At 43.0% G+C, this 121,896-nt stretch overlaps 4 protein-coding genes, 1 long non-coding RNA gene, 52 other non-coding genes and 2 pseudogenes across 120 annotated transcripts; 57 read left to right on the top strand and 2 right to left on the bottom strand.

The window, feature by feature from the left end:
- Nucleotides 1–869: 869 nt before the first annotated feature.
- Nucleotides 870–7,345, top strand: LOC121552936. The gene is made up of 4 exons (XM_041866044.2): nt 870–1,456; nt 4,801–4,826; nt 4,957–5,695; nt 5,896–7,345. Exons 1-4 carry the CDS (start codon nt 1,298–1,300, stop codon nt 7,282–7,284), a joined length of 2,313 nt encoding a protein of 770 aa, XP_041721978.1. The 5' UTR covers nt 870–1,297; the 3' UTR covers nt 7,285–7,345.
- A 17,532-nt stretch (nt 7,346–24,877) lies between these two features.
- LOC121552170 lies at nt 24,878–32,422 on the bottom strand (annotated as a pseudogene).
- A 1,483-nt stretch (nt 32,423–33,905) lies between these two features.
- LOC121552562 lies at nt 33,906–51,651 on the top strand. 50 transcript variants are annotated; one of them, XR_006657845.1, is made up of 55 exons: nt 33,906–33,982; nt 36,821–36,872; nt 37,071–37,116; nt 37,281–37,336; nt 37,530–37,575; nt 37,767–37,817; nt 38,009–38,054; nt 38,253–38,298; nt 38,491–38,545; nt 38,740–38,790; nt 38,982–39,027; nt 39,225–39,275; nt 39,474–39,519; nt 39,877–39,927; nt 40,126–40,171; nt 40,336–40,390; nt 40,591–40,641; nt 40,840–40,890; nt 41,061–41,106; nt 41,299–41,353; nt 41,713–41,763; nt 41,962–42,012; nt 42,370–42,420; nt 42,619–42,664; nt 42,829–42,884; nt 43,078–43,123; nt 43,321–43,371; nt 43,542–43,592; nt 43,763–43,808; nt 44,001–44,055; nt 44,415–44,465; nt 44,664–44,709; nt 44,874–44,929; nt 45,123–45,168; nt 45,366–45,416; nt 45,587–45,637; nt 45,830–45,875; nt 46,074–46,124; nt 46,295–46,345; nt 46,516–46,561; nt 46,754–46,808; nt 47,002–47,047; nt 47,245–47,295; nt 47,465–47,515; nt 47,708–47,753; nt 47,952–48,002; nt 48,200–48,245; nt 48,437–48,491; nt 48,692–48,742; nt 48,935–48,989; nt 49,190–49,235; nt 49,434–49,484; nt 49,658–49,703; nt 49,896–49,950; nt 51,132–51,651. It is a non-coding gene; the product is annotated as an uncharacterized LOC121552562 (long non-coding RNA). The 50 variants fall into 50 exon arrangements; XR_006657853.1 differs by lacking the exon at nt 38,253–38,298; XR_006657865.1 differs by lacking the exon at nt 38,491–38,545.
- Nucleotides 36,914–36,985, top strand: LOC121553067. Its single transcript, XR_005997439.1, has one exon. It is a non-coding gene; the product is annotated as a small nucleolar RNA SNORD50 (small nucleolar RNA).
- On the top strand, nt 37,130–37,201 carry LOC121553093. The gene has a single exon (XR_005997464.1). It is a non-coding gene; the product is annotated as a small nucleolar RNA SNORD50 (small nucleolar RNA).
- Nucleotides 37,380–37,451, top strand: LOC121553049. The gene has a single exon (XR_005997421.1). It is a non-coding gene; the product is annotated as a small nucleolar RNA SNORD50 (small nucleolar RNA).
- LOC121553030 lies at nt 37,616–37,687 on the top strand. Its single transcript, XR_005997404.1, has one exon. It is a non-coding gene; the product is annotated as a small nucleolar RNA SNORD50 (small nucleolar RNA).
- Nucleotides 37,859–37,930, top strand: LOC121553039. The gene has a single exon (XR_005997412.1). It is a non-coding gene; the product is annotated as a small nucleolar RNA SNORD50 (small nucleolar RNA).
- LOC121553074 lies at nt 38,096–38,167 on the top strand. The gene has a single exon (XR_005997445.1). It is a non-coding gene; the product is annotated as a small nucleolar RNA SNORD50 (small nucleolar RNA).
- LOC121553075 lies at nt 38,340–38,411 on the top strand. Its single transcript, XR_005997446.1, has one exon. It is a non-coding gene; the product is annotated as a small nucleolar RNA SNORD50 (small nucleolar RNA).
- LOC121553050 lies at nt 38,589–38,660 on the top strand. Its single transcript, XR_005997422.1, has one exon. It is a non-coding gene; the product is annotated as a small nucleolar RNA SNORD50 (small nucleolar RNA).
- LOC121553024 lies at nt 38,832–38,903 on the top strand. The gene has a single exon (XR_005997399.1). It is a non-coding gene; the product is annotated as a small nucleolar RNA SNORD50 (small nucleolar RNA).
- LOC121553033 lies at nt 39,068–39,139 on the top strand. Its single transcript, XR_005997406.1, has one exon. It is a non-coding gene; the product is annotated as a small nucleolar RNA SNORD50 (small nucleolar RNA).
- On the top strand, nt 39,317–39,388 carry LOC121553046. The gene has a single exon (XR_005997418.1). It is a non-coding gene; the product is annotated as a small nucleolar RNA SNORD50 (small nucleolar RNA).
- Nucleotides 39,561–39,632, top strand: LOC121553076. The gene has a single exon (XR_005997447.1). It is a non-coding gene; the product is annotated as a small nucleolar RNA SNORD50 (small nucleolar RNA).
- On the top strand, nt 39,969–40,040 carry LOC121553069. Its single transcript, XR_005997440.1, has one exon. It is a non-coding gene; the product is annotated as a small nucleolar RNA SNORD50 (small nucleolar RNA).
- On the top strand, nt 40,185–40,256 carry LOC121553094. The gene has a single exon (XR_005997465.1). It is a non-coding gene; the product is annotated as a small nucleolar RNA SNORD50 (small nucleolar RNA).
- LOC121553051 lies at nt 40,434–40,505 on the top strand. Its single transcript, XR_005997423.1, has one exon. It is a non-coding gene; the product is annotated as a small nucleolar RNA SNORD50 (small nucleolar RNA).
- Nucleotides 40,683–40,754, top strand: LOC121553026. Its single transcript, XR_005997400.1, has one exon. It is a non-coding gene; the product is annotated as a small nucleolar RNA SNORD50 (small nucleolar RNA).
- Nucleotides 40,904–40,975, top strand: LOC121553062. Its single transcript, XR_005997434.1, has one exon. It is a non-coding gene; the product is annotated as a small nucleolar RNA SNORD50 (small nucleolar RNA).
- LOC121553077 lies at nt 41,148–41,219 on the top strand. Its single transcript, XR_005997448.1, has one exon. It is a non-coding gene; the product is annotated as a small nucleolar RNA SNORD50 (small nucleolar RNA).
- On the top strand, nt 41,397–41,468 carry LOC121553052. The gene has a single exon (XR_005997424.1). It is a non-coding gene; the product is annotated as a small nucleolar RNA SNORD50 (small nucleolar RNA).
- LOC121553023 lies at nt 41,805–41,876 on the top strand. The gene has a single exon (XR_005997398.1). It is a non-coding gene; the product is annotated as a small nucleolar RNA SNORD50 (small nucleolar RNA).
- On the top strand, nt 42,054–42,125 carry LOC121553047. Its single transcript, XR_005997419.1, has one exon. It is a non-coding gene; the product is annotated as a small nucleolar RNA SNORD50 (small nucleolar RNA).
- LOC121553070 lies at nt 42,462–42,533 on the top strand. Its single transcript, XR_005997441.1, has one exon. It is a non-coding gene; the product is annotated as a small nucleolar RNA SNORD50 (small nucleolar RNA).
- Nucleotides 42,678–42,749, top strand: LOC121553095. Its single transcript, XR_005997466.1, has one exon. It is a non-coding gene; the product is annotated as a small nucleolar RNA SNORD50 (small nucleolar RNA).
- Nucleotides 42,928–42,999, top strand: LOC121553053. The gene has a single exon (XR_005997425.1). It is a non-coding gene; the product is annotated as a small nucleolar RNA SNORD50 (small nucleolar RNA).
- On the top strand, nt 43,164–43,235 carry LOC121553027. The gene has a single exon (XR_005997401.2). It is a non-coding gene; the product is annotated as a small nucleolar RNA SNORD50 (small nucleolar RNA).
- Nucleotides 43,385–43,456, top strand: LOC121553035. Its single transcript, XR_006657901.1, has one exon. It is a non-coding gene; the product is annotated as a small nucleolar RNA SNORD50 (small nucleolar RNA).
- Nucleotides 43,606–43,677, top strand: LOC121553063. Its single transcript, XR_005997435.1, has one exon. It is a non-coding gene; the product is annotated as a small nucleolar RNA SNORD50 (small nucleolar RNA).
- On the top strand, nt 43,850–43,921 carry LOC121553079. The gene has a single exon (XR_005997450.1). It is a non-coding gene; the product is annotated as a small nucleolar RNA SNORD50 (small nucleolar RNA).
- Nucleotides 44,099–44,170, top strand: LOC121553054. Its single transcript, XR_005997426.1, has one exon. It is a non-coding gene; the product is annotated as a small nucleolar RNA SNORD50 (small nucleolar RNA).
- On the top strand, nt 44,507–44,578 carry LOC121553071. The gene has a single exon (XR_005997442.1). It is a non-coding gene; the product is annotated as a small nucleolar RNA SNORD50 (small nucleolar RNA).
- On the top strand, nt 44,723–44,794 carry LOC121553096. The gene has a single exon (XR_005997467.1). It is a non-coding gene; the product is annotated as a small nucleolar RNA SNORD50 (small nucleolar RNA).
- On the top strand, nt 44,973–45,044 carry LOC121553056. The gene has a single exon (XR_005997428.1). It is a non-coding gene; the product is annotated as a small nucleolar RNA SNORD50 (small nucleolar RNA).
- Nucleotides 45,209–45,280, top strand: LOC121553080. The gene has a single exon (XR_005997451.1). It is a non-coding gene; the product is annotated as a small nucleolar RNA SNORD50 (small nucleolar RNA).
- Nucleotides 45,430–45,501, top strand: LOC121553034. The gene has a single exon (XR_005997407.1). It is a non-coding gene; the product is annotated as a small nucleolar RNA SNORD50 (small nucleolar RNA).
- LOC121553091 lies at nt 45,679–45,750 on the top strand. The gene has a single exon (XR_005997462.1). It is a non-coding gene; the product is annotated as a small nucleolar RNA SNORD50 (small nucleolar RNA).
- LOC121553045 lies at nt 45,917–45,988 on the top strand. The gene has a single exon (XR_005997417.1). It is a non-coding gene; the product is annotated as a small nucleolar RNA SNORD50 (small nucleolar RNA).
- LOC121553037 lies at nt 46,138–46,209 on the top strand. The gene has a single exon (XR_005997410.1). It is a non-coding gene; the product is annotated as a small nucleolar RNA SNORD50 (small nucleolar RNA).
- Nucleotides 46,359–46,430, top strand: LOC121553065. The gene has a single exon (XR_005997437.1). It is a non-coding gene; the product is annotated as a small nucleolar RNA SNORD50 (small nucleolar RNA).
- Nucleotides 46,603–46,674, top strand: LOC121553083. Its single transcript, XR_005997455.1, has one exon. It is a non-coding gene; the product is annotated as a small nucleolar RNA SNORD50 (small nucleolar RNA).
- Nucleotides 46,852–46,923, top strand: LOC121553059. Its single transcript, XR_005997431.1, has one exon. It is a non-coding gene; the product is annotated as a small nucleolar RNA SNORD50 (small nucleolar RNA).
- LOC121553085 lies at nt 47,088–47,159 on the top strand. The gene has a single exon (XR_005997456.1). It is a non-coding gene; the product is annotated as a small nucleolar RNA SNORD50 (small nucleolar RNA).
- LOC121553038 lies at nt 47,308–47,379 on the top strand. Its single transcript, XR_005997411.1, has one exon. It is a non-coding gene; the product is annotated as a small nucleolar RNA SNORD50 (small nucleolar RNA).
- Nucleotides 47,557–47,628, top strand: LOC121553086. The gene has a single exon (XR_005997457.1). It is a non-coding gene; the product is annotated as a small nucleolar RNA SNORD50 (small nucleolar RNA).
- Nucleotides 47,795–47,866, top strand: LOC121553022. The gene has a single exon (XR_005997397.1). It is a non-coding gene; the product is annotated as a small nucleolar RNA SNORD50 (small nucleolar RNA).
- LOC121553087 lies at nt 48,043–48,114 on the top strand. The gene has a single exon (XR_005997458.1). It is a non-coding gene; the product is annotated as a small nucleolar RNA SNORD50 (small nucleolar RNA).
- LOC121553088 lies at nt 48,286–48,357 on the top strand. The gene has a single exon (XR_005997459.1). It is a non-coding gene; the product is annotated as a small nucleolar RNA SNORD50 (small nucleolar RNA).
- On the top strand, nt 48,535–48,606 carry LOC121553040. Its single transcript, XR_005997413.1, has one exon. It is a non-coding gene; the product is annotated as a small nucleolar RNA SNORD50 (small nucleolar RNA).
- On the top strand, nt 48,784–48,855 carry LOC121553089. The gene has a single exon (XR_005997460.1). It is a non-coding gene; the product is annotated as a small nucleolar RNA SNORD50 (small nucleolar RNA).
- Nucleotides 49,033–49,104, top strand: LOC121553073. Its single transcript, XR_005997444.1, has one exon. It is a non-coding gene; the product is annotated as a small nucleolar RNA SNORD50 (small nucleolar RNA).
- LOC121553028 lies at nt 49,277–49,348 on the top strand. The gene has a single exon (XR_005997402.1). It is a non-coding gene; the product is annotated as a small nucleolar RNA SNORD50 (small nucleolar RNA).
- On the top strand, nt 49,745–49,816 carry LOC121553029. The gene has a single exon (XR_005997403.2). It is a non-coding gene; the product is annotated as a small nucleolar RNA SNORD50 (small nucleolar RNA).
- On the top strand, nt 49,994–50,060 carry LOC121553098 (annotated as a pseudogene).
- LOC121553099 lies at nt 51,295–51,366 on the top strand. Its single transcript, XR_005997469.1, has one exon. It is a non-coding gene; the product is annotated as a small nucleolar RNA SNORD50 (small nucleolar RNA).
- Nucleotides 51,652–66,892: 15,241 nt separating the features above from the next.
- LOC121552850 (heterogeneous nuclear ribonucleoprotein Q) lies at nt 66,893–80,449 on the top strand. 8 transcript variants are annotated; one of them, XM_041865927.2, is made up of 12 exons: nt 66,893–67,067; nt 67,884–68,073; nt 68,872–68,990; nt 69,083–69,190; nt 69,482–69,595; nt 72,828–73,004; nt 75,407–75,542; nt 75,711–75,916; nt 76,302–76,451; nt 76,558–76,679; nt 76,865–77,246; nt 78,814–80,449. In XM_041865927.2, exons 1-12 carry the CDS (start codon nt 67,065–67,067, stop codon nt 78,850–78,852), a joined length of 1,746 nt encoding a protein of 581 aa, XP_041721861.1. In that variant the 5' UTR covers nt 66,893–67,064; the 3' UTR covers nt 78,853–80,449. The 8 variants fall into 8 exon arrangements, with proteins under 8 accessions (XP_041721861.1, XP_041721860.1, XP_041721859.1 ...); XM_041865926.2 differs by having other exon boundaries at nt 78,811–80,449; XM_041865925.2 differs by having other exon boundaries at nt 66,895–67,067; nt 76,865–77,388.
- Nucleotides 80,450–80,863: 414 nt separating this feature from the next.
- Nucleotides 80,864–98,643, top strand: LOC121552854 (sorting nexin-14). 7 transcript variants are annotated; one of them, XM_041865931.2, is made up of 30 exons: nt 80,864–81,047; nt 81,214–81,364; nt 81,588–81,708; nt 81,963–82,102; nt 82,500–82,578; nt 82,704–82,747; nt 82,855–82,942; nt 83,122–83,206; nt 83,337–83,493; nt 84,740–84,815; nt 85,103–85,147; nt 85,236–85,316; nt 85,698–85,812; nt 86,179–86,334; nt 86,458–86,582; nt 86,992–87,050; nt 87,492–87,518; nt 88,545–88,674; nt 88,957–89,143; nt 89,355–89,438; nt 89,609–89,709; nt 90,287–90,398; nt 90,704–90,744; nt 90,929–91,048; nt 91,562–91,682; nt 93,535–93,699; nt 94,068–94,163; nt 94,634–94,725; nt 94,837–94,893; nt 98,474–98,643. In XM_041865931.2, the coding sequence occupies exons 2-30, from the start codon at nt 81,228–81,230 to the stop codon at nt 98,507–98,509; spliced, it is 2,877 nt and encodes a 958-aa protein (XP_041721865.1). In that variant the 5' UTR covers nt 80,864–81,047; nt 81,214–81,227; the 3' UTR covers nt 98,510–98,643. The 7 variants fall into 7 exon arrangements, with proteins under 7 accessions (XP_041721865.1, XP_041721869.1, XP_041721868.1 ...); XM_041865935.2 differs by having other exon boundaries at nt 80,865–81,047; nt 82,029–82,102; nt 98,471–98,643; XM_041865934.2 differs by having other exon boundaries at nt 80,865–81,047; nt 82,026–82,102; nt 98,471–98,643.
- A 2,095-nt stretch (nt 98,644–100,738) lies between these two features.
- LOC121552855 (5'-nucleotidase) lies at nt 100,739–108,213 on the bottom strand. 2 transcript variants are annotated; one of them, XM_041865938.2, is made up of 9 exons: nt 107,780–108,213; nt 106,511–106,733; nt 106,019–106,207; nt 104,870–105,067; nt 103,856–104,010; nt 103,652–103,760; nt 103,327–103,476; nt 101,511–101,711; nt 100,739–101,170 (listed from the first exon to the last, which is right to left on the bottom strand). In XM_041865938.2, the coding sequence occupies exons 1-9, from the start codon at nt 108,170–108,172 to the stop codon at nt 101,004–101,006; spliced, it is 1,785 nt and encodes a 594-aa protein (XP_041721872.1). In that variant the 5' UTR covers nt 108,173–108,213; the 3' UTR covers nt 100,739–101,003. The 2 variants fall into 2 exon arrangements, with proteins under 2 accessions (XP_041721872.1, XP_041721873.1); XM_041865939.2 differs by having other exon boundaries at nt 108,155–108,213.
- Between the last annotated feature and the right edge of the window lie 13,683 nt (nt 108,214–121,896).

The raw sequence follows: 121,896 nt of genomic DNA, 5'->3' as shown, positions 1-121,896 counted from the left end.
TACACTCCGTGTATACATATATTATATATTGACATTTTAATAACAGCACTTTAATTAATGGTCACATTAATCATATTTTACTGTGATTGTCAGAGGAAATGACACCATTTTAACCAGTTTTGCCCACTGAGAAGTACTGTTAGTGAGAATAATAGTGTGTGTGTTCCTTAAGGGTTAAATCAGTTCATATGCATTCCTTCACAATTCTCTTCTCTTTTAGGGGGCTCTTCTTTTTTCTTTAAATGACATTGGGGACGATATCATAACATGTAATTTATATTCTGTGGCACCTCACCTCTTTATTTACTCTTTACCCAAACAAACCCCTCAGCCCACTCAGTTTTAATGGCAGACTACGTTCTGCATTGCAGAGCAGGTGTGAGCAGCTTCTTAATCTGCCTTGTGATCGCAGCAGGGTAGTAAACAAACTATTGAAAGAGATTATTCGTTTGGAAATTAAATGCAGAGGTGGAACAAATACGATTGTGACTTAAGCACACCTCTCTAGTAAGTTAAGAAGCATGAATATGAAAATGTTGTTAAGGACTTTCTGCAGTCTTTTGAAGGGTTTTGAAAAGCAATGAGGGTCCAATAAAATAATGTGTGGCCTGTGGGCAGACGACCTATATCAGGGTTCTACACCTCTGTTTTTCATCCTCTCCTTCTAATCAGTGGCTAATTCAGACCTGGGACACCAGGTGAGTGCAATTAACTACCAGGTAGAAATAAAATAAAAAACTGAAGTGTTTCGGCCCTCCAGGACCGGAATTGAAGAACCCTGACCTATATCAACAATCTTCCAAATCAGACTTGGTAGCCTAGCAAACCCCAAGCTGAAAAAAAAACATTCTAGGTTGGCAATGTTTTGCTTTAATTTGTAGAATTATCTAACCCCACAAACAAAAAATAGGCTATTGCTGTGCGCTCTTATGGTATGAAATACATTGTCCATAGGGTTAATTAGTGGCCTATAGAGGGACACAGCACGGGAGTTTTTCTTTGAGGCTTATTTGGCCATTGAGATCTCGATTCAGGATGCTTTGCGGTACCTCGCAACTGTTTACTTTGATTGCGTCATAATAGCGTGTCAACCTGTAACGGTCAGATACACTTTATATATCGGGCAGAGCAGTAACGTTGTAATGTGGCTTCAACCCCACCTTTGCCCTTGGTAAAGAGCGCGCAACCACCAGAACAGAACAGGATCGAAGCTACATCCGTGGCTTCGCGGTAGAGCATCAAATAACGTTAGGGAGGTCATCATGGCGATGTGTGACTGAAGAAGGGAGAAGTTAACATGTTTGCCACTGCAGTAAGTTACATGGGCCTCTGTGTGCCCAGGCTCCTGCAAGCATTCGAGGAGGAGTTCGGTTCAGACGGGGTCATCGGGCTCCACCTTTTTCTGATTAGCCTCTCCATCCTCCTGCTCTGGGCCATCCATTTGTGTAAAGACGATGTAAGTGCGCGCCACCAGTAGGGAGAGACGTTACTTCTTTATGTAGTCTAATGGTGTTTGACGCGGAACTGTCAGTCAGGGTGTGACAAACTGCCCACAAACCAGGGCTATATATTTAGAGAGTTAGGACAACTTTTAGAATTTTTAATATTCTAGACATTCAGTTACATAGGGTTGTTTAGCTAACATGGCTGCCATAGAATGTTGAAGTGTTATGTAAATGCATCATACTGCAGAAACCGCATTGGCCCAACTCTCTAAATTCATGGCTCTGCCACAAACTGTCCCACTTCCCAAAAACATGAGAAGTCTATAGCTGGATAGACAGTGGCGCTGTCCTTTCAGCACTGCAGAGTAACTACCACTATTTATAAACTGGATGGTTGGAGCCCTGAATGCTGATTGGCTGAAAGCTGTGGTATATCAGACCACATACCATGGGTATGACAAAACATTTATTTTTACTGCTCTAATTACGTTGGTAACCAGTTTATAATAGCAATAAAGCACCTCAGGGGTTTGTGGTATATTGCCAATATACCACGGCTAAGGGCTGTATCCATTTTTTACATTTTTACATTTTAGTCATTTAGCAGACACTCTTATCCAGAGCGACTTACAGGAGCAATTAGGGTTAAGTGCCTTGCTAAAGGGCACATTAACGTCATTTAGCAGACGCTCTTAGCCAGAGCGACTCACAAATTGGTGCGTTCACCCCTATAGCCAGTGGGATAACCACTTTACAATTTGGGGGGGTTAGAAGGATTACTTTATCCTATCCCAGGTATTCCTTAAAGAGGTGGGGTTTCAAATGTCTCCGGAAGGTGGTGAGTGACTCCGCTGTCCTGGCGTCGTGAGGGAGCTTGTTCCACCATTGGGGTGCCAGAGCAGCGAACAGTTTTGACTGGGCTGAGCGGGAGCTATGCTTCCGCAGAGGAAGGGAGCCAGCAGGCCAGAGGTGGATGAACGCAATGCCCTCGTTTGGGTGTAGGGACTGATCAGAGCCTGAAGGTACAGAGGTGCCGTTCCCCTCACTGCTCCATAGGCAAGCACCATGGTCTTGTAGCGGATGCGAGCTTCAACTGGAAGCCAGTGGAGTGTGCGGAGGAGGGGGGTGACGTGAGAGAACTTGGGAAGGTTGAACACCAGACGGGCTGCGGCATTCTGGATGAGTTGTAGGGGTTTAATGGCACAGGCAGGGAGGCCAGCCAACAGCGAGTTGCAGTAGTCCAGACGGGAGATGACAAGTGCCTGGATTAGGACCTGTGCCGCTTCCTGTGTAAGGCAGGGTCGTACTCTCCGAATGTTGTAGAGCATGAACCTGCAGGAGCGGGTCACCGCCTTGATGTTGGCGGAGAACGACAGGGTGTTGTCCAGGGTCACGCCTAGGCTCTTCGCACTCTGGGAGGAGGACACAGCGGAGTTGTCAACCGTGATGGCGAGATCATGGAACGGGCAGTCCTTCCCCGGGAGGAAGAGCAGCTCCGTCTTGCCAGGGTTCAGCTTGAGGTGGTGATCCGTCATCCATACTGATATGTCTGCCAGACATGCAGAGATGCGATTCGCCACCTGGTTATCAGAAGGGGGAAAGGGAGAAGATTAGTTGTGTATCGTCAGCGTAGCAATGATATGAAAGGCCATGTGAGGATATGACAGAGCCAAGTGACTTGGTGTATAGGGAGAAAAGGAGAGGGCCTAGAACTGAGCCCTGGGGGACACCAGTGGTGAGAGCACGTGGTGCGGAGACAGCTTCTCGCCATGCCACTTGGTAGGAGCGACCGGTCAGGTAGGACGCAATCCAGGAGTGAGCCGCGCCGGAGATGCCCAGCTCGGAGAGGGTGGAGAGGAGGATCTGATGGTTCACAGTATCAAAGGCAGCAGACAGGTCTAGAAGGACAAGAGCAGAGGAGAGAGAGTTAGCTTTAGCAGTGCGGAGAGTCTCCGTGACACAGAGAAGAGCAGTCTCAGTTGAATGACCAGTCCTGAAACCTGATTGGTTTGGATCAAGAAGGTCAGTCTGAGAGAGATAGCAAGAGAGTTGGCTAAAGACGGCACGCTCAATAGTATCCAGGCACTCCTTGTTGGGTCTTGCATAAGAACAGCCCTTAGCCGTGGTATATTGGCCATATACCACACCCCGTCAGGCCTTATTGCTTAAATACAGTGCCTTGCAAAAGTATTAATTCCTATTTTGTTGCATTACAAGCTGTAATTTAAATGGATTTCATGTAATGGACATACACAAAATAGTCCAAATTGGTGATGTGAAATGAAGAAAATTACTAAGTGTCACATGATCTGTCACATGATCTCAGTATATATATATATATATATATATATATATATATATATATATATATATATATATATATATACACATACACACATGTTCTGAAATGCCCCAGAGTCTGCAACACCACTAAGCAAGGGGCACCACCAAGCAAGCGGCACCATGAAGACCAAGGAGCTCTCCAAACAGGTCAGGGACAAAGTTGTGGAGAAGTACAGATCAGGGGTTGGGTTATAAAAAGATATCAGAAACTTTGAACATCCCACGGAGCACCATTAAATCCATTATAAAAAAATAGAAAGAATATGGCACCACAACAAACCTGCCAAGAGAGGGCCGCCCACCAAAACTCACGTACCAGGCAAGGAGGGCATTAATCAGAGAGGCAACAAAGAGACCAAAGATAACCCTGAAGGAGCTGCAAAGCTCCACAGTGGAGATTGGAGTATCTGTCCATATGACCACTTTAAGCCGTACACTCCACAGAGCAGGGCTTTACACTAGCGGAACCCATCCAACTTGAAGGAGCTGGAGCAGTTTTGCCTTGAAGAATGGGCAGAAATCCCAGTGGCTAGATGTGCCAAGCTTATAGAGACATACCCCAAGAGACTTGCAGCTGTAATTGCTGCAAAAGGTGGCTCTACAAAGTATTGACTTTGGGGGGGTGAATAGTTATGCATGCTCATGTTTTCTATTTTATTGTCTTATTTCTTGTTTGTTTCACAATAAAAAATATTTTGCATCTTCAAAGTGGTAAGCATGTTGTGTAAATCAAATAATACAATCCCCCCAAAATCAATTTTAATTCCAGGTTGTAAGGCAACAAAATAGGAAAAATGCCAAGGGGGGTGAATACTTTCGCAAGCCACTGTATATATACAGTATATATACACGAGTGCTGTCCATTCAGTGGTGCTGAAGGAAGGCCACGGCCTACGCATGCATGCGCTAGAACATTTTAACTTCCTCATTTTGCAATTGTTTGCCATGTGTCATTGTACAGAATGTATATTTCAAAATCCTTATTGTACACATTTTTTATTTATTTCAACAGGATGATGTCTTCGGCGACATTGACCAGTAAGTTTCATCCTTCATAATTAATTGTGAATTCAAAGAGCTCTTTCATGTGGGTAAAACATTTGTAAAAATCATGAGAATGAATGGCTCTGAACTGAAATTAAACCCAGTCTTAAATGTTCTCTTGCAGAGAGCTGGTCAATAACTTCACAGAGGGAGTTCATCTCTACTACAGCTACCTCCAACGACTGGAGGAACTAACGTTACATATGGAGGACCTCACCACTGAGGTGGACCTGGAATCCTGCTCCGACTCCCAATCGTGCTTTGACTCATGCTCATCCAGATCATCTTCTAGATCACATTCTAGATATTCTAGATCCTCCAGATCTAGTGACTGCAGCAAATGCCGAACCTGCAATAAAAGGCGGAAACAGCATCCATGTGACAGGTTTAAATTCCTGAAAGGCGGTAGTCCAGATAGTCCCAGCCCTCTGGTTAGTCCCAGCCCACTGGCTAAGCCCTGCCTCAAGCTACCAGGAGGTGGTGATGATAAGGACAGTCACCATGGCTGCACGCACGCCTCCTGCAGCTCCTCTATGTACGTGACTCCTTCTGACTCCCCTCTACCTCTGGAATACCAGCCCTGCCCTCGTCAGCTTACTGCTATTGGTTGGAGGCTAAACTGGACTCTGATGGAGGCCAAACTGGACTCTCCTGTCGCTGTGCCTGTTGCTGCTGCTTCTACTGTCACTGGCTGTAAAGACAGAGCTGCCTGCCGCACAGACCACGCAGACCGCTACAGGACTCCGACTGTGAGACATATTCCAATGGTGAGACAGCTGTTTGAGGCCGTGCCGAGGAAAGGACACCCGGCCGTCCTGTGCCTCTGGCACCGCAGACACTTTGAACTCAACGTGACACAGAAGGTCTGTAAAAAATAATAATTTTACTGTTACAATGTCCCAAATGGGACCTTATTTCTTACATAGTGCACTATATAGGAAATAAGGTGCCATTTGAGACACCCACTTCTGTTAAATGTCTGGTTGATGAGTTACTGGTTAAGTGTTTGTCTAACTGTCTAATTTCCTCCTCTGAGTTGAATAACTCTAATCTATAATCTAAGGTGGCCCGCAAGCGCTGGAGGATTGCCGTGCTGATGATCTCCATCATTAGGTGGCTGCTCCCCGAGAGACTGGAGGGAGGAGGCACCACCAGCTCAACCTCCACCACTGCGTCCACCCCCACTACCACCTCAGTAACCTCTCAGGCTAAGAAAGGATCCAAGATCATCAGGAAAACTGCCAGTGTTCCAGCCTTCTGCCCTCATGTTGCCAACCCTCCATCTCCCTCCCAGGCTCCATGCCAGTCTCCAGGGTTGGAGGGTAAACCCAAGTCCATCATGATGTACACTCAGAGCGCCAGGATCCCCTTCATTTCCCAGGAGGTCCGAGAGAAGCTTGAGTCTCATGTTTGCCGTAAGCAGAGCCAGCGCCTCTGGGGCTTCCCCAAACTGGTCACCAGGTACATGGGCGACCTTGCGCCTCAGCAGCTCCCCACTACCGGCAGCGCAGGCGACGGGAAGATCATGGGCAACGTGACCGACCGTCAGGCGGTGTTCTCTGGACGAGCGCACCGCAACACAGAGTTCAGGTTGAAGAACAAAACTACAAGGCCAGCGGAGGATCCGCAGGCAGCTGCAGCCGCAGCAGCAGCCGCAGCGAAGGACAGCTCACCAGTCACCAGACCTGTGGAGAAGACTACCACCACCAGCACTGTGCTCCAGCCAGCCGAGACCCACGCTACCAAACCCCCCCACACCAGACCCTCTCTGAACCAGACCTCCCCTGTGGTGAGCTTGACCCCGGAGAGACGCTGGCTGGAGGAGAAGGTGAGGAGTAAGTGTATGGAGGTGAAGCTCAAACACTTTCCCGGCATGGTGGCCCAGTCATACCACTCCGCCTTTGCTTCGGCAACCAGCCAGCCAACCATGAAACCCACCCAGGTGGCAGAAGCCCCCGCTGTTTTTCGGAAACGCACCGCCCCACTCAGACGGAGGGATAAGGTATTGTTCATGGACCAGGAGGAGCTGAGGCGCCTGGAGGACAACCTGATCATGAAACACATGGAGCACCTTCACAGGCAGGGAGTGACCACCGCCTCAACCCCCTCGGCCCACACCCAGGGAGTGACGACCTCTTCGGCCCCCCCGCAAAGCTCTCACAGCCTGGCTCTAGAGACCTCGACCCACACCACCACTGTCTCACATCCCCATCCTGCCCTCATGAAACAGCTGGTGTTGGTGAATGGTTTGGAAGGAGGCGTTGGGAAGTGCAAGACCCTGCTGGCTCCACAGCAGCACCAGGTAAAGCCTAGTTCAGCCGCAGCCAAGGTGGTATCAGGACCCGCTGATTCTGCAGTATCATCCAGCACTGAGGCTCAGAGGTCCAGCAGGCTCCCTCTGCCTCCTTTGATTAGGCCTCCCTCTCGTTTTATTTCTGCATATTTTACCTAAAGATGTATTCAGAAGTGAATAGTATGTATTCTTTCTACCAAATACATTGTTTTGCATTTCATATGATTTGACTCTGTTTGTTCTGAGGACAGTATGTGTCTGTTCCTAATGAATACATTTGGTATGCCTATTGGTTTGGGCTTATTCATTTTGGTTTGTTTTAAATACACCAGGCATAGTTTATGCTACAGAAAAAAAGTTAATATCATGATGCACTGTTTAAAATACACAATGTCAAAACTTGTCTTAGCACAGACAAGCGAAACACAGCTGAATGGAGGTGAAATAGCAGGGATGTTGATGCTATAATACAGTTTACAGTAACAAACTGACATGTTGAGCTATTTTAGTCTGAGGTGGTGCCTCTTGAAGTACTACTGCCGCTTTCATTTCCATCTCAGAGCCCTTTTCCCAGTTAGCCTATGGGAATGACAGTTGTAGGCTCTGAATGGATGTAAACAGACCACTTCATTCCCCTGTGTTATCTTTCAGTCTATCTATGCTTGCGGATTCCCCTAGATGTCAGAAGAAAGCCACAACTGGAGACGGTGAGAGCAGAGAGACAGAGCTATACTCCCACGCACTGACGCATACCCCTACATTATACTACATGTCAGGCACATGGAGCTGTACAGGAATGAAAAAAAATATATATGCACTCACTAACTGTAAGTCGCTCTGGATAAGAGCGTCTGCTAAATGACTAAAATGTAAAATTTTAAGAGAAGAGCACGTGCTAAATTATACCTGAACACTATAATTGGGGTGTGACTGTAAATAGTCAGGATGCATCCCAAATTGCACCCTATTCCTTTTATAGTGCGCTACTTTTGACCAGGGCCCCTGGCTGCATCACTGCTTTGTATGGCAACTGCTTGGCATCCGACCGCAAGGCGCTACAGAGGGAAGTGGGGACGGCCCAGTACATCACTGGGGCCAAGCTTCCTGCCATCCAGGACCTCTATACCAGGCGGTGTCAGAGGAAGACCCAAAAAATTGTCAGTGCCGATTTTAGCATGTCAATCTTGGTGGGGCAAACAAAACAAAAAAATGGGGATGCATGCCAGCAAAGCCACTACACAACACTAAACAATACATTAATTACACTATAATGGTGACAAACGGTACCCACAAACTGTTAGGGCCTACATAAAGCTGTCCCAACGGCAGAGTCCCAACACCTTACCACTGCTACACCTGGCTATCAGCAGAGCCTTGTCTGGCAGCGAAACGGTTCATTCAGCCTCATTTACTGCCTTTTAAAAACATAGCTGATATGGCTGACTTGCTTAAACAAGTGTAGTTTCTATTGACAATTGAGATGTACAAACTATGGCATAAGGGGACGACAAGTGGATAAGAGGCAATCCGTAATTTCGATTAAGACATTAATGAGCGAGCTTGGAAGGACATAGTCAATATAACTAGAGGTTCAGCACTTTTGAAATGTACAGCGACAGAATTCAGAACATTGGCATTTATTTATTTTATTTTTTTATTTTTTCTGGGGGAATGGATCAGCTTAATATTGCAGATAGATTGTATCTTCTATCAATGTAATTGTCTGCATCACTTCCAATCCCCCATGTTTTTTTTAAAATTATATATATACTCCCCTTTATTACTTTTCAACCCCACCATCCTTTCCCTACTTGGAGTAAATTAGTGAACAACAATGTCCAGGCCTCTACTTCCGGTCTATACTTACTATCTACACCTTATGGACAGAGTTAATTTTACAAGAATTATATTATATATATATATATATATATATATATATATATATATACAGTGCCCTCCACTGTTATTGGCACCCCTGTTTAAGATGTGGTCGAGGACTTCCAAAAATTCTCCTTTTTTTTTTAAACAACATAGAACCCAAATGCAAAAAAAGAGAAAAATCCAACCTTTTATTTAAGTACATTACTTTGGTGGTAAAAAAAAAAATCACACATTTACAAAAAAAAAACCTTGAAATCATGTGTCCCACAATTATTGGCACCCCTAACAATTCCGCTGAAAATTTTAATTGATTTTTTTTTAAATATATTTTTCTGTAGCTGCTAAAGTTGGTCAGGGTATCTAGGAACTTTTAATTAGTAATTCATGACTTCCTGTTTCCCTGGGGTATAAATATGACGTGACACAGAGGCCTAATTCTCTTACCCATTTGTCAACATGGCAAAGACAAGAGAACACACCATTCAAGTAAGGCAGATTTGTGTCGACCTTCATAAGTCAGGCAATGGCTACAAGAAAATAGCCACTCGCCTTAACTTGCCCGTATCTACAGTCAGAGGAATCATTAAGAAGTTTAAAACAACTGGAACAGTGACAAACAAGGCTGGAAGAGGTCCCAAGTTTATCTTGCCACAACGCACAGTGAGGAGGATGGTAAGAGAAGTAAAAAAAAAGTCCTAAGCTCACTGTCACAGAATTGCATCAAAGAGTGGCATCTTGGGGTCACAAAGTCTCCCAAACAACCATCAGACGCTCTCTACATGCCAACAAGCTGTTTGGGAGGCATGCAAGGAAAAAGCCTTTTCTCACTAACACTCACAAACGTAAACGTCTGGAGTTTGCTAAGCGGCACTGGGACTTCAACTGGGATCGTGTGCTTTGGTCAGATGAGACTAAGATTGAGCTTTTTGGCAACAAACACTAAGTGGGTCTGGCGTAAAACAAAAGATGAGTATGCCGAAAAGCACCTCATGCCCACCGTGAAGTATGGTGGAGGATCTGTGATGCTGTGGGCCTGTTTCTCTTCCAAAGGCCCTGGGAACCTTGTTAGGGTGCATGGCATTATGAACGCTTTGAACTACCAGGACATTTTAAATAAAAACCTGATGGCCTCTGCCAGAAAGCAGAAGATGGGTCGTCATTGGGTCTTTCAGCAGGATAATGATCCAAAACATGTGGCAAAATCTACACAAAAATGGTTCAGCAGTCACAAACTCAAGGTCCTCCCATGGCCATCTCAGTCCCCAGACCTCAACCCAATCGAAAACCTGTGGGGCGAGCTAAAGAGGAGAGTGCATAAGAGAGGACCCAGGACACTGGATGATCTAGAAAGATTGTGCAAAGAAGAATGGTCAAAGATCCCTCTCTCTGTGTTCTCCAATCTTGTGAAATGTTATAGGAGGAGATTAAGTGCTGTCTTGTTGGCAAAAGGGGGTTGTACAAAGTATTAACATCAGGGGTGCCAATAGTTGTGGGACACATGATTTCAAAAAAAAAAATTTTTTTTCTTTATGTGATTTTTTTTTTTTTTTACACCAAAGTAATTTACTTAAATAAAAGGTTGGATTTTTCTCTTTTTTTGCATTTGGGTTCTATGTTGTTTTAAAAAAAAGGATAATTTTTGGAAGTCCTCGACCACATCTTAAACAGGGGTGCCAATAATTGTGGAGGGCACTGTATATATATATATATATAATATTTTTTTGCTCCTGAACTTCTTCTACTCTCAACCTCTCCGATCATTTTCATGATGTCCATTCGGTTTGCTTCTATATGCCATATCTTTCTAACTGTGCTCGTTCCCAAAAGTTCCCAACATACAACCTATATACTTATTATGGACACAGTATGCTTACATTATTAGCTATCTTTGTTATTATTCCCATCCTTCAACTCTATTCAATACCTCCCATCTATCTCTTAACACCATCCATATAGGATTTCTATTTGCCATATATATTTCAACCGTACTGTGATGTTTTACAAAAGTTCTGAACCTTTCTATTCTCATTGCTTCTACAGATTGTGAATTAAAAATAAACATTTTTGCTAAAAGTATTATTATATTATTGATTGATTGACTATGACTTTTCAGATCACCCAGTAATGCTATCTGCAAGGTTAGCTCCAGGTAAATATTGCAATCCTTTAGCCATTCCTGGACCTGTGTCCAAAAACAAGCTACAAATGGACAGAACCAAAACAAATGATCTAATGATTCTGTCTCTTCACAGCAAAATCTGCAGAGCTGGGAAGAATGTATCCCCCTTATAAATAAAACATTTTTTGTTTGTTTATTTATTTATTTATTTATTATTATTTATTTTTTAAATAGCAAGATTTTTTTATAATAATTTAAATTGAAAGATTCTAATTTTTGAATCCGGCGTCGTTTTGCGTGTCAGTTCATAAACACTATGCCATGGGATCGGTATGTCAAAGATCTCTTCCCAACTATTTTGCAATCTATATGGGACGGCTGTCAATCCTTTGGTCCTTAAGTGAAACTGATATACTTTTTTATTTATCACAGTTTTCCTTAACCAATTATGTTCTTTAATGCAGGGCCGACAGACAAGTTCCTTACTTTCTCCCCCTTCCACTTTCCTCTTCCACTTTTGCGGTAAGGCTGCAATTATTTGGTTGTAATTTTGGGTAAAGCAGACATTTCCATATGTTTTTGTTAGCTGCATGTGCGACATAACTCCACCAGTCCTACCGATGATATCATTTACGAAGATTACACCTTTTTTAAACATTCAGTCAAAAAAGAAAGTTTTTTTGTCAATTAGTATATTTAAATTTAACCACAATATTTGTTGCATTATTTGTTCTGTCGTTTCTGGAGGATTAAATTGAAATTGCAACCAACTTTCTATGGCTTGTTTTAGAAATAGTGATATTTGGGAGATTATTTCCTTTTCAAATAAATGAAAGTGAGAGGTTGTAATCTGAATAAAGGGAAAAAGGCCTTTCTTGAACATTGGGTGAGACAATCTTACTAATTTGCTTGAGAACCAGTTCGGATTTAAGTATAACTTTTGTATGACTGAAGCTTTTAGTGATAGGTCTAATGCTTTAATATTTAATAATTTCTGTCCTCTGAATTCATATTCATTATATAAATATGCCCTTTTAATTTTGTCTGGCTTGCCGTTCCAAATAAAATGGAATATTTTTTTCTCATATAATTTAAAAAACTGTTCGCTAGGCGTAGGCAAGACCATAAGCAAATAGGTAAACTGGGATAATACTAAAGAGTTAATCAGGGTGATTTTTCCACAAATTGACAGGTATTTTCCTTTCCATGGTAGTAAGATCTTATCTATTTTTGTTAACTTTCTATTAAAATTTATTGAAGTGAGATCATTTATTTCCTTTTGGATATGTATTCCGAGTATATCCACATCACCATCAGACCATTTTATTGGTAAACTACATGGTAATGTAACATTTTTATTTTTTAGTGATCCAATACGTAATATAGTACATTTGTCATAATTTGGTTGTAATCCAGAGAGGTTAGAAAATGTATCTAGATCCTCTATGAGGCTCCTGAGTGGCGCAGTGGTCTAAGGCACTGCATCGCAGTGCTAACTGTGCTACTAGAGATCCTGGTTCGAATCCAGGCTCTGTCGCAGCCGGCCGCGACCGGGAGACTCATGGGCGGCGCACAATTGGCCCAGCGTCGTCCAGGGTAGGGGAGGGAATGGCCGGCAGGGATGTAGCTCAGTTGATAGAGCATGGCGTTTGCAACGCCAGGGTTGTGGGTTCGTTTCCCATGGGGGGCCTGTATAAAAAAATAAAAAAAATGTATTCACTAACTGTAAGTCGCTCTGGATAAGAGCGTCTGCTAAATGACTAAAATGTAAATGTAAAATGAGGCTGTGGAGGGATTCTAGTTGTGGATTTAAAAGAAAACATGAATCATCAGCGTACAATGACACCTTTGTTTTTAAGCCCTGTATTTCTAATCCTCTGATATTATTATTGGATCTGATTTTAATAGCTAACATCTCGATGGCCACAATAAATAGATATGCCGATAGTGGACAACCTTGTTTCACTCCTCTTGACAGTTTAAAACATTCTGAGAAATAGCCATTATTTACTATTTTACACCTAGGGTTACTATACATGATTTTGACCCATTTTATAAGAGATTCTCCAAAATTGAAATGCTCCAGGCATTTATATATAAACCCCAGTCGAACTTTATCAAATGCCTTTTCGAAGTCTGCTATGAATAGCAGGCCTGGTTTCCCATATTTTCCATAGTGTTCTATTGTTTCCAATACCTGCCTTATATTATCTCCAATGTATCTTCCATGTAAAAAACCTGTCTGATTAGAATGAATAATATCCGACAATACCTTTTTAATTCTATGCGCTATACATTTTGCTAGGATTTTTGCATCACAACACTGAAGTGTAAGGGGCCTCCAATTTTGTAAATGGACTGGATCTTTATATTTTCCACTTGTATCCTGTTTCAGTAATAATGAGATCAGACCTTCTTCTTGAGTGTCAGATAATCTACCATTTACATAGGTGTGGTTAAAACATGCTAATAACGGTCCTCTTAGTATATCAAAAAAGGTTTGGTATACCTCGACTGGTATGCCATCCAACCCTGGAGTTTTCCCGGACTTAAAGTCTTTAATTGCATCCAGAAGTTCCTGTAATTTCACCTTCACATGAGTCTCTCTGTGTGGCTGTTAATTTGACATTATCAATAGAAAAAAAATCTCTACAATTAGTTCAGTTAGAGGAGATGGAGGCGACTGAAAAGAAAACATATGCTTAAAGTACTTTGTTTCTTCCTTCAAAATATAATGTGGTGAATTATGGGTGACTCCGTCAATTGTAACCAGTTTCATTAAGTTCTTTTTGGTAGCATTCCTATGTTGAAGATTTAAAAATAATTTTGTGCATTTTTCCCCATATTCCATCCAGTTTGCTTTATTTTTATAATATATTACACTTGATCTTTCTTGAATAAGTTTCTCCATTTCTTTTTGTTTTTCCTCAGCCTCTATGTTACAGTTTTTATTGCCATCTATCTGTTCTGTTAGACTTTCTATTTCCTTTCTTAGTATAAACTCTTTTGACCTAAATTGCTTTTGTTTTCGAGATGAGTACTGAATTGCATGGCCTCTAAAGGCACATTTAAAGGTGTCCCATACAACATTGGCCGTTCTTACAGTATTCTCCCTGTACACCAAGTCAGAACCGTAGGAAAAATAAAGGGGGCATATAAGTAGACAATGAAAGCTCTTACAATCAGGGGCGGTGTGTTCAATAGGGCGATATGGGCGACGCTGTAACGATCCCGGCTGTCTGAGTCGGGTCCTGTCTGGTGACTAGTTTTTCCTGTTCGTAATCTCCAGTTTCCCGAGGGTTCGGGAACGCTCCGGGGAGCGCTCTTGTTTTCCGCACCTGCATCCCATCAGCAATCTGCACACCTGGTCCTGATCATCACCCTTCTTAGGCTCTGGCCGAACATCCAGTTCCTGCCGGATCGTTAGCCATGAACAGTAGGTTGTCAGAGTATCAGTCCTAGAGCGTCTAGCGTTAGTTTTGTTGTTTTGTACCTTGTTGGTTTTTGGTTTACTTACCTCCGTTTTTGTCCCATCTGCAGTCACTCGTCCGGAACCTTCACCCTACCTCTGCCTGATGGTCGGCGGCTGCCGAGCCATCACTGGACCAACAACTGCACCCTCAACAACTCATCCACGCCGCCCGCTCTGTCCCTGGATTATTCTGCACCTTTTTTTGAATCGGTAATAAACCCTCACCTTCGTTCAACTCTCCTTGTCCTGGTCTGCTTCTGGGTTCTGTCTGAGGGAACCGTGACAGAACGATCCGGCCAGTAATGAACCCAGCGGACCTGGACTCTGTTCGCCATGCCATTACCCAGCAGGAGAAGATGTTGGGCCATCATAGCACGGTACTACAGGAGATCGCGTTGTCAGTTCGGAACCTTTCTTCCGGTCTGACGGAGGTCCAGAACCAACGCCAGTGTCCGGTGGAGGACCCACTACCGGTTTCACCCATCTCGCCTGCCGCTTCTGAAGTTGTGTTCCTCCGTGAGCCCAAGGTTCCGACGCCGGATAAATATGAGGGGGAGCTGGGAAGATGCCGTTCCTTCCTTATGCAGTGTGGATTAGTGTTCGATCTACAGCCCTACTCTTATGCCACAGACAAGGCTAGGATAGCCTTTGTGATTGAGTTGCTGCGTGGTCGAGCGCTGGAGTGGGCTTCAGCCGTTTGGGAACGACAGGATCCCTGCATGGCTTCATACCAGGGGTTCACGGCCGAGATGAGGAAGCTCTTCGACCATTCCGTCCGAGGGAGGGACGCAGCTAGGCGCCTGTTTTCTCTTCACCAAGGAACTCGCGGCGTGGCCGACTTCGTGATCGAGTTCAAGACGTTGGCTGTGGAGAGTGGGTGGAACGAGGAGTCTTTGCAAGCGGCCTTTTACCAGGGTCTGTCGGAGCAGCTCAAGGATGAGTTGATCTCTTATCCGGAGCCTAGTGACCTGGACAGCTTGGTAGCCTTGTCTATTCGGGTGGATAATCGAGTCCGAGAGCGAAGGAGGGAGAAGCAATGGGGTCCGTCCAATCGATCAGCTTCTCAGTTCCCAGTCGGGTCGGGTGGTGGACCAGAACACGTCGATCATTCTCCACCACAAAGGATTAGTGGAGAGGACCTCTCTCCCGATTCTGAACCCATGCAAGTGGGGCGGCACGGGTTAACCAAGGAGGAGCGTCAACATAGACGTAAGACCAACTGCTGCCTCTACTGTGGTCGCTCGGGACATTACATCTCCACTTGTTCCCGGCGGTCGTCAAACTGCCCGGCTCGCTAAAGTTGGGAGGACTGTTAGCGAGCCAGTTTCAACCTCTCAGTACCTCTGTCAGACCCCGTTTCCCGGCTACCCTTGTGAACAGGAATCAGAGCTTAGCGCTTAACGCTTTTATCGATTCAGGTGCCGATGGAAGCTTTCTTGATGCCGAGTTGGTGGAACAGCTGGGGCTTTCCAAGGAGCAATTGCCGGAAGCCATTGAAGCGACCACTCTGAACGGCAGTAGTCTGGCACGTATCACGATGAGGACTGAACCGGTTAAGATGCGGTTGTCGGGGAATCATTCTGAGATGATTTCATTCTTCATTCTGCCGTCTTCCCATGTTCCTCTGGTCCTTGGATACCCCTGGCTGAAGGAACACAATCCCACGTTCGATTGGGTGATGGGCAAGGTAACGAGTTGGAGCCTTGATTGTCATGCTAACTGTCTCAAGACTGCCTGCCCCCATTCGGTTCCCAGTCAGGTGATTGAGGCTAAACCCCCAGATTTGTCCCTGGTTCCCGAGACATATCACGATTTGGGGAAGTTTTCAGTAAGCAGAAGGCTCTGTCACTTCCTCCCCACCGACCATATGATTGTGCCATCAACCTGGTCCCTGGAGCTGTCTACCCCAAGGGAAGGTTATACAGTATCTCCCGACCTGAACGTGAGGCGTTGGAGACCTACATCAAGGAGTCCCTAGCTGCTGGTCTCGTTCGTCCTCGTCATCACCCCTGGGGGCAGGATTCTTCTTTGTGGGTAAGAAGGATGGCTCTCTTCGACCGTGTATTGATTATCGGGGGTTGAATGACATCACGGTCAAGAACAAGTATCCCCTGCCCTTGATGAGTTCTGCCTTCGACTCCTTACAGGGTGCTACGGTGTTCACCAAGCTAGACCTACGCAATGCGTATCACCTGGTCCGGATCAGAGAGGGGGACGAGTGGTTGACGGGTTTCAATACACCGATGGGTCACTTGAGTATCAGGTGATGCCGTTTGGACTGACCAATGCTCCAGCGGTATTCCAGAGTATGGTGAACGACGTCCTGAGAGATATGATCGGTCTCTTTGTGTTTGTTTACCTGGATGACATTCTGATCTTCTCGAAGGAACCTTCCGACCACGTCCAGCATGTCCGGCAGGTTCTGCAGCGATTGTTGGAGAATCGCCTGTTCGTGAAGGCCGAGAAGTGCGAGTTTCACGCCCACACGACATCCTTTCTCGGGTACATCATCTCCAGGGGAGAGATTAGGATGGACCAGGAGAAGGTTAGAGCGGTTCTGGAATGGGCCCAGCCCGGTGCGAGATTGCAGCTCCAGAGATTTTTGGGGTTTGCGAATTTCTACCGCAGATTCATCCGGGATTACAGCCGTGTGGCCGCTCCATTAACTGCCTTGACTTCCAGTATCAGGACCTTCAAGTGGAATCCGGAGGCGGATCGTGCGTTTCTGGATTTGAAGAGGCGATTCACCAACGCACCGATTCTCTCTCAACCGGACACGGCCCGTCAGTTCGTCGTTGAAGTGGACGCGTCTGATGTGGGAGTTGGCGCCATCCTGTCGCAGCGATGCTCCACGGACAGTAAACTCCATCCCTGCGCCTACTACTCTCGTCGCCTTTCGCCTGCGGAGAGGAATTACGATGTGGGTAACCGGGAGCTTCTCGCGGTGAAACTTGCCTTGGAGGAGTGGCGCCACTGGTTGGAGGGGGCGGAGCAACTGTTTATTGTCTGGACTGACCACAAGAATCTTGCTTACGTGCAATCGGCTAAACGTCTCAACTCCCGTCAGGCCAGGTGGGCGTTGTTTTTCGGACGATTCAAGTTTTCCCTGACGTTCCGACCTGGATCTAAGAACGGCAAGGCGGACGCCTTGTCCCGGATGTTCTCCAAGACGGAGGAGAGTGGGTCCAAGACCGAGACAATTCTCCCCCGGAACTGCGTCGTGGGAGCAGTTATGTGGAAGATTGAGGAGGAGGTGCTGGCGGCCCTTCGGACTCAGCCCGGTCCCGGTAACGGTCCACCCGGTCGGTTGTTTGTGCCTGAGTCGGTTCGTCCGGCTGTCCTCAAATGGTCCCACGCCAGCAAGATGGCTTGTCACCCTGGCGTGGCTCGGACAATGGCGTTTCTTCGCAGACGTTTTTGGTGGCCTGCCATGGCCGAGGATACTCGGGGGTTTGTTGCTGCCTGTCCAGTGTGTGCGCAGAATAAGAGTACCAATCGGCCCAGCTCTGGACTACTTCACCCCCTTCCTATTCCCCGGCGACCATGGTCGCATCTGGCCCTGGACTTCGTCACTGGGTTGCCCGCTTCTGAGGGGAACACGGTCGTTCTGACTATCGTGGACAGATTCAGCAAGTTCGCCCACTTTGTGCCAATTGCCAAGCTTCCCTCTGCCTCGGAGACGTCCGAGATCCTGGTTAGGGAGGTTTTCAGGGTCCACGGTTTGCCCAGTGATATCGTTTCCGACCGTGGCCCTCAGTTTACCTCTGCTGTCTGGAAGTCCTTCTGTTTGGCCATTGGAGCTACAGTCAGTCTCACATCTGGTTTTCACCCCCAATCCAATGGTCAGGCGGAGAGAGCCAACCAGAAGATGGAATCCACGCTACGCTGTCTGGTCTCTTCCAACCCCACCTCCTGGGTCTCTCAGTTGCCTTGGGTTGAGTATGCCCACAATACTCTTCCTACATCTGCCACTGGGATGTCTCCCCTTCCAGTGCCTGTATGGCTACCAACCTCCCCTGTTTCCTTCTCAGGAGAAGGAGCTCTCAGTGCCTTCTGTTCAGGCCCATATTCGTCGTTGCCACCGGACCTGGCATCGGGCCAGAAAGGCACTCCTTAGAGTTTCGGACCGGTATCAGCTCCAGGCGAATCGTCGCCGGATCCCCGCTCCCACCTATACCATCGGAGATAGGGTTTGGTTGGCCACACGGGATCTTCCGTTACGGACTGAGTCTAGGAAGTTGTTACCGAAGTTCATTGGTCCGTTTGTGGTGGAGAAGGTGATCAATCCAGTGGCAGTTCGACTCAAACTACCGAGGACGCTCAGAGTCCATCCCACCTTTCATGTCTCCTGCCTCAAGCCTGTCTTCCTCAGTCCTCTGTTGCCTCCTCCGCCTCCTCCTCCTCCTCCTCGGATGATCGGAGGTGGTCCTGCCTACACGGTGCGTCGCATCATGGATTCCAGACGGCGGGGCCGGGGTTTCCAGTATCTCGTGGACTGGGAGGGGTATGGCCCTGAGGAGAGGAGTTGGATTCCGCGGCGACAGGTCCTAGATGCGGACCTCATCAGTGACTTCTACCGCCTCCATCCTGGCGCTCCGGGAGTCCGCCCGGTGGCGTTCGTCGGAGGGGGGTACTGTAACGATCCCGGCTGTCTGAGTCGGGTCCTGTCTGGTGACTAGTTTTTCCTGTTCGTAATCTCCAGTTTCCCGAGGGTTCGGGAACGCTCCGGGGAGCGCTCTTGTTTTCCGCACCTGCATCCCATCAGCAATCTGCACACCTGGTCCTGATCATCACCCTTCTTAGGCTCTGGCCGAACATCCAGTTCCTGCCGGATCGTTAGCCATGAACAGTAGGTTGTCAGAGTATCAGTCCTAGAGCGTCTAGCGTTAGTTTTGTTGTTTTGTACCTTGTTGGTTTTTGGTTTACTTACCTCCGTTTTTGTCCCATCTGCAGTCACTCGTCCGGAACCTTCACCCTACCTCTGCCTGATGGTCGGCGGCTGCCGAGCCATCACTGGACCAACAACTGCACCCTCAACAACTCATCCACGCCGCCCGCTCTGTCCCTGGATTATTCTGCACCTTTTTTTGAATCGGTAATAAACCCTCACCTTCGTTCAACTCTCCTTGTCCTGGTCTGCTTCTGGGTTCTGTCTGAGGGAACCGTGACAGACGCACTGCCAAACGGGAAAAGGAAGGGATTTTTTTTCTAATCAATTATATCACGGCAACAGTAGTTATCAGTGTTCTAATCTGATCTGACTGCCACTAAATGTCAAATCAGGCTAAAGTCGTGCTTCAAATGGCCCCGCCCGTTTTTGGGGCGATTTCAGTCAGGTTGAAAATCGCCCAGAAGTCTGTCATAGACTCTCATGTAAAATCTATTTTTTTCAAATTTCAAAGCTTTCAATACAATCTCTATGGGTGTCTGTGGGCTTGCACTTACGCGCTTTCGTCATACGTGACGTAACCATGAACGTAACTAAGAAAATAGCGGCTAGCAGCGTCTCTGTTGCGACCTGCAGTGTGGCGTTATCTTATGTTTTTAATTTGTACACTTAGTGGCGTTATTTTATGTTTTTAATTTGTACACTTAGTTTACAAACATTCTGCCAACCATGGATTTCCAGTGGTGGGTTTTGGACTGATCTTGTTGATCGTGTACATACCCGCTACGAACGGACTAAATAATGAAACGCTGCTGGCAGCGGAATCCAATACAGCTGGGAGACTTGGCTGGATGACAGAGTCCCGGACAGAGAAGTGGAGCCGGCCGGCTTCACCCTGGTCAGAGCGGACCGCGATCTGACAGTCACAGGGAAAATCGATCCTGGTAAGAGAGCGACTCTGTACCCCCGACATTGAACTGCTTTCTGTGTCACTGCGACCTTACTATCTGCCCCGTGAGTTCCCCCAATTGTTTGTTACCGTTGTGTACTGTTGATAATCACAAGTTTACTGGAGAACTGAGACCAAGTAGAGACTTTGGACAGGGTGGATATGGTATAATAAAGGCAGTTTATTCAGAGGTAAAGATATCTGGAATCGCGTGCACGGACTCGTTCGTCAAACTCTTAGGAGCTATCTGAAGAGAGCCCCGAAAACATTGTGTGCAGACATTTTATACAATAAATGATGTAGGTTGAATCTAGTAGTTCTGATCTTCTGATTGGTCCTGATGAGTTGGGCGAGGTCCCCTCCACTGTTGCATTGGCTCTGAGTCGGGTTCTCTGTCTTCAAATGTTCAGCCTAAAGAGAGGGGGTTTTTTGTGTGTGTGTGTGTGTGTGTTTAACAGTGATGATGTGTGTGTGTGTGTGTGTTATCAGTGATGATGTGTGTGTGTGTGTGTGTGTGTGTGTGTGTCCTCAGAGCAAGAACTCGTGAGTTGGAAGAACTGAGAGACCTATGGCGTGGGTGTTGTCCTTGGCCACCTGCTGACAAGGCTGACAAGATAGGACTCTTTTGTCCATTGTTATAGGATAGGAACAGCATTGATTGAAAACAAACGCCCAACACAAAATGGGTCATGCACAAGATTTTAGTCAGACCAAGCTATAACATTATATATTTACTACGACAGTACATTCAACCAAAAGCTAATATAACAAAGGCATCAGAGATTATTTATAATCTGTCACAGAAACTGGAATCCATCTCCCCAGATCAGTCAATAAATGCTTCTGGTATTGACTTATATGCTGCCCCTGTCTTCATGTTGTTGCTGGACATATCTTTTTTTAAATGTGTGTAGGTCACCTAAATCATCAGAAAAATTGCCCCTCCTGAGAATTTTTTCAGGAGCCGCCACTGCTTACAATATTCAATTATTACATTTCTCTAAAACAGGTTATAGGCTCCATGTGCACCACCAAGTCAGAACAGTAGGCGAAATGAAGAGGGGAAAATAGACCAAATTAGAGAGGCACATGGGCTATTAACAGCTTACTACACAACATACACTTACTGTAGTATTACTTTCTTAGCTACAGTATACATATCTCCCAGGCATATTACATAATTTATGCAGCAACATACAATACATTTTTGGACTCACCTTGTGCTGTGCTCATTTGAAGAGGAAGGTGGCGCGGTGGTCGTTCGTGGGCAAATTTTGTCATCAAAGCCTGGCATTCTTTTTTTTTTTTTCTTTTTTTTTTTTTTTACAGCTAGCAGATATCTAGTAAATTGTGTTATCGTAAACAGTGCATGTTGAGGCCACCACACAATTACAATTTCAATTTTCAGTTTGTGACATTTAATCTCACACACACTGGAATACACTAAATAGAAAAGAAATTGCCTCGATTCATATTCCATTTTATGAGTTTTTTCTGTGTGTAAATCCTCCCTATTCGTTAGGGTGTCTAGGTTCTCATTACAAGGTGTCAGAATAGTGGCCTGAATATAGTGATACATTTTCCTCTCAGAAGCTTTTGGATGATTTTCAAATGATCGGTCACACCCGACACTTTTCCTTGTCCTAGCCTATATCTATTCAACGAATATATTTTGCCTTGAAAAATATGAAAAACACCCCACTGTGTGCAACAGCATAAAAGCCCTGGAAAGTCAGATATTTATATTGACGATTACTTTCAAAGTGCAGTTACTCAGGGGTTGATTGAGGATCACCTGTTTTGTTGAGGTCTGGCTGACACCAGCTCTCGAAATCCTACTGTAGTGACATGGGTCGCGTCAACCAGGCTAGTATTGATGGTCTCTGATATCACTCTCGCCTCAGGGTATGGTAAAGGAAAAACAGATCGAGGCACGTTTCTATCGTCAACACCCTTCGAGAGGTTTACTCGAAAAGGCTGGTCTGTTTCAGAATCACCGTTCCAGCTGCGTGGACATCTCTGCTGCGCCTGGCTCTCTTATCTCACAGGCTTCAGATAGTGACATAATTGACAATGCTAAGGTGTCCCAAATGGCACCCCATTCCCTCTCTAGTGCACTACTTTTGACCAGGGCCCACAGGGGAATAGTGTGCCATTGGAGCTGTGACCAAACAACAAAGCTCATTAATAATGCCGAGGGCATCAGAGCTGTTAATGTGAGAGTCAAACAGGGTGCCTAGCAATGGAACAGTCAGCGGCAAAACTAGAGGCACCTCTGAGGGAACTGTATTGTAGGGTCACAGATTGTGGTAACTACATACAGTATATTCACCCCCCTTGGCATTTTTCCTATTTTGTTGCCTTACAACCTGGAATTTAAATGGAATTTTGGGGGGTTTGTATCATTTGATTTACACAACATGCCTACCACTTTGAAGATGCAAAATATTTTTTCTTGTGAAACAAACAAGAAATATTACAAAAAAACAGAAAACATGAGCGTGCATAACTATTCACCCCCCCAAAGTCAATACTTTGTAGAGCCACCTTTTACAGCAATTATGGCTACAAGTCTCTTGGGGTATGTCTCTATAAGCTTGGCACATCTAGCCACAGGGTTTTTTCAACTGCTCCAGCTCCTTCAAGTTGGATGGGTTCCACTGGTGTACAGCAATCTTTAAGTCATACCACAGATTCTCAATTGGATTGAGGTCTGGGCTTTGACTAGGCCATTCCAAGACATTGAAATGTTCCCCTTATACCACTCAAGTGTTGCTTTAGCAGTATGCTTAGGGTCATTGTCCTGCTGGAAGGTGAACCTCCGTCCCAGTCTCAAATCTCTGGAAGACTGAAACAGGTTTCCCTCAAGAATTTCCCTGTATTTAGCGCCATCCATCATTCCTTCAATTCTGACCAGTTTCCCAGTCCCTGCCGATGAAAAACATCCCCACAGCATGATGCTGCCGCCACCATGCTTCACTGTGGGGATGGTGTTCTCGGGGTGATGGGTTTGTGCCAGACATAGTGTTTTCCTTGATGGCCAAAAAGCTGAATTTTAGTCTCATCTGACCAGAGTACCTACTTCCATATGTTTGGGGAGTCTCCCACATGCCTTTCTGCGAACACAAAACGTGTTTGCTTATTTTTTTTCTTTAAGCAATGGCTTTTTTTCTGGCCACTCTTCCGTAAAGCCCAGCTCTGTGGAGTGTACGGTTTAAAGTGGTCCTTTGGACAGATACTCCAATCTCCGCTGTGGAGCTTTCAGCTCCTTCAGGGTTGTTTGGACTCTTTGTTGCCTCTCTGATTAATGCCTTCCTTGCCTGGTCTGTGAGTTTTGGTGGGTGGCCCTCTCTTGGCAGGTTTGTTGTGGTGCCATATTCGTTCCATTTTTTAATAATGGATTTAATTGCTCCGTGGGATGTTCAAAGTTTCGGATATATATTTTTATAACCCAACCTTGATCTGTACTTCTCCACAACTTTGTCCCTGACCTGTTTGGAGAGCTCCTTGGTCTTCATGGTGCCGCTTGCTTAGTGGTGTTGCAGACTGAGGCCTTTCAGAACAGGTGTATATATACTGAAATCATGTGACAGATCATGTGACACTTAGATTGCACACATGTGGACTATTTAACTAATTATGTGACTTCTGAAGGTAACTGGTTGCACCATATCTTATTTAGGGGCTTCATAGCAAAGGGGGTGAATAAATATGCATGCACCACTTGTCCAAACCATTACAGCTCATAGGACAGGAGCCTGAGAATCTCCTGTTTCTGCATCGTGAGGCAGCTTGATGTACAAGTACACCTGCTGGACAGGACGCTAGTCTGACCCAATCCATGTCCTTAATGCCGAGTGACAAGCAGAAGCATCGGGTTCCATTTTAAGTCTTTGTTATGACTCGAAACTGAATTGCTCCAACGGGAAAAATTACGTTTGGATCCAGTCTAGTATTTGTGCTCATTTCGTACATCACTTCCTTAATTTGTTTTGATCTGTTGTTCTGGATGAAAAGCATGTTTTGATTGCTGTATTCTGCTGGTGCATTAACCTAGCTACTATCATGAAACAGCTGGCAATAGGTACTGAAACATCAAATAAAGAATTGCCTTGCCTTCATTTATCTTGCATTGTAGTCCCAAGGGAATTACTGGTAAGTACTCAGTTTACTGTACACAACTATATACACCGTGTTAATATCTAGATATTAAATACTGTCCTTAAAATTACACACTAAATCCATGAACTATAGCATGTTGCTCAGCTTCTTGAACAAGGGTGACACCTAGTGACATCTTTCTGCATGATGTTGGAGCCAAAAGGAAGTTAGAGGCCATGATTTACACTTCCGAGACTGAAAAGGTTTTTTAAATTATTTACAAATGAAAATACATCATAATATCTCCAACCTCACATTTTATGTTATTTAAAAATTGACAAAAGGTTATCACTAAAACAACATTAAAAATGCATAAAAGGTTATCACAATGACTGGACCCGATAAGGTAAATCTTGTATTTACAAATGGACTAGAAGTAAGACATCGCAGTAGTATCCATCCAGGGTCGTGTTCATTAGGGTCGTTAATAAAGTCCAGACAGTATCTCCCCGTTCCACTCAGTTTCAGACCGCTTTCTTTAATGTTATACCTACTGAACAGGACCCAGGAGTAGTAAGGTTCTCAGGGAGTTCTATCTCCGTGCCGACCTGCTCTCTATCAGCTGGATGACCAGGCGGGTCTTCAACGATGGCAGCTTGTTGCTGTAGTTCTGTTGGAGCACGGTGCTCAGTCTACTGCGCAGGCAGGCCAGGGAGCTGCAGTCAGGCACATTCAGCAGAGCGTGGAAGAACTCTGTCCACAGATCACTGTGGGGAATTCTGGAGGAGAGAGAGACAAGGGGAAAGGGAAAGTAGTGTGAATTTGAACTATTCTGGACAGATTTAGGGTGGAGTGGGGGAGATGTTTTCAAAATCAAAACAAATATATTCAAGGGGTTACTGAGAGCAAAAAATACAAGTTGTGGATTGTGTAAAAAACAACAACCACTCCTACTAAAGGGTTACCTTCTAAATACTTTGTCTTCCACACGCCACCCTCCTGTGTTACTTGCATGTACGTTCCAAAAATCATGCAGTACACTGTTCCAGCTATTCCAAAGTACTCTGTCTAAAAACACAAATATCCTCAACAGGTATTATCGGACATCCACCATCAGAACAAGAGGACACAAGTACGCACACAGGCACACAAACACTCTTTACCTGGTAGTTCCATGGTCTCCCACTCTGCATTTCTGTACACTGGAAGCCTGAGGTCATACACTTGGCATTGAAAGCCGTGCCCTTTGGGAACAGAGTCATGTCAATGCTCTGACCCAGGTCAATTAGGGCAAGGCCATGATCCAGATTATCTTGGTCAAAAGACTTGTTCTCCAGGAACCTAAAGCACAACAGGTAAACAATTAAAACCGTTAAGAAGAGACATTGGAAATCCCTGGTAGAGTACTGCATCCACCCACTACTAAATGCCTGGAGGGAGAATACTCAAAATAAAAAAGATTTCTCACTGAAATGACACAGTTGAACATTTTAAGTTTAGGATTTGATACAGGTTTCCTTTACACACACACTCAGGGACCTCCCTAGTCCATCCCTACCTCTCTCCCAGCAGGAAGTTGTCTGGTTTGATGTCAGCGTGAACAATGTGGATATTGTGCAGCTGTTCCACCATGTGCAGGATGCAGACAGTGAAGTACATCACCAGAGGCTGGGGAATCACCTTGTCACTAAGGTTCTTGTACAGGTTTACAGCATTCTAGAGGGGAACAATAAAACATGTTTGACTCCTTTCAGTGCTCTGCTGTGGCCTGTCCTTGGGTGAATCACAATAAGATCTCCTTTCTCCTGAAGTCTAAACTTGTTCACTACTTCCCACAAATCTAAAAGCATTGGATTGGTGCAGGCATGGGCTAGAGGGTGTTTCCACAATATTTCTTATACCAGTCCTTTCCTTTCAAATCAGTGAATGGAAGTGAACCATTGCACACTTTGGGAAGAAGGAGATATAATTGGGACGTAGCCCTGATGTTTAATTGATTGATAAAGCCTGGTGGGTGATGAAGAGGGGTTACTACCCACCAATAGGGTGCCACAGTTGTAGAGCTCGCCCAATAGCACGCTGCCGTTCTGGAAGAGGTGGGCAGAGTGGATGTTATTGAAGAGGTGGCGCACGCTGGGCTGCAGCCGGGCATTCAGCTGAGAGTTTATGTAAAACTCCCACGGATTGGCTGGTTTCTGCACCTGTAGATGAAGAAAGACACATACAAGCATTGACAATCAATCATCCAATAGTGTGCAAGAATTGTGAGGGCCAGCTCCATATAAACCTGCCATGTTCTCTGGCCTTACTAATGGCAGCGGCAAAACAATTACTACTAATTTCATTGAAATGTCAGGGGATTCAACCGTTTTAAATTAATATAAAGTCAAGATCCATCTTACCTTTAAAATCATCTTCTCTGAGGTGTTTAGGTCAGTTGCCTGGTAGACTGTGGCAAAGGCACCCTGTCCGAGTACACAGTCAACCCGTAAGGAACCTTCACCTGTGGATGGTCATCAAATTGTTTTTTTTATGTCACTGCCTGTAAAACACACAAAGATAGACTTTCTTACCCATCTTGATGGTCATCTTGGGTGCGATGCTGGGGACTTTGCACTGCCAGGTGATGAAGTTAGGCTGGGAGGTGAGTGGCGTGGACAGCTTGGAGAGCAGGGAGGAAATCAGCTCCTCATCCCAGGGGTTGGAGACCAGCTCTACAGCTGCTGCCCCTTGAGCTGTTGGACTCATGGGCACATCCATGTTCACCTTTGAACCTTGGTCTGGGCTCATAGGAATATCCACGCCGTACCTCACCTCTGGAGCTGGACTAAAAGGAATATCCATTCTGAACTTTGATGACGACTGGAATGGACTCATGGTAACATCTAAGCCAAATGCTGGTGGTTCTGGACTCATGGGGATGTCCATGGTCTCCAGAGGGATGCAGACTGTTCTCTGACCCTGACGGGGACTCATGAAGGCATCCAAGTCCAGGTCGGGTTCAACCACAACCTCTTGGCTTTTGACCACTAACCAGTCTGACTTGGGTGCACACTCCAGACTCATTGGGATATCGAAGGCAGGCGTTGGGGCCTTCTCTGGACAAGTTGGGACATCAAAGTTGGACTTGAGGGCATAGATCTGGCTCTTTGAAAGGAATGCCTCTGCCACAGGGTCACACTGTGGGAGAGGACAAGCTGGCTTTGAGGACTGCTCTGGGCTCACATAGACATCCCAGTCTGGCTTCGAGGCCTTGGAAGGAGGGCTTTTGGCCATTGCCACCTCAGTATGGGCCAGGGGGGCAGTCTGGTCTCTGAAGGACAGTGCGGCCGGGGCATGATGCTGCACCTCAGTCACGGAGCAGGTAGCCAGGCTTCGCTGGGCCTGGGCCTGGGCCTGGGCTAGTCCTTCTCCCACAATGGTGCCCTGCTCAGCAAAGCCCTGTGCCCTCATAAAGCACTCAGCGCCTGTCTCAGGTAGCCCATCAGGTGGGCTCTGCTCTATGATAGGGCTGACGGAGGAAGTCATTATCACCGCCATGGAGGCAACTGCATTGGTTTGACCCACACACTCTCGACTACACCTCAAAAACGTGGACCAACAAACAACGTGAACATATTCAGTACACTGCAGTTACCGGTAGTCTACAATAGGGGGTTACCGGTAAGTACCTGAGTTTTGTGGGCTGTCGTAGTAAAGGGCCTTCTTCCGGACCACCAAAGCCTCTGGGGTGATCATTTTCTAGAGGGAGAAAGAAACAGACAAAATAGGTCAAGTACTTGCTCTAGACCACATTGTTGTTCTGAACTACAGAAACGTTTTGCCAGGTGAGGGCATTTGATTTCTGAACAGCCTATGGTAGCATCCTAAATGGCACCCTATTCCCTATATAGTGCACTACTTTTGACCAGAGCCCTATGGTACCAGTTGGTTGCATCCTGTATGAGCTCAGACAGAGGGCTACCTTGGTCCGGCGCAAAGTCCCAGGAGTAAGGAGCTTTGTTTTGGAAGGGCGTGGAGACCAGGTGAGCTGACAGGGCAAAGTCTCTGGTGCTGTTAGGGCAGGCGGCCAGGGAGTTGTATCGCGCTCCCCACATAGTGCTCTCATCTGGTATCAATTCCGACGGAGATTCCTGATAAAAAAAACACACACACAGAGGAAACAATAAAGGTTTGCATTGTGTACTCAACTTAAAATAACCCAACCATCATCAACATTGAGTCCTTGTTGAATGAACATGGGTATGTCACCATGTAATCGTGCACTTACATTTTGTTTCTCTGGTTTAGATACAGGGATTTCCCTTGGTGGCTTGGCATTGTCCACCGTAGCAGCACTAAATGGAGCAGGAGAAGCACAATGCATTGTTTATAAATGTACTTTGAGAATGAAAGAGATGGCAAAGAAAAAGAGATGCAGGTGAATAAATGCAATGCTTCACCTGCAGTTCTCCTTTATGTCATTCTCATCCTGAAAGATGGCGAAAGGGACTGCACTGGGGGGCTCGCTGAACCAAGCAGCGCCTCCATAACATAACACAAAAAAATTATAAATAATAGAAAAACCATTTAACCACTGTATGTAAAATCAAAAAGGGCGACCCGCCATTATGTGTCACTTTTATTGTTTGCTTTTACCTCTTAAACAAAGGTTTTGAGAAGTTCCAATAAGATGGGAATTGAATTACCCATTCTCTGGTATCCAGCATCAAAGCTCTTCTCCGCCTGATGCGGATGCATTGACATGCTAAGGAACTGGTCCTCCTGCAGGAGGTTTGGAGCCTGGAACATGTCCATGATAGTATCTGGAGGTGAGGGTAAAGAGAGGTGAGATACTAAGGACTCCATTGGTTGTACCGTCTTTACCATAGAATATCTCCACTAAAAAAGTGATTGGGTGTAGAAGATAGCACCACACAATGTTTCCCCCCCCCCTGCATTTTAGACATCTAAATCACCAATATGTAAACACAACATGGTTTATGACTGAGTCACAAATAAATGCATGCATTTATCACCAAGTGCCTCCCGTGTGTTGACTGTGGGGGACGGGAGCACCCTGGACGGGGTGGCTTGCACCAGTCCCTGATAAGTTTTAGGAGTGATATGGGACAGGTTTCCAGTCCCTCCCTGTGACACTGCCAGAGAGAATAGGAGCGAGTGAGGGACGGTGTGATTAAACAATCTTTTAATTCCCATACGGATTCCAATGAGGGGGATAACAGGCCCAGGTTACGATCCTTTACTCACCATCTAATTTCACCTCAGACTCAGGAGCTTCACTGACAGACACCTCACTGAAAAAAAAAAAAAAAAAAAAAAGAGATTAGCTTGGAGATGATAAACGGCGAATTAATTAGAAACAAATTAAATCAGCTTAATCTCTGAGGCGTTTCACCCTGACTCAGCAGCGGTTTAAGAGATATAATTAAGTCTGGTTGTGAACAATTACACATCTGAAAACCAGGACCAATCTGGAGACATGATGACTCATTAGAACTTACTGATGATCCCTGCAGTTGTGCTGCTGGAAAATGCTGCTGAGATGGGAGTGGCCACCCTGACGTGGAACTCCACCGAGCTGCACGTCAGATCTGTAGGCTGCTGGCGTCTGTGAGGCCGATCCAAATGACAATCCGAAAGGCTTATGGTTTTGTTCTGGTTGGAGCTTGCAGAGAATATGCCTGGGGAGTGACTGCAAATGGTTTTGGAGCTTTTGTACATTGACGCAAGTGACCCATTGCTGCTTCTGGCATGTGGAGGGAACGTCTATAGGAGGTGTTTACCTCCTCCAACTGTCCAGATGGGGAAATGGATCTCTGTGAGCACAGAGTGTCTGATGAGAGCCCTGAGACGTTCACACTGAAGGTGTGCCTCAGGTTCCCTTACCATGCCTTGTCTGGGGTACTGTCCACTGTTCAGTCTCAAGCCTGGAGTGGGTTTGATGCCGAGGTTGCTCGAGAGTGGAGGGTGCCTAAAGGAATGTTGGAGGAACTCAGGATTCAGACCTGTTGCAGGTGTGCAGGGTGCCTGAAACAGAAGTGCATACCAACGTTTTTTTAAAAAAGGTACTAGGGAAACTATAACAGAAACGACTAAAGATAAAAAGGCAATGCGTTTTCTCTCACCTGCTGCACTGGTAGAGCACTGTCTGAGCTTCCCTGGCCTGTAGAGCTCACACAGAGGTTGCTCTCCAGCTCCTCCAGCATCCGGTTCATCTTCATTACCTCCTTCTCCTGCTCTCTAACCAACCTCTGACGTTCCTCTGGTTACAGAACACAAAGAAAACGTTGGTCAAAACCCACAATTAGCCCTGTGGTAGTACGTTATGCAACCAGCTGTTAATGCATTTGATTTAGATGAAGGGTGTCTGTAAAGGATGTCATGTGGCCAGTTCATATTGATGTCCTTGACTACACTGTAAAATCCATCCTTGCATTTCTACTCTTTTAGAGGAGTGCGATGGAACAGCGCTGGGTTAAGAAGTCATTTGATCCTACCAAACTCTCTGTTTCTCCTCTTGCTTGCGTCTCAAAGTATCGTCTGGCTCTGACCTCCTCGAAGCATAGTTCAGACCCATCGCAGACGAGGTCTTCCGTACGGTACATCGACACTGTCTGCAGGCACACAACTGGACCTTGATTTGGTTTATTTACCACCACATTTTCAGACCGGGAGATTCTATGGGAGAGTAATTTCATTAGAGGGAATATAATGTAACGTTCCTAAAATATTAATGAAGGGACAAGAAAAATTATTGGTATTCTGTCTAATGACTTACATGCGAACGGTTCTGTCTGTAGGGAGTTGGGACAGACGTTTGTGGTCCTGTGGCAAAAAAAAGAAATATTGATCACTTTTTATGAACAACACATGAGAAATGGCCATTAACCAATGTATACAAATTTTGAAACTACAAAAAATGTTAGTTACTCACCTTGCACTGTGGGCTGGGCTCTCTGTGGGATTGCAGCTGATTTACCAAGTTGGAATTCTGAAGAAGATTCTGTACAGCTTTTGTTTTCATAAACACAGGTTAGATAGTGGAAAAATTAGTTTCTTTTTATGAATTCCACAGCCAAAGAACCAGTCCAGAAGGAAGAAATACACACAAAAACAGTCTCACCTGAAGCCCCTGTCCCACTTCCAGAAGTCCTGGTTTGGAATAGCCTTTGAATACATTAAAATGTATCAACAATGGAAACATCAACATGGAAAGGTAAACACAATACTTCAAGTCACCTGTGGACAGTGTCAGCTGGCTTAGCTTGGTTCTCCATGGCTCTCTGGTACGCCGTGTCAGCCTGTTGAAGCAGGCCCTGCTGCTCAAACTGTTGAGCCCACGCCACATAGAGGACTGCAGCTCTGGTGCCAATGCCCTTACTGTATATGTGGCTGTATAGTTTGATGGGCTCATTGTACTAACTTGCACATTTCATGCGGTAGTTTACCTATCGGATGTCATTGGTGTATCGCTCTTCTTGGAGAAATCTTTGTACTAGACGATCTAGCACAAGAGACATCCCTTTGGAGTCTTCAGCAGGTAATCTCTTCTCTAGACATTCTATAAACCTGAAAGTGTAAATGTATGGTAAAGAGTTACACACCAACAAATTCAAGCTGGCCAAAAAACATAGAGGACTAATCACAATCACTTGCTTGCTTGCCTGCTTCATCAGTACTTCGATAAAAAAAAAATCAGTTATGTTGCTCTCAAACCAAGTGCGATTTGCATGTGAAAATATCCAATCAATGGCAGATGAATAACTCTTTAATGTTTACTTTTTGTTGGTGGCCCCCTTTTGATGATGATATACAATGCTTGCACAAGTTACCTGTCCCATGGATCGAGGGGGTCGTCTCCATAATAGTTGTTTAAACTTTGCTCAAAACTCCTGTAAAACCAACACATTTGTTTAAAACTCAGGCCGTCTCTTCTATTAAAGGACTCCGCGCTTGACAGCTAAACTAGCTTGCAGCTAGCTAACTTTTTGCATGAACGACAAGATTATGCCATGTAAATCTAAGTATTAAGCTGTATCAAAGAAACATCTAGAACTATAAAATGTAATATTATTCACACATTTTTGGGGGGGAAATCGACATTATTTAGTTAAGAAGTTAGCTTACTAGCAATAATTAGTTGGGTGGGGAAAACAACAGTTAACTAACGCGTAGCTAGCTGGCTAACTATATACGGAACTTACTGTAAATGTGAACCAACATCCATGGTGTACTGAACAGCCAATTTCCAATTTTCTAACAATACAAATACGAGCAATTTAGAAGCAAGTTAAATTAATTAAGTAGCTAATTGACAAATATTCACTCCGCTAGATTCACGGCTAGATAGTGACTTGACTTCGGCGATGTCATTTACAAAATAGCCTCCAACACTCTACTCAGCAAATTGGATGTAGTCTATCACAGTGCCATTCGTTTTGTCACCAAAGCCCCATACACTACCCACCACTGTGACCTGTACGCTCTTGTTGGCTGGTCCTCACTACATATTCGTCGCCAAACCCACTGGCTCCAGGCCATCTATAAATCACTGCTAGGCAAATCCCCGCCTTATCTTAGCTCATTAGTCACCATAGCAACACCCACCCGTAGTATGCGCTCCAGCAGGTATATCTCACTGGTCATCCCCAAAGCCAACACCTCCTTTGGCCACCATTCCTTCCAGTTCTCTGCTGCCAATGACTGGAACGAATTGCAACATCTCTGAAGCTGGAGACTCTTATCTCCCTCACTAACTTTAAGCATCAGTTGTCAGAGCACCTTACCGTTCACTGCACCTGTACACAGCCCATCTGAAATTAGCCCACCCAACTACCTCATCCCCATATTGTTATTTATTTTGTTCATTTGCACCCCAGTATCTCTATTTGCACATCATCTCTTGCACATCTATCATTCCGGTGTTAATACTAATTGTAATTATTTTGCACTATAGCCTATTTATTTCCTTACCTCCATAACTTGCTACATTTGCACACACTGTATATATCTTTTCTGTTGTATTTTTGACTTTATGTTTTGTTTTACCCCATATGTAACTCTGTGTTGTTGTTTTTATCGCACTGCTTTGCTTTATCTTGGCCAGGTCGCAGTTGTAAATGAGAACTTGTTCTCAACTGGCTTACCTGGTTAAATAAAGGTAAAACAAAATGTAAAAAAATAGCTGGTACATTTCAAATTGCGCGCTTAGCTGGTGCGTCATCAGAAATCACGGCGACAAATCTGAATGGAGTCAATCAGCCGAGCGCCTTCCGATCGAGAAAAACGCGATTTCATTGGCACTTTCGCCAATGCTTGAATCGGAGATTTTGAATCGTGTGATGAATTTGAGTATAAGTACTTCACGAAACGGTTGGAGGATCTCTTTTATCTGCGGAGTCCAACTTGACATCTGAGCTAGCTTGCAGGCGAAGGTCAATTGAAGTAAGACTGTTAGTTATGCATCTGCAGTTATAACCAAGCAAGCACGACAGATAGCTATTGACATTAGTTGTCCAATCGTCACTTTTAAAAATGATATGTGAAATAATATCCAGCCAAAGCAGAGCACCACGTGTTGTTAGCGAAGTTTGCATGCCCACCAAGCAGCTTTCGCAACCAAGAAACGTTAGCTAGAAGGAAAAACTGTAACGGCTGTATGAATTAACTGCTGCAAGGTTTGTGCGAAATTGTATACACTGACGAATCTGCCTTCTGAAATTCGACAACAGTCGTATCTGACTAATGAAATACAATGTACATTACATTAGCTAGCTGTGCTATATTTGAACATGCACAGTAAATGTTCCATGTTAACAGGCTATGCTTGCGGTAATGTCTTTCAGGGGACTGCAGACATAGACACGAAAAAAAAAAAAATGCAACTCTTAAGTAAATTTTAACTGCCGCTAGATTTGTAAAATAGTGTGCCAGAACAAGACAACCTGTAAGAATATACTGTATTTTAATAGCTGCTAGTTTTGTGCAAGATTGTATTAAAGAGCGACTGCTTCTAAAAAGCAATTTATCGTTTTGCAAACGGCCTGTGGCATCGATATGAGTCGAACATTTATTCTAGTGTCAAAATGGATTGCAAGTGTAAATATAATAATTTGTGGTCAAGGGGCATTCCTACTACCCGGTGCCTTTTGGACCTCTCAACTTTTGGAGTAAAAGTTGATATTTTTCATTTTCTTAGTATTCTAGCACAAAAGGGACACGTTTGACTTTAAGAAAAACATATTGGTCAAGCTCAGGCACATAAATACTAATATTTATAGGCGGATTTTTCACACCTGGATCATGAGATATTTCCACCCTGTTAGGGAGACACACAACTATCTGAAAGTGTAAACAATTTAAATAAATATAAAACGATGATTATTGAGTGAAACGGATTATTTTCAGAACCAGTGCTTTATTTGCACCCCATTTTTCCTAATAAGAATAACAAGATTTAAACAATGAAAGATATTCTAACTTTTACATATTTTGAAATGGTAGAAAAATATACCTATAATAAGAATGAATATTGTGCATCAGTTTACATCACTTTCTATTTATTTCATTTTTTATATTTGTAAAAACATTGTCAACCTGAGTTTGTAAAATATGAAAATAGATGACTTATATTGTTACTAACTAATAAAATTACTAATTGCAATTATACATACATTACAATTATGTACAATGCATACTGAAAATATTCAGACCCCTTCCCTTTTTCCCCATTTTGTTACGTTACAGCCTTATTCTAAAATGGATTAAATTAGTTTTTTCCCTCGTCAATCTACAGACAATACCCCATAATGACAGAGACATTTTTGTAATTGTATTAATAATTTTAAAACATACCTTATTTACATAAGTATTCAAACCCTTTGCTATGAGACTCGAAATTGAGCTCAGGTGCATCCTGTTTCCATTGATCATTATTGAGTTGTTTCTACAACTTGACTGGAATCCACCTGTGGTAAATTCAATTGATTGGACATGATTTGGAAAGGCACACACCTGTCTATATAAGGTCCCACAGTTGACAGTGCATTTTAGAGCGAAAACCAAGCCTTGAGGTCAAAGGAATTATCCGTAGATCGCTGAGACAGGATTGTGTCGAGGCACAGATCTGGGGAAGAGTACCAAAACATTTCTGCAGCATTGACGGTCCCCAAGAACACACTGGCCTCCATCAATCTTAAATGGAAGAAGTTTGAAACCGCCAAGACTCTTCCTAGAGCTGGCCAAACTGAGCAATCGGAGAAGGGCCTTGGTCAGGGAGGTGACGAGGAACGCGATGGTCACTCTGACAGCACTCCAGAGTTCCTCTGTGGAGATGGGAGAACCTTTCAGAAGGACAACCATCTCTGCAGCACTCCAACAATCAGGCCTTTATGGTAGATTAGCCAGACGGAAGCCACTCCTCAGTAAAAGGAACGACAGCCCGCTTGGAGTTTGCCAAAAGGCACCTAAAGGACTCTCACACCATGAGAAACAAGATTCTTTAGTCTGATGAAACCAAGATTGAACTCTTTGGCCTGAATGCCAAGCGTCACGTCTAGAGGAAACCTGGCATCATCCCTACGGTGATGCATGGTGGTGGCAGCATCATGCTGTGGGGATGTTTTTCAGCGACAGGGACTGGGAGACTAGTCAGGATCGAGGGAGAGATGAATGGAGCAAAGTACAGAGAGATACTTGGTGAAAACCTGCTCAGGACCTCAGACAGGTGCAAAGGTTCACCTTACAACAGGACAACGACCCTAAGCACACAGCCAAGACAACGCAGGAGTGGCTTCTGGACAAGTCTCTGAATGTTCTTGAGTGGCCCAGCCAGAACCCGGACTTGAACCCGATCGAACATCTCTGGAGAGACCTGAAAATAGCTGTGCAGCGACGCTCCCCATCCAACCTGACAGAGCTTGAGATGATCTGCAGAGAAGAATGGGAGAAACTCTCCAAGTACAGGTGTGCCAAGCTTGTGGCATCATACCCAAGAAGACTCAAGGCTGTAATTGCTGCCAAAGGTACTTCAACAAAGTACTGAGTAAAGGGTCTGAATACTTATGTAAATGTGAATTTTTTATTTTATTACATATACATTTGCACCAAACAAAACGATTTTTGCATTGTCAACATGGGGTATTGTGTGTAGATTAGTGTTTTTTATTTTTTAATGCATTTTAGAATAAGGTTGTGGAAAATGGGGGAAAAAGTCACTGGGTCTGAATACTTTACGAATGCATAATAAAGTGAATATTACATTTTTACCGTACTGTCTTTCAGCTAACTTCAGGACAGAAATGGATGGGAAAAGTACATCCTGTAGCTAACATCTGTAAGTATCTGCTAGTTTAGTGCAAACTAATTGCAAGATTGTATTAAGGATGAACCTATCCCGAACCTGATTCCTGTAAGATTGACAACCTTATCGGATCTGACTTCTGTAATGCAATTTGCATAATTGATAATGATACATTTGAACGTGCATGCACAATAAAGTTAATGTTAATTATTTTACTGTACCGTCTTTCAGCTAACTGCAGAATGGAAGGGAAAAGTACATCCTGTAGCTAACATCTGTAAGTATCTGCTAGTTTAGGATGAACCTATCCCACACCTGATTCCAGTAAGATTGACAACCCTATCGGATCTGACTTCTGAAATGCTATTTGCAGATTTCTGATGCCACAGTTGAACATGCACCAGAGTTTAATGTGAAAATGTTTACCTTTCCGGTTTTCAGATATGCCGTCCAGAAATGGAATCCTCTACACCAGAACATGACATCCTGTAACGCCTGTAAGAATCTATTTTGTTTGCTTCTACTTTTGTGCAAAGATTGTATTAAGGATGACACTATCCCGAACCTGATTCCTGTAAGATTGACAACCCTATCGGATCTGACTTCTGAAATGCAATTTCTTAATTTATTATTATACATTTGAACGTGCATGCACAATAAAGTTAATTATTTTACTGTACCGTCTTTCAGCTAACTGCAGAATGGAAGGGAAAAGTACATCCTGTAGCTAACATCTGTAAGTATCTGCTAGTTTTGTGCAAACCGTTGCAAGATTGTATTAAGGATGAACATATCCCGAACCTGATTCCTGTAAGATTGACAACCTTATCGGATCTGACTTCTGAAATACAAATAGCATAATTGATAGTGATACATTTGAATGTGCATGCACAATAAAGTTAATTATTTTACTGTACCGTCTTTCAGCTAACTGCAGACCAGAATGGATGGGAAAAGTACATCCTGTAGCTAACAGCTGTAAGTATCTGCTAGTTTAGTGCAAGCTAATTGCAAGATTGTATTAAGGATGAACATATCCCGAACCTGATTCCTGTAAGATTGACAACCCTATCGGATCTGACTTCTGAAATGCAATTTCTTAATTTATTATTATACATTTGAACGTGCATGCACAATAAAGTTAATTATTTTACTGTACCGTCTTTCAGCTAACTGCAGAATGGAAGGGAAAAGTACATCCTGTAGCTAACATCTGTAAGTATCTGCTAGTTTTGTGCAAGCTAATTCCAAGATTGTATTAAGGATGAACCTAATCCGAACCTGATTCCTGTAAGATTGACAACCCTATCGGATCTGACTTCTGAAATGCTATTTGCATAATTCATAATTATACATTTGAACGTGCATGCACAATAAAGTTAATGTTAATTATTTTACTGTACCGTCTTTCAGCTAACTGCAGAATGGAAGGGAAAAGTACATCCTGTAGCTAACAGCTGTAAGTATCTGCTAGTTTTGTGCAAGCTAATTCCAAGATTGTATTAAGGATGAACCTAATCCGAACCTGATTCCTGTAAGATTGACAACCCTATCGGATCTGACTTCTGAAATGCTATTTGCAGATTTCTGATGCCACAGTTGAACATGCACCAGAGTTTAATTTGAAAATGTTTACCTTTCCGGTTTTTAGATATGCTGCCTGAAATGGAATCCTCTACACCAGAACATGATATCCTGTAACGCCTGTAAGAATTTATTTTGTTTGCTGCTACTTTTGTGCAAAGATTGTATTAAGGATGACACTATCCCGAACCTGATTCCTGTAAGATTGACAACCCTATCGGATCTGACTTCTGAAATGCAATTTGCATAATTTATAATTATACATTTGAACATGCATGCACAATAAAGTTAATTATTTTACTGTACCGTCTTTCAGCTAACTGCAGACCAGAATGGATGGGAAAAGTACATCCTGTAGCTAACAGCTGTAAGTATCTGCTAGTTTAGTGCAAGCTAGTTGCAAGATTGTATTAAGGATGAACCTATCCCGAACCTGATTCCTGTAAGATTGACAACCCTATCGGATCTGACTTCTGAAATGCAATTTCTTAATTTATTATTATACATTTGAACGTGCATGCACAATAAAGTTAATTATTTTACTGTACCGTCTTTCAGCTAACTGCAGAATGGAAGGGAAAAGTACATCCTGTAGCTAACATCTGTAAGTATCTGCTAGTTTTGTGCAAACCGTTGCAAGATTGTATTAAGGATGAACATATCCCGAACCTGATTCCTGTAAGATTGACAACCTTATCGGATCTGACTTCTGAAATACAAATAGCATAATTGATAGTGATACATTTGAATGTGCATGCACAATAAAGTTAATGGTAATATTTTTACTGTACCGTCTTTCAGCTAACTGCAGACCAGAATGGATGGGAAAAGTACATCCTGTAGCTAACAGCTGTAAGTATCTGCTAGTTTAGTGCAAGCTAATTGCAAGATTGTATTAAGGATGAACATATCCCGAACCTGATTCCTGTAAGATTGACACCCCTATCGGATCTGACTTCTGAAATTCAATTTGCATAATTCATAATTATACATTTGAACGTGCATGCACAATAAAGTTCATGGTAATATTTTTACTGTACCGTCTTTCAGCTAACTGCAGAATGGAAGGGAAAAGTACATCCTGTAGCTAACAGCTGTAAGTATCTGCTAGTTTTGTGCAAGCTAATTCCAAGATTGTATTAAGGATGAACCTAATCCGAACCTGATTCCTGTAAGATTGACAACCCTATCGGATCTGACTTCTGAAATGCAATTTGCATAATTTATAATTATACATTTATAATAATAATAATATGCCATTTAGCAGACGCTTTTATCCAAAGCGACTTACAGTCATGCGTGCATACATTTTTACGTATGGGTGGTCCCGGGGATCGAACCCACTACCTTGGCGTTACAAGCGCCGTGCTCTACCAGCTGAGCTACAGAGGACCACTTTAACGTGCATGCACAATAAAGTTAATGATAATATTTTTATTGTACCGTCTTTCAGCTAACTGCAGACCAGAATGGATGGGAAAAGTACATCCTGTAGCTAACAGCTGTAAGTATCTGCTAGTTTAGTGCAAGCTAATTGCAAGATTGTATTAAGGATGAACCTATCCCGAACCTGATTCCTGTAAGATTGACAACCTTATCGGATCTGACTTCTGTAATGCAATTTGCATAATTGATAATGATACATTTGAACGTGCATGCACAATAAAGTTAATGTTAATTATTTTACTGTACCGTCTTTCAGCTAACTGCAGAATGGAAGGGAAAAGTACATCCTGTAGCTAACATCTGTAAGTATCTGCTAGTTTAGGATGAACCTATCCCACACCTGATTCCAGTAAGATTGACAACCCTATCGGATCTGACTTCTGAAATGCTATTTGCAGATTTCTGATGCCACAGTTGAACATGCACCAGAGTTTAATGTGAAAATGTTTACCTTTCCGGTTTTTAGATATGCTGCCTGAAATGGAATCCTCTACACCAGAACATGATATCCTGTAACGCCTGTAAGAATTTATTTTGTTTGCTGCTACTTTTGTGCAAAGATTGTATTAAGGATGACACTATCCCGAACCTGATTCCTGTAAGATTGACAACCCTATCGGATCTGACTTCTGAAATGCAATTTGCATAATTTATAATTATACATTTGAACGTGCATGCACAATAAAGTTAATGTTAATTATTTTACTGTACCGTCTTTCAGCTAACTGCAGACCAGAATGGATGGGAAAAGTACATCCTGTAGCTAACAGCTGTAAGTATCTGCTAGTTTAGTGCAAGCTAATTGCAAGATTGTATTAAGGATGAACCTATCCCGAACCTGATTCCTGTAAGATTGACAACCCTATCGGATCTGACTTCTGAAATACAATTAGCCGTATTGATAGTGATACATTTGAATGTGCATGCACAATAAAGTTAATGGTAATATTTGTACTGTACCGTCTTTCAGCTAACTGCAGACCAGAATGGATGGGAAAAGTATATCCTGTAGCTAACATCTGTAAGTATCTGCTAGTTTAGGATGAACCTATCCCGAACCTGATTCCTGTAAGATTGACAACCTTATTGGATCTGACTTCTGAAATACAATTAGCCGTATTGATAGTGATAGATTTGAATGTGCATGCACAATAAAGTTCATGGTAATATTTTTACTGTACCGTCTTTCAGCTAACTGCAGAATGGAAGGGAAAAGTACATCCTGTAGCTAACAGCTGTAAGTATCTGCTAGTTTTGTGCAAGCTAATTCCAAGATTGTATTAAGGATGAACCTAATCCGAACCTGATTCCTGTAAGATTGACAACCCTATCGGATCTGACTTCTGAAATGCTATTTGCAGATTTCTGATGCCACAGTTGAACATGCACCAGAGTTTAATTTGAAAATGTTTACCTTTCCGGTTTTTAGATATGCTGCCTGAAATGGAATCCTCTACACCAGAACATGATATCCTGTAACGCCTGTAAGAATTTATTTTGTTTGCTGCTACTTTTGTGCAAAGATTGTATTAAGGATGACACTATCCCGAACCTGATTCCTGTAAGATTGACAACCCTATCGGATCTGACTTCTGAAATGCAATTTGCATAATTTATAATTATACATTTATAATAATAATAATATGCCATTTAGCAGACGCTTTTATCCAAAGCGACTTACAGTCATGCGTGCATACATTTTTACGTATGGGTGGTCCCGGGGATCGAACCCACTACCTTGGCGTTACAAGCGCCGTGCTCTACCAGCTGAGCTACAGAGGACCACTTTAACGTGCATGCACAATAAAGTTAATGTTAATATTTTTATTGTACCGTCTTTCAGCTAACTGCAGACCAGAATGGATGGGAAAAGTACATCCTGTAGCTAACAGCTGTAAGTATCTGCTAGTTTAGTGCAAGCTAATTGCAAGATTGTATTAAGGATGAACCTATCCCGAACCTGATTCCTGTAAGATTGACAACCTTATCGGATCTGACTTCTGAAATACAAATAGCATAATTGATAGTGATACATTTGAATGTGCATGCACAATAAAGTTAATGGTAATATTTTTACTGTACCGTCTTTCAGCTAACTGCAGACCAGAATGGATGGGAAAAGTACATCCTGTAGCTAACAGCTGTAAGTATCTGCTAGTTTAGTGCAAGCTAATTGCAAGATTATATTAAGGATGAACATATCCCGAACCTGATTCCTGTAAGATTGACACCCCTATCGGATCTGACTTCTGAAATGCAATTTGCATAATTTATAATTATACATTTATAATAATAATAATATGCCATTTAGCAGACGCTTTTATCCAAAGCGACTTACAGTCATGCGTGCATACATTTTTACGTATGGGTGGTCCCGGGGATCGAACCCACTACCTTGGCGTTACAAGCGCCGTGCTCTACCAGCTGAGCTACAGAGGACCACTTTAACGTGCATGCACAATAAAGTTAATGATAATATTTTTATTGTACCGTCTTTCAGCTAACTGCAGACCAGAATGGATGGGAAAAGTACATCCTGTAGCTAACAGCTGTAAGTATCTGCTAGTTTAGTGCAAGCTAATTGCAAGATTGTATTAAGGATGAACCTATCCCGAACCTGATTCCTGTAAGATTGACAACCTTATCGGATCTGACTTCTGTAATGCAATTTGCATAATTGATAATGATACATTTGAACGTGCATGCACAATAAAGTTAATGTTAATTATTTTACTGTACCGTCTTTCAGCTAACTGCAGAATGGAAGGGAAAAGTACATCCTGTAGCTAACATCTGTAAGTATCTGCTAGTTTAGGATGAACCTATCCCACACCTGATTCCAGTAAGATTGACAACCCTATCGGATCTGACTTCTGAAATGCTATTTGCAGATTTCTGATGCCACAGTTGAACATGCACCAGAGTTTAATGTGAAAATGTTTACCTTTCCGGTTTTCAGATATGCCGTCCAGAAATGGAATCCTCTACGCCAGAACATGATATCCTGTAACGCCTGTAAGAATCGATTTTGTTTGCTTCTACTTTTGTGCAAAGATTGTATTAAGGATGACACTATCCCGAACCTGATTCCTGTAAGATTGACAACCCTATCGGATCTGACTTCTGAAATGCAATTTCTTAATTTATTATTATACATTTGAACGTGCATGCACAATAAAGTTAATTATTTTACTGTACCGTCTTTCAGCTAACTGCAGAATGGATGGGAAAAGTACATCCTGTAGCTAACATCTGTAAGTATCTGCTAGTTTTGTGCAAACCGTTGCAAGATTGTATTAAGGATGAACCTAATCCGAACCTGATTCCTGTAAGATTGACAACCCTATCGGATCTGACTTCTGAAATACAAATAGCATAATTGATAGTGATACATTTGAATGTGCATGCACAATAAAGTTAATGGTAATATTTGTACTGTACCGTCTTTCAGCTAACTGCAGACCAGAATGGATGGGAGAAGTACATCCTGTAGCTAACATCTGTAAGTATCTGCTAGTTTAGGATGAACCTATCCCGAACCTGATTCCTGTAAGATTGACAACCTTATCGGATCTGACTTCTGAAATACAAATAGCATAATTGATAGTGATACATTTGAATGTGCATGCACAATAAAGTTAATGGTAATATTTGTACTGTACCGTCTTTCAGCTAACTGCAGACCAGAATGGATGGGAAAAGTATATCCTGTAGCTAACATCTGTAAGTATCTGCTAGTTTAGGATGAACCTATCCCGAACCTGATTCCTGTAAGATTGACAACCTTATTGGATCTGACTTCTGAAATACAATTAGCCGTATTGATAGTGATAGATTTGAATGTGCATGCACAATAAAGTTCATGGTAATATTTTTACTGTACCGTCTTTCAGCTAACTGCAGAATGGAAGGGAAAAGTACATCCTGTAGCTAACAGCTGTAAGTATCTGCTAGTTTTGTGCAAGCTAATTCCAAGATTGTATTAAGGATGAACCTAATCCGAACCTGATTCCTGTAAGATTGACAACCCTATCGGATCTGACTTCTGAAATGCTATTTGCAGATTTCTGATGCCACAGTTGAACATGCACCAGAGTTTAATTTGAAAATGTTTACCTTTCCGGTTTTTAGATATGCTGCCTGAAATGGAATCCTCTACACCAGAACATGATATCCTGTAACGCCTGTAAGAATTTATTTTGTTTGCTGCTACTTTTGTGCAAAGATTGTATTAAGGATGACACTATCCCGAACCTGATTCCTGTAAGATTGACAACCCTATCGGATCTGACTTCTGAAATGCAATTTGCATAATTTATAATTATACATTTATAATAATAATAATATGCCATTTAGCAGACGCTTTTATCCAAAGCGACTTACAGTCATGCTTGCATACATTTTTACGTATGGGTGGTCCCGGGGATCGAACCCACTACCTTGGCGTTACAAGCGCCGTGCTCTACCAGCTGAGCTACAGAGGACCACTTTAACGTGCATGCACAATAAAGTTAATGTTAATATTTTTATTGTACCGTCTTTCAGCTAACTGCAGACCAGAATGGATGGGAAAAGTACATCCTGTAGCTAACAGCTGTAAGTATCTGCTAGTTTTGTGCAAGCTAATTCCAAGATTTTATTAAGGATGAACCTATCCCGAACCTGATTCCTGTAAGATTGACAACCTTATCGGATCTGACTTCTGTAATGCAATTTGCATAATTGATAATGATACACTTGAACGTGCATGCACAATAAAGTTAATGTTAATTATTTTACTGTACCGTCTTTCAGCTAACTGCAGAATGGAAGGGAAAAGTACATCCTGTAGCTAACATCTGTAAGTATCTGCTAGTTTAGGATGAACCTATCCCACACCTGATTCCAGTAAGATTGACAACCCTATCGGATCTGACTTCTGAAATGCTATTTGCAGATTTCTGATGCCACAGTTGAACATGCACCAGAGTTTAATGTGAAAATGTTTACCTTTCCGGTTTTCAGATATGCCGTCCAGAAATGGAATCCTCTACGCCAGAACATGACATCCTGTAACGCCTGTAAGAATCGATTTTGTTTGCTTCTACTTTTGTGCAAAGATTGTATTAAGGATGACACTATCCCGAACCTGATTCCTGTAAGATTGACAACCCTATCGGATCTGACTTCTGAAATGCAATTTCTTAATTTATTATTATACATTTGAACGTGCATGCACAATAAAGTTAATTATTTTACTGTACCGTCTTTCAGCTAACTGCAGAATGGATGGGAAAAGTACATCCTGTAGCTAACATCTGTAAGTATCTGCTAGTTTTGTGCAAACCGTTGCAAGATTGTATTAAGGATGAACCTAATCCGAACCTGATTCCTGTAAGATTGACAACCCTATCGGATCTGACTTCTGAAATACAAATAGCATAATTGATAGTGATACATTTGAATGTGCATGCACAATAAAGTTAATGGTAATATTTGTACTGTACCGTCTTTCAGCTAACTGCAGACCAGAATGGATGGGAGAAGTACATCCTGTAGCTAACATCTGTAAGTATCTGCTAGTTTAGGATGAACCTATCCCGAACCTGATTCCTGTAAGATTGACAACCTTATCGGATCTGACTTCTGAAATACAAATAGCATAATTGATAGTGATACATTTGAATGTGCATGCACAATAAAGTTAATGGTAATATTTGTACTGTACCGTCTTTCAGCTAACTGCAGACCAGAATGGATGGGAGAAGTACATCCTCAAGCTAACATCTGTAAGTATCTTGCTAGTTTTGTGCAAACCGTTCCAAGATTGTATTAAGGATGAACCTAATCCGAACCTGATTCTTGTAAGATTGACAACCCTATCGGATCTGACTTCTGAAATTCAATTTGCATAATTCATAATTATACATTTGAACGTGCATGCACAATAAAGTTAATTATTTTACTGTACCGTCTTTCAGCTAACTGCAGAATGGAAGGGAAAAGTACATCCTGTAGCTAACAGCTGTAAGTATCTGCTAGTTTCATGCAAGCTAATTGCAAGATTGTATTAATGATGAACCTATCCCGAACCTGATTCCTGTAAGATTGACAACCCTATCGGATCTGACTTCTGAAAGACAATTAGCCTTATTGATAGTGATACATTCGAATGTGCATGCACAATAAAGTTAATGGTAATATTTGTACTGTACCATCTTTCAGCTAACTGCAGACCAGAATGGATGGGAAAAGTACATCCTGTAGCTAACATCTGTAAGTATCTGCTAGTTTAGGATGAACCTATCCCGAACCTGATTCCTGTAAGATTGACAACCTTATCGGATCTGACTTCTGAAATACAAATAGCATAATTGATAGTGATACATTTGAATGTGCATGCACAATAAAGTTAATGGTAATATTTGTACTGTACCGTCTTTCAGCTAACTGCAGACCAGAATGGATGGGAAAAGTATATCCTGTAGCTAACATCTGTAAGTAGCTGCTAGTTTAGGATGAACCTATCCCGAACCTGATTCCTGTAAGATTGACAACCTTATTGGATCTGACTTCTGAAATACAATTAGCCGTATTGATAGTGATAGATTTGAATGTGCATGCACAATAAAGTTCATGGTAATATTTTTACTGTACCGTCTTTCAGCTAACTGCAGAATGGAAGGGAAAAGTACATCCTGTAGCTAACAGCTGTAAGTATCTGCTAGTTTTGTGCAAGCTAATTCCAAGATTGTATTAAGGATGAACCTAATCCGAACCTGATTCCTGTAAGATTGACAACCCTATCGGATCTGACTTCTGAAATGCTATTTGCAGATTTCTGATGCCACAGTTGAACATGCACCAGAGTTTAATTTGAAAATGTTTACCTTTCCGGTTTTTAGATATGCTGCCTGAAATGGAATCCTCTACACCAGAACATGATATCCTGTAACGCCTGTAAGAATCAATTTTGTTTGCTGCTACTTTTGTGCAAAGATTGTATTAAGGATGACACTATCCCGAACCTGATTCCTGTAAGATTGACAACCCTATCGGATCTGACTTCTGAAATGCAATTTCTTAATTTATTATTATACATTTGAACGTGCATGCACAATAAAGTTAATTATTTTACTGTACCGTCTTTCAGCTAACTGCAGAATGGATGGGAAAAGTACATCCTGTAGCTAACATCTGTAAGTATCTGCTAGTTTTGTGCAAACCGTTGCAAGATTGTATTAAGGATGAACCTAATCCGAACCTGATTCCTGTAAGATTGACAACCCTATCGGATCTGACTTCTGAAATACAAATAGCATAATTGATAGTGATACATTTGAATGTGCATGCACAATAAAGTTAATGGTAATATTTGTACTGTACCGTCTTTCAGCTAACTGCAGACCAGAATGGATGGGAGAAGTACATCCTGTAGCTAACATCTGTAAGTTTTGCTAGTTTAGGATGAACCTATCCCGAACCTGATTCCTGTAAGATTGACAACCTTATCGGATCTGACTTCTGAAATACAAATAGCATAATTGATAGTGATACATTTGAATGTGCATGCACAATAAAGTTAATGGTAATATTTGTACTGTACCGTCTTTCAGCTAACTGCAGACCAGAATGGATGGGAGAAGTACATCCTCAAGCTAACATCTGTAAGTATCTTGCTAGTTTTGTGCAAACCGTTCCAAGATTGTATTAAGGATGAACCTAATCCGAACCTGATTCCTGTAAGATTGACAACCCTATCGGATCTGACTTCTGAAATTCAATTTGCATAATTCATAATTATACATTTAAACGTGCATGCACAATAAAGTTAATTATTTTACTGTACCGTCTTTCAGCTAACTGCAGAATGGAAGGGAAAAGTACATCCTGTAGCTAACAGCTGTAAGTATCTGCTAGTTTCATGCAAGCTAATTGCAAGATTGTATTAATGATGAACCTATCCCGAACCTGATTCCTGTAAGATTGACAACCCTATCGGATCTGACTTCTGAAATACAATTAGCCGTATTGATAGTGATACATTTGAATGTGCATGCACAATAAAGTTAATGGTAATATTTGTACTGTACCGTCTTTCAGCTAACTGCAGACCAGAATGGATGGGAAAAGTACATCCTGTAGCTAACATCTGTAAGTATCTGCTAGTTTTGTGCAAACCGTTCCAAGATTGTATTAAGGATGAACCTAATCCGAACCTGATTCCTGTAAGATTGACAACCCTATCGGATCTGACTTCTGAAATTCAATTTGCATAATTCATAATTATACATTTGAACGTGCATGCACAATAAAGTTAATGTTAATTATTTTACTGTACCGTCTTTCAGCTAACTGCAGAATGGAAGGGAAAAGTACATCCTGTAGCTAACAGCTGTAAGTATCTGCTAGTTTTGTGCAAACCGTTCCAAGATTGTATTAAGGATGAACCTAATCCGAACCTGATTCCTGTAAGATTGACAACCCTATCGGATCTGACTTCTGAAATGCTATTTGCAGATTTCTGATGCCACAGTTGAACATGCACCAGAGTTTAATTTGAAAATGTTTACCTTTCCGGTTTTTAGATATGCTGCCTGAAATGGAATCCTCTACACCAGAACATGATATCCTGTAACGCCTGTAAGAATTTATTTAGTTTGCTGCTACTTTTGTGCAAAGATTGTATTAAGGATGACACTATCCCGAACCTGATTCCTGTAAGATTGACAACCTTATCGGATCTGACTTCTGAAATACAAATAGCATAATTGATAGTGATACATTTGAATGTGCATGCACAATAAAGTTAATGGTAATATTTGTACTGTACCGTCTTTCAGCTAACTGCAGACCAGAATGGATGGGAAAAGTACATCCTGTAGCTAACATCTGTAAGTATCTTGCTAGTTTTGTGCAAACCGTTCCAAGATTGTATTAAGGATGAACCTAATCCGAACCTGATTCCTGTAAGATTGACAACCCTATCGGATCTGACTTCTGAAATGCTATTTGCAGATTTCTGATGCCACAGTTGAACATGCACCAGAGTTTAATTTGAAAATGTTTACCTTTCCGGTTTTTAGATATGCTGCCTGAAATGGAATCCTCTACACCAGAACATGATATCCTGTAACGCCTGTAAGAATTTATTTTGTTTGCTGCTACTTTTGTGCAAAGATTGTATTAAGGATGACACTATTCCGAACCTGATTCCTGTAAGATTGACAACACTATCGGATCTGACTTCTGAAATTCAATTTGCATAATTCATAATTATACATTTGAACGTGCATGCACAATAAAGTTAATGTTATTTATTTTACTGTACCGTCTTTCAGCTAACTGCAGAATGGAAGGGAAAAGTACATCCTGTAGCTAACAGCTGTAAGTATCTGCTAGTTTAGTGCAAGCTAATTTCAAGATTGTATTAAGGATGAACCTATCCCGAACCTGATTCCTGTAAGATTGACAACCCTATCGGATCTGACTTCTGAAATGCAATTTGCATAATTGATAATTATACATTTGAACGTGCATGCACAATAAAGTTAATGTTAGTTGTTTTACTGTACCTTCTTTCAGCTAACTGCAGACCAGAATGGATGGGATAAGTACATCCTGTAGCTAACATCTGTAAGTATCTGCTAGTTTAGGATGAACCTATCCCAAACCTGATTACTGTAAGATTGACAACCTGAAATGCAACCTGAAACTTCTGAATGCAATTTGCATAATTTATAATTATACATTTGAACGTGCATGCACAATAAAGTTAATGTTAATTATTTTACTGTACCGTCTTTCAGCTAACTGCAGAATGGATGGGAAAAGTACATCCTGTAGCTAACAGCTGTAAGTATCTGCTAGTTTAGTGCAAGCTAATTGCAAGATTGTATTAAGGATGAACCTATCCCGAACCTGATTCCTGTAAGATTGACAACCCTATCGGATCTGACTACTGAAATGCTATTTGCAGATTTCTGATGCCACAGTTGAACATGCACCAGAGTTTAATTTGAAAATGTTTACCTTTCCGGTTTTCAGATATGCTGCCTGAAATGGAATCCTCTACACCAGAACATGACATCCTGTAACGCCTGTAAGAATCTATTTTGTTTGCTGCTACTTTTGTGCAAAGATTGTATTAAGGATGAACCTATCCCGAACCTGATTCCTGTAAGATTGACAACCCTATCTGATTTCTGAAATGCAATTAGCATATTTATTTTTTTGTAATTATAATTTTGTTTACCCCCTTTTTCTCCCCAATTTCGTGATATCCAATTACTATCCTGTCTCATCGCTCCTTCTCCCCAACGGGAGAGGCGAAGGTCGAGTCATGCGTCCTCCGCAACATGACCCGTCAATCCACACTTCTTAACATCCACCCGCTTAACCCGTAAGCCAGCCGCACCAATGTGTCGGAGGATACATTTTTCAACTAACGACCGCAGTCAGCCTGCAAGCGCTCGGCCCGCCATAAGTACCGTAATTTTCGGACTATAAGCCGCGCCTTTTTTCCCATTTTTCGACCCTGCGGCTTATATAACGGTGCGGCTAATATATGGATTTTTACAGCTAACGGCCACTAGAAGACCTCCTAAATCTATGGATTTTACAGGTTACAGTCCACCAACTTTAACTCTATGGGCTCTATGACTGGTCCGCGCCCCCCACCTTTAAGCGGCGGGCTCCAGTAGGAAAAGCTGGAGGCCGGAAAAGAGTGAGACAGGTAGCGCGCAAAAGTAAAAGTGGAACCGAGAGTGGTACGAGAGACAGAACGAGAGCAAGACAGACAGACATTATGAGAGCGAGACAGTTTGTCTCTTTCCCGACAATCCCCTCTGTGCACGAACCCTTACATATGGTAATTAAACATTAAAACACCTGCGGCTAATAGTCCAGTGCGGCTTATATATGTACACATCATTGAATATCATTCAATTTAGCTGCTGTGGCTTATACTCCGGTGCGCCTTATAGTGCGGAAAATACGGTAGTCGTTAGAGCGTGATTAGGCAAGTAAAGCCCTCCCGGCCAAACCCTCCCCTAACCCGGACGACACTGGGTCTATTGTGCACCGCCCTATGGGACTCCCGGTCACGGGCGGTTGTGACACAGCCTGTGATCGAACCAGAGCCTGTAGTGACGCCGCAAGCGCTGCAATGCAGTGTCTTAGATCACTGTGCCAGTCAGGAGGCCCCAATTTGCAGATATCTGATGTCACATTTTAACATGCAAAAGGGTTTATCATAAAATTATTTTCCTGGTTGACTTTCAGAGGACTGCTAGCCGTGTTACTCCATCCTTCCAAATTGTCTCATTGACTAGCGACGCCTGGCCTTCAGAGGTTGGGGGACTGTGGACCAGAAAAGGACACAATGTTACACTTGTAAGAATACGTTTTCATATTGTGCTACTTTTGTGAAGTTGTTGCAAGATTGTATTAAGAATGACAGTATCCCGAACCTGATTCCTGTAAGATTGACAACACTGTCGGACCTGACTTCTGAAATGAAACTTGCAACCAAACGTGTTAGCAGGATTATGGGGGGAATAGCTTTTTAAAGGTTGTAACAAGGTGTTTTCTTTAATTTATTTAATTCCTATTGACTCTCTTTGCAAGTATTGTGATCTTTATCAGACACTGGGCTGGCCATCACTGGCAATGTGGAGACCGCAGTATTGCCTTTTCATTTACGAAGTGCTAAATTGGTACCGAGCTAGCCTAGGACAAAGTTTGTCGTATTGATTTGTGGATTAACTGGATGTTAGAATTTAATAAAGATAATTTAAGTGCATTCAGTGTTTTGTTTTTGTTTCACTGCATAGGTTTTTGTCCCAAGTCCTTTGGGTGATAATGATGGCATGTGGAATCACAATGTCCTAGCTCATAATTACAATATCAGTGTCATTTTTATTCAGTAGATCTCAATTCTCTAAACATTAGATCTTAAAATTGGCATACCACATTGGGGATATGTCATTTCTAAGAAAAGCTGCATGTTCAATTTCATAGTGGTATGACACCAGCTCTAAATAATTTGGCATAATATAAGTAATTGTCATTTGAGAGAATGGAGTTAAGACTTCTGTCAAGGTAAGGTCTGACTCATCTTTATTTGATTAACGTTAGCCATATGCAAAGTATTTTACAGCTTTCTCAACATGGACCTTATCAATCAAAACATGTAACACAGGTGAAAGTTTCCCACAGCAAGGCTGATAGCCTATTATTTGTGATGGGTGCATTTGTCATATCCCCTCCACCGAGGACCTTACCATTTACTTTGGAGGAGATGGTGTTGCACTTGGAGCAAGTGGTCATGAAGTGCAGGAACGATGTGAGGGTGGGTTCAAAGAGTCGCCCTGGCCCGTGGAGCCAGAGGAGAGATATAACAAAGGTAATACCTTTGCCCCTTTATCAATTAATCTTTCCTCAATATGTCCAATCCTCAAAAGCCATAAGAAAAGGTCTGAGGGGAGGGACCGTTGAGATGGAGCTGCTCTCTTTGCAATGTATGTTTTTCATTGTACTGTAACAACTGAAGCAATGCAAATGTTCGGCCCTCCCTCTCAAGGTTACTGTGGTTAGGCCCAATACCTAAGCAGTGGCAGGCAGAGGATGTGTGACTGAAGTCACCCAGAGGGTGCGAGACCTGCATCAGGCAGAACCTACCCAGGAATAACCTGTTGATGTTGGTCTGTTTTTCACCCCGGCTTCCAATTAAAAATAAATCAATCTTAGCTTCAAATTTTAAGGGCCGGTTTCCTGGACATAGATTAAGTCTAGTCCCGGACTATAAACCACTTTCAATTAAGATTGTGTTTGGGAAACCACCCCTAATAGTTTCTCAAATTGTGTACCTTAGGTGCTGGTAACATGGAATAGATTCCCTGAAGGGGTGAAAGTGGCATACTGGTAATTTACCAGGTATTTATCTTGAAAGACTGGTGCAAGTTGACGAGCTGAACCGTACAGAGCAAATTGTAGAGGAGGATGCAACTGAACGTGCTTCTAAAACTGCACTGGCTGCAAAATGAATGGTTTCTTTTTTTACAAAAATATAATAAAGTGCATATTTGTGACATTGCTGAAGAACAAAAGTGGTTGAATAGTAATCTGTATGCAAAAAATGTCACTGAGCCAATGGGCCTTACATTTATCTTAATTGAGCAAATAATAATAATAAACTAAAATGCACATTTTATGGAGAACAAAGGAGAGTTCAATAGAAAATAAAATCTGAGTGCACAGACTGTTCCATGCATGCACAAGTCACTCTGGGCCTTGCATCAATGACTGAGAGAAATTACACCTTTTTTTCTCCTGCCAATACTTTGAACTTTGGCAAAAATGGTGTGAGTGCAATTCTAAGGCACTGGTGCAGGTGTTCATTGGTGAGCCTGGTGTGGTATTTGGTTTTAATCATGTTCATTGACATAGGTCCCGTGTAGCTCAGTTGGTAGAGCATGGCACTTGCAACGCCAGGGTTGTGGGTTTGATTCTCACCGGGCCAGTATGAAAAAAATGTATGCACTCACTAACTGTAAGTCGCTCTGGATAAGAGCGTCTGCTAAATGACTAAAACGTAAAAATTGTGGAGAAGGCTGACACAGCAGTATGTGGAACCAAACATGGTCAGGATGTGTAGTGCCATTTTGTTTAGAACAGGGAAACCAGCTGCAAGTACCATCTTTCCCCAGAAACTGACAGGGTCACAATCAACAACCCGCTCTTTCAAAGCCACATTTTCTTGCTGTTCAATCAACTCCATTTGTAGTGATGCAACATTGACCCATCTGAAGGTCTGTTTTGCTTCCTCTGAAAACTGACATTTGTGACCAAGAAGGGGTTCTGTATGAACAGCAGCAGTTGTCTTCCAAGAGAAAAGTCATCAAAGCGAGCCTTGAAGGTATCCATCAGCTTCTGTATGAAATCACCATGGTGGGGCACATCTTTCTCTCCCTGGGTTTGTGTCAAAAGTTTGGGGAAGTGGACAAGTTGTCTCTGGAGATCAGTCTTGAAAATCTCAAATTTCCTCCGGAAAGCCCGGACTGCTGTTATCAAATCACATGCTGTGTTGTTCTGTCCCTGCAGCTTAACATTGAGCTCATTAAGATGTGATGTAATGTCTGCCAAAAATGCAGCTGTTTGCATTTTCTCCACATCTTCCAAAAACTCTGTAAACTGAGTTTCTTTTTCACTCTCGCTCTGATAGGAAAGATTTGATCTCCTCCCGAATGGCCCAAAAGCGCTCTAAGACCCTGCCTTTGCTGAGCCATCTGACATTGTTGTGCAGTAGTAAGTCATCATAGCTGGCATTAACCTCTGTCAGAAAGCCTCTTAGCAGACGATGCTGTAGAGGAGATGATGCTCTCAAGAAGTTTATCAGTTTCATCATTGTTGTCATGACCTCAGCATACACTTCTCCCAGACTGGCACACATTACAGATTGGTGGATGATGGTCCTCTTTCAAACGTGCAACCAGTCCCCTCCCTCTTCCTATCATGGCTGGAGCTCCATCTGTGGTGATAGAGACCACCGACTTCAGATGTATCCCCCTTTTTGTCAGCATCCCTTTGATTGCCTCATGAATGTCCTCTCCTCATGTGTGTTTCAAGAGTTGTTAAACCCAACAGGTCCTCACAGAATTCCTTTTTTGTTTTGTCATATAATCTCACAAATACCAGAAGCATTATCGGTGATATCTGTTGATTAATCCACAGCTAAAGAAATGAATGGTGCATTCTGAATGGCCTCATCAAGTTGTGAAATCACATCTTCAGCTAATATTTCAGTTATTCTCATTGCTGTGGAATCTGACAGTGGGATTTGTTTGATATTTTCCTTCAGCTCATCTTTTTGATTACCATCAAGCAAGGTCTCGGCAACTTCACTCAAGCATTCTTTAACCATCTGCCTCAGTAAATGGCTTTTTGCGTTTTCCCTAAACCCAGGCTATTCTCAGTGAGCACTCCATTGCACATTCTTGGGCTGTCAGGGAATGCACAATAATTTTGGTGGACCTCGCATATTGTGCTTTGAGCGGATTTATTTTTCTCGTCTCACCTCTGTTTTGGGGATACGTTTGCTCGAAATGACTGTGTTTTGTGTCATAGTGGCGCTTCACATTGGCACTTTAAACGAGCGTTACGGAATCTGAGCATATCAGGCACATTGGTTTTGAACTTGTTGCGGGGAGAATTAATGCGTACTTGTCTGTCCACTCTCCTTTGAAAATGCGATTTTCACTATCAACTTTTATTTTCTTTGAACAAGCCATCCTCACATTCACAATGTCTATCGATAGACGTATTTCCGTGTGTGTGTATCTGTCTGCTGCTTGCTCCCAGTCCCAACACCGTCTTTCACTGTCAAAGATATTGCACATATTTATGCGATTGGATGAGACGCGGCTCTCTTCATGAGACTAATTTGCATAAATGCACGCGATTGGATAGGATGCGGCCCCAGGCTGGTGTTTCTTCTAGAGACAGAGAGAGGAAACGGCGCCCGGTCAATCATGTTTGAAAGCTGTATGAAATTAATTTACTGACTTCGATATCGTTTGGTGCTGTTCGGTCCGTATTGACCCTTTGCTGGGTCCGGACACGGACCGCGGTCCGCCATTTGAGTATGACTGGCCCAGAGGACCATAAGCCAACCACAGTCGAGCAGAAGACTGTCCCCATCAAGGGCCAGGATCTCTTTATCTGGGACAGAGTCCGAAAGTGTTTCGGGTATCGAATTGGATACATTATTGGTCTTGTTGGCCTTGCTGGACGCTTCGTCTGACTCGACTAACATAACTGACTCTCCTTCATCTGACTCTGTCTGAATCGTCTGACTCTTCGTCTGACTCATCTGAATCCGATTCATCTGACCCAGAGACAGATTCATAAACCTGAAACAGATTAATATAAATGACTGGTAAGGATCAGGCATTGCACTGCAAAATGTAATATGAAATTATGGTAGTCATCCAGAATAATTGAAATGTCTTTATGAAATTATGCATAAAAATACTGTGAAGCCTTGGAAAATATTGCTTTTGAAATGATTATTTGTCTGGCTGTTCTAAAGATTAGAGGTCCACCTGCACTTTTATTTGGGTCCATAATGCCCTTATACCTTTTCTTGTGAGAACTAATTTATGGTACATGACAAAGGGATTAAGATGACATATGAAGAAGATAAATATTTCAGGCATCATAGCTAACACCTTTATAAAAATGTCTCCCTGTTTGTTCTGGACAATGTCACTAGGCCACTGCTTCTGTTCTGTTCCAAAAGCACCTAGTTGCCCTAGCGCTTGATCAGTTCCATTCCATTACACAAGTCATTGGACAAGGCGTCTTCTGTATGGGGAGTTCTCTTTCAAGTATTCGTTTAGGTATTTCACTTATGGGATACGCCCCCAGCGTATTCGTCAGAAGCCTTTATTACACTACGCCAGCCATGATTGGCTGGACGTTGAGACGTGTGCGTCCGGGAAGGATGTCCCTCCTACCCTATAAAAAATCAGACGCAGCGTCTCAGTCATTCAAACACCTCTTCTCGCTTTTCATCAGGAAGCTTACCTCGACACGACTGCATTTTCCAGAAATAGCTAAACTGTCCACAGACGTGAGCTTACAACTCGCTCGCCGTGCGCTATTCTCGGGATTGTGCAGTGGTGACAATTTTCCTTTCCCTTCACCATAGCAAGAGGAAAATTATTCAAGGGAGGAACGGGTACAGCTGTGACACGGCTAACTCGTTCACATTTACATCCTTTAGCAGTTCATGACCAAGTTAGCTGTATCCAAACAGTGACTAGTTGTCGGCAAGCTAGCCGATACGCTAGCTAGCTAGCTTTTTTTTGTTGTTGTTTTACTTCGGCAAGGAAAGTCTTTACTAGCTACACCAAGCTATCTGTTTTTGTTACAGCTAAAAACATAGCATCCAAGCTATGGCGACGAAAGCATCTCCCACCCCAAACGAGGAGAAGCTCTCGGCACGAATCTGCTCTTGAGTAAAGAAGATATCGGCCAAGGACACCCACTCGGTGTGCTCTGCTTGCCTTGGGATGCAACATGCCCAGAAAGCATTAGCCTCCCCCGGCTCCTGTCCACACTGTGCCTTCTTCACTGTGAAGAGCCTCCGTCGCAGGCTACCACGCCAAGCTAGCCTGAGTCAACAGGACCCTAACATGGGGGCCGGCATCCCCGATGGTGCACCTGAGGTGTTGATATCCCCACGGGAGATTGTGGAGCGACGGCTAGCATGAGCTGGGGGCGACCAGCTCGACGCCATTGCCCCGCTGTTGGAAGACTCCAGCAATGACCTCGCGACCCCCCCGTCGGGCTTCCTGATTGGAGATGACATGACTCCACATGTTTTTCAGACAGTCTCCTTTCAGAATCATTGGATGGAGACGAAGACTCCTTCAACCCCTCAGGCCAGGCCACCAAGCCTCCTGCCGGGGAATCTGAAACCTGACACGCAGGTGGGGCGCAATCCCCACCAGCTCTGTGTGGACCTGTAGGACGTGTGCAAACGCGCTGTGAATAAACTGGTGATTCCCTGGCCCAATGCAGTAGCAGAGAACACCACGTCCCGCTACGAGGGTAAGAGGCTACCCAAAGCCGAACGGGCAGCCAGGCAATTACTGACAGTCTTCCCAGAATGTCTGGAGGAGGTTACCCGTACCTGGAGTACACCTTTCTCCTCCAAGAACCCTGTCCAAGGTGGGTCGGTGTTGGACTGTGTTGACATGACGGGGATTGGGCTTGCCCACATGCCCCCCATCGAACCCCTGGTGGCTTCCCATCTACACCCCAGCCAGAAGTCCTCCATGACATCGACTGGCCCCACCTTACCAACCAAGTACGAGCGCTTCCAGTCCTCTGCGACAGAGAAGGTCTACAGGTCGGTTGCCACAGCAGTGAGGGCTCTCAGCACCACCTCCATGCTCTCGGCATACCAAGCTGAGCTACAGGAGGAGCTAGCGGTCACACCAGAGCCGGGTCTATGGGATGAGATCTGTATTGCCACAGAACTCAACCTGCGTCTGCTCAAAGCCGCTGTCCAGGCGTCAGGGAGAGTGATGGAGCTCATGATATCCCAGGAGAGGGTTCGATGGCTCAACCTATCCACGGTGTCTGATAGTGAGAAGCTGAAGATCCAGGATGCTCCAGTAGACCCTAAAGGCCTTTTCGGTCCCACCGTTGAGATGATGCAGAAAAGGTGCGAGGAGAAAAAGAGGGAGGGTGAAGCCCTCCAGCTCTGTCTGCCCAGGAAGAAACAGCCCAGTGCCTCGCTGCACCTTCGCCCAGGCTGCAGCGGGTCGACCCCCCTCAACCTTTAAGATCCCCAGGCGCCCAGCTCCCCAAGCTGCGAACCCAGGGCAGCAGAGAACCTCGGACTCTAAGGGCCCCTAGTCTAAGAAACCCCCCTTCCCACCCATGGCACCAAGGGCCAGCCTGCCCCTAACCCCACCCAGGGGGTAAGGAGGAAGAAGCGAATGGCCTAGCAATGTCCACATCGCCAGAGAGGCGAGAACCGTCTACCACAACCACTGTTCTATCCCCTCCTCCAACCCTGAGCCTGTTCCAGGGTGCAAGTTCCCAGGCACCTCAGTGTTCTTTCCGGCATACCGGGCCCAAGTTGGTGGTCACAGAGTACAGCCCAAAGAGGAGAAGAGACAATGTTCAAATGGATGCCCCTACAAGGCCACTCTCTTGTCTCACAAACACTCCCCAATGTCAGTTCACATAAAAAATGTTAACACTAGCGCGACCAGGCTAGAGGCCAAGAAAGCAGTCAGACGTTGTTTCTCAAAAAATCTAAACAAACACGGTGCCTCCCTATAACGCCACTGGAGGGCGCTACCGCTCCTTCTGTGGTGACAGGCCACATAAGCGCTCTCCCGCTACGAACTGTCACACCCTCCCCCCGACAGAGGATGCTGTTGCACCATCTATGGGGGAAGGTATGCCCTCTCTCAGAGCCGAGGGAGAACTGGCGGACATGCGCAGTGTCAAACTGGGTACAGGGCATGATAGACAGCGGATACAGACTACAATTCGCTGTCACCCCGCCTCGAATCATGGGAATCATATACACTCAGGCTCAGGGGGAATCAGCGCGTGTACTCCAGGAGGAAATCACATTGCTAATAGGGAAAAGGGCAATAACAATTGTTCCTCCCGAGCAAAGCCACTGCGGTTTTTACTCGAGATATCTCCTTGTTCCAAAAAAGGGGGCCCGCATACGCCCGATCTTAGATCTACGTGCTCTAAACAGGCACATGAGAAAGTAGACGTTCAGAATGTTGACACACACTGCTCTGCTACGTTCTGTGCGCCCAGGCGATTGGTTCCTATCCGTCGACCTGAAGGATGCTTACTTTCAGATGTCAATATACCCCCCTCACAGGACATTTCTCAGATTCGCTTTTCAAGGCGTAATCTACGAATTTCTGATGCTCCCTTTCGGCCTCTCTCTGTCACCTTGTGTATTTATGAAGTGTACGGAGGTAGCCATAGCCCCACTCAGAGAGAGGGGCATTCGGATGATGACGTAAATAGACGATTGGCTGCTGTGTGCGCAATCGAGACAAGAGGTCTAAGAAAAGAGTCAGCTATTATTGGAACACCTGACATTTCTAGGTTTCAGAATAAACATTTACATTTACATTACATTAGAATAAACACAGTAAAGAATAAACACATTAGAATAAACACAGTAAAGAGCGTTCTGATTCCCACGAAGACAATCTCATTCCTAGGTTTAATCCTGGATTCAGTATCTTTCAAAGCTCGCCTCGTATAAGAACATTCCAAGATTGCCTAGCACTGTTCACAGAGGGAACCTGGTCTCTTTCAAAACATGCCTGAGGCTACTAAGGTTGATGGCATCGGCTTTAGTAGTCATCCCATTAGGACGTTTGAATATGAGAGGGTTTCAAGGCTGGGTCTCTTCTCTGGGTCTGAGCCCAAACGTCACATACATCACCGTGTACAGATCTCCATAGACTGCATAGTAGCGCTGTGCCCCTGGAGGCACTGGAAGTTTCTGTCACAGGGTGCCCAGATGGGCACTGTTTTATCCAGAACAGTAGTCACGACAGACGCATCTCTCGGTTTGGGGTGCGACCCATGAGGGCAGAGCAGTCAACGGGGTGTGGGGACCCCATCTCCGTTCTACTCACATAAACTGCCTGGAACTCCTTGCAGTGTCCCTAGCATTAAAGTCTGTCCTCTCATTTCTGGAGGGTCGTCATGTTTACATTTACATTTACGTCATTTAGCAGACGCTCTTATCCAGAGCGACTTACAAATAAGTGCATTCACCTTATAGCCAGTGGGATAACCACTTTACAATGTTTTTTTTTTTTTTTGGTGGGGGGGGAGAAGGATTACTTTATCCTATCCCAGGTATTCCTTAAAGAGGTGGGGTTTCAAATGTCTCCGGAAGGTGGTGAGTGACTCCGCTGTCCTGGCGTCGTGAGGGAGCTTGTTCCACCATTGGGGTGCCAGAGCAGCGAACAGTTTTGACTGGGCTGAGCGGGAACTATGCTTCCGCAGAGGTAGGGCAGCCAGCAGGCCAGAGGTGGATGAACGCAGTGCCCTCGTTTGGGTGTAGGGACTGATCAGAGCCTGAAGGTACGGAGGTGCCGTTCCCCTCACAGCTCCGTAGGCAAGCACCATGGTCTTGTAGCAGATGCGAGCTTCAACTGGAAGCCAGTGGAGTGTGCGGAGGAGCGGGGTGACGTGAGAGAACTTGGGAAGGTTGAACACCAGACGGGCTGCGGCATTCTGGATGAGTTGTAGGGGTTTAATGGCACAGGCAGGGAGCCCTGCCAACAGCGAGTTGCAGTAATCCAGACGGGAGATTACAAGTGCCTGGATTAGGACCTGTGCCGCTTCCTGTGTAAGGCAGGGTCGTACTCTCCGAATGTTGTAGAGCATGAACCTACAGGATCGGGTCACCGCCTTGATGTTAGCGGAGAACGACAGGGTGTTGTCCAGGGTCACGCCAAGGCTCTTCGCACTCTGGGAGGAGGACACAACGGAGTTGTCAACCGTGATGGCGAGATCATGGAACGGGCAGTCCTTCCCCGGGAGGAAGAGCAGCTCCGTCTTGCCGAGCTTCAGCTTGAGGTGGTGATCCGTCATCCATACTGATATGTCTGCCAGACATGCAGAGATGCGATTCGCCACCTGGTTATCAGAAGGGGGAAAGGAGAAGATTAGTTGTGTGTCGTCAGCGTAGCAATGATAGGAGAGGCCATGTGAGGATATGACAGAGCCAAGTGACTTGGTGTATAGCGAGAATAGGAGAGAGCCTAGAACTGAGCCCTGGGGGACACCAGTGGTGAGAGCACGTGGTGCGGAGACAGCTTCTCGCCACGCCACTTGGTAGGAGCGACCGGTCAGGTAGGACGCAATCCAAGAGTGAGCCGCGCCGGAGATGCCCAGCTCGGAGAGGGTGGAGAGGAGGATCTGATGGTTCACAGTATCAAAGGCAGCAGACAGGTCTAGAAGGACAAGAGCAGAGGAGAGAGAGTTAGCTTTAGCAGTGCGGAGAGCCTCTGTGACACAGAGAAGAGCAGTCTCAGTTGAATGACCAGTCTTGAAACCTGACTGGTTTGGATCAAGAAGGTCATTCTGAGAGAGATAGCAAGAGAGTTGGCTAAAGACGGCACGCTCAATAGTTTTGGAGAGAAAAGAAAGAAGGGATACTGGTCTGTAGTTGTTGACATCAGAGGGATCGAGTGTTGGTTTTTTGAGAAGGGGTGCAACTCTCGCTCTCTTGAAGACGGAAGGGACATAGCCAGCGGTCAAGGATGAGTTGATCAGCGAGGTGAGGTAAGGGAGAAGGTCACCGGAGATGGTCTAGAGAAGAGAGGAGGGGATAGGGTCAAGCGGGCAGGTTGTTGGGCGGCCTGCCGTCACAAGTCGCAAGATTTTATCTGGAGAGAGAGGGGAGAAAGAAGTCAAATCATAGGGTAGGGCAGTGTGAGCAGGACCAGCAGTGTCATTTGACTTAACAAACGAGGATCGGATGTCGTCAACCTTCTTTTCAAAATGGTTGACGAAGTCATCCACAGAGAGGGGGGGGATTCAGCAGGGAGGAGAATGTGGCAAAGAGCTTCCTAGGGTTAGAGGCGGATGCTTGGAATTTAGAGTGGTAGAAAGTGGCCTTAGCAGCAGAAACAGATGAAGAAAATGTAGAGAGGAGGGAGTGAAAAGATGCCAGGTCTGCAGGGAGTCTAGTTTTCTTCCATTTCTGCTCAGCTGCCCGGAGCTCTGTTCTGTGAGCTCGCAATGAGTCATCAAGCCACGGAGCTGGAGGGGAGGACCGGGCCGGCCGGGAGGATAGGGGACATAGAGAGTCAAAGGATGCAGAAAGGGAGGAGAGGAGGGTTGAGGAGGCAGAATCAGGAGATTGGAGGGAGAAGGATTGAGCAGAGGGAAGAGATGATAGGATGGAAGAGGAGAGAGTAGCGGGAGAGAGAGAGCGAAGGTTGCGACGGCGCATTACCATCTGTGTAGGGGCAGAGTGAGTAGTGTTGGAGGAGAGGGAGAGAGAAAAGGATACAAAGTAGTGGTCGGAGACTTGGAGGGGAGTTGCAGTGAGATTAGTAGAAGAACAGCATCTAGTAAAGATGAGGTCAAGCGTATTGCCTGCCTTGTGAGTAGGGGGGGACGGTGAGAGGGTGAGGTCAAAAGAGGAGAGGAGTGGAAAGAAGGAGGCAGAGAGAAATGAGTCAAATGTAGACGTAGGGAGGTTGAAATCCCCCAGAACTGTGAGGGGTGAGCCATCCTCAGGAAAGGAACTTATCAAGGCGTCAAGTTCATTGATGAACTCTCCAAGGGAACCCCTAGCAGCTACTGTTCTAGTCAGAACAGACAATACCACTGTTGTGGCTTACATAAACAGACACAGGGGACTGAGATCCCCTCACTTACACACACTGGCACACAGACTGATTATGTGGAGCAGTGTGCATCTCCAGTCACTGAGAGCTACTCATGTACCGGGAGTACTGAATCTGGGGGCAGATTTACTTTCCAGGGGGAACCCTCTATACGGAGAGTGGAAGCTTCACCTGGAAGTAGCCAATCAGGTTTGGATGCACTTCGGCATTCCAGTAGTGGATCTTTATGCATCGATGGAAAATACTCAGTGACCACTGTTCTTTTCCCTGAGGGATCGGGAGGTACCGATGGGAGTGGACACGTTGGCGCACGAGTGGCCACTCGTCCTCCTGTATGCATTCCCCCCACTGGCCCTGATTTCCCCCACCCTAGCCAGGGTGCAGGAGAAAGGTCTATCTCTCATACTAATAGCGCCACATTGGCCAGGGAAACACTGGCTAGCGGAGATCACTCAACTGCTATGCAGCCATCCGTGGCCCCTTCCCTTGCGTCGGGACCTACTGTGCCAGGCGCGAGAGGAGATTTTCCATCCTCACCCGGAACGGTTGGTACTCTGGGCCTGGCCCGTGAATGGTTCAACTTCAACACTGCCGGGCTTCCTCAAAATATAATTTAGACTATTCAGAGTGCTAGCGCCTCATCCACCAGGTCCCTTTATAATTGTAAATGGCGAGTGTTTGAGGAATGGTGCACTGAATCACAGGCAGTGCCATTCCAGTGCTCTGTCCCGGTAATCCTGTCGTTTCTACAGGAATGATTAGAAAAAGGATAGGCTTTTTCTACTATTAAGGTATATCTAGCAGCTATTTCGGCTTGTCATGTGGGTTTTGGGAGCACGACAGTGGGGCAACACCCCCTTGTCGCCCGTTTTATGAAGGGTACAAGTCACTTGCGTCCGGTGTCCAAACAGATTGCCCCGTCATGGGATTTATCAATTGTTTTGGATGATCTATGCCAACAGCCTTTTGAGCCCCTGGATCAGGTGGAGCTGAAGATGCTTTCATTTAAGACCTCGTTATTACTAGCATTGGCCTCCGCCAAGCGTGTAAGTGACATTCACGCACTCTCTGTGCACTTGTCATGTGCACAATTTGCACCTGGTAACAATAGGGTATCATTGCGGCCTAACCCTGCCTTTATCCCTAAGATTGTTAACCCATCTTTGATGTGTCTTCCTCTGGAGCTAGTAGCTTTCTATCCCCCACCGTTTTCCTCTCCGGAACATCAACGGTTGCATATGTTGTGTCCAGTACGCGCTCTGCGCATCTACATGGACAGGACTAAGGGATTTAGGAAATGTGATCAGTTGTTTGTTTCCTGAGTGAAACCTCACACAGGTAAAGCGCTCACTAAACAATGCCTATCTCACTGGATAGTGGGGGCTATTGCTTTGGCCTACACAAGTAAGGGTCTTCAGTCTCCTGCTGGCCTACGAGCTCATTCCACTAGAGGAATGGCAACGTCCTGGGCTTTATTTAAGGGCATATCTATCCAAGATATTTGCTCAGCAGTGAGTTGGGCTTCGACTCATACATTTGCAACATTTTATAGGCTCCATGTCACTGCACCGACCCTGGTGCATACTGTTTTAGGTGTAGGATCTTCTGAAGGGCAAAGCCCATTTGTGTGATATATCGCACAGGGCAGTCGGTCGTCAGGATAAGCTTGTCTGGCAATACAGGTGTCAGTATATCCCATAAGTACCGAAACGAATACTTGAAAGATAACTTTAGGTTACGACTGTAACCCACGTTCTCTAATAGCATGAGTGAGGTATTTCACCAGATCACCCTCCTTGCATGAGCGAGGAAGAGGTGTGGCTTATTTTTGAATGACTCAGAGACGCCGCGTCGGATCTTTTATAGGGTAGGAGGGACATCCTTCCCCGACACACACGTCTCGACGTCCAGCCAATCATGGCTGGCGTAGTGTAATAAAGGTTTCTGATTAATACGCTGGGGGCGTATCCCATAAGTGAAATACCTCACTCATACTATCAGAGAACTGGGGTTACAGTCGTAACCTAAAGTTTTGTTAACCTTAAGAGCCCCAACACTCGGTCTGAACACGCATCACTTGCAGTAAGGTTTTGGAAGCATAAGGACCTATCTTTATCAGTGATAAATAATTTTCAAAAAACTATGTTAAATTGATACACATTTTATAGGGTTAGGATTCCCACAGTGCTTACCGAAAACATCTCCTAAAACTTGTATGTAAACGGAAGACGTGTTATCTCTGAAAAATACTGTTGGCTGGAACTGCTAAAACTGTGTACAGTACGTGTATTTTCCATTTGTGAAATTATTTTGATGTGATATGAAAGTAGATTTATGTTTCTAGAACTGTACCGCAATTGAGAATCGATTCACGTTTAGATGGAGTATTTGGCTGTTTTGGCTTCCAGAGCCAATTCGCCTTTAAACAGTCAGAACATGTAAGGTCCTTGGACTATAAGGAGTAACGTTAGCCTCAGCCCCATTCATAAACTGTAGGCTATAAAATATTATGGATATACTGACAAGATGTCTCCCCGCCCTAACAATGGGGGGAGTCATCCACAAAACGGCACAGCGGGCTGTCTAGCTCCCACCTAACCTTTCTTTGCCAAAGACTTTGGACTGGTGGATACATCTCATTTAGCATAGCCACCTCGCGAGTTGCCGGGATGTTACGTATCCTACTTACACTACATTACCAAAAGTATGTGGACACCTGCTCGTCGGACATCTCATTCCAAAATCATGGGCATTAATATGGAGTTGGTACCCCCTTTGCTGCTATAACAGCATCCACTCTTCTAGGAAGGCTTTCCACTAGATGTTGGAACATTGCTGTGGGGACTTGCTTCCATTCAGCCACAAGAGCATTAGTGAGGTCGGGCACTGATGTTGGGTGATTAGGCCTGGCTCGTAGTCTGCATTCCAATTCATCCCAAAGGTGTTCGTTGGGGTTGACGTCAGGGCTCGGTGCAGGCCGGTCAAGTTCTTCCACACCGATCTCGACAAACCATTTCTGTATGGACCTCGCTTTGTGTACGGGGGCATTGTCATGCTGAAACAGGAAAGAGCCTTCCCCAAACTGTTGCCACAAAGTTGGAAGCACAGAATCGTCTAGAATGCCATTGTATACTGTAACGTTAAAATGTCCCATCACTGGAACTAAGGGGCCTAGCCCGAACCATGAAAAACAGCCCCAGACCATTGTTCCTCCTCCAAACTTTACAGTTGGCACTATGATTTGGGGCAGGTAGTGTTCTCCTGACATCCGCCAAACCCAGATGGTGAAGCGTGATTCATCACTCCAGAGAACACGTTTCCAATGCTCCAGAGTCCAATGGTGGCGAGCTTTACGCCACCCCAGCCGACGGTTGGCATTGCGCATGGTGATCTTAGGCTAGTGCGGCTGTTCGGCCATGGAAACCCATTTCATGAAGCTCCCGACGTACAGTTCTTGTGCAGACGTTGCTTCCAGAGGCACTTTGGAACTCTGTAGTGACTTGCAACCGAGGACAGACGATTTTTACGCATTACGCCTTCAGCGGTCCCGTTCTGTGAGCTTGTGTGGCATACCACTTCGCGGCTGAGCCGTTGTTGCTCCTAGATGTTTCCACTTCACAATAACAGCACTAACAGTTGACCAGGGCAGAAGTTTGACCAACTGACTTGTTGGAAAGGTGGCAAGTTGAAAGTCACTGAGCTCTTCAGTAAGGCCATTCTACTGCCAATGTTTGTCTATGGAGATTGCATGGCGGTGTGCTCGATTTTATACACCTGTCAGCAAGGGGTGCGGCTGAAATAGCCGAATCCACTAATTTGAAGGGGTGTCCACGTACTTTTGTATATATAGTGTATATCAGTACACTCCTAAGAACTTAAGCATTACAAAACTTATATTCGATCAAATAAACCTCACGTTGCAAATAAGCCATACATTTTTTTTGTTGACCAATTTCGACACTCATTGACCATACAAAAACTCCTTGCTTTGGAGGACGAAAAAACGCTACCTGCTGGAGGGAGACACGGAGTTGGGCCTCTCTCTTCCTCTCTGAGGCTACTATACACAGTGAAACTGCACCAGCCCGTGGTTAGCAGCTGCAGAAACCCCATAGATGTAGAAACACTCGCGGCGTCAACCAGCCGCCATTTTACATCATCGGGACACGAGTGAAAACCAGAACTCAACCGGACCTACGCCGGGAATCGTAGATTTTTTCTTTTTTTTGTAATACCCTGAAATCAGACAAAATCAGCACCGTGCACCTCAGTGAACTATCAAATGGTAAATATTTGCATGATTTGCCAACTGGTCAAGTTACGGATAGGTGAAGATGTTTGTTCTTGCAGTGTTTTCAAACAACGTGTAACGTGGTTAACGTTAGCTAACTAGCAAGCTAGCTAATCCTACCCGGCATTTTGAAAATGGATTCCAGAGCTAACGTCATTTGCTAGACAGCTAAGTTAACTAGCTAGTTATTTGGCGGCTGGACACCAGGCCGGGGCCACGGCGTAGCTAGCTAGCTATGTTAGTTCCACCAGCGAACCGGTGGCAAATATTTCAGACAATAAATTCCGGAAGAAGGGGTTAACGTTACAGTAGTTAACGTTAGGTGATGTATTAGCAAATACTTGTATAACTAAACCTCATTGTTCTATCTGTGGTATTAGTTTGCTTGCTAGTTTACAGTGCATTGTTAAACAAGACTACTAACGTTACACCAGTACCGTCAGTGGCCACAAAACACGTGTAACGTAGTTAGCTGGTTCCGCTCGTATGGGTTCCTACACGAGTCCAAAAACGCATCCAAATGTTAGCTACTGACTGTAGCTACCGTTAGTTATAGTTAACGGTTAACTGACTCCCAGGTCCGTCATTAGCATCATTTCCGAAGTTCAGTATAAAGCCGCGTAACTCTGGACTTGTCCTGTTCTCAGACCAGTTATTTTTTTCAGGCACTGTTAGCTTGCTAAAACAAGACCATCTTAGAACATTTCTCTTAATTGCAGTAGTTTCATGATTAGCATGATCATAAAAGGGTTGTTGCAATACTACAACATTTCCCAGTCTTTAATTCATTTGACTCATTGCGTTACACAGATGTCTGGAGACATGGCGACCGATCAGGTGACCGATCAAGTAAATGGAAATGGTACAGAAGAACCAATGGACATAACTACAGTGGACACAACTGCAGCTGAAGTTAAACATTCAGACCATTTCCAGACTTTATTAGACGCTGGTTTACCTCAGAAAGTTGCTGAAAAATTAGATGAAATTTACGTAGCAGGTAAGTGCAACTGCCGTTTTTTGTTGTGTAATCTATTTGCAGTTTGTATTTACCAAAGCAACTTTGTCTGATTTCTTTACAAAATGGGTACAAACAAAGCAATCCTCACCATACCAAAAAACTGTATTTCTGAGTGGGAATTTGAATGCATTGTGTCTGGACAGAGTAGAGAAGCTATGGCTTAATGTGGATGGAAGCCTATTGTGGATTATTATACATTTTGAAACTGAGAAGCTGGAGTGGGTGGATGGGGGAGGGTTGTCTTGATATGGTCTCAGGGGCAATCTGAGGCCAGCTTGGCATATGCAGGAACAATGGCACCAGCTGCCTAGACTGGGACAATTGATGTCCCCAGAAGCACATTGTGGACATGCTAATTATAAATAATATAAAGAAAAGCATAACAGGGCTCATAAGACATCTGTATTTACAAGTACAGTTGACTGACCTGGGTTACAGTGTGATTATTGCTTTTGCTTGTGGGTGCAGATAGCAAGATAGTTTCCCTCTTTTGATAAGCTGCATGTTTGTTAATTCCCTTATGTTTCTGTTATCATAAATAATTTCATGTTTTATTCACAACTAACCTACTACTTGAGAACTGGTTACTTTTTCTAGCAATATTGACTACTTTCTGTTTTGATTGTCCACATGATGATATCTATTACTCAAATCCTGGAGCAACTGAACATTGCTGTGATGGTTTACCGCTAAGATCTGATTGGACATAATGCCATGTCTTATTGTGCTGTCATTGGCAAACAAAATGGTTATATTTGGAATGTCTCTCTTCTACAGGACTGGTAGCGCACAGTGACCTAGATGAAAGGGCTATTGAAGCCTTAAAAGAATTTAATGAAGAAGGTGCTCTGCAAGTCCTGCTTCAGTTTAAGGAAAGTGATCTGTCGCACGTGCAAGTAAGTGGATGCTACGTTACACTTGGTTGAGGATGATTTTCTGATTTAAGGAAACGCTGGGAGGACCTAAAAGCTCTAATTTATCCTTGCAGAACAAAAGTGCATTTCTCTGTGGAGTAATGAAGACTTACAGACAGAGGGAGAAGCAAGGGACCAAAGTTTCAGATTCCACAAAAGGACCAGATGAGGCAAAAATAAAAGTATGTCAACACCAGGAAGTTTACTTTCCATGCTCTTTGTAGAAATGAAACATGCCTGTTCCAATCTCTTCCCACCGCCTTGGCATATTGTAATAGTTGGGCATTTGTTGGCAGACTTGATCTTGACTCCACTTAGCTTGTCAGAGTATTATACCAAGGTTCCAAAAGTCTGTCAATTTAGGCTGTGACAATATATTTTTTTGCATAGCTGAATATTTTGGTTATTTGTGACAATCAAGCATTGTTTTTGTGTAGTTGCAACATTTAATCTATTTATTTTGATAATGTCAGGCGCTGCTTGATAGAACCAGCTATACACTTGATGTGACAACGGGTCAGCGGAAGTATGGAGGCCCCCCTCCAGAGTCTGTGTATTCAGGTGCTCAACCCACTATTGGAACAGAGGTAAGGTCTTTACCTTTCAGTGAACAAACACTTATGAATGAGACCATCAAACATCTACAAATCGCTGTTTGTCCTAATGATGACATTTGTAGTTCTGGAGTGACTCTTGTTACACTTTTATGTCCAAGATGGCGTAGCAGTGCGGTCGTGTAAATAGCCTGTTTTGCATTTTATTTTATTTTTCGTACATATTTCCCTATCACACTTTTCGTCCTTCTACTAAATATACTTTCCTGCAACCCGCCTCACTCAATGTGGAACGGATTCTATTATTGACTTACCTTTTATCTAGAATCTCCAGTTGAAACTAACTAGCCAGCTAACTAGCTACTTGCTATTAGCCACAGTTAGCGGTTTTCACCCAGAACATCGGATTTTCTGCCGGAATAACTGAATCACTGGACATTAACACCGGATCGCAACTAGCTAGCCACAACCGAATGGATGTTGCTGTTGGCTAATCACCACTGCCCCCGAAGCAAGCACCAGTTAGCCTTGAGCTAGCCTCGAGCCAGGCCCATATCCCGGCTATCTACCTCTGTCTACCGGACGGGAGTAGCCAGCTAACTAGCTACTTGCTATTAGCCACCGTTAGCGTTTTTTCACCGTTGTCCGTGGCCTGCACTACCTACCAGCCAGCTCTAGCCTGGACTATTATCGGCCAGTCTGCACTGTCTGCACAGCGCGTTATCGACCCAGAACATATCGGTTTTTCTGCTGGAATCACTGAATCACTGGACCTTTAACTCCGGATCATCGCAACTAGCTAACTGCAACCAAATGGATGTTGTTGTTGGCTAATCAGCATTGAGCTAGCCTCGAGTCAGGCCCATCTCCCGGCTATCTACCTCTCTGTCAACCGGACGGGACCTCCTAGAGTCGACACGGAGCCCCGCCGATCCATCACGACTGGTCTGCCGACGTAATCATCTGTGGTTTCAACAGGCTTCCCATTGCGACGACCACGAAGGTCCATCTGCTAGCCCCGGCCCACTAGCACACGCAAACAACAGCCATGCTTCCTGCTAGCCTGTGCTGTAGCACCAATTCGAACTGCTCTCGGACTCACATATTGCTGTTCACTGGACCTTATTATCACTCAGCTGCACAGCTGATGCCTGCTGGACTGTTCCTTTACACGGTACCCTGTCCTGTTTATCTGTTTAGCTTCAGCCCAAACTTTCATCGCCATTACCAGTTGTTGTCTTAATTCTCTCTAATAACACCTGTGATTTCTTTATGCCTCTCTCCCATGTCAATATGCCTTGCCTATTGCTGTTCCAGTTAGTTGTTATTATACAATTTCACTGTAAAGCCCCAAGTTCCTCTCAAACTGCCTCAAATAGCTCCTTTGTTCCACCCCCCATACACGCGGAGACCGGCTCAATCGGTGCCTCCAGTGATGCTATCTCTTTCATTGTTACCCAACGCTTAGGTTTACCTCCACTGTACTCATATCCTTCCATATCCTTGTCTGTACATAATGCCCTGAATCTATTCTACAACGCCTGGAAATCTGCCCCCTTTACTCTCTGTACCCAACGCACTAAAAGACCAGTTCTTAAAGCCTTTAGCCGTATCCTTATTCTAGTCCTCCTCTGTTCCTCTGGTGATGTAGAGGTTAACCCAGGCCCTGCAGCCCCCAGTATCACTCCTACTCCCCAGGAGCTATCATTTGTTGACTTCTGTAACCGTAAAAGCATTGTTTTTTTGCATGTTAACATCAGAAGCCTCCTCCCTAAGTTTGAGTTATTCACTGCGTTAGCACACTCCGCCAACCCTGATGTTCTAGCAGTGTCTGAATCCTGGCTTAGGAAGGCCATCAAAAATTCAGAAATGTCCATCCCCAACTACAACATTTTCCGTCTAGATAGAACTGCCAAAGGGGGTGGAGTTGCAATCTACTGTAGATAGAGCCTGCAGAGCTCTATCATTCTATCCAGGTCTGTGCCCAAACAGTTTGAGCTCCTACTTCTAAAAATCCACCTTTCCAGAAATAAGTCTCTCGCTGTTGCAGCTTGCTACAGACCCCCTTCAGCCCCCAGCTGTTCCCTGGACACCATATGTGAATTGAATGCCCCCCCCCCATCTATCCTCAGTCGTACTGCTTGGTGACCTAAACTGGGATATGCTTAACACCCCGGCCATCCTACAATCCAAACTAGATGCCCTCAATCTCACACAAATTATCAATGAACCTACCAGGTACAACCCTAAATCTGTAAACATGGGCACCCTTATAGATATCATCCTGACTAACTAGCCTCCAACACTCTACTCAGCAAATTGGATGTAGTCTATCACAGTGCCATTAGTTTTGTCACCAAAGCCCCATACACTACCCACCACTGTGACCTGTACGCTCTTGTTGGCTGGTCCTCACTACATGTTCGTCGTCAAACCCACTGGTTCCAGGCCATCTATAAATCACTGCTAGGCAAATCCCTGCCTTATCTTAGCTCATTGGTCACCATAGCAGCACCCACCCGTAGTCTGCGCTCCAGCAGGTATATCTCACTGGTCATCCCCAAAGCCAACACCTCCTTTGGCCGCCATTCCTTCCAGTTCTCTGCTGCCAATGACTGGAACGAATTGCAAAAATCTCTGGAGCTGGAGACTCTTATCTCCCTCACTAACTTTAAGCATCAGTTGTCAGAGCACCTTACCGATCACTGCACCTGTACACAGCCCATCTGAAATTAGCCCACCCAACTACCTCATCCCTATATTGTTATTTATTTTACTCTTTTGCACCCCGGTATCTCTATTTGCACATCATCTCTTTCACATCTAGCATTCCAGTGTTAATACTAATTGTAATTATTTTGCACTATAGCCTATTTATTGCCTTACCTCCATAACTTGCTACATTTGCACACACTGTATATATATATTTTCTGTTGTATTTTTTGACTTTGTTTTTTTACCCCATATGTAACTCTGTGTTGTTTTTATCGCACTGCTTTGCTTTATCTTGGCCAGGTCGCAGTTGTAAATGAGAACTTGTTCTCAACTGGCTTACCTGGTTAAATAAAGGTGAAATAAAATAAAACACAGAGCTTACAGCTAAGATCTGGCTGGGTAGAAATTTAAAACACTGAAGTGTAACAAAAAAAATCCCCCCTTATGCCCTTGAGTTCCATTAATATTTTATGTGTATACATTTCCAGAACCGAGCACTTTCACATCTGCTCACAGATGTTTCTTCATAACATGTTCCCTCCCTTTCCAGATATTTGTTGGGAAAATTCCTCGAGACTTGTTTGAGGACGAGCTGGTGCCGCTCTTTGAGAAGGCGGGACCTATCTGGGATCTACGTCTAATGATGGACCCCCTTAGTGGACTGAACAGGGGCTATGCCTTCGTCACTTTCTGCACGAAAGAGGCTTCCTCAGAAGCAGTAAACCTGGTGAGTGTCTCCGTGCCTTGACTAGGGTTGCAAAATTCCAGGAACTTTCAATAAATTCCCTGGTTTTCCAGAAATCCTGATTGTAGGATTCCGTATTTCCTGATTATACACTCCTGATTCCGGGAATCCTCTAACCGGGATTTCGGATAAACCAGGGAAGATATTGAAAGTTCCCAGAATTTTCCAAACCAAACCTTGACACTCCAGTTATGGCATCCTCTACAGCAGGGATCTCCAACAGGTCGATCGTGAGCTACCCCACCTACAGTATCAGTCAAAAGTTTGGACACACCTACTCATTCAATGGTTTTCTTTATTTTTACTATTTTCTACATTGTAGAATAATAGTGAAGACATCAAAGCTATGAAATAATACACATGGAATCATGTAGTAACCAGAAAAAGTGTTAAACAAATCAAAATATATTTTAGATTCTTAAAAGTAGCCACCCTTTGCCTTGATGACAGCTTTGTACACTCTTGGCATTCTCTCAACCAGCTTCACCTGGAATGCTTTTCCAACAGTCTTTAAGGAGTTCCCACATATGCTGAGCACTTGTTGGCTGCTTTTCCTTCACTCTGCGGTCCAACTCATCCCAAACCATCTCAATTGGGTTGAGGTCGGTTGATTGTGGAGGCCAGGTCATCTGATGCAGCACTCATCACTCTCCTTCTTCGTCAAATAGCCCTTACACAGCCTGGAGGTGTGTTGGGTCATTGTCCTGTTGAAAAACAAATGATAGTCCCACTAAGCGCAAACCAGATGGGATGGCGTATCGCTGCAGAATGATGTGGTAGCCATGCTGGTTAAATGTGCCTTGAATTCTAAATAAATCACTGACAGCGTCACCAGCAAAGCACCATCACACCACCTCCATGCTTCACAGTGGGAACCACACATGCAGAGATCATCCGTTCACCTACTCTGCGTCTCACAAAGACACGGCGGTTGGAACCAAAAATCTCAAATTTGGACTCATCAGACCAAAGGACAGATTTCCACCGGTCTAATGTCCATTGATTGTGTTTCTTGGCCCAAGCAAATCTCTTCTTATTGGTGTCCTTTAGTAGTGGTTTCTTTGCAGCAATTTGACCATGAAGGCCTGATTCACGCAGTCTCCTCTGAACAGTTGATGTTGAGATGTGTCTGTTACTTGAACTGCATTTATTTGGGCTGCAATTTCTGAGGCTGGTAACTCTAATGAACTTATCCTCTGCAGCAGAGGTAACTCTGGGTCTTCCTTTCCTGTGGCGGCCCTCATGAGAGCCAGCTTCATCATAGCGCTTGATGTTTTTTGCGACTGCACTTGAAGAAACGTTAAAAGTTCTTGAAATGTTCCGGATTGACTGACGTTTCTCTTTGCTTATTTGAGCTGTTCTTGCCATAATATGGACTTGGTCTTTTACCAAATAGGGATATCTTCTGTATACCACCCCTACCTTGTCACAACACAACTGATTGGCTCAAACGCATTAAGAAGGAATGAAATTCCACAAATTAACTTTTAAGAAAGCACACCTGTTAATTGAAATGCATTCCAGGTGACTACCTTATGAAGCTGGTTGAGAGAATGTGAAGAGTGTGCAAAGCTGTCATTGAGGCAAAGGGTGGCTACTTTGAAGAATCTCAAATATAAAATATATTTTGATTTGTTTAACACTTTTTTTTGGTTACTACATGATTCCATATATGTTATTTCATAGTTTTGATATCTTCACTATTATTCTACAATGTAGAAAATAGTAAAAATAAAGAAAAATCCTGGAATGAGTAGGTGTCCAAACATTTACTGGTACTGTATGAGTAGCTCGCCAAACAATTCTGAAATTACATGCAATTTTCACATGTTCCACTGCAAACTGTGATAAACAAATCTCACAAGTATCAGCTACTATCTAATCAACGCAACATTGACAGCATCCCAACCCCTGGTTAGCCACTATTGGCTTAAAAAGCTAACTCTAACACAGTATCTGCCAATGAGTGAAAAACAAAACAAGTCTAAAACCAACAAAAAATTAAACCAAACATAATTTGGGGAAACATAATTTGGAGAGACATTTTTTTGCTTTTATAGGGCCCCCTTAGTAGTTTTATTAACCATGATTTTACCAGGTATATTAACAGAACACAGTGCTCTACTTTTTCTTGTACACTAAGGACCCGGGGAAGAGTTGCAGGGGAGGGAGGAGAATGTACCTATTTGAAAGCCACCAAAAAATGAGTAGCTCATACTTAAGAAGGTTGGAGGACCCAGCTCTACAGTATTCCTCATGTCTAATATGAAATGTATTTTCAGGCTTTATCGGTTTAATCAATTTGAAAGTATGAACTTTCTGTGCCATGGCGGTTTCATATTTATGCTTGTCACCCTGGTTGACGAATTCCTCTCTTTCCGTAGTGTAATAATCATGAAATACGCCCCGGCAAGCACATTGGAGTGTGTATATCTGTTGCCAATAACAGGCTGTTCGTTGGCTCCATCCCCAAGAGTAAAACGAAAGAGCAGATGGTGGAGGAGTTTGCTAAAGTCACAGGTAAGAAAAATCTTTGCTGATTAGTGAGATTGGGGCTCTTCATTTTATTAAGTTAATGACATGTCTTGTGGTTGTAACTAACTACATCAAGATCAGATTTGCTTTAGCTATGAGAATGTGATATTTAATGCAGTTTAAACCTGACCTGACTTTTTCTTTTTCCAACAGAGGGTCTTAATGATGTCATACTGTACCATCAGCCGGATGACAAAAAGAAGAACAGAGGTTTTTGCTTTTTGGAATACGAGGACCACAAAACTGCTGCTCAGGCCAGACGCAGGCTGATGAGTGGCAAGGTGAAAGTCTGGGGGAACATGGTTACTGTGGAATGGGCAGACCCCATCGAGGAACCCGATTCAGAGGTCATGGCCAAGGTAGGTGCTCTGCTGATTGCAAAGTGATGAAACACTGGATAAATGAAGTGTATCCCAAATGACACCCTATTCCCTATATAGTGCACTACATTTGACTAGGGCCCATTGGACCTGCTCAAGAGTAGTGCACTATATAGGGGATAGAGCGCCATTTGGGATGATACCAGGGTTTCTGAATGGTGCCAAATTAACTTAATCTTGGGTATACAAATCCCTCTGTTGAAGGAGAAGGGAAAATGTTTCGTTTCCCACCTGAAGTCTTGCTTGCAGTTTAACAAAATACAACAGCTAGTCTTTAACTGGGTAGAGATCACACTTATGTCTTTGTGGAAACCATGTACTTGAAATTCTTAATACGTTTCCTTTCATGCATTTCAACCCACAGGTCAAAGTTTTGTTTGTCCGAAACCTTGCGAACAGTGTTACTGAAGAAATACTGGAAAAATCCTTTGGCCAGTTTGGTAAACTGGAGCGAGTGAAAAAGCTGAAAGATTACGCCTTCATTCACTTTGATGAGCGGGACAGTGCAGTCAAGGTACTGACATTGAGTGATAATATAATGAGAATACACTGCTGTAAGTACATGACAGTGTATAGGTGTGTAATTGTATGATGACTGTTGTTTGCCACCATCTCCACAGGCATTGGCTGAAATGAATGGCAAAGATCTAGAGGGAGAGCACATTGACATAGTCTTTGCAAAGCCCCCCGATCAGAAGAGGAAAGAACGCAAAGCTCAGAGACAAGCAGCCAAAACAAACATGTAAGAAGTCTTCCAAAATGTTACAAATGTTACTGCTCTTTACAAAAGGCTCCACTTTTCAAAGCCCAATTTGAAATGGTTGCATGACTGATTCTATGTTCTAATCCCATAAGAACAGTTATGAGTCCATGTGTGTACAGTGTCTTGAAAGTTTTTGCATGGTTCTGCTTGTTTTTGCCCTATAGGTATGATGATTATTATTACAACTACGGCCCCCCTCAGTTGCCCCCTCCCACAAGAGGCGGCCGGAGTAGAGGTGGTGGTAGGGGAGGGTATGCTTACCCCCCAGACTATTATGGCTACGAGGATTACTACGATTATTATGGTTATGATTACCACAATTACCGTGACGGATACGAGGACCCCTACTACGGCTATGATGACTATCAGGCTCCCGTTAGAGTAAGAGGGGGCAGAGGTGCCTGGGGCGCATCTCCAGCCAGAGGCCGAGGCGGTGCAGGCGCTTTCAGGGGCAGAGGTGGCTTCTCACCGCGTGGTGGTCCAGGATCAAGCAGAGGAGGTGGGCGAGGTGCCAGAGGAGGTGTGCAGCAGAGAGGCCGCGGCGGGGTACGTGGTGCAAGGGGTGGCCGCGGTGGAAATGTAGGAGGAAAGCGCAAAGCTGATGGGTACAACCAGCCAGATTCCAAGCGGCGCCAGACCAATAATCAGAACTGGGGCTCTCAACCCATTGCTCAGCAACCGCTCCAAGGTGGTGATCGTTCTGGTAACTATGGTTACAAATCTGACAACCAGGAGTTTTATCAGGATTCTTTTGGGCAACAGTGGAAGTAAAACATTAGGGCTTTTTTTTTAGACGCTTGATCTGATTAGCTGTAAATCCATACAGTTGCCTCCCTTTTTTCCAATTTGGTGACATCTGGCAAGTTTTGTCTTGTATATATTTTCATAATCCGCTTGGATTCGAACCGTAGATACAATCCCACCTGCTTCTGGCGAACTGGTAAATTTTTTACAAAGTTGATTGTGATTTCCATAATGTTTTGACAATTTGCAATCATGTGCTTCAGCTCTCTATTTGGCTATAGTAGTATTATGTATGTTTTTATCAATTCTGGTCTCCATGTCTTAAGTAGCTAACAGCAACAACGCTTATGTCTCTTAAACATGTAGCCTCGCTTTTTAAAACAAATGAAATTACAATTTGTATGTTACAGAAGGTAATTCTAGGAAATAGCTTGTCTTGTAAAAAAAAAAAAAAAAAAGATGAAAAAAAGGGACTAGTCCTATTTTTTGCCTTTACATTTTGGCTTGTATTCTTTGCTGTTTGTCTGCTTTAATAAACATACACGCACAAGTGTACAAAACTTCAAATTGTGTTGCAAATTCATGTTTCGGCAAATTCTCTCTTTAAATTGCCTTCAAATTTAAGGCTCCTTGTGGAAGAAAAGGACTAAAGGTTTGCCTATGTTAGCCACATGCTGCAACGTCACTTTTGCATGCCATCAAATTTTTTATCACATAGTTCAGCAGTCGGCATATTTCCACAATTCAAGTGTTACGTATGTGTAGAGACACTCCATCAGTATTTTTTAATTAAAAGCCATATCTCAAACATTCTGCTGTCAATTTGATTTCACAATTTTTTGTAGCCCAAATTAAATGGATTTTCATTAAAGAAATGCCATGAAAATAAGTGACATCTTTCTCTGATGGCCACTTCAAATCTGTCCCGTTGGCTATTAAGAAAGCACAATTTGTGAAGCTTTTCTTGTCCCAGAAGGATCTATATAGTCATTGGTAGCCTTAACACTGATCTTGCATGTTTCTCAAAAAATCCTAATTGAGCAATGGTGGGAAATAATTGGCATGCATAGACTGTCTGTATGTAGTGCTTGTAGTTTGGCCATAAGCCCTAATCTTTCCACATCCCAACTACTTAACTTGTCTCCTTTTAAAGAACACAGCAAAGCCACTGTTCTGCATGACCTTTTCCTAAAGGCATAGACTTGTTGCATGTGAAGTTGAAAGGTGTGGAAGTCGGGGGAATGCTTACAAGAGTGTTTGTCTTTAATGTGCAGTAGCCTGTTTTCTGTAGTTACATGTGTTTAGATGTTATGTGGTCTTCTGTTGTGATCTATCTTCTAATTGCATCCTTTTGTTACCTGACTAGCAGGGAAAAGGGGTCGAGGCCGGTCCTGACCTGTCACTATGAAGACTGACCTGCTACTTACTGTATGTGGGGTTACACCAGGAAGCTGCCAGTGGAAGTGATGGTAAGGTCAACTCAATGGTCCAATGATATTCCAACCTTACAGCAGCGTATCTCCCAGAACTGCCACAGGAGAAGATGATCAAAAGAGAAGTCAAGTCACTTGCTTGCCACCTTCCCCCATATCCCCAAAGAATATGCCATTTTAAATGACTGTTGAAGATGTTGAGATTTCCCAGCGGACTCTTCATCCTGAAATGAAATGTAGTTATGTCTTTTGCACTTTGTCTAAGTTTGAAGTGGCTCAGAGGAGCTTGATGCTAATGTATATTTGTGTGCTTAATGCAGCTTTATGCTGGAATAGACATGTTTAATCCTGTTTTGATTTGGATTGGTTTTAAGATCATGTTTTAGCTGTAACCCCCTGGCATAAATAGGCATTCCAGGAAAGTGGTTATTTTCAGAACTTGTCTTTAAAGGGTTGGTTAACTACCTCTGTACAGAGGATTCAACTGCCCTGTTTGTACTGTAAATAGGAAAACTTCATTGGAAGCAGGGCTTGTTCCCCCCACTAAATATTAGGACTGTGACGATACCAGCATCGTACTAGTTTTTCCATGGCAAAAATGACAACACGAAGCAGACCAAACTCTTTGGTCCTTTAAAAATCTACTGTATGTATAATATTGTGTGCTATAGCTTGGAAAATAAATAGATGTGACTCTGGATGACACCATAATGTTTGTTTCCAACATTAGGGTTTTGTTTCCTTGCCACAATACGAGTATCGCGATACTGGTATCGTCCCGGCCCTACTAAATATGCACAAGGGCAACAGCAGAGCACTTAGTTTTTTTATTATAGGTGCTGCGTGCTATTTGTCTGACACTGCGAACAGTCAAACTCAGCGTGTTAAAGAATCTCATGTAATGAGCCTGAATGAACAAGCCCTGCTTTCATCTGGTTTGAACTGAATTTGCAATGTGCTTCTTCAGATAATGTAGTTACTGGTTGTATTATAGTTTAGGAAAATGTTACTTTTGTAAAAGCTTGAACACCAGAAAGACCTACTTTTTTCAGAAGCTTTGTAGTGTCCCTTTCTTTGCTCAATGGGATAGGAAGTCTAACTTTTGTACATGATCGCATCCCTTTTGTAAGGTTGCATACACTGTTTGAAAGCCATCCACCTACTTTGTGTACAGAAATTTGCCTAATCATGTTGTACAACGTGAACATTGATCAGACATCCAACCAGCTGCCTTTTTGTCACATTTGACATATGTGACAAGTGTCTTCAATTTGCATCATGTTGAGCATGTGATTAGTAGCCTAGTTAGCTGGATATGACTGGTTTTATCCAGTTCAAAAGGGATGCTGCAGCTTTTTGAAATTGCTTAAAGTAGACTGAACAACTTGATCAGGTTTTGTACACAGTTGACTCCCTCAGTAAGTCTATCATTACACAACTCTTTGAAATAATGTTACCAGTGTTAAAATATTGTTGGTGGCTAACAAGTTTTTTTGCAATCTTGCAAATAAATTGTTTTATACTGTAAAGTGAGGCGAGTAACTTATTTTTAAAATAAAGGTCTTGATTTTATTGCAGTGCTCTTGTTACTGTATATCCATGTGTATGTTAATGGTTATAGTCATAAGTGTATAGATGTATTGGTAATTGGTGACAAGACTGACAATTCAACAACTCAAACATGCTGATTAGTACACTACTACACTCACTCCTTTTTCTGGAATTTACAGCAATAGTCAAAGATTTATTTTGTTTACCGATGTTCACGTCACTATTTAAAAACTACACGAGTTTAATTGTAAATGCCAGAATTTTCACATCAATAATAAGAGGATTATTAACGACCGTTACAGAAAATAAATATGAACGCTTATACAACCAAAGACTACTGGTACTAAATATTTCTCAGTAGCATCCCTATCCCTTGCTCTGCTGGGCATTTCTAGTAGTGGCAAGGATTAGAACCGGAAGTGACGACCGTAGGATTAAGGAAACAGTCGATCTGTCAAGGAAATCAACACTTTCTGAAATAGGAAATAACAGAACGCTAGCTAGCCACAATTAAAATGAAGACATATCAGAGAAGACATTATAGCTAACTATCTGAAACGTGCACAAAATTATAACATGGTTCGCTGTCTGAAGAACTAGCTGACTGGATTACTCATTTGTAAGTTGCCTGCTAGTTAATGTCGCGTACCCCTTGATAATTTAAGTAAATTGTAGCTGGTATGGTGTTACTTTTTGCTTCAAATAGTAGGCTATCCATGTAGCTAACTAGCTAGCTACATCTTTCAAGCCAGCGTGAGTAAATGCAATGTTCACCTCTTCAACAGACCCCATTTGTAAAATGGAACGTATTCGAGTTTATCTGGAGAGCCTGAAGCAAGGACTGCAAATTGATGTCCTGAGGGAAGTTGGACGTCAATATCCTGTATTTTGCTTTCTTCTGGTTTTCATGCTATCATTAACTATACTTCTTAATAGGTAGGTTTTGTGGACAAACAAGCTGGATATCTGTTTTTGAATGAATGACAAATGTTATACCTTATGCTCATGTAATCTGAAGTAGTTTAAAGGTTATTTTGCTCAATTCATGTCGGGGTAAACGTGAGTTCAGCATCCTGTCTGTACTCATTCTTTCAGAATATGTAATTTTTTCAGTTGAGGTATTAGACATCTAGCTATGTGTCTGACCTGGTTATTCTAGGTATCTTCACATTCTGATGGTGTTTTGGTCCTTCCTGGCTGGAGTGATTACGTTCTATTGCTCCCTCGGTCCAGAATCACTCCTGCCCAACATCCTGTACACGATAAAGCCGAAGAACAAAGTAAGTACATTTAAAAACCCTTAAATACAAGGGTCATGTTCATTAGGCACCAAATGGAAGAATACGGACTGAAACAGGGAGGGACTACCTCCTGACTACTCCAAAAATAAGTACTCGTTTTAGTTTTCTGTTGCAAACGTTTTCCCTCGTGTGCCCTAATGAATACGACCCAGTAGTCAGAGGGCAATGCAGTGTGTTGTGGTTGAGTTGCTTATTAAGTTTCTGTAAATAGTTGGTCATTTCCCATTTATCAGTGGGATATCCAAAAGGAAGTGACAAGTGTTGTAGCTGCAGGGTCTCCCTATCTATTCTTCCAGCAGCAAGCGCAACAGGAGCTGTTTCCATTGGGACATAGCTGTGCAGTGTGTGGGAAAGTAAAGTGCAAACGTCACAGGTATGTCAGACCACTCAATATAGACCTAGCACAAATGGAGAACAGACCAAATGTCACGTTTACATGTATGGCAAATGAATGGAAGCTTGTGTTGAGCAGCAATGAACAGCAGTGGCATTGATTAGTCCCCTGTAGCTCAGTTGGTAGAGCATGGCGCTGGCAACGCCAGGGTTGTGGGTATGTTTCCCACGGGGGGCCAGTATGAAAATGTATGCGCTCACTAACTGTAAGTTGCTCTGGATAAGAGCGTCTGCTAAATGACTAAAATGTAAATGTGAATTAGTAAAATGCAAAAAAGGATTTGGCCCCATTGGTCAGAGGTAATCTGCCGTCTAGTGGACACTATGAGTCGGTGCTGCTCATTCACATCACTTTTGAAATATGTTGTGTTTCACAGACCAACATTACTCCTAGAAAACTATCAGCCATGGTTGGACTTGAAAGTCTACTCCAAAGTGGATGCTTCCATTTCTGAGGTATTGCAATGGGTCATTTTAAATAGAATTTGATTAGAAATCACAATTATAACAGATTGTCAATCAGTCAATATCTTTATGGTCCAAATCAGGAAATAAATGTAGTATTATTGTTTGGCCCGTAGGTGCTCGAGTTGGTTCTGGAGAATTTTGTATATCCCTGGTACCGGTGAGTAGATTCTACCACAGTTTTGAACATTTGACTTCTCTTTTCTGTCTGGAGAAGAGAGAGAGGTGTGAATGAGTATTTCATTATGCTTTTTCTTTACTTGACAGGAACATCACAGATGATGAGGCATGCGTAGATGAACTGAGAATGACCTTTCGGTTCTTTGCATCTGTGTTAGTTCGACGCGCTCAGAAGGTGATGCATAGTTCTCAGTCCATTCATCTCTCTCGTCCCACATTCTGTTCTCAGAACAGTTATGTTCAGCAGACACATTCGAGTTATGTATGCCATTTGCATGCACATATTGTTGATAATGGTTAATACATTGTTAATGTACTCAGGCTTTACACTAACTGTGAAAATGTTTCATACAGGTTGATGTCCCCTCAGTTATTTCTGGCAAAATGATGAAAGCAGCCATGAAGCATGTTGAAATCATTGCAAAGGCCAAGCAAAAAGGTTTATTTTTTTGTAGATTTTTGTAGCACAAAGTACAATACGTTTCTGCACTGTAAGATGTTGGTCAACAGAGAACTAAATGTGCACTGACTGTGCAAGGCTTAATACTGTGTCTGTGTGTGTGTTCCAGTGAAGAACACTGAGGGTTTGCAGCAGGCTGCTCTGGATGAGTATGGCCCTGACTTACATTTTGCTCTGCGTAGTCGCAGAGATGAGCTGCTTTATCTCAGGAAGGTGACAGAGATGCTCTTTGCCTATCTCATGCCTCCCAAAGCCACTGACTGCAGGTAGGCCAAACCAACCAGACAGGATGCATCCCAAATGGCACCCTATACCCTGTATTGTGCACTACTTTTGACCAGGGCCCATAGGGCAATAGTCAAAAGTAATGTCAAACAGTTGAAGTCGGAAGTTTACATACACCTTAGCCAAATACATTTAAACTCAGTTTTTCCCAATTCCTGACATTTAATCCTAGTAAATATGCCCAGTCTTAGGTCAGTTAGGATCACCAATTTATTTTAAGAATGTGAAATGTCAGAATAATTGTAGAAAGAATGGTTGATTTATTTCAGCTTTTATTTCTTTCATCACATTCCTAGTGGGTCAGGAGTTTACATACACTCAATTAGTATTTGGTAGCATTACCTTTAAATTGTTTAACTTGGGTCAAACGTTTCAGGTAGCCTTCCACAAGCTTCCCACAATAAGTTGGGTGAATTTTGGCCCATTCCTCCTGACAGAGCTGGTGTAACTGAGTCAGGTTTGTAGGCCTCCTTGCTCGCACACACTTTTTCAGTTCTGCCCACAAATGTTCTATAGGATTGAGGTCAGGGCTTTGTGATGGCCACTCCAATACCTTGACTTTGTTGTCCTTAAGCCATTTTGCCACAACTTTGGAAGTATGCTTGGGGTCATTGTCCATTTGGAAGACCCATTGAGATGTTGCTTCAATATATCCACATAATTTTCCTTCCTCATGATGCCATCTATTTTTTGAAGTGCACCAGTCCCTCCTGCAGCAAAGCACCCCCACAGCATGATGCTGCCACCCCCGTGCTTCAAGGTTGGGATGGTGTTCTTCGGCATGTACACCTCCAATTGACTCAAATTATGTCAATTAGCCTATCAGAAGCTTCTAAAGCCATGACAACATTTTGTGGAATTTTTCAAGCTGTTTAAAGGCACAGTCAACTTAGTGTATGTATACTTCTGACGCACTGGAATTGTGATACAGTGAAATAATCTGTCTGTAAACAATTGTTGGAAAAATTACTTGTGTCATGCACAAAGTAGACGTCCTAACCGACTTGCCAAAACTATAGTTAACAAGACATTTGTGGAGTGGTTGAAAAATGAGTTTTAATGACTCCAACCTAAGTGTATATAAACTTCTGACTTCAACTGTAGGGAAAAGGGTGCCATTTGGGACACAGCCAGAGTTCGTGTACCTGTTGAAGGGAAAGGACAACATTTCTTTTTTGGAATTGGAATCCTGTCTTAATCTGAATCCTGTGTCTTACTCTTTGTCAGATCTCTAGCTCTGCTGATGCAAGAGATCCTGGTAGGCTCTGTGTTCCTCCCAACCATGGACTTCATGGCTGATCCTGTAAGTGTAATGATGTATGTGTGCTTAGTGATAGAGGGTATAGAAGTTAAAGGCCCATTCACATGACCCGTGCAAGAACAGCTTTGTGCTGAGCAAGCCATTGTTTTTCAATGGAGGAGAATCAAGTGAATGGACCAATTATACAAACTCAGAACTCTCTGCATCAATATTGTATCAATGAAATGCATGAATGAGCAGAACATTCTAGAACTGGAATTTTAGCAATGTAACTGAGTGGTGGTAGACCTATTCCATCTTACTGATGCATTCCTCCTGTTGCTTTTCAGGATACTGTAAACCACATGGTGCTAATATTTGTTGATGACTCTCCAGTAAGTAAATTGTGCATTTTACCTATCCTCTAGTGGAAGCATCATGCATTCATGGATTTGTGATTCATTCCTCAAATTGTTTTCCCAGTCTGAGCTGGCCATGGAGCCACCGTCTACCCTGGTTCCATTCCTGCAGAAATATGCTGACCCTCGTACCAAGAAGACATCTGTAAGTACTTTGTCCTATGGGCACAAAAAGCCCTTGTTAGCGACATATCCATTCCACTGACCAATTAATTGGCTGTACAGTACCCTCTCAGCCATTACAAGCACAGTGAGAAAGGTACTTAATGAACTTAAACAGATTTTCTTTTTTTTTTTTATACAAAAAAGAGAAGAGATTAATTAATAAATGAAATATTGGTAGAGTGTTTTGCATGGACAAACACAGGATGTGTCCCAAATGGCCTCCTATTCCCTATATAGAGCATTACTATGGGCTCTGTGGGCCCTGTTCAAAAGTAGTTTACTATAAAGGGAACAGGGTGCCATTTGGGGAGCACCCACAGTTGCTGAACTCTGTCTATCCTCTTGCCATCTGGTTTCCCAGGTGCTGAAGCTGGAGCTGAAGGAGATCCGGGAGCAGCAGGACCTTCTGTTCCGCTTCATGAAGTTCCTAAAGCAGGAGGGGGCCGTGCACGTGCTCCAGTTCTTACTCACTGTGGGTAAGGACAAATCTAATAGAACCTTATACAAGGCTATAAGGTCCTTTAACTGCCCCTCCTACCAAACTTTATTGTCCCCAGAGAGAAATGTGGTTCTTCTCAGCCCTAACATCTTTCCTGCATACTACTCTTATATTGAGAGGCATTTATATAAATCCATCAAAGATCCATTACATGTACTGTATGTCCATGATGACACGTAAAGTAGCCATAGTCAAGCCATGGATATTTCAAGAGGAACTACACAACCCCACTTTTTCTTTCTTTTCAGTTAAGTTTTTATTGAATTTTAAAGTTTTATAAAACATAGATCAATCAGGTAACACTGTAACAGCATTTATCCACTTCTCTTTCATGTAATTCCAGAGGAGTTCAATGATAAGATCCTGTGTCCGGAGCTGAGTGACTCTGAGCTGCTGCGTCTGCATGGTGAGGTGCAGAACCTCTACGAGACCTACTGCCTAGAGGAGAGTATCGACAAGATCAGTTTTGACCCTTTCATCGTCGAGGAAATACGAAACAGTAAGCTGTGATGGACAGTTGGTGCTCACAATTTTACCCCAATCATTTAACACAGTGTGATGTGAGATGTGCTATTTTTCTGGAAGTCCACAAACCTTTAAAAACATATGTCTCTTGTTTTAGTTGCAGAGGGGCCGTACGAGGGAGTGGTGAAGCTGCAGACTATGCGCTGCCTGTTTGAGGCCTACGAGCATGTCCTGTCCCTGCTGGAGAGCGTCTTCACCCCCATGTTCTGCCACAGCGATGAGGTGAGCCCCAGCCATGCACTGACACTGTACTCTCTGGGTGCGTCCCAATAATCTCTCCTACTTCCTGAAGTTTGCGCTCGTTCACTACTCCCCAAAAATGTTAAAGCATTGGATTGGTCGAGTAGGCTTGGGCTAGAGGGAGTTTCCATCTACCTGTCATTTTCCTTTCTAATCCATGAAGGGAAGTGAACAGACACAATTGCACATTTCTGGAGAAAGGAGAGATTATTGGGACGCAACCTGTATTTTCTATGTGGACATAAACCATACACCCTAATCTAATCGCCTTCATTGAAATTTTCCTACAAAGAGCCAGAACATGATACAATGACAACGTGAACGTTTCAATATACAAACGCAAGTTGACAAACTGATAACATTTGACCCATTCATAACTCTATTTCTGCAGTATTTCACACACCTGCTGAAGGGGGCAGAGTCTCCAAAAAGGGACTCCAGAATGAACAGGTTTGTGCTCCTGATGGCAATGACTGTAAAATTAGAAAGAGGTGTAATATTCTTCTAAGCTGAAGTGTTTAGTGGTGTTCTTTTTCTAGGATAACCTTTCACTCATGTTGCACTCACTCATATTATACACACACATTGCCTCTGCATCTAAATAGAGACTTGATTGGAGAGGATTCATATTCTTCTATACAGAAGTGTTAAGTGTAGTTTCAATGGCTATTTACTACACATGTACTACACACCATGCATCTTTACTTCTAAGCCAAGACTCCACATTAGGGTGGTGTATTGTTATTATTGGATCATGTAACATAGGCCTGTTTACGCCCATCACATCCCCACAAAGGGCTCTGAAGCTATTTTGTACTATTTGAAGCCTTTAGCTGTGGGCTTATCCTGTTTATCTTGGCAGCCTGTAATTCATTGTACCTGTTATTCCAGGAATAGTCTGAGTGTGGATGATATGAGGTGAGTATGTGTCTCGGAATGATGCAGGCCAGGCTAATGTCCCACTGCCGTTGAGTTGGCTGCATGCAAGATATAATTTGCCCAGAATGTAGTGAATGGAACCAAAATGTGCCTGAGAAAAAGCATTGTGGGGCAATAAGCACTATTCTTCAGTAGGCTTTTGCAAGCTAGCGTTTGTGTGTTGTTTTTGTTAAGACTTACTGTTTACCTTGTTGTATTGCTGTAACTGAACAAGAGTTGGTGTTATATGTAATTTTTTTCGATTCAGTTGAAGAATTGTTGAACATTCAAAGTAGCAGGTGCTTTAAATAGTATTTTAATTTCTAGTTTTGGGGTTGAACTCAAGAGCCACAGAATGGAGGAAGAGGAGAAAGATGGTGTTACCCATGGCCCCATAACTAATCTCCTCTCATGCTGTTTCTCTAATGGTCTATCCATGTCTTGTCTTGTGTGAGCGCCCATAGTTCTCCTGTGTATAATGGATGCCAGACCCTCTTGTCGGGACAGCGTTGGAGGGCCTCAATTTCACGCCATCTCTATTCAACCTTCCATTCTTGTTCCTAATATTTGGTCTGCACTAACTTGCCCATCCAACATTCAACCGTCTACTGACACATGGCTAGATTTGAGCCTTAGTCTGTAAGCATGGACTCCTGTACACAACTACAAACTACCTCTCATTGCTTGAGTGCATCTGTTCTCATCTATCTGCTTGGTATTAGTTGAATGTGCAACATTTCATAATGTGTGCTCTCTTTGTGTGTTCATGTTTGGATTTGGACCTCAGCATGGCATTTTGACTTTGGACTTATAATTTCAACATCTTTACAGCATTTTCAATTATTTTGATCTGCATAGCACCATTTGAGGCAACGCTGCATTAACAGCAGATGTTTGGATAAGTGGCATCAACAACTGTTGCCAGCAACAACACATGCAGTCTCACACAGCTGCCTGTCTGGCATTCCATTTCCATGTGTGTTCAGTTCTGTGTTCATGCATATGTTTTCGTGTGTGCCTGTGAAGGATCGTCTCAAAACGAGGGGAGACGTTCGGGATCAGCCGGATCGGCAGCAAAATCAAAGGTGTCTTCAAGAGCACCACCATGGAGGGGGCGATGCTGCCGTACGCCATGGTCGACGCTGAAGATGAAGTGGTGAGAACTTCCCCTCCAAAACTAACACTGACACCCAAACCATGATTACATCCCAATCCTCCACTGTGCATATGAATGGGGGATTTCTACTCCTGCATATTGTCACCACAGGCTGGGTTTCCATAGTGATTTTGATTTAATTCTCAGTTAATTTAGTAGTAAGTACAGTTTAAAAAAGTACACTCCGAGGATAATACTTTAAAGTATCACACAACACTTATTTCCAATTCCAATATGGTTCTTGAATTTTCACACACTAACACATCCCATGTTGTGTTGCAGGTTGAGGAAGCTGCTATGGTGGTGGAGGATGACATCCCTGTGGAGGCAGCTAGTACTCCAGGAGTCCTGAGGAACCTGTCAGCCTGGAGCATCACCATCCCCTACATTGACTTCTACGATGACGAGGTGAAGAAGGAGAGGGTCCCCGTGTTCTGCATCGACGTGGAACGCAACGACATGAAGGAAGGTGAGGGCATGGACAGAGCTGTTTATGAGGAAGTCCCAAATGGCACCCTATTCCCTACACAGTGCACTACTTTTAGGGTGCCATTTTGCATGCACAATGTATGTGTTTTATGAATAATGTGTGTGGGGATTGGGAAATATAAAACTGCAGTGTTGATGTTGGCTTTCAATTGTGTTGATTCTTGAGTGTTTTTTTTTTTTTCCTGTTTCAGTGGGACATGAAACGGAGGACTGGTCCATCTTCAGAAGATACATGGAATTCTACGTTCTAGAAAATAAACTCACTGAGTTCCATGGTAAGACAACATTGTGTACTTTCTCACACATTTCTTTAGAGGAAGTGTACCTTTTTGGCTTTGCCATTTCTGTAATCCTGTGCTTAGTAGATGTGACCAGAGTTTCAGTTACCTTTTTTCACATTTGTTATGTGTCACTGGTAGTTTTGAACTTGTTCTCTTTTGCACAGGCTCATTTGCAGATGCACAGCTCCCTTCCAAAAGAATTATTGGACCAAAGAACTATGAGTTCCTATCATCAAAGAGGGAAGAATTTGAGGAGTATTTGCAGGTATTCTTAATCACTGAGTGTACAAAACATTATGAACACCTGCTCTTTCCATGACATAGACTGACCAGGTGAAAGCTATGATCCCTTATTGATGTCACCTGTTAAATCCACTTCAATCAGTGTAGATGAAGGGGAGGAGACAGGTTCAAGAAGGTTATGGTAGTAGGTGCCAGGCCCACCTGTTCGTGTCAAGACCTGCAACACTGCTGGGTTTTTCACGCTCAACAGTTTCCCGTGTGTATCAAGAATGGTCCACCACCTAAAGGATATCTAGCCGACTTGACACATGTGGGAAGCATTGGCGTCAACATGGGCCAGCATCCCTGTGGAACGCTTTCGACACCTTGTAGTCCATGCCTCGAGTAATTGAGGCTGTTCTGAGGGCAAAAGGGTGTGCAACTCAATATTAGGAAGGTGTTCTTAATGTTTTGTACACTGTGTAAGTAGGCCTGTTGCTCTGTAGTGTGTAGTATACAGTAACTGTAGTACCTATACAGTTCTATGAAATCAAACTACTACAATACAATATGTCTGTGATCTGCGTGTGTGTCTGTGTGCGTGTCTGTGTTGTAAACAGAGACTGCTGCAGCACCCAGAGCTGAGTAACAGTCAGTTGTTAGCAGATTTCCTGTCACCTCACAGCATGGAGACTCAGTTCATGGACAAGATGATGCCTGATGTCAATCTGGGTATGGAGCATCGAATAACACTCATTTATAATGTATAACACAAGGAGCACTAAAAATGCATAGGATGCATGCCAAATGGCACCCTATTTCCCATATAGTGCACTACTTTTGACCAGAAGTAGTGCAATATATAGGGAATAGGATGCCGTTTGGGATGCATCCTTAATAACCCACACATTCATACAGAATGTATAACACAAGGAGGCTTAAACATGCCCTGGAGAAATATACGAGAAATGAATTGATGAATAGCTATGTAGCTCCATGTGGAGCCATGTTGATTCATTGATTTTATTCCTTCTCAGGTAAAATATTCAGGTCTGTCCCTGGAAAAATTATAAAAGAGGTAAGAGGCATTTATCCAATGGGATTTTAATAGTAGAATATCTCTTTGGATATACTGTAGTTAGTCCCTGAAACGATTCCACTCTTAAATAAAGAATATATGATCAGACAATGGTGTTACAGACCTTCCGGCTCAGTGGTCTGATATTAATCACGATGTTCTGTCTGCTTCCTCTGCCTGCCAGAAAGGACAGAACCTAGAGCCTTTCATCCAGTCCTTCTTCAACTCTTGTGAATCTCCCAAAGTCAAACCCAGCAGGCCTGAGCTGACCATCCTCAGCTCTACTGCTGAGGCCAACAAGAAGGTCAGCTATGGTTGCAAAATTCCCTAAACTTTCCCCAAATTCCCTGGTTTTACCTAAGTTACAATCACTGTGCAAAACTCCATCTGTCCTGAGTCCACTTGTCCTATACACACGTCACAGTGGAAATACTATGTACACCCCTCCCATCCATCTCAGCTATATGTAGGGATATATCTTGCCTCAGTGGACAGCCTTAATCCCTGATTATCTCCTTAGCCCTGCTCTCTGCCAGGATGTTCTCACTTATGTCAGAACGATAAATCTTTACACACTCCTTCCCAGAAACAGAGAATGTTCCGGTCATTCCAGGGTTTATCACTTTTGGAAGAACATATTCCACTGAAACTGTGCATATAAAAAACTATTTTGATCAGTAAGGATGTAAGACAGTGTTAGGAAGAAGATAGCTTGACTGATTGCCCTGTAGCTCTGAACTGCCTTGACAGTTGTGTATATTTTGTAGTATTTCATTCCTTGTCAATATAAGGATTGTGTCCCTTCCTATCTCCCTAGCTCTCCAATGACCTGTACAAAAACAATGCTAATCTGTCTAAGACACTGGAGACTCATAACCGGAACTACTTTATGGAGATGATTGCAGTAGAAGGGATGTATGACTACATGATGTTTATGGGTAAGTGACCAGGCACAAGTAGTAGTTCCCTTTCACAGAAGAACTGAACCATGAAATGTGTTATGTTCCCCCAGCACTCAAACAGAAGGGGGAACTAACAACGGGTCACTGACAACAACCAAAACGAAATAGGTGGGGTTTTAGGAGTTCTGAAAGACACTCATGGGGATGTCCACAGAAAGTTGACTAGCAACAACAACTGGAACCTAAGACACTCACCATGAGCGCCCACAAAATGTGCCGAAGAAGCAAACAAAAGAAAAACTGACACCAAATGTAATAATAGGAAACAAATCAAAGCGGTGGAGCAAAACTAAATCAGATAAAGGATTGTTTGTCTAAAAATCAAAATAGGAAGACCCAACTAAAGGTGTTGACCCTCCGCATCTATCAAGACAACTGGAGCACTGGGCCAGCCACTCTTAAATAGCACCTGGGCCAGCACAGGTGAAACACCTTCCCACTAACGAGATGGCAACCAGCACAGGTGTAACCCATACTGACTAACGAGGTGACACCAATCGGTGCGCCCTACATGCTAACGAGCTATACATGCTCAAGTCCAACTTCAAAACATAAATGGAAAAACAAAAGCCTGTAACACCTTCCCCCTTAAGACAACAAATATATCCTACTTCAATCTCACAACATAATCAACCTAAAAGTCTTGCCTTCTCCAATATAAACTGGCCGTAAATCATTAAATACAAGACAAAAACAGCCACTTTTTTGGGCAAAGGACCAACACAGTCCACCAGAACCCTGCTGAAAGGTTTGTCAAAAGCAGGAATAGGCTGCAAAGGTGCAACCGGCACAGCTTGATTCGGTTTACCCGTCCGCTGGCAAATGCGACAGGATTTACAGTAAGCCACAACATCCTGTTTCAGACCAGGCCAGAAGAAGTTATGCAAAATACGGTCATACGTCTTGTTGACCCCAAGATGGTCTACCATTCTACCATTGTGAGACAACCTCGGTATCTCTTGTTGAAGTGTAACTGGAACGACAATTTGAGATACACTGGGCCAATCGTCTTGCCCGGAAGTGGCACGAGAACGCCACTTCCCCACTCGAACGCCATCTCTGTCAAAGTAACCCACACTAACTTCATCAAACTCCTCCTCTGGATGTATTCCAGCAAAAATAAGAGAGGGAAACATCTTCACTCTGTTCTGCAATCAGCTGCTTTCTAAACAGATCGTCCATGGTGGGATCACTGACATCCTCCTCCACACTAGACTTGCTCCCGGCGACTTTCTTAGACATAGCACATGTAATGGCACACGATGGGAACACTCTAGGGTACTTTTCTGATAACCCATCAGGTTCCTCTACTCTGGGTTCCTTACAAACTACAGGATTTGGCACGACCTTCCCTCCAGCCAAATCGTTTGCCAAAATGAATGAGGCCGCCGTCAACGGAACTAGAAATAAGATCAGACTTGAGTTCCACATTATACAAAATAACTTCCATACAACCCATCTCTACACCTTGTACTAACACACTGTAACCAGTTGCTGTAATGGAGGACTGGAGTTGGGAAACACTGATTTAGCAGACTCTCTTATCCAGAGCGACTTACAGGAGCAGTTAGGGTTGAGTATTGTCTTGCTGAAGGGCACATTGACAGATTTTTCAACTAGTCGGCTCGGGGATTCGAACCAGTGACCTTTCGGTTACTGGTCCAACGCTCACCTTGTGCAAGTGAATCCAGAGTTTTATTTAGGGGGTTTTAGCACTACCAGTGATGGCCACTACAGTGTGTGTCATGATAGAAAGGCTTTACTATGGTTTGCGTATCCTGACTGTCAGACGCACACGTTGACCAGTCATGTTGTGTTTGATGGACAGGTCGAGTCATGTTCCACATGCCAGACTGGTTGCATCACATTCTTTCAGGGGGGCGGATCTTGCTTAAGAACACGTTGGAGGCCTACATGGATAACTACATTCAACACAAACTAGAGATGATCCTGCAGGAGCACCGTGTGGTGTCTCTCGTCACCATGCTCAGAGGTACTGTGTGTGTGTGTTTGTTTGTCTCTCTCCGTGTGTGTCTGTCTGTTTCTGTGTGTGCGTGTGCGAGCGTGCGTGCGTGTGTGCGAGCGTGTGTGTACGTGTGTGTGTGTTCCTTCAGTAACGCATCCTTCATACACCTGACTGTTTTGTTGACGTTCTCCCCCAACCCCTCCTATTTCCTTCCTAAGGCTCCACCAAAGGTTTTGAGGGCAGCATACAATCACTGTAGATGTGCTGTTCTTCAGTGCTCATCCAAATCCAAACACTATTGTTTGTTATCCCATGTCCATTAAGGTCTGGGATTGCCCTGCTTTACTTAATCCACCTCTCCTAAACTCATAATTACATTTTCTGCCCAATTTCAGATGCTGTGTTCTGCGAGAACAGTGAGGAACGCACCACAGGAGACGAGCAGAGAAGAGCCAAGAAGGCATTTGAAGAGATGATGAATTATCTGCCAGGTTAGACCTAGGCTTTGGCTGACTATTCATATTTTCTCTTCTCAATAGTTTTATTTTGCCATATTCATCTGCTTTAGACAGTTGCACAGATACAGTATGCACTGTTCTACACACGATGTACAGCTCTCAGCATGATGCATTCATGTGTCTTACATGTGTTATGCTGTGTTCAAGACAACTTGGAACTCGGAAATCTCCGTCATCGACTTCAATACGTTCAAGACAACTGGGAACTTGGGGGGGGGAACAAGCTCTGACTGGGAAAAATTGTTTTGAGCGGTCATCCCACTCGGAATTCCAAGTCGGAAACTCTGGGATCATCCTAGACAGTTTCCTCCAATCCCAGATATTTTCCATTGCAGAAACATTCCAGTTTCACCAATCAGTACCATTGATGGCAAAGGCAGATAACATGGGCCTCAGTTCAGCTGTACTGTATTGATGCGTCTTTCTGTCTTTTCACCTTGCAGACTTTGTGGAAAAGTGCATCGGACAGGAGGCCAAGTACGAGGGCATCCGACTTCTCTTTGACGGCTTCCAGCAGCCACTTCTCAACAAGCAGGTAAAGCTGAAAGCCAAACATGAAGATAAAATAATAGCTTCTGTGCAGCCAAGGTCTCATGGGACATTAACTGTTTTCTCTCCTCTTGTTTCTGTCTTTGGCTCCCCTCAGATGACTTACGTTCTGATGGATATTGCTGTCGAAGAACTCTTTCCAGAACTCAGCAAGGTAAACTCCTGAGAATCAGCTATACACAGGGAAACCATTTGTAATACATTTGTCATAATATGTATGCTTACTTGTTACTAGAACGTAATTACTGTGTTGTATACGGTAGCTGCGTTCTTAAAAGGAAACTGGCCAGATTCTGTTTCTTATTCTGTTAGCTAAAGAAGTTACTGTGTATTTGCTTGTATTACACCAATAAATTACAAGTTAAACTGTTACCAAACACAGCTTTAGATATACAGTGCCTTGCAAAAGTATTCAGACCCCTTGGATATCTTCACATTGTATTGTGTTAAAATGTTTTTTTTGGGGGGGGTTAATTTATAAAATGTAATCAAATATAGTCATTGCATAAGTATTCAGCTCCCTGAGTCCATACATGTTAGAAACTCCTAAGCAGCAACTACAGCTGTGAGTCTTCTTGGGTAAGTCTCTAAGAGCTTTGCACACGGCGATTGTACAATATTTCCTTTTTTCACCCCCAAAAGAAATCTAAATATTCTTCAAGCTCTGTCAAGATGTTGGGGATCATGGCTAGACAGTCATTACAGTCTTGCCATAGTATTTCAAGCAGATTTGAAGTAAAACTGTAACTTGGACACTTAGCAGCGACCACAATGCTTGAAAATAAGGAGGCAGTTACTCAGTGATGTGTTGTGTTGGATTTGCCCCAAACATAGGGCTTTGCATTTAGGGCAAAAAGTGTATTCCTTTGCCATGTTTTTTTGCAGTATTACTTTAGTGCCTTGTTGCATACAAGATGCATGCTTTGGAATATTTTGAATATTTGTGTTCTTTTCACTCTGTCATTTAGGTCATTATTGTGGAGTCACTACAATGATCCATCCTCAGTTTTCTCCCATCACAACCATTTAACTCCATTTCTGTTTTAAAATCACCAATGGCCTCATGGTGACATCCTTAAGCAGTTTCCTTCCTGTCCTGCAGCTCAGTTCAGAAGGACGACTGCATCTTTGATGTGTCTGGCTGGTTTAATACATCATCCACAGCATAATTATTAACAAGACCAGAGGTGGGCAACCCTGGTCCTGGAGGGCCACAAGCACTTCATGTGTTTGATTTAACCGACCTGGAAGACCAGGTGTTTTGAATTTAGGCAATCACTGAACTGATCAATTAGCTCAGTTGGTCAGGTGTGGTGCGTAGTTGGAACAAAATGCTGCAGTACCTGCGGCACTCCAGGAACAGGGTTGCCTACCCCTGAACTAGACCATGCTGTGTCTGGGTGGTTTAATATACTGTATAATTCACAGCATCATTATTAACTAAACCATGCTTAAAGAGATATTCAATGTCTGATTTGTTATTGTCATCTATCAATCACTGCCCTTCTTTATGAGGCTTTCAAAAATCTCCCAGGTTTTTATAGTTGAATCTGTGCTTTAACTGTGCAATACTTGACTGAGGGACCTTACAGATGTTGTATGAATGGGGGACAGAGGAAAGGTTAGTCATTTAAAAATCATGTCAACCCCTATAATTTCACACAGTGAGTCCATGTAACTTTTTATGTGAAATGTTAAGCAACATTTTACTCCTGAACTAATTTAGGCTTGCCTGAACAAAGGGGCTGAATACTTATGCAACGACTATATTGTTATACAGTGAGGGGAAAAAAGTATTTGATCCCCTGCTGATTTTGTACGTTTGCCCACTGACAAAGAAATGATCAGTCTATAATTTTAATGGTAGGTTTATTTGAACAGTGAGAGACATAATAACAAAAAAATCCAGAAAAACGTATGTCACAAATGTTATAAATTGATCTGCATTTTAATGAGGGAAATAAGTATTTGACCCCCTCTCAATCAGAAAGATTTCTGGCTCCCAGGTGTCTTTTATACAGGTAACGAGCTGAGATTAGGAGCACACTCTTAATCTTAGCTTGTTACCTGTATAAAAGACACCTGTCCACAGTAGCAATCAATCAATCAGATTCCAAACTCTCCACCATGGCCAAGACCAAAGAGCTCTCCAAGGATGTCAGGGACAAGATTGTAGACCTACACAAGGCTGAAATGGGCTACAAGACCATCGCCAAGCAGCTTGGTGAGAAGGTGACAACAGTTGGTGCGATTATTCGCAAATGGAAGAAACACAAAAGAACTGTCAATCTCCCTCGGCCTGGGGCTCCATGCAAGATCTCACCTCGTGGAGTTGCAATGATCATGAGAACGGTGAGGAATCAGCCCAGAACTACACGGGAGGATCTTGTCAATGATCTCAAGGCAGCTGGGACCACAGTCACCAAGAAAACAATTGGTAACACACTACGCCGTGAAGGACGGAAATCCTGCAGCTCCTGCAAGGTCCCCCTGCTCAAGAAAGCACATATACAGGCCCATCTGAAGTTTGCCAATGAACATCTGAATGATTCAGAGGAGAACTGGGTGAAAGTGTTGTGGTCAGATGAGACCAAAATCGAGCTCTTTGGCATCAACTCAACTCGCCTGGTTTGGAGGAGGAGGAGGAATGCAGTCTATGATCCCAAGAACACCATCCCCACCGTCAAACATGGAGGTGGAAACATTATGCTTTGGGGGTGTTTTTCTGCTAAGGGGACAGGACTTCACCGCATCAAAGGGACGATGGACGGGGCCATGTACCGTCAAATCTTGGGTGAGAACCTCCTTCCCTCAGCCAGGGCATTGAAAATGGGTCGTGGATGGGTATTCCAGCATGACAATGACCCAAAACACACGGCCAAGGCAACAAAGGAGTGGCTCAAGAAGAAGCACATTAAGGTCATGGAGTGGCCTAGCCAGTCTCCAGACCTTAATCCCATAGACAATCTGTGGAGGGAGCTGAAGGTTCGAGTTGCCAAACGTCAGCCTCAAAACCTTAATGACTTGGAGAAGATCTGCAAAGAGGAGTGGGACAAAATCCATCCTGAGATGTGTGCAAACCTGGTGGCCAACTACAAGAAACGTCTGACCTCTGTGATTGCCAACAAGGGTTTTGCCACCAAGTACTAAGTCATGTTTTGCAGAGGGGTCAAATACTTATTTCCCTCATTAAAATGCAAATCAATTTATAACATTTTTTGTTGTTATTCTGTCTTTCACTGTTCAAATAAACCTACCATTAAAATTATAGACGTATCATGTTTTTGTCAGTGGGCAAACGTACAAAATCAGCAGGGGATGAAATACTTTTTTCCCTCACTGTATATATTTTTTAATTAATCTAAAAGAAGGATCACATTTTTCTTAAACTTAGTCATTCGAGTATTTTGTGAATATTGTTGACAAAAAAATTATAATGAAATCCATTTTAATCCCACTTTGTAACACAATAAAATGTGAAGAAATCCAAGGGGTCTGAATACTTTAGCAAGGCACTGTATATCGTATTTAACTTAAGCATCTCTCTGCCATAGGGCCCCTGAAAGTTAAACACTCACTTTGTGTTTCAACTAGGGGGTAATCAACCGGATGTCTTCTCCAAACTATTTAGACATTTTATAAATGAAGTGAAAGTAGAAAGGTAACAAGATGTAGGTTGTGTACCTCCCTGCTGATATGTACTGTGGTGATACTGTATGTTGTCTCTTCAGCAGGGACAGGGGGAGCCGTCAGCAGACAGTAACCAGTGAATTTAGATAACAGCTTGCTTCCCATCCCTGGAGCCAAAGTGCAATATACTTAGCAAATTCTAATGTCTCTGGGAGCATATATCAACATTCCACTGTATAATAATGCATTAATAAAAATATATTTATTGATTTTACTGGGTGGTCAAATGTCATTTGATATTTTGTCTGGCATATTTAACTGCTGGCTGCACACTGGTCCATCTTTAGCTTGATAATGTCTTCCCTTCTCCAAGTGAGATGACTGTTAAAGACCAGTTGAATCTGTCTTCTGTTTTTGTGTATTTTGTATGGTAACTATAGGTTAATTTGTGTAATTTTACAGCTGAGAAGCAGGTTGGAGCAATAAGCTGAGCTTAGACCTGTTTAGTTTCTCACATCCAATTTGTTTGTCAGTTTCTCCGTTTTCTAAAATGAGGTTGTGTGGATATGAGGATATGACCTAATGTGATTTCCATCTCCCCTCCCTCCTTGGAGACTCATTTCTGCCCTGATAATGTTTTAGTCCACTGTGAAAAGGAGATTCTTTCCATGCAGTGTTCCATGGATATGGTAATTGGCAACACCATGTACATTCCCACTGGTCGGTGCCAGCTGTGTTGGCGCCATCAGTGGAGACTAATAGCTGGCCCCTGTGAATAATAAAGGCTGTGTTTCTGTGGGCAGTCCAGAGACAGAATGGTACTTGTGCTCAGAATACTTCTGTACCCTGTGGCCCTGACACAGTTATGATGAATAGTGAGCGCAGCAAAGCTCAAGGTTACACCACTAACACAAGTTAAAGAGTAACTGTGAGGGAATTTATGTAATTCTTTCCTTTGAGAAATACTACATTCAATGGAATTACACATGGGAGGCATTTCATAGTTTTGTACTTTTTAGCTCAAGTTCGGCTGTTAAAGCATTGTTACTGTTGAATTGTTACAGTTGGTGATCAGTTTTTATATGCAGAAATAGCTGCTAGACGTTGAAAAAACAGTAAGGAGAACAGTTTGTTCATTTACCTGTATAACCTTGAGGCTTTTGGTACACATCATCAGTATATTGTACTACTTGTTGCAATATCACAACACCAGATATAAAATGTTACATCTCACAATTTATCATAGTCTATTTAGAAATTACAACTCAGAGAAAAACTCAATTTACATTCCCTCTTTGGTGTACAAAACATTAAGAACACCTGCTCTTTCCATGACAGACTGAACAGGTGAAAGCTAGGATCCTTTATTGATGTCACTTGTTAAATCCACTTAAATCAGTGAATGGGCAAGACAAAATATTGAAGTGCCTTTGAACGGGGTATGTTACAAGGGTGCCAGGTGCACCGGTTTGTGTCAAGAACTGCAACGCTGCTGGGTTTTTCATGCTCAACAGTTTCCCGTGTGTATCAAGAATGGTCCACCACCTAAAGGACATCCAGCCAACTTGACACAACTGTGGGAAGCATTGGAGTCAACGTGGGCCAGCATCCCTGTGGAATGCTTTCGACACCTTGTAGAGTCCATGCCCTGACGAAAGGAGGCTGTTCTGAGGGCAAAACGGGGTGCAACTCAATATTAGGAAGGTAATCTTAATTTTTTGTACACAGTGTATTTCTCTAGAATAAACAGACGGGTATTTGACGAAACAAATACAGTACTAATATGATTTTCTACCATCCTATCAAAACATTGGTATGGAGTGAAACCAACTGAAGGAATAATGACCATAGAATAGTTGCTACCTCATTACTTTGAGTGGGTATGCCCTGTAAAGAGAGTTCTCTAAATGTTTACAAATGGTCGATTGCCAATTTATTCATCCCACTTTGAGAGATTATATCTCAGGTCCAAAAGAGCTTCAAAATATTCACGACGCTATTATGAAGCTCTGCGTTTGTATATCCTATCCCATAAACTGAGGGCTCTATTCTATCTGTATCATGGAAATTCAGTGTTACAGCATAATTGACATTTAAAGGCAATGGTCCCCCATTAGCGGAGACTGCATATGTCAGCTCAATCGGAAATAACCATTAAATTTCTATCGCAAAATCTGTAAAGCTTCAGCGACACAGATTGAATAGAGTCCTAATGCTGGTTAAGCAGGCTCTGCCCAGGGCACACACTTAAACAAGCAGCGGTCATCTGTTTCCATCTCTGTTTGAGCATAAACATTCATTTGCTTATGCTGGTTTTGTATGAGGTACTCTAACTGGATTTCAGAACAAGAGCTTGACAGCAACTACTGTACATGAGACTTAACAGTGCATATTTATAGTTTTAGCCATAGGAAAATACATTTACAGTATTTTCCCTGAAATTTCAATAGCGAATTTTATATCAAACTGCAGTATTTATAAAGAAAAATCTGAGAGCATTGGTGAAATATCCATTCACAATATCCCTGTTCAATTTGTGCTCAATAGACTAACTAGAGTTGAGCTCTTCCCTTGAATGCTGAGAAGAACATATCCAATGTTGAGCTTTGCATCATGATTGCAGCCAGGAATCTCTCATAGTCTCCCAGACAGAGCCATCACTAGCCCCAGCATGATTAACAGAGCCATGTGTCCAGGTCCTCCTGAAGCTGAGTTGGAAATCTTGATACGTCCCTCTACAGCCGGGTGCACCTTCTTCCTCTCAGCAATGTAGCTGGCCACCACCGATATGTCCATGTCACCTGAAAGAGAAACAGACACAGATAGTTTATGTGATGTCAAGAAAACTTAAATTTTCAACCCTCATGCAACAGTTCACCAACATTGCTTGGTCTTATAAGTAATGGTTGTACAACAGAAAATGCCTAAAGGGTTCCTGTTCATAAGGAAGTTGTGAGTCTGCAGAGGAGCTCACCCATAGAGATAGATTGTCTGCGTCGCAAATGGCACTCTTTCCTGTTTCCTATTTAGTGCACTACTTTTGACCATTGCCCTGGTCAAAAGTAGTGCACTATACAGGGAATATGGTACCATCTGCGACACAACCATAGTGTTCTAATCTATTCAGTTCTGTGAGCTCACCGCTGTCATGTGTCAGGTTCTCCTCTTTGATCATGGAGAATCCATCTCCTCCTTCCACCAGGTATGAGGGCATGACCACCTTGTATAGCCTGCTGTCGTCCAGAGGCTCATAGACAGGCACCCGGCAGTCCGTACAGAGCACACTGATACTCCTGGCACGCTCCCCATGGGGCCTCGACATATCATACTCTACATGAAATCCTATTGACATTATACAAGAGTGAAATAAAGTCAGTCCAAAACACAGCGGGAGACCAAACACCTGTCCTCATTCCTCTCCCTCATGCAGTTTCCTCAATCTGTTGCAGGACCTAATTTATATGTAACCAATATGTAACAAAAGTTAAATTCAATAAAGGTGCACAGGCTCTTGGGGATAGACAGCTACTAGACATACAGTGGCTTGCGAAAGTATTCACCCCCCTTGGCATTTTTCCTATTTTGTTGCCTTACAACCTGGAATTAAAGTAGATTTTTGGGGGGTTTGTATCATTTGATTTACACAACATGCCTACCACTTTGAAGATGCAAAATATTTTTTATTGTGAAACAAACAAAAAATAAGAAAACTTTCCTGAAAACTTGAGCGTGCATAACTATTCACCCCCCCCGGTCTTCATGGTGCCGCTTGCTTGGTGGTGTTGCAGACTCTGGGGCCTTTCAGAACAGGTGTATATATACTGAGATCATGTGACACTTAGATAGCACACAGGTGGACTTTATTTAACTAATTATGTGACTTCTGAAGGTAATTGGTTGCACCAGATCTTATTTAGGGGCTTCATAGCAAAGGGGGTAAATACATATGCACGCACCACTTTTCTGTTATTTATTTATTAGAACATTTTTTAACAAGTTATTTTTTAAATTTCACTTCACCAATTTGGACTATTTTGTGTATGTCCATTACATTAAATCCAAATAAAAATCAATTTAAATTACAGGTTGTAATGCAACAAAATAGGAAAAATGCCAAGGGGGAAGAATACTTTTGCAAGGCACTGAGTGTTCCACTTCAATCAGTGTAGATGAAGGGGAGGAGACGGGTTAAAGAAGGATTTTTAGGCCTTGAGACAATGGAAACATGGATTGTGTATGTGTGCCATTCAGAGGGTGAATGATCAAGACAGACTTAAGTGCCTTTGAATGGGGTCTGGTAGTAGGTGCCAGGCACACTGGTTTGTGTCAAGAACTGCAACGCTGCTGGGTTTTTCACGCTCAACAGTTTCCTGTGTGTATCAAGAATGATCTGTGGGGACTGTGGGGGAGTCTTGGATGGTTGAGGGGCAGCTCTCGCGGGGAATTGTGGGGGGATCTTGGATGGTTCGGGACCCCGATTCGACTGAGTGGGGGATCTGTCGACGTGCCCTTGGGCGGGGCGCTTGACCCTGGTTGCTCCTGTGGGTCGCTCTGGATGGGAGCTTCTGCTAGATGACAATGATATTACTGCACTGTCGGAGCTAGAAGCACAAGCATTTCGCTACACCCGCTATAGCATCTGCTAAACACGTGTATGTGACAAATAAAATTTGATTTCATTTTATTTGAATGTAATGTAAATGTTGAGCGGCTTCACTGCAGGTAGATTGTATGTTAAAAAAAAATTAAGATTGGTCCACCCCTCAAAGGACATCCAGCCAATTTGACACAACTGTAGGAAGCATTGGAGTCAACATTGGCCAGCATCCCTGTGGAATGCTTCGACACCTTGTAGTCCATTCCCAGACGAATTAGGCTGTTCTGAGGGTGTATGTGCCCCTGCATGATGTCATATTGTGACCCTCTGTACCAATGAAAATAAAACAGTGTCTGATACCTGATACTTGAAGGAATTCCCCTGTGTTCCCTCCATATCTCCTAACAGAGTGCTCAAAAGCCTTCCTCAGAGTGGATCCCTTCAGCTGAACCAGATCATAGGTGCCTCCAAACGGCAACACAGCAATGAGGTCTTCCATCGTGATGGAACCTAAGAAAATACATTTCACTCAGTTTCCTCAGCCATTGTTGGAGTTTATTCTCTTTCTTAAACACACAGGGCCGGTTTCCTGGACACAGATTAAGACTAGTCCTGGAGAAATTGAAAAGGATGTTTAAGTCAATCTGTGTCCAGGAAACGGACCCATAAAGGCACACACACTCACCATTTCGACTTCGTTCATCTATGGATGACCGTATCGCTCCCCCTTGGAGGATGCAGGAGCTAACATGGTTCCACTGAAGCTCATCTGCATATTTAATGTTGTGGTGTACCTACAGAGAAAAAACAGAGAGGATTTCATCAGTAGGCTACAGACTGGCCCATAAGTACCTGGTTTGGTTAGCTTTCCTGAATACTTCTAACTCACCATAGCGTCACAGATTAGATTTCCCAGGTTGCACTCACGGAACCTGCACTCTTCAAACGTTCCATTGAGATACACCAGGGTCTCCCCCACATACTGGGAGGAGTAATTTGCAAGGGCCTTTTTCCACTCGTTGACTTCAGCAAGAATACTGGGGTCTGACAAGACGAAATCATATGCAGTTACTATATACTCCATACAATATAAGAAGTCTAATGCGTGTGTACATTATAATGATCCTGATAGTGATAATAACAGTGTTGACGTTTTCAATAAGAAAAACTAGCAGATCGGTAACATGGTGAACTCATACTTATCATTGTCTTAAGATACAGTAACAGTGGACAGAGAGAGATACTACTGATATACTACAGTAAAAATCAAGTATCACCATGCACTACAAGTATACAACTACTGTATATCACCATGCACTACAAGTATACTAATATATTCCCATGCACTACATTCTACGCAGGAAACACATTATTTTCACAGTTATTTCATAAGTGATAATATAACAACAGTCACAGCTGATGCAATCGGAAGTCCATTTCACTGTGTACGTCCCAAATGGCACCCTATTCTCTATGTGCCCGGGAAGTAAAACTACTTCCTTGACAGGACTAGAGGCAGAATTGATGTCCTTTGATTGGACATAAAACAGGCTACGTTGTTATGGAGTTTCTATGGTGCTGAGGTCAGAGGGAAACCTCTGGCGCTTTCATTTACATTTCCACTCTGTTGTTGTTACTTGATTTCACTGTTGGATCACTTGTGAGGAGGGAAAACTGTGAAGACAGCCAGGGACACATGCATGTTCAGTTCTGGAATAAATCCACTGTAGGTTCCACAATTCCTTACAAAAACATATGACAGTTTTACCAGATGCAGGTGTTCTGAAGAAAGGGCGCCTATGGGTCCTGGTCAAAAGTTGTGCACTATATAGGGAATAGGGTGCCATTTAGGACACACTGACTCTCAACTTCCCCTCATGTTACTCAGCAGTACTGTACTCACCCTCTGGTACAGAGCTGTCCAGCAGGATGGGGTTGCCTGTTGACTGGAGCACGTTGCCAGTTTCGTCAAACGTCACCTTGAGGTAACCCAGATATTTCCCAAAGGCAAAGGCCTGCACCACAGGGACGTCCCGCCCATCCTCTGACCTCACTATGACCGGGTAGGGACCTGCCGGGACCTCGGAGGAAGGCTGTTCTCCTAGAAACAGTGAATGTAAACAATGGAATTAATTAACATTGTTAATATCAGTCATAATTTGCATTGTAATCATGCGTAACAGCTTTGCAATTATACAACGCCTAAATGACTGTGGGGTGAATAAAGATTCAATACAGTCTTCTTGCATTGCTATTATCTGTGCTTTCCCACCACATCAATTAAAGCCTGAATTACACAGACAGGGCCTGTAGTTAAGTGAACTGTATAGGCCTCCATTCAAAGGGAATCCTTATAGCAATCACTTAATCCCTCTCTTAGTCCCTCCCTTAGTCACTTAGTCCTCTCTGGCTCAATTTAACCCACTCTCTTATTGAATGTGCATGCGTGGGAACCAGACAGTTTAATGGCCCTAACGAAACATTCCAACATGAATCATGGCTGCTGCTGTGGAAAAAGTGCTTAGCAGCACAGCTCAAGCTAACAAAGAGCAAGGCTATGACTGGCATCACCGGAGAGCAGATAAGACAAGTGGCAGATACTCATCGTTTCAGCTTTTTAAAATTGCACTAACTAAGGATTAGGTGGTCTCAATCACAGGCCAAGAGCTGCTGAGGCATTAAATACATGCATCTACTGCATGTGTAACAGAAACAGCATGGTGGGTTTGTTAGCTGAGCTATTAGTAGACCTACTTCCTTGACATAAAACATGCTCGTTGTTTTGAAGTTTCTACGGTGCTGAGGGAAACCTCTGGCGCTTACATTTACATTTCCACTCTGTTGTTGTTACTTGATTTCACTTGTGAGGAGGAAAAACTGTGAAGACAGCCAGGGACCCAGGAACACATGCATGTTCAGTTCTGGAATAAATCAACTGTAGGCTCCTTACAAAAACTATGACAGTTTACCAGATGGTGTTCTGAAGAATTACAGTGGCTAGCTACTATGATTGTAAATAACTAAAGTAGCCTATAGTAAACATTAGGCACACCTGTGTACAGAAAAGTGTTACTGTGTCCTCCGATGACCACATCCACACCCTTTACCCTTCTGGCTATTTCTTTATCTGTAACGAAGCCAGAGTGACCAAGGGCGATGATCATGTTGACCCCCAAAGTGATTAGTTTGTCAACCTGGGGCTGGAGGGCATCAATCTCATCCTCAAACACTAAGTTAGGTCCTGCAACAGAAAAAAGGTTTTACACCAGGGAAATGCTCAAATGTAGCTACGTAGGGAAAGGCATTCTTAAAATCATATTTGCTCCAAGACAAAAATATGAAGCAAATATGAAGCAACCTGGACAGAGTGATCAATATGGATTATTGTGAGGAGAGAATGCATGAATATGAATAACAATGTAATAAACAAAGCTCAATAGAGGAAAAGAGGATAGAGGGATTTAGGGGAAGAGGAAGTGACTTTAACAGAGGAAGACAGATAAAGAGGAGCTAAAACTTCAATCAAAACCTCAATCAATTGTACCTGTTTGTGACAGAGCAGGAGTCTCCTTTGATGTGTATCCCACCACGCCCACTTTCTTAGAGTCCACATCAAATACCTTATAAGGGAAATAAAGGCCACTGATGTGTGGGGCTAGTGTGTCGTCTGCTTTGATGTTAGCACTGAGGACTGTGCACTTCACCTCCTGGAGAAACGGCTTGATAAGTCCCTCCACTTTATTGTCAAACTCGTGATTCCCCAGAGCCTATAAAGGTAGTTCAAAACCACAGGAGGCTGCTTAGGGGAGGACGGCTCATAATAATGGCTGAAACAGAGTAAATGGAATAGCATCAAACACATGGAAACCATGTGTTTGGTGTATTTGATACAATTCCACCGATTCCGCTCCAGCCATTACCACAAGCCCATCCTCCCCAATTAAGGTGCCACCAACCTCCTGTGTAATCAAAACAAAGGTAAAAGTCATCCACAATATTTCACCTGTTAACAAAGTGTGCAACAAATCAGCCATACTGTTCAATAGTTATTGTGCTGCCAAGTTCATCTTAGAAAACAAACAGACATATTTGTAGATTAGTATATCTAATCGAATCGAATGAAATGTAATATTTGTCTTCATCTAATGTCTCTGCCACAGGCTTTCACCTCACCTTGTTAGCGAAGCCTAGGAGCAGAGGCTACATGTCTACTAACAACCGATGGAATGAAAAACATCTCTGTGATTGGACATATCTTGTATTTATACATTACTAATCAGTGTCCTCCTGGGGTAGGCTTCCTGACCATTATATGAAGATGCCTGGAATTATTCCCGGGCCAGTGTCCCACTGGGAATTGTAGTCCTTTTTTTAGTCAGGCTTTCAATTTAGGCTACTGCTGTTGAGAGTTTTATTGTAGAATGCACAACATAAAATTACAAAATGTGGTAGTGCATGGACAGTTTTCCTCTTGCTATCTCATTCACTGACAGACCTTAGAGAGGTTTTTTATAAACTCTCAGAAATGTTGAGTAGATCAACTACCAGCCCATGTTAACTAGTTAGGCTAACCAGCTATCTAAATCGTGTAGTTATCATTGCCAGATTGTGTGCCCAGAGTCCTCGAATGCCAGGGGGCCCCTATTGATTATGTCACTCAGGTATGTTTCTAAGCCGATAAATTACATTATCTATCAGGACCTTTGCCACCCAGGAAATGTGTGTGACTGGACCTTCTCAAATAGTAGTTGAGTACCTGAACACTAGCCCATATTTATATTCATTCATATCCAACTAGGATTAAACGGTTTACCATTGCATCGTAGCCAAGTCTGTTCATAAAATGTGCAGCCTCTGCTCCCTTATAGACATTAAACCAAACGGTTCCTTGAAATTGATCGCCTGCATCCAGCAGCATCACATTTTTCTCTCGGCTCCGTATCTCCTGTATTTTCGTAAATCTCCGTGCCACCCCAGAAAAACACGGAGGCTTAGTGCATTTGCCGGAGTCCTTGTTTGTCTCCTCAACCCGTGCGTGGACATCGTTGGTATGAAGCAGCGTGAGTTCCCACTCTTCAGTACAAACATGACTACAGATGCTGAGGTAGAATAAAATACTAACTGTAAGTCGCTCTGGATAAGAGCGTCTGCTAAATGACTTAAATGTAAATGTAAATGTACACTTCACCAGTTCACGCACTCCCATTGTATCTGCTCGTTGACAGCGCAGTGTATTAGAACACTGAAGTTCACCCCTACTTTCACTGACTGCACCAGAAGGCGTGGACACTGTTCTTCTCCAATCGGAGCATTTAACCCTCCCGTTGTCCTAGGGTCAAAATGACCCGCCACTGTGTTGAACCAACTTTATTTAATTTTTATATTTTTGGGGATCATTTGTGAGAAGGAGGCAGTGAGACTTTAAAGAAAGTATCACTGCCTCCTTCTCACAAATGATCCAAAAAATATAAAAATTAAATAAAGTTGGTTTAACACAGTGGCGGGTCATTTTGACCCTAGGACAACGGGAGGGTTAAAAGAGAGAGAGAGAGAGAGTAATATGGGCAAAAGAGGGCAATATGAGCCTTCCCATGTACACATTCTATAGTTATAATATTATAGTGTCTTCTTGGCTTTTACCACTGATGATTTACAGCATAAGAAGAACATTTCTCCCTATCTGAATTCTTCAATTAAATCACAGCCCACACACTGGATTATGGCATAGCTGCTGGAAGTAGGGGTGCTGAGGGTGCTGAAGCACCCCTGATAAATCACAATAGCAATAAAAAATATATAAAATATAAAAAATGTTCTCACCAAATTACTGCACTAGGCCTTTATTGCTGCACTAGGCCAAATACACCCCAAAACATCTTCCCGCTGCCAAACTGGTTGGTAACCAGTTTATAACAGCAATAAGGCATTTCGGGTGTTTGTGGTATATGGCCAATATATGTGGTAAATGGCCAATATACCACGGCTAAAGGCTGTATCCATGGCTATATCCTGGGCTGTATCCGGCTATGGGCTGTATCCAGGCACACACTATATGGCCAATATAGCGGTGGTATATTGGCCATATACCACACCCCCTCGGGTCTTATTGCTTAATTGGAACATGCTATACAGCAGTGGTATACAAAGTTGGGGGCGTGACCCCCTAGGGGAACTGCAGTGGGGTCATCCCCCCCCCAAATAAAAAAATAATAAAAATAATAATAATAGAGTACAGATTATTTTATGGGACAATACAAACGTTTTTGAGAAATATAAATGTAAAAAATAAAATGTTATTAAGTAAAATGTTTTTGTGGTTTCTTTTAATTTTGATAAGAGATGAAAATGTGATGAATTTAAGGTTATTTATTGATGTAAAAGTATACATTCTGGTGGAAAGAATGGGGTCCCCGCTGAAAAAGTTTGAATACCACTGTCAGAGAAGTTTTCCCTTTTTTTTTATTTTTTTTATTTACATCTCCCAATAAATATTTATGTTTAAATACCAGATACTCTGTGCCACGTCTGTAAAAACGACAAAGTCTGCAATCTCATCACCACAAAGGGAGGAGGCTATAACCACACTCCTTGCATACTGCTATATTGCTACAATTATTGCTCACAAACACATTTTCTATCTTATGTCTACTGACAGAGGGCTCCCGAGTGGCGCAGTGGTCCAAGGCACTGCATCTCAGTGCTTGAGGTGTCACTACAGACCCCCTGGTTTGATTCCAGGCTGTATCACAACCGGCCATGATTGGGAGTCCCATAGGGCGGCGCACAATTGGCCCATTGTCGTCTGGATTTGGCTAGTGTAGGCCGTCATTGTAAATAAGAATTTGTTCTTAACTGACTTGCCTAGTTAAATAAACAGAGGCGTATAATGTACATGGACTAGAACTACCAGTAATAGTTTGTCTTGGGCTTGAGGTGATATCATAACAAGAGAGCTGGCTACAGTATGCTGGTACAATATGTGCTGATGAGTAGGGTAACACATAAGGTTTTTTCTATCAGTGAATCAGAAGTAGCAGTGTGGATGCATCCCAAATGGCACTCTATTCCCTATGTAGTACACTACATTTGACCAGGGCCCATTTGGGACCAATATTCCCTCTAAGCTGCACTAGAGTTTTCCCCCTTAGTCAACATTTTCAACATTTCCCTTTATTTTGGGAATTATGATTGAATCAACGCAGTATTAGCCACTTTCAATTATACATACCGAAACAAAACGAATTATGCAAGCCTTAGTATGCAAAACTAAATATGCAAGAGATTTTGTTGTAGGCAGAATTCTACAGGAGAATGTCAGACCATCCGTCTGTGAGCTGAAGCTGAAGAGCAGCTGGGTGATGCAGCAAGACAATGATCCAAAACACACAATCAAGTCTACATGAAAATTGCTAAAAAGCAACAAATTGGAAGTTTTGGAATGGCCTAGTCAAAGTCCAGACCTTATCCCAATTGAGATGTTGTGGCAGGACTTGAAACGAGCAGTTCATGCTTGAAAACCCACACGTCACTGAGTTAAAGCAGTTCTGCATGGAAGAGTGGGCCAACATTCCTCCACAGCGACGTGAGAGACTGATCAACAACTACAGGAAGCATTTGGTTGGAGTCATTGCAGCTAAAGGTGGCACAACCAGTTATTGAGCCTAAGGGGGCAATTACTTTTTCACACAGGGGAATTGGGTGTTGCATAACTTTGTTTATGAAATAAATGAAATAAATATGTAATTGTTGTGTTATTTGTTCACTTATATTCCCTTTATCTAATATTAGGCTTTGGTTGAAGATCTGATAACATTCAGTTTCACAAATATGCAAAAGTAGAGAAAATTAGAAAGGGGGCAAATACCTTTTCATAGCACTGTACAATCAATTAGTATTTGGTAGCATTGCCGTTAAATTGTTTAACTTGGGTCAAATGTTTCGGGTAGCCTTCCACAAGCTTCCTACAATAAGTTGGGTGAATGTTGGCCCATTCCTCCTGACAGAGCTGGTGTAACTGAGTCAGGTTTGGAAGACTCATCTGCGACCAAGCTTTAACTTCCTGACTGATGTCTTGAGATGTTGCTTCAATATATCCACATAATTTCCCTTCCTCATGATGCCATCTATTTTGTGAAGTGCACCAGTCCCTCCTGCAGCAAAGCACCCCCACAGCATGATGCTGCCACCCCCGTGCCTCACGGCTGGGATGGTGTTCTTCGGCTTGCAAGGGACCCCCTTTGTCCTCCAAACATAACGATGGTCATTATGGCCAAACAGTTCTATTTTTGTTTAATCAGACCAGAGGACATTTATCCAAAAAGCACAATCTTTGTCCCCATGTGCAGTTGCAAACCGTAGTCTGGGTTTTTTATGGCTTTTCGAGCAGTGGCTTCTTCCTTGCTTAGCGGCCTTTCAGGTTATGTCGATATAGGACTTGTTTTACTGTGGATATAGATACTTTTGTACCTGTTTCCTCCAGCATCTTCACAAGGTCCTTTGCTGTTGTTCTGGGATTGATTTGCACTTTTCGCACCAAAGTACGTTCATCTCTAGGAGACAGAACGCGTCTCCTTCCTGAGCGGTATGATGGCTGCGTGGTCCCATGGTGTTTATACTTGCGTACTATTGTTTGTACAGATGAACGTGGTACTTTCAGGGGTTTGGAAATTGCTCACAAGGATGAACCAGACTTGTGGAGGTCTACAAATATTTTCCTGAGGTCTTGGCTGATTTCTTTTGATTTTCCCATGATGTCAAGCAAAGAGGCACTGAGTTTGAAGGTAGGCCTTGAAATACATCCACAGGTACACCTCCAATTGACTCAAATGATGTCAATTAGCCTATCAGAAGCTTCTAAAGCCATGACATCATTTTCTGGAATTTTCCAAGCTGTTTAAAGGCACAGTCAACTTAGTGTATGTAAACTTCTGACCCACTGGAATTGTGATACGGGGGGTAGGTACAGCCTCAGTGTTCACAGTAAACGCGCTCTGGAAGTTGCACAGCATCTTCACAACATTCAAGTTTGCGTTCAGCAGAACATAAATTTGCTCAGTGCCTAAAACAAATAGAAGGAACATTGTTTGGGACACAACCTTAGTGTTTGTAGCCTCACATTAAAATCTCTATTCTTGGCATCGTACGTATTTTCCAGAACAACGGTACACTGAGAACAGCAAGACATTTAGGGCTCTATTCAATCCGTATCGCTGAAGTGTTACAGATTTTGTGATACAAAATGTACAGGTAATTTCCGATTAAGCCGACATAAGCAGCGTTTACCGCGAATGCAATCTCCACCGATGCAGGAACATTGCCTTTAAATTTCAATTGGGCTTTAGTGCTGAATTTCGGTGATAAGGATTGAATAGAGCCCTAGCAGTGATCCACTATACCGATAGCCACGCTAGCTTCGCTCTCGTGTGGGTGCTAGCAAGCATGCTAGGTACTGCTAGGTATCAACCCTATGGCCCAAAACTGGTTGAAGCAACATTGTTTCCAAGTTATTTCAACAACAAAAAATTAATCCAATGACATTGTGACCTTTTTGTTGATTTCAAGTTGAATTCACGTTAGTTGAAAACTCAAAACTAGATGTTGAACTGACATCTGTGCCCAGTAGAAACAGCCAATCCAGTAGGGAATTCTCAATGAATAAATCTCTGACTATGCAGACCAGGACTCTGTCCGTTTCTTAAATCCAAAAGACTTACAACCTTTTGGGAGACGCACAGAGACACTGAAATAGTTTGTTAAATAATTCTCATAACAGCTTGGTCCTTCTGAGCCGGAACCCAATACCTGCCTCTGTCATTCCAGGTAACTCTGAAAACCGTCGACGGGTGAATGATACATTCGTAAATAGAAAGTCCTGCCCTTTGACATTAAGGGTTAAGACAGGCCAGAGGACACCTGATTAATGACAGAGACGGTGACGGAATCCAAACCTACATTGAATCTCGGCTGCAAGGATAAGGTCAGTAGTCTTTATTCATTACTTGGTGAAATTGATTTGAGAACTTGCTAAAATATTGACTGAGGGAACGTCATAATTTAAAGTAGCAAATTGATCAATGCGTAGCCATTTTAAGTGAAATGTTGGTGGGTCCGTAACGATTCACGGTAATAGGCCATTACCAAAATAAACTACCCGGTGTTGAAATAGAAGGAACTATTAAAAGTACACCTAAGGGATGTAACCTGTAAGAGATTATATAACAGTCAACAAATAATCCGGGTTAAACAAATACAAAAAGTACACCAGAAGGAATTAAAATAGCATGTGTGAGAAATAGAATATTAGTAAAGTCAAAAGTCACAAACAACTGTAGATTTTGCCGTAACTCTATCCGTTTCATGAAACTGAAGCCTTACAAACTCCGGGTTACCGATAGTGTTAACCAATAATCATGTAAGGTTGTATACATGTGAGACCTAATATTTGCTCAAAAGTCACATCTATGAATAATTCCAGGTGGTTGTATAGAGAAGAGGGAGAACCCATTCCTGTTGTATGAGACTGTCAGGAATTACCAAGATTACATTGTGGGGATGAATTCCTCCGTAGAGTAGGAGATAATTCTGGGGGACTAGTACCTACAGTGGGGAAAAAAAGTATTTAGTCAGCCACCAATTGTGCAAGTTCTCCCACTTAAAAAGATGAGAGAGGCCTGTAATTTTCATCATAGGTACACGTCAACTATGACAGACAAAATAAGAAAAAAAAATCCTGAAAATCACATTGTAGGATTTTTAATGAATTTATTTGCAAATTATGGTGGAAAATAAGTATTTGGTCAATAACAAAAGTTTCTCAATACTTTGTTATATACCCTTTGTTGGCAATGACACAGGTCAAACGTTTTCTGTAAGTCTTCACAAGGTTTTCACACACTGTTGCTGGTATTTTGGCCCATTCCTCCATGCAGATCTCCTCTAGAGCAGTGATGTTTTGGGGCTGTCGCTGGGAAACACAGACTTTCAACTCCCTCCAAATATTTTCTATGGGGTTGAGATCTGGAGACTGGCTAGGCCACTGCAGGACCTTGAAATGCTTTTTACGAAGCCACTCCTTCGTTGCCCGGGCGGTGTGTTTGGGATCATTGTCATGCTGAAAGACCCAGCCACGTTTCATCTTCAATGCCCTTGCTGATGGAAGGAGGTTTTCACTCAAAATCTCACGATACATGGCCCCATTCATTCTTTCCTTTACACGGATCAGTCGTCCTGGTCCCTTTGCAGAAAAAACAGCCCCAAAGCATGATGTTTCCACCCCCATGCTTCACAGTAGGTATGGTGTTCTTTGGATGCAACTCAGCATTCTTTGTCCTCCAAACACGACGAGTTGAGTTTTTACCAAAAAGTTATATTTTGGTTTCATCTGACCATATGACATTCTCCCAATCCTCTTCTGGATCATCCAAATGCACTCTAGCAAACTTCAGACGGGCCTGGACATGTACTGGCTTAAGCAGGGGGACACGTCTGGCACTGCAGGATTTGAGTCCCTGGCGGCGTAGTGTGTTACTGATGGTAGGCTTTGTTACTTTGGTCCCAGCTCTCTGCAGGTCATTCACTAGGTCCCCCCGTGTGGTTCTGGGATTTTTGCTCACCGTTCTTCTGATCATTTTGACCCCACGGGTGGTCGAGGGAGATTATCAGTGGTCTTGTATGTCTTCCATTTCCTAATAATTGCTTCCACAGTTGATTTCTTCAAACCAAGCTGCTTACCTATTGCAGATTCAGTCTTCCCAGCCTGGTGCAGGTCTACAATTTTGTTTCTGGTGTCCTTTGACAGCTCTTTGGTCTTGGCCATAGTGGAGTTTGGAGTGTGACTGTTTGAGGTTGTGGAGAGGTGTCTTTAATACTGATAACAAGTTCAAACAGGTGCCATTAATACAGGTAACGAGTGGAGGACAGAGGAGCCTCTTAAAGAAGAAGTTACAGGTCTGTGAGAGCCAGAAATCTTGCTTGTTTGTAGGTGACCAAATACTTATTTTCCACCATAATTTGCAAATAAATTCATTACAAATCTTACAATGTGATTTTCTGGATTTTTTTATTCTCAATTTGTCTGTCATAGTTGACGTGTACCTATGATGAAAATTACAGGCCTCTCTCATCTTTTTAAGTGGGAGAACTTGCACAATTGGTGGCTGACTAAATACCTTTTCCCCCCACTGTATACAGGAAGGGGTGATTCCAATTGTTGTGTCAAACTGTTTTGAATAACTTGTTATATAGAAGAGGTGGCTAAGGGATTTTTAACAGTACCAACCATGGGAGGCAAATCCTCACAAGAGGTCCCAGAATTTACTGGGGACGAGAAATACATGGAAATTAGAGACAAACGAAATGTGTATTATTTACCTAATTGGAAGAAAAAAAATTGCTTAACTGGGCGACTTGATGTAATTAAACAGGAATCCATGATTAAACAAATGCATGTAAATTGTGGTACTGATCTAAATTAAACAGAAAAGAGAGTAATTAAACTAGAGTCCATGATTAAACAAATGCATGTAAATTGTGGTAATGATCTAAAGAAATAGAAAAGAGACGAACAGGAGGATTCAGAGCTAAGCTCAGGAGGGAGTCAGTATGAGTCAGGAGATGAGAGAGTAGAAGGGGGCTAGTACCCACTGATAGCCTTACCTAATCTATTGGCGGGGAATGAAAGGGGCCCCAGCAACTTTAGATGTATACAGGCCATGAACACAGAGGAACGTGGCCATAGCGGTAGAAGGAATGACGTACCCCAAAACAGGAATAGTAAGGATTGGGCTGCCGTTAGAGGGCAATGGGTTTCAGGGGATGCCCGGAGGGCACTTTTGCCATGGGCCGATCACGGAGAGTATGTTGGGAAAATAACTGAATAGTGTAATAGCCTCAGAAAACATTACCATCGTCATGCAGACTTCTCTAAAGTACATAAGTGTAAACAAGAGGATAGTGAGACTGTCAGCCAGTACATAGAGAGGGTTAAAGATGTGTTTAACGCAAACAGTGGCATACCCGAGCTAGACCAGAGACAGGGGAATGATACGCCCTACCATCAGCAATTTAAAATATAGCATTCCTCAGTGGAATGAGACCAGAGATAAGCAGGACCATTAAAAATACTTTGATAGGGTGGAGAAAGGCACAGCAACACATATTGAGGTTAAAAAAGTATGCAGTTTACCAAGAGCAGATTGGGAGAGAGAAAGAGGAGTAAGAGAGACCTTAAGGGAGCGCCAACTCTCAGAGAGATAGTGAGGCCAGAACAAAGGAGCAGTGTCCTGGAAATCACAGTCTGTTTTTTTTTTTAGTTCTGCTGGGAGTATATTTGATGATGGGGATTTGTGTTGAATGAGAGGCTAGAGACTTCATAAAATAATAATTGGAATAATAATTATATATTAACTTGCTCACCCAAACGTAGACATACGTCATGGGTGAGACATAATTAATATAATATTGTACAAAGCCAATTTAGGGTTTCCATTAAGGAACGTCAATCACTACATTGGATATTAATACTATGGAGATAAATTCAATATATGCTGGTCAACTACGGCATGTGTTTGGTGTTATTTGTAGCCTACTTAGAAAGGACAGTTACCTATATCTGCTGTATTCTAAACAATGACAGATTGGGGGTTTTATAAGAGGTGGCTATAATTTTAGTCGATAACAGAGGTAATTAGATTTGAGAAATGTTGAAAAGTAATGTTAGATGGAAAGTCAGCAATAGAGGAGAGAGATTGTACAGGGTTTCCTGTGTGAAAAAAAAGTAATAGAAATTGGGTGATGAGAAATGTTGAATTGCATTGTTTAAGCAAGAATGGCATTAAATTCATGCTTTCTAGTTATGTGTATGCAAATATGTTATTCGTTTTTGGTGGTGTGTGGATAGTATTTACTACTGCCAGGATTTAGTAAATGAAGCAGAGAGATGTAGTGAGAGCAGTGGAAGGGATACCCCACCCTAGGACGGGGGTACACCAGTTCAGAAGAGATATGGAAGGGCTGACCGCCAGCTTTAAGCTGAATACAGGGGAACTAGAGAGGGCAGTCAGACAGATAGTGTTAAAGGACTGGGCGGCAGTGAGAGGAAACTGGGTTCCCGGAGATGGGAATGTGCCGGTTCTAGAGTGGGCAGCAGGAGGGGCTTATGGAGATAAATTGGCACAACTCTGATAATCTGAGAGAATATTGTCACAGACATGCCGACTTCTCCAAAGTCCACGAGTGTAAGCAGGGAGACAGTGAGATTATTAGTCAATACCTAGAGAGACTGAGAGATGTGTTCAATGCAAACAGTGGATTTATTAAACAATAGGTTTATATTTTAATAAATTAATGCAACAGGTTTAAATCAGTAGATTAATAGAAAGGAGTTCTAGGTTTATATTAGAAGGTGTAGTGAACTTAATGAAACGTGGTATTATACAGTGTCTTCCAGGATTGATGGAAGTCTCCTATAGCATTATGTTAAGGGGATGCCTGGGATAAAATATAATATCTTACTTACACGGAGTATGTAAGTTTCAATTGTATTGGCAAATGAATTAAATATGACATTTACAGGGGCGACAGGAACAATAGAAGGGGAAACAGATTTTCCTAAGGTGTTGATCAAATAAACGATAATGGATCATTTGATATGGGATCACATGGAGCAGATTTAGGGACTCAATAATCATTGTGAGATTTAAAGAGGATATGATCTGAAGGGTAATCAATTAAACATAATCATTGTATACTCGAGGAATTTTGAGTGGTTTTATGGATTAGTTATGAGGAATTATATTGATACAAACGATTATTGATGAGTTAGGACTGGGGATATCTGTATCATGTTTTGTGTGTACTTACCATCTTTAGATTACTGATGGTAATTGAAGGTTAACTAAATGAATAATTTCTCTTCCAGGAGAAAGAGATTCGCTTATCTCATTGGAATGTTGCCCAGGGATAGGGGGAGCAGTTTAGTGGAGCTACCAAATTAAGTGGGGCCTGGCTATTTTTGGTTGTTGTTTTTCAATTGGGTTTTTCAAATAAAATACAACACACCTAGTATGATGTTAATAAAGGGTTGATATTTCAATTTTAGGGGGGTTTCAACAGGTCAAAGGTGATAAGTCTTAAAGGAGCACACAGTGAATTTTATGGAGTTTTTCTGTTTTGACTGAGTTTAGGGTATATATGATTTCTTATGAGAATAAATGTCATGAGGACTTAATGAACTCTTGGGATAAGTAACATTTATGAAATATTTAGAATGATGGTAATGTTTAGTATACTATGGGATGGAACAGTTCGTTGAATGATTTCAATGGCCTCTGAACTCTGTTTTGACTTTCTGGTGTTAATTGATCATCCACACTGGTAAATTCTAAAGGCATGAGAGGAGGACGTTAAGATAGTTTATTTTACCAAGTTGAGGGTAATTTATAGGATTGTGAAAAGTGTGAAGAAATGTATAATTTGGTAATAATATATATGATTCGAACCATAAAATAACAGAAGAGAGAGAGAGCTTTCCCTGAATGAGGGATACCTGTTGCTAGTAAATTGTACTAATCTTGGATTACTTTTACGGGATAGAAGTAAGTTGAGGTATTATCAAATGTTGTCAGCAGGGTTAAAACACTTCTCTGGTCCCAGTCAGCTGTCAAAATAGGAAGTTTTGATAGATAGAGATCTACTTATAGAGAGCTACAGTAGGGCCCCAATTAAGGAAGTTCACAGATGGGTGAAGCAAGGCGCAGAAATAAGGAAGGAATATGGGTCAAAGACAGTTTACCAATTCTCCCGAAATTACTGTTTAGATATGCTGCAATATTGACACACGGGCAGAGCCATGTGTCAACGGGAGGGATGGATGGTAGAGCAGATTAGACAACACTTTGTTGCATATGGGATTACAAATTATAAAAAACAAAAAATAAAAAATAAATTGTTCAAGATGTGTTATCTGTGCTCAAAATAATCACCAGGGCAGACAAAGGGCACCTCAGGGTGAGTATCCTCCGGTTAAGTACCCCTTCCAGCAATTGGAAATGGATTTTATAGAGTTATCACAGAGTGAAGGGAAGAAATTTAGAGTAACCCCAGATAAAGATGGGTTATCCCCCTTTGAGAAAGTGTTTGGAAGACCTTACAGAATGCCACAGTTGGCAGGACCAGAACAGGCAGACATAGAACTATAGAATACACTAGCAGAACACATGAGAAAATTGTTCGTTAACCGTATGTCTAAGAATTTGTGTCCTACAGGAGAATTAAAGGAGAAGGTGATTCATAATATATAACCTGGAGACTGGGTGTGGATCCAATCGTTGAGGAAAAAGGATTGAAAGCAGTCACGCTGGGAGGGACCATACCAAGTCCTATTGGTAACTGCCTTCGCTATAAGAATAGCTGAGAGAGCCACTTGGGTCCACGTTACCCACTGCAAAAAGGTAGGCCCACATACCAACACCGTTGAACACACACAGAGTTAAAGAGAAGAACTGAACCACTAGGGTTCGGGGGTAAACTCTGTTAACGAAGAAACCCTACCCCAACCTTTCATCACTGTGGGGTGTTTATAGAGGTGTGGGTATGGGGAAGTACCAGGCAGGTGGGTCAGGGACAGGATTGGGATGGCGGTTTTGGGGATTTTGGGGGACTCTGAGCTGCATCATCATGTTAACCATATTATGGATTAATCCAGGTCAACCTAAACAGGGAAATTATGCACTGATTCGATCTCGTAGAAATACTGAAACCAAGAAAGACTATTGGGGGATTTATTATTTTAATAGTTAAAGTCAGTTTAGGACAAGATGGGGGATTCAAGATACCATTCGACTTCTCCCATGAAGAGATAGGAGGTTTTGGGGGCTTTGGTAAGAAGGGGGCGTGTACAAGAAAGTTAGGTCCTAGAGGGTATGGTAAATACATTTGCACTGGGGAACGCTCATGTCCTTGGGCAAGGGTGTTTAAACATACCTGGGGAACATACTATGAGAATGGAATGGACGCAGTACACCGATGGGGAATTAAACAAACCCATGATAAATGTAAAACGGAACTGGTGATAACGGTAAAGTAAATTATGCAAGATGACATAGCAAGGAACTATTGGGTCTGTGTTGATGATGTCGGGGCAAATACATGTGTGAGGCTCATTTTTCAGGAGAGAAATGAATCTTCCACCCCCGAGACAGAACAGCAGGTAGATCTAATGTTATCACCAGAGGTATCAAAAACTAGTCTAATACCCCTTGGAAGGCCCTCAGAAGGAATCCTAAATAGCACTAAACCACCAAGGGTAGAATATTTCCTCTTGCAGGAAATGAACCAAGGAGAAGTAGAAGGAATTTCAAATGAGAACTTCTGGGAAAGGTGGATGAACTACACAGCTAGGGCATTGGGTCAAACTAATTGTTCTCTTGTGTGATAGATTTGGGATCAAACCAAACCTCACCTAATTGTTCTGATATTAAAATAACCACTCTTAAAAAGGATAATACTAAGGCACCCCAATTCACCATGAACCCCGGAGATTATCAATGTTATAGACACCAAAGTAATGCGAATCACAGATCAAATTGGAGAAGGGTTTACAACAACGTTTTTATGGTGGGTTACAATTGATAAACATGTTGACTGGATTAATTACATCTACAAAGGTTCGTTAATTAGACAAGGGATGCGGTGAAGAGAATCTCAGGCCAACTATCCGCCACCTCACTCATGACCTGCAGAATAGTTTGGTTCTCGAAATGCTTTCAGCAGAGAAGGGCGGATTTGCAAGATGGTGGGAGGTCATTGTTGTATGTTTATCCCCAACAATACAGCCCCAGATGGTACAGTAACTAGAGCACTGGCAGGTCTCACTGCATTAAGTAAAGAATGGGCTGAGAACTGGGGGGTGAATACATCAATGACTGGTTGGTTTGATAACATGTTTGGTAAATGGAAAACTATTGTTGTAACTATTCTGGGTGCAGCTATAGCTTCTATGGGTATACTTGTTCTTTGTGGATGTTGTCTTATTCCCTGTGTCCGAGGGTTGGTGAGCAAGGCGTTGGAAAATGCAGTATCACAGCAGATGGTGAGATATGGCCCAATCCCGGACTCCGACCTAAGAAATGAAGAATATGACCCACCAGGCTTGGTGGAGGACGACGACGATTCAGATAGTTTGAGACTGGATGTTTTCCTAGAACTATAAATCTCTAGTTTAAAAGTTATTGTAATGATTTTCTGTGTATTGAAGTGTGGATAATTTAGTCAAAGGGTGGATTGAAAATATAAAATATATACAGGTTAAAAAATAATGACTAAATGTTCCACCCTTAAATATAGTTTTGAAATGTTCTTGTTTTAAGTATGATTAGTACTTTCTTAGTAGTGACTAATATTATACTCCGAAACTGTGTGAGATGTGTTAGAATCTACTACCTGGTAATGTGTGAGTGTAGGACCAGTAAAGACTATGACATTGAGCTACTATTTAGCAATGTGAGTAAGAGTTAGACCAGACAACAAAGGACAAGGAGAACTGTCTACAGGCAACTGAGAAACCAAGATAACTGAGGAATTTAGGGAGGAGAGAAACTGTTAGGCTTGGAAGAGTGCATGTGTGTGTGTGTGTATATGTGTGTGTGTGTGTGTGTGTGTGTGTGTATATATGTGTGTGTGTGTGTGTGTGTGTGTGTGTGTGTGTGTGTGTGTGTGTGTGTGTGTGTGTACTGATGGTCAGGAGAGCAGTTTTAAAGTGGAAAACTACAGCCTGCCTACAGAGAGGAGGGATTTTTGTATGACGTATGAGTATAAAAGACGGACTCTGAAATTGTGATGGCAGAATTCTCAATGAATACATCTCTGACTATGCAGACCGGGACTCTGTCCGTTTCTTAAATCCAAAAGACTTACAACCTTTTGGGAGACGCA

Source organism: Coregonus clupeaformis, chromosome 36 (genome assembly GCF_020615455.1).
Source record: "Coregonus clupeaformis isolate EN_2021a chromosome 36, ASM2061545v1, whole genome shotgun sequence".
Classification (NCBI taxonomy): Eukaryota; Metazoa; Chordata; class Actinopteri; order Salmoniformes; family Salmonidae; genus Coregonus; species Coregonus clupeaformis.
This window is presented reverse-complemented; position numbering and strand designations above follow the sequence as displayed.

What these genes read in the sequence shown, in the direction of transcription:
- LOC121552854 (XM_041865930.2), top strand. Translation starts at nt 81,228, where the DNA reads ATGGAACGTATTCGAGTTTATCTGGAGAGCCTGAAGCAAGGACTGCAA. An exon ending in GTAAAGTGCAAACGTCACAG is followed by an intron (nt 82,103 to 82,499) that starts GTATGTCAGACC and finishes TGTGTTTCACAG; the next exon opens with ACCAACATTACTCCTAGAAA. An exon ending in AATTTGAGGAGTATTTGCAG is followed by an intron (nt 89,710 to 90,286) that starts GTATTCTTAATC and finishes TGTTGTAAACAG; the next exon opens with AGACTGCTGCAGCACCCAGA.
- LOC121552936 (XM_041866044.2), top strand. Translation starts at nt 1,298, where the DNA reads ATGTTTGCCACTGCAGTAAGTTACATGGGCCTCTGTGTGCCCAGGCTC. An exon ending in GTCTTCGGCGACATTGACCA is followed by an intron (nt 4,827 to 4,956) that starts GTAAGTTTCATC and finishes GTTCTCTTGCAG; the next exon opens with AGAGCTGGTCAATAACTTCA. An exon ending in AACTCAACGTGACACAGAAG is followed by an intron (nt 5,696 to 5,895) that starts GTCTGTAAAAAA and finishes CTATAATCTAAG; the next exon opens with GTGGCCCGCAAGCGCTGGAG.
- LOC121552855 (XM_041865938.2), bottom strand. Translation starts at nt 108,172, where the DNA reads ATGGGAGTGCGTGAACTGGTGAAGTGTACATTTACATTTACATTTAAG. An exon ending in TAACACTTTTCTGTACACAG is followed by an intron (nt 105,068 to 106,018) that starts GTGTGCCTAATG and finishes CACTGTTTCTAG; the next exon opens with GAGAACAGCCTTCCTCCGAG. An exon ending in GGACAGCTCTGTACCAGAGG is followed by an intron (nt 104,011 to 104,869) that starts GTGAGTACAGTA and finishes TCGTCTTGTCAG; the next exon opens with ACCCCAGTATTCTTGCTGAA.
- LOC121552850 (XM_041865920.2), top strand. An exon ending in AACCCACTATTGGAACAGAG is followed by an intron (nt 69,596 to 72,827) that starts GTAAGGTCTTTA and finishes CTCCCTTTCCAG; the next exon opens with ATATTTGTTGGGAAAATTCC. An exon ending in AGCGGGACAGTGCAGTCAAG is followed by an intron (nt 76,452 to 76,557) that starts GTACTGACATTG and finishes CCATCTCCACAG; the next exon opens with GCATTGGCTGAAATGAATGG.